Below are 144,179 nucleotides of genomic sequence, written 5' to 3'. Positions count from 1 at the left end.
ATTCCTCAAAGATTTGTGAACTTTACTGTAAACAATGCGTTGTTCCTATTTGTGCACTCTGTGTTTCCTCCAAGAAACATCACGCACATGATGTTGTTGACATTGCGAATGGTTTAGAAAGCCACAAACATGACTTTCAGAAAGATTTAAAAGAATTAGAAGATTTCCTTTATCCTAAATACCAGAAGATTGCATCCAACATTGCAGTTCAGAAATCAGAACTAAATAAAAACTCTAAGAAATTTACATCAGCAATAGACAAACAAGGAGAAGTCTGGCACAGAGAAATAGACACCATTATACAGAAACTGAAATCTGATCTTGATGAAATGGACGCCAAACACCTGGCTGTCTTAAACAAACAGGAAGATGAAATCACACGCACCATTTCTGAAATCACACAGAGCATTGCTGATCTGAAGAAGTTATTGGACTCCAATGATGTCAGCCGTGTCGCTGCCTACAAATCCAGGATTGCTGAATTCAGAAGATTGCCTCCTAAACTCACAGTTTCTCTACCAAACTTCACCCCTCAGAAAATTAACCCAGAACAACTTTACCAACAATTTGGTTCCCTGTCAGCATTCTCCATTACAACAGAGGAACATGGCTACACCATGGAAACCTCAGAAGCTGGATCCTCTCCTCTCACACCCCTGCTTGATGAGCCACGGATCATCTCCACCATACAGACACAATATAAACATTCACTAACCAGTGTTACTTGTCACAGTGATGAAGAAATCTGGACGTGTAGTTATATTAATGAGATGATGAGTCTCTACAACCTGCAGGGAAAACTAGTGAAGTCAGTCCAAACCAAGTCAGGGATCGGTTCATGGGACATAGCAGTGACAAGGAGTGGGGATCTAGTTTATACTGATAGAAGTGATAGAACTGTGAACATAGTGAAGAATACACAGATACAGACAGTGATCAGACTACAGGGGTGGGGACCTCGCGGTGTCTGTAGTACCTCCTCTGGTGACCTCCTGGTTGTCATGGACAGTGGTGATTATAAACAAACAAAAGTTGTGTGTTACTCTGGCTCCACAGAGAAACAAAGTATTCAGTACAACGACAAAGGACAACCTCTCTATTCATCTGGTGGATACATCAGTGAGAACAGGAACCTAGATATCTGTGTGTCAGACTATGACGCCCGTGCAGTAGTGGTGGTCAATCAGGCCGGGAAACTCCGGTTTACCTACACTGGTCCTCCCTCTACTACCAAGGGATCATTTGGTCCACGCGGCATCACAACAGACAGCCAGGGTCGGATCCTGACAACAGACTGGGACAACCACCGTATCCATATCCTGGATCAGGACGGACAGTTCCTCCGCTACATTGACAACTATCATTTACAGGATCCACAGGGTTTATGTGTGGACACCAGAGACAACCTCTTTGTGGCTGAGTACCGCACAGGTAAAGTGCAGAAAATACAATATAACATGTAAACAAACTGTGTGTGTGTATTATATGTAAACAAACTGTGTGTGTATTATATGTAAACAAACTGTGTGTGTGTATTATATGTAAACAAACTGTGTGTGTGTGTTATATGTAAACAAACTGTGTGTGTGTATTATATGAAAACAAACTGTGCGAGTGTGTATTATATGTAAACAAACTGTGTGTGTGTATTATATGTAAACAAACTGTGTGTGTGTATTATATGTAAACAAACTGTGTGTGTGTATTATATGTAAACAAACTGTGTGTGTGTATTATATGCAAGACAGTGTGTATATTACATGTACATATGTTATAATAAATATATCAAACAAACAGTGTCAGCTTTGTGTTCCGTCTTAAAAGAGTGTGGATGTTACTGTCATAGTTTTGTTCATCGAAACAAGCTGTCAGATGTCCACCTCTTTTCTCCTTACTTGCTAAGAGATGCTTATTAATATTAATAGATTGTCAGAATCAGAAATGTTGTACCTGCTCTGTTGTGTGACATGTACTCTAGCTGTTTCAACTGAAATACACAACCCAGGATGAAGTCGGACAAGTGTCATTGCGTTCATTGTATTCATATCTTTAACTGGTAGTTAATGACAGGAAAGTAAGTCATGAGTGAAGCCTCTGCATCTAACAAATTGAAGTTTGTCACATACTGCCCAAAGTCCAAGCTCTTGTTGAAACGGCTCTATTTGTAAAATATAATATATGTAACAATTCATTTTTAAAACTTTTATAATACTGCAAAATGATGAATTCTAATATAACTTACAGATATTTTCCGCTCATACACAGTAAAGCCTCACTCAAAAACCAAAATGCCCTAACCTATGGGTCGTGATTTTTACAACTTGGGGGACATCATTGCTCATTTTAAGCATGTATTTAATTTGCCTGCTAGATGACCAAAAGTAATTATTTTTTGAAAAAATTAGTGGATATTCACTATATGATATATATAGTTTCATGTTGAATCGGTTAATCGATCACTTTACAACATATATTCCCTTCTCCTATGGATCCTGCTCCAAAAAAATATTGGTCAAGATGACCCTTTATAGAGTAGTTTTCAAGAAGTCGAGCTGAAAATGTTTAAATGTTAACGCACAACACATAACTCAAAACGCCGACGACGTACAAAACCGATTGCAATGGGTCACTTGTGTGATTAAGGTGAACACGATATCTATATGTTTAAAAGTTCACCGGGATTTGAAGCTGTGATCTTGTGCATGATCAAATCCTCTGAAGGCAGAACACTTATCAGAAGATTTCATAATGTACCAACCAAGTTCATGTCCTGGTGAACTTTTAAAGTTGATTATATATATTTCTTGAATTTCAATATAAACAAGACGGATCATAACAATCATTTAGCAATTATTGTCTATCTATGTTCATAATATCAGTGCTTAGAACAAAGCATTGACTCTCAATGCAATATTATTTACGTTACAAAAGTTCATGCACACAGAGGTGACAATTTTTTCTTCCTCTTTCGTTTGTTCATAAAATGGAAGACTTTGCTAATGCAAATATTGTGGCTTGTAATAGATTGAGTTACCAAACACATACCTTCCCATGGAATCCATGGAAACTCCTTTCATACTTTGAGTGTCTGCATCGAATGTTTCTAGATGCCTGAAAATTCAACAGTACACAGATTTAAATCAACTAAGAAGATCAATAACAATATAAAATCAATTCAGGAAGGCTTTCAAAAATTTTACATGGAAGGAGAAAAATCAGAAAGAAGTTATACATGAAACATGATTTATGTAACAAGTCAAATAGTTTATAGTATACAAGTGTAACAGGGGCCCTTTGGTATAAATAATGGACACCTGCAGGCTCGCTGTTGTATATGATTTAAAAATAAATCACCCTGTAAATATACAACAAAAATTAATTCAATTTCATACGATCAATTCACATAATATTTTTTAATTAATTTCACAGGTTATAAAAAATACACACAATATTTAAATGTTATAAATGTGGAAGAGTTATTCCCCTTTTCACAGAATTTTACAATTTATGTATAAAACATTTAATCTTACATGATGACACAAATCTACACACATTCAGATTCATCATCATGGTCATATTTGAACATCTAAATATTCAATTATATATTATGTTGTAAAAAGTATAAAATTAATTATGCATCAATAAAGTATCAACCCAGTTATAAAAAATAATTGGGTGAGAACCTAGTAAGTTGCAAGAACTTGTGTTCAAACCCTTTGTATATTATATATACAATAAAATATGTTCAAACCAAAAATAGTATATAAAAATGTTTACAAACTTGCTGGTCCATATCTTGATGTCACTGTAAATCTCTTTCTGAAGTCTTTCGTCTGAATTAGAATCATACAACATTAAAACTCTACATATTTGTATATAGATATATTATTTTTATTTGTACTGCTATTATAGGGGTAATACCACAATATGTATTGAAACATAGGGGCCCTATTTGCTTGCATGTTTAACTGAATTTTCTTCAATAAAATCCGTTTGACCCCTACATTTTATGTTTATCACTGACATTATTTACAATGATCCATGATGTAAAACGTCTACATCCACTTCAGTTTCAACATATTGCAACTAGAACTCGACTTTAAACAAAAAAACAAACAAATTTCCTTCTTATTCGTAAATATAGGACGCGTAGTTACCATGTATTATATCTTTGAGTTTCAGAAAATACGAGTTTGGGTAGAGATCTTCGTCTGCTCATGTCTATGGTAAAGTTTCATAGGAACCCCGATCCCGATGCCTTTCTTAATAAAATTCTAACAAAAAGAATAAATACACGACGTCAGAAGTATCGAAAGAATTTATATAGCGTATTCTCATATTCAACAAGAATACTACCACTAAAATCTGTAAGATGGATCCAAGCTTACACCTTGGCATTTGTTGTAGAGTCATTCAAAAATGAGAGAGAATTCACGCACAATGTATCTCATGGACGTTGCATCGTATTTTGAAAGTGGATGGAGGGGGGGGGGGGGCTTCATCCATAAAAATATCTTGACAAGGAAAAAAAAAGGAACTTTCAAAAGTCATGAAAAAAGTCCGTGGGGAGGGGGGGGGGGGGGAGGAAGCGTAGTATTTACCGATAACTTAATTAAATTAAAATTTTCATTTCTTTATTTTCACTTTATTTTTTACATGGCCCCAAAATGAAGAAGGGATGGGGTGGGGCATAGTAATAAAATTACCTTTTTTATATGTAAATTGCTGCGACAAAAAGTCCCCCCCCCCCCCGCGATACTACCTGCCTGTACTTTCTGATTTTGTTTATAGCATTATAAACCATCACTTCACGTCTGTTAATTATAACTTTATATACCTGCTTATGAAGCAGGTCAATATGATACAGGTGTTTCACTTGATCGTGTCAATTCGCCACCTGTAGTCACGTGTACACGTGTCTTTTTTTTTTGGGGGGGGGGTTAAAACAAAAGCAACATTTGGCGAAATTTATTTTCTTTTTTAATTTCTACGTATTGTTCATAAATTTGCACTCAAATAACAATGAACATACTTTGTATTTATAATTCTATAAAAAGTAACAGTGCAAATACTCTTAAAGTAAGCCATAATTTATATTCTGGTGGCGGTTATATATTAACTTTCCAAGAAGTGCTGTAAATTCGCTATGTCCGTGTTTGTTATATTGAGTTTTATTATAGCTTGTATGTATGGCTATATATGACAATTGTTTTGCAATATGAAGTTGTGCATTGTAAATCATGGATGATGAGAGAGAGCGATAAAGAAAAAAAAAGAATCTTTAGACATTGGTTCGTGTGATTCGCTAATATAAAGGTTACAGATCCCTTTCCCACCCTCCACAGATGGTTGCATGGCAAAAAGAGTGGGTTTTTTAGCTTGCCCCCCCCCCCCCCCACTAACACACAATATTCACCCCCACATTCGTGAGTTATTTTTTCATCATTTATTTTCGTAATCTTATGTTGATGTATGCTGCACTAAAAAATTCACAATTTACGCGAAATAAGCTATACTAGTATCTAATATATATATATATATATATATATATATATATATATATATATATATATATATATATATATATATATATATATATATATATATACACACACCACTGGTATACCATTGATATGTATATATATTTATAATTATATATATTATACATGGGGGGGGGGGGCGTCCTGGAGGTAATTTACTGGGAAAAGCCCGGGATGTTCCAGATGACTGGTGGAGGTACAGTAAAACTCGTTTAGTACGAACACGGATATAGCGAATTCTCGGATATAGCGAAGTTTTTTTGAGTCCCCGATAAAATGCTTAACAAATCTTTGCAAAATTTTACGGTTATAACGAATTCGGATATAACGAATTTACGGATATAGCGAACTGATTTTGAGTCCCGTAGAGGTGAATAATAATGAAAATTAACACCTTTATAACGAATTTCTTACAGTTTATAAAAGTGTGCACTACCATTTAAAAAAATAGTTTGAAGGAACTTATTTTCATATATTTTTTTAATTCACAGTCCAATTATTCAAGGTATCTAAGTAATGTAGTTTTAATTTATGCATCAATTAGCAAAAGATACAGTCTGGTGAAAGAAAATATGTTTATAGTGAATTTGCTATACATATTATTACAAATTCGTTATACGGATATAACGAATTACGGATATAATGAAGTAATTCCATTGGCCCCTGGAACTTCGCTATAACCGAGTTTTACTGTATTTTACTGGGAAAAGCCCGGGATGTTTCAGATGACTGGTGGCGGTGTTCGGATAGATGTTCCTATTTATTCATTAATAAATGTACAAAAGAAAATAAGGCTGAAACTTATGATGCTGATGTACGTGTAGAAGCAAACTATACGTGTAGAATGTGAGTGTGTAAAACTGCATTATAAAAGCATATGCTGCATATGCTTGGGGGGGGGGGGTGTCACAGAGAGAGAAAAGGGGAAAAACATGTTACAAATCTGCTCAACCCACCTGTACCTTAAAGAAAAATTATACAATGTCATTTTAATGGTAATTTTTAATTTGACAGGGGTTAAGAGATTGGCAATTTGAAAAATCGCCATTCAGGGATATAGAGGAATAAAAATTATCCCTCACCCCCCCTCACTCCGGGAAATTAATTTATCCCTCGGACCCCCCCCCCCCCCACCGGCAAACAAATTTATCCCTCCCCTTTTGGGATTAGTGCATGGTGTATGGTGAATGTCAGCAGTAATTGTAGACTTTTTTGACGGTCTGATGAATTTAACATCAAACAATGATAAAATACATGCAATCATATTTTGATGTTTTACTGTAAATGTTTGTTTACACAAACAACAACATATTTGTACACTGTAATTTTGTAAATCTGCATTATTCTAGATACAATGCTTATTCTCAGACAAAATTAAAACAAGAAAAAACTTTTGATATATGATTTAATTTGATAATGAAGTAAAATGATACACTTTCTGTTTCTCAGTTTAAATCATTTTTAGACATAATGATCGATTTCGTAGACGGATGAAGAAAAATACATGTGCATTAGGAATCCATTGGTCTTGTAAATATATCGCTGCCTTTCGTGTTTAGTGTTTTTTGTTGGTGTAAATCCAATTAAAATTTATGTTTGTTCAACCTGAGAGAACCATACAAAATAACACAGAATATACAGTGCACGTGTATATACATCAGGTTTGTCTTATACCCAGACCATGGCAAAGTTCTCATTTGGAATAAATACTATTCCAAAATAAAATAAATAGATAAAAAATCGAAATAAATGTAGAAAACAGATTAAATAATTATATAGTATTCCATTGATCGCAAATTAATAGATTGTCACAATATAATTTTTGTGGGTAAAGCTAAATATTGATGTAAGACTGTTATATTCTGAACAAAAATGGTTCGAAGACAGCTTGAGGAAGTTTGCACCTTCAGTTATCCTTAAAAATAGATTAATTAAGGGTTGCTTAAAGATTGCTTTTTTTATGTGGCCTTTAAGGACCTATCAGCCATCTTTAATTCTTTAAGCCTCAATTAAGCCAGCTTTAAGCATCGTTGAGACTTAAAGGTGGCTTAAAGATCGTCTTTAGCCTACCTTTAAGCAGATGTAAACTATTTTTAAGGCAAACTTAAGGATGGTTATATTCATATGCATCTTATGACCGGTAGAGTGCTGGATTTGTAAGCAAGAGGACTCGGGTTCAAACCCCAGCAAAGGCTTGGATTTTAAAAAAACTAGCAGGTATGTATCATTCTTATACACACTGGGTCATTGCGGCATTGTAGCACAGGTGAATAGTTAATAATTCTGAGGTTAATTAAATTAATCAACAGCGGTTTAGACATCGGCAGAAACATGTCATGCGACAGCTGTTCGTTAATCTAACTTTATAAATGTACGATTACAAGTGATCATGGACCAGTATTCCATACAAACTGTGGGTATAGTTGTGTAAACATCTCTAAGTGTATCTCAATTTTAGAGACAGAAATCAGGTTTGTTTGTTTTTTGGAAAATATTTTAGACTTTTTAAAAAGGTTATTTGAAAACTCTTCTTTCAACCATCATCATCGCGTGTCTCTGATTTACAAACAGACAAATATTTCAAAAATTCCAATTTCGACATGATTTGATTGCATTCTACTGTTTTATTTCTTGGATTTGTTTGTTTAAAATTCGTTAGATTTTTAATGTAGGAATTATAACGGCGCGTTTTCATAAAATTAAAGTATTAACTAAAAGATTTTATAGATGAGATTGTAAGATTTAAACGTATTGATTTTACTTTTCCTGCATGTTATACTACTATTTATAATTACAGTATATTTTGCCTTTGTAGGTCACTTTCGTACTTTAGGGAGACTTTAGTACAACTTTAAATCCACCAATCATGTTGATCGTTTTACTCATGTTTCTGTCTGTCGCTCTCTGTAGGGAAGCCACAGCCTTAAAACCAGGTAAGAAATTTACTTATTTTATTAACATTTTTAAATTCCTCAAGATATGAAAAATTTACAAATTTTATTTCCAAAAGATATACGCTTTTATTTGCAAGAGTGTCTTCCTATCTGCGCTTGTAAAGCGTTACTAAGTAATTTTTTTTCTATTTCACTACAAAATTTGACCCAGTTGCATGGCTTAAGTAGTAAAGTATTTAAACCTGTATGCATGTATAAGTCATAGAAAAGTTTCATATTTGTCTCAAATCGTATCCAACTTTTAACGTCGCTACGTGAATAATCGAACTTAGACCAATTCATCTAAAGATATCACTAGTTTAATTTTAACTAAGCATGCGTGTATGATTCCACCGCCTGTATTTAGAAGCCATTCATACGTAATGTTCCTAAAACATCGTCTTTTCTGATACAATATATTTTACCGAATTAAATATACAACCTGACAATGTGGTAGTATTTGTAAACAAGAGGCCCAGGGGCCACATCGCTCACCTGAGCAACAATTGCCTTAATTCTGATCAAATTAGCATTACAGTATCAAAATATCTTGACAACTAAGTACAGTAGATCTTGCTAAAAAAAATAGAAAATCTGTCAATTTTTATCCACCTCTTTTTTTGGGTAAATACCAAGCCCCTTTTGTTGTTGTACCTGTAAGAAGATTTTTCTCTATTCCAATTTACCCCCCCCCCCCCTCCATTTCGTGGCCCCCCTTTTCTCTAGGGAATCATGGTTTCATCAAACTTAAATCTGCATAACCTGTGCTTTCACACTAAGTACTGAGTTTTGGACCGAAAACTTTCCCAGAATATTTTTAAAGATTTTTCTCTATATATTCCTATGTAAAAATTCAAACTGCCGTCACGGCCCAGCCCTATCACTAGGGACTGTGATTTTGCAAACTTGAATTTACACTATCCGAGGATGCCTCTACACAAGTTTAGGCTTTTCTGGCCAAATAGTCTTTAAAAAGAAGATATTAAAGATTTTCTCTATATATTCCTATGTAAAAATTCATCCCCCATTGTGGCCTCACCATACCCCATGACTATTATTTAAACAAACTTGAATCTTTACGATCTTGGGATGCTTCCACTTAAATTTGGGCTTTCCTGGCCTTATAGTTTTGAGAAGAAGATTTTTAAAGATTTTCTCTATATATAAAAATTTATCCCCCATTGTGGCCCCGCCCTACCCCCAGGGACCATGATTTGAACAAACTTGAATCTACATTATCTGAGGATGGTTACAATTTGAGCTTTCTTGGCCATAAAGTTTTGAAAAGAATTTTTTTTAAAGATTTTCTCTATATATTCCTATATAAAAATTTATCCCCTAGTTGTGGCCCCAACCTACCCCTGGGGACCATGATTTGAACAAACTTGAATCTACACTATCTGAGGATGCTTCCACTCAAATTTAAGCTTTTCTGGCCTTATAGTTTTTGAGAAGAAGATTTTTAAAAAAAAATTCGATATATTCCTATGTAAAACATGACCCCCCTCTTGTGGCCCCACCCTACCCCCGGGGACCATAATTTGAACAAACTTGAATCTACACTACCTGAGGATGCTTCCATTTTAATTTGAGCTTTTCTGGCCTGATAGTTTTTTAGAAGAAGATTTTTAAAGATTTTGTCTATATATTTCTATGTAAAACTTGATCCCCTAATTGTGGCCCCACCCTAGCCCCAGAGACCATGATTTGAACAAACTTGAATCTACACTACCTGAGGAAGCTTCCACTTTTATTTGAGCTTTTCTGGCCTAATAATTTTTTAGAAGAAGATTTTTAAAGATTTTCTCTATATATTCCTATGTAAAACTTGATCCCCCCATTGTGGCCCCACCCTACCCCTGGGGACCATGATTTGAACAAACTTGAATCTACACTACCTGAGGAAGCTTCCACTTTGATTTGAGCTTCTCTGGCCTAATAATGTTTTAGAAGAAGATTTTTAAAGATTTTCTCTATATATTCCTATGTAAAACTTGTTCCCCCATTGAGGCCCCACCCTACCCCCGGGGACCATGATTTGAACAAACTTGAATCTACACTATCTGAGGAGGCTCCCATTTTAATTTGAGCTTTTCTGGCCTGATAGTTTTTTAGAAGAAGATTTTTAAGGATTTTGTCTATATATTTCTATGTAAAACTTGATCCCCCCATTGTGGCCCCTCCCTACCCCTGGGGACCATAATTTGAACAAACTTGAATCTACACTACCTGAGGATGCCGCCACACAAGTTTGAGCTTTTCAGGCCGAATAGTTTTTGAGAAGAAGATTTTTGAAAAATACCAACAAATTTTCAATAATTCTCAATTATCTTCTCAAATATCTATTTAAAGAGGGCGTGGCCCTTCATTTGAACAAACTTGAATCCCCTTCACCTAGTGGTGCTTTGTGCCAAATTTGGTTGAAATCTGCCCAGTGGTTCTTGAGAAGAAGATGAAAATGTGAAAAGTTTACAACGCCAACGCCAACGCCGACAACGACAACGACAACGACGACAGACAACGGACAAATTGTGATCAGAAAAGCTCACTTGAGCCTTTGGCTCAGGTGAGCTAAAAATATATCATATCAGAAGGAGAGTATTTATTAGATTTGACCCACTTACAGAGTGCCTGGAGCCGTCCTATGAGGGACAGTACCTGAGTCTACACGTCTTCTGGTCCTACAGCCCCACCCTGGGGAGGTGCACCCAAAGGACTTTCGGCGGCCCCGCCCCTTCCGGACGGAACCATTTCGATTCCTTACTAGACTGCCAAGAAGCTTGTGAAGACTGATTCGGACCCGACATTACAAACATTACCCATAACAGAATAAAAAAATATCCTCAATAAAGCTCTTTGAATTTTTAAATCATCATCCATTTTGTATATGATAATATAAAGAGGTAATATGTTCTCTTTTTGTTTTTGTTGGGATGCTCAGATCTCGCGCGAAAAGACATGCGCGGATCTAAAAAAAAATATATATAGAGGGGTCCGAGTGATATCCATATTTGCAAGGGGGCCCAGTCCTATTTTTGGTTATTTCGCAACATGTGTTTAAATTTATAGGGAAAAAAACAATTGTTGGAGGAAAAGCGTTCCGATTATTTAAAAAAAATATTACTTTTTATTTCCACAGAGTGTGTCAAAACCATGTGGTTTAACTTAGTCTACTTTTTTAGTTCATATCTTAATTCTCTACATAAAGATCCACGACATAAAAAAATTACCTTCTTATGGCCTCTATACATGTATGTACAGAATCAATATTTTGAATAAAATGTGTGGAAACGATTCTTACAGTTCAATCTTCCCCATCTCCTTCCCTGGCAGTCCACATACATGTACGTCGAATCTGTGTCCCCACCACTGGTTCTATCTGCCCCCAATCCTCCACAAAAAAGTTAAACACCAAGGCAGCTCACAATTCATCAAAAAATGTAGTTTGTTTAAAAACAAAAGATGCCCAGAGGCCACATTTGCTCACCTGAGCAATATTAGCCAAAACTCTGTAATACAGTCAGGTAGCATCAAGGGGGAGGGAGGAGTTGGGGGGGGGAGGGCAAAAAGATAAAAGTTTGGAGGGCAAATAGCATTTTTATGATGAAAAAATACGGTGAGGCTGAGGGTTGAAAAACCTTAAAGTGGAATAACACACCTGGAAAAATTCACTCAAATAAACAATGTGCAGTTTGGGGAAAAAAAATTATATATCTAAAAATTTTAATTCAGTAAGTAACAAAAGACCCTGCGGGATTCGAACTCGGGATTTACAGATCACAAGCCCGACTCTTTATCCACTCGGCTATAGTGTAAGTTACACGTGGCTGTCGATAAAATCCTTTTAATAAAACGAAATTAAATGTCGTTTCAATCAGAGGTCAGCCATTTTGTGATGTGTTATTCAACTGTTAGAGGATTTGCAAAAAAAGGTTCCTCTTGAAAAGAAATACATTGTAGGCACCGTCTACAATATCAAAGATAGCAGATTGGTATCCATTATTCTGACTGCAGGTTTATAAAGTTGAACTAGTAATAACAATGGGGTGAAATACAACAGCTGATAACCCTGTATCATATAACTGCATTCGGAACACTCTCTGCCATTTCTCATAGTATTACTCAAAACTCTCTAGTCAGCAACAACAGTGGCGATCAAGATGATTCGAATGGCCGGAACTGGGAAATATAGACAGGAAATGAAACATAACAGCAGACCAATGATAAGCAGTCGTCAGGGACTGAAATATAACAGCAGACTAACGATTGAGTGTCGGCAGGGAGTGAAACATAACGGCACAGTCTGTAAGGGAAAGAAACATAACGGCAGCCTTATCATTAAAAGTCGTCAGGGAGTAAGACATAACAGCAGACTTAGCATTACATGTACCAGTCGTCAGAGAGTGAAACATAACATCATACTAACCATTTACAGCTGTCAGGGAGTGAAACATGACGGAAAGGAAACATAACGGCAGACTTACCATCAACAGTCGTCAGGGAGTGAAACATAACAGCATACTAACCATCAACAGTCGTCAGGGAGTGAAACATAACGGCAGAGTGAATTAACAGTCGTCAGGATGTGAAACAAAACGACAATAAGGGCATACTATTCATTTCCAGTCATCAGGGAGTGAAACATAACAGCACACTAACCATTAAAGTCATCAGGGAGTGAAACATAACGGCAGACTAACCATTAACAGTCGTGAGGGAATGAAACATAACGGCAGACAAACATTACCAGTCGTCAGGGAGTGAAATATAACGACAGACTAACCATAAACAGTCGTCAGGGAGTGAAACATAACTCACAAACATTAACAGTCATCGGGGAGTGAAACATAACAGCACACTAGCCATTAAAATTCGTCAGGGAATGAAACATAACGGCAGACTGACCATTAACAGTCATCAGGGAGTGAAACAAAAAGACAGACTAACCATTACCAGTCATCAGGGAGTGAAACATAATGGCACACTAACCATTGAAAGTCGTCAGGGAGTGAAACATAACAGCATACAAACCACCACCAGTCGTCAGGGAGTGAAACATAACAGCATAATTACCATAAACAGTCATCAGGGAGTGAAACATAACGGCAGACTAACCATTAACAGTTGTCAGGGAGTGAAACTTAACAGCACACTAACCATTACCAGTCGTCAGGGAGTGAAACATAACGGCAGACCTAAACATTAACAGTCATCAGGGAGTGAAACATAACGGCAGAATATTCATTAACAGTGGCCAGGGAATGAAACAACGGCACACTTACCATTAACAGTAGTCAGGGAGTGAAACATAACAGCATACAAACCACCACCAGTCGTCAGGGAGTGAAACATAACGGCAGACCTAAACATTAACAGTCATCAGGGAGTGAAACATAACAGCAGACCTCAACATTAACAGTGGTCAGGGAGTGAAACATAACAGCAGACCTAAACATTAACAGTCATCAGGGAGTGAAACATAACAGCAGACCTCAACATTAACAGTGGTCAGGGAGTGAAACATAACAGCAGACCTAAACATTAACAGTCATCAGGGAGTGAAACATAACAGCAGACCTCAACATTAACAGTGGTCAGGGAATGGAATTCGACTGCAGACTCACAGTATCACATTCCAGTCATGACTGGTCAATATAGCATAAGACAAGGAAATGCAATACAACATTTTTGATTTTTTATCCATTACTTCGGTAGAATGAAAATGTCCATAATCTTAACCAAATGAATAAAACAAGAAGAAATTAAATGTATTTATAACGAACTCTTTTAATGAGGTTAAGTGTACATTTATAAACATACAACGACAAATTTAGGCGCACATCAAACTAAACTCTGCACCCAATGATATCTGACATACACTGAAATTGAACAAAAAAACCCTCAAAACATAGAAAACTATGTGAATGCATGGTTTGCTTGGATCCCTATGAACCATGCTATACAATGGATCCACTTTCATAATTTCTCAAAGAAGATAATTCTTACAAAATATGAAATTTCTTTTACAAAGTTAACATGTCAATGAGGGTCTTAAAATAAAAAGATTTTTATGATAGAAGTAAGTTTTCATTTTTTTTTCAACTTGAAAAAAAAGTAAAGATATGGAAGGAAAATTTTGTTATTTTAACATACAAAGCAATTCTAATATACATATAGAGAACAATAAAGATAATAGTCTTCATAATTCTATTATTAAAACACATTAGTCAAGCAAAGAATATATTTCTAAAGAAAACCACAAAACATCTGTAACAAATTAAAGAAAACAGCAAATTCAACAGACGCTCATATCTAATTAAACTTAAACTGGAAAATTATTCTGAATGAAATATTTCTACTACCTTGGATGAAACAAAAGCTCACTCATAGATTTCTATGATGATTTCAACAAGGTTGGCTTGGTTACTTAATATGCTAATATTCTCCCCAAGGGCATATAATTTTAGATGTGATGGGTGGTACTCTTTGTAACTTATATACAGTAAAACTTGTTTATAGCAACGTCCTAGGGACCAATGGATTTACTTTGTTATATCCATAATTTGTTATATTCATATAACAAATTCGTAATAATAACTATAGCGAATTCACTATATACATATTTTCTTTCACTAGACTATAATATTTTCTAATTGAGACTTACAATAAAAATATATTATTTTGATACCTTTAATAATCAGATTGCGAGTCGAAAAATTTATATGAAAATAAATTCATTCAAACTATTATGTTAAATGGTAGTGCAAGCCGTTTTAAATTGTAATGAAAATCACTAAACATTATTAAATTTCACCTCCAGGGGACTCATAATCAGTTCACTATATCTGTAAATTTGTTATATCTGAATTCGCTATAACAGTAAAATTTTGCAAAAATTTAGTAAAAATTTTTTACTGGGGACTCAAAAAACTTCGCTATCTCTGTGATTTCGCTATATCGGTGTTCGTACTAAACGAGTTTTACGGTACATCTACATGTAAATATATATATCACCATGGATACATGAGATCAATGATTAAACCCTCTCCCCAGCTAACACTATATGAATCTTTTACTTCAGGTATAGCCCACCTACTGAATGCCATCAGTCTACACACCAACCCCTCGGCCTGTCAGCTTCAGACTACACACTAAACTCGCCATCCTCTCGGCCTTAAAAAGTATAAATGAATAAAACAAGCTAATGTAAATGTTAGATGATAATATCACATCATATTTTTATATTTATCTATGAGGCATTAATGAACCCTAAATGGAGTCAAAGCCTTCACTTTTTACTTTAATGTAATATACCATATATCCGTTAATTTTTGCCATGATCTAATTTTTCACTTTCTTCACTTTTAAATCACAAATTATTGAATACACAGAAATTTAATTCTGTATTAATTTCTTTAAGAATTATTTAAATTGCATAAAATTTCGCGACATTTTTGTGACACACGAAAAAAAACCGGATATACGATATAGGCTCTCTTGCTCTCGAGAGTCTATATCCCCCTTTATTATATACAATACTTCAATAAAATGAAACATCATCAAATTATTACTGTACACAACACAGCTCTTCAGACTACACACTACCACACAGGTACATGATGTAGCCTGAATATTAACCCTTTTGTACTAAGCCCACTGTTAGACAAGTTGTGATTGTTTTTTCTGAGTGATTGGCCTTCAGTAGTGTATCGAGTACAGTTTTTAGTACATAACAGTTACTATTCACAGAACAGAATTTGAAATTTTGAAATTTAGAGTTTAATAAAAAATGAACAGTTATATTTCACAAATGTTCCTACATGAACAAATCTGATTATGAATCCAAATATTTCTATATCCCAACAAATACAAAATGCAAATGAGCACTTCAACATGAGAGTAAATCAAAGAAAGATAAATAAAAACAAAAACATCATAGCACTTAATACAATTACATGTAAATGAATTACATTCTTCAAATTCTTTGAAATGAAGCACAAATGATTATACATGCATGTAGTGACAAAGCCACTTGTAAGCAAAAAACACAAAGAAAAGCATAGCTATGTAATGCATGTATGATAGCATACTACACCCAGTAGCATAGCTAGATAATACACAAAAAAGGCATATCTTTGTCATAAACACATAGAGTGGCAATGTTATCGAGTAATAAAGCAAACATGAATGTATTTAGCAACAATAATTTATATCATTTTCTCTTTGAGTTGTTTAAGCTCAATAACATTGTGTGGAGTAAACAAGAGCGTAGATTTCTTATGAAGGAAGTAAAATGGTACTCATTTCACACAGGGATTGAATGGAATGCTTGATTTATCACCAGCGGAAACCAACAAATAATCATGCAAAATCAAAACTAGGTTCTTTGCCCAGTTAACTATCCAGTTGTCTGTTGGATATTCCACACCATGTTTGTTAGATTTTTAACAATATTCTAATTACTAGTACAAAAATTTGTACATGTAATTAATTACAGGTAAAGAGTTACAGGTAATGAGTTACAGGTAATGAGTTACAGGCAAAAACTACAGGTATTGTACATTGTATCCCTCTTTCTATCATGAGCCAATAACCTTTCAATATTAGTCAGATCAACTTCTATGTACCATTAAGATCAACCTATCAGATAAGCTGTAAGTTTAACAAAAGTTAAGATCAATTAATAATATCAACTAATGCATTTATATAGGTTAAATGCAAGATCAAGCAATCTTTTTAGTTATTTAAGATCAGCTAATTTATCTTTTTATATACAAAGAATCCATCGAATATTGGTTTGTTGGTTTTTTTTTTGGTGTACATGTTTACATATCAGATCAACCAATGAAAAACCATGATACAAATTCAAATGTCAGATCAAACACCAATCGATCTTCTCTAAGTGGCCCTAGTTTTTGGCTAATGATTTGTTTATATGGAAAATGATAAAAAAGAGTAAACTAAGCCAATATAGTTGAATGCCGATACAATTACTTTCCAAGTAACACTTTCACCTCCTACTCCTAAAAAAGTTCATATCCTTTTAAAAAAAAAGCGCACACATAAAGATTATAGGCAAAAAAAAAGAAAACACTCGACGTTAATTGGTTCAACTTAACATATTCAAAACTCTTCCGATTACCAGCATCCTTTCTAGAAGATCAGACCATTATTGATCTACAAAAATAGACTTTCACAAACATTGAAACTGGCACTTGACGTGTAAAAACTTCAAAAAATGTTGGCTTCATTGTGATTATTTCAAACTTTATTTTAAAAAATGATTGGTGGAGCATCAGAGAAGGCGGTAGTTCCTGTCTCGTCAAGGACGGTAGAATTTGAGGCCAAAGTAGATAATCACTATGAGTCCGCCCATCAGGATCCTGCTACCATCATCGAATTTTAAGACCGGCTCATCTGCCACGATTTTCTTTCCGCGATTCATGTAAAATTGATAAGTTCAAAATTTCAGGATATTTAGGACTAATTTAATTAATCAAAATGCTAATAGAAAACAATTCTAATTCATTAGGTACAATGTTTATAATATCTTAAGGAATTGACAGTCCTCAACCGATTTACAGATATTATATAAAAATATAGAGTCAATATTTTTTAGTACCTTTACAGTCATGTACATGTATATATTCCAATATAAAGATGTCAATGGTTTCTGCATTTTACTTCATAAATACTTCGTAGGTTCACGAACCTTGATGAGGCTTGCAGAAGAAAGATGGGTGTATGAACTACTCTGCCTGCATTAAAAAAATGCCCCCCCCCCCCCCCGGGTTGGTTTTGCAGTTTAAAATTTGAACTGTCCTTGAACTGCATTTGTCCTGTGCAGTGCGAACGGGACAAGGGACTGCATGATGGCGAGGTAGGTACCAGTTATAGGGATTAGGCGCGCTGTGGGCCGTAAGGTGAAAACAAATGATAAGTGTGCCGTATTCCTGACTGGCCGCGGTGGCCGCCGTATTCCCGACTAAATATTGACAATGGAACGTGACTATATGTAAGAATCTAAACAATGAGTAAAAATTGACAGGTGGTGACATAAGGTTAGCTAAGTAAAAAGATTCACGCTGTTGAAAAAATAAACTCAACGAGTCTTTGATGACCTGGACAAGAAACCCTATCAATGTTGATTTAACAGCTTAGCAGTTCTTCAGACTATAACACTCTGTCTCATTGAAATCACACACACAGAGTCCGAAAAGTGACATTTTAATTGATAAAACAGTTTTTTTAAAGAATTAAACTGCGAGAAAATATTACAAAACAAATGTTGAATTTAGAAAGTAAAGTTATTAATGAACAGTGAATCTCGCACTGTAATAGATGCATTCAGATTCTCTTTGCTTGTTAGTACACCCCAACCCTCAACACACGCTCCCAAAACCATTTTGACGAAACAATAAGGGCATCGGATTTGAATATGATGTTTTAAAACTCAGTGCCTTACATTACAGGACGATAAACAGTTACTTGAGTCGCAAGGTTTTTGACGTTTTGTAGAATTCAGGATATTATCAATTTAAAAAATGATAGCATTTCGACGGAAAGAAGATCAAACGGTTTTTCGAAAATTCCTAATAACCTTATACTATAGAGACATTTATCAATTTATCCTTGACCATATTGATCTCTGTCATGGCAATTAAATTCTCTCTCTCTCTCTCTCTCTCTCTCTCTCTCTCTCTCTTACCCCCAACCAGTAAACTCCCAGATATCAACTTGTCCTTGTTTATTCTGTAAAACTTGCGCATTTTGCTCGTCTACTGCGGTATACTGACCAATACACAAACTAAGCAAAAAATCTATGGGATTTCTCTCTAATTTTATTTTTGTTTAGGATTATGGAATTAAAATTGATAGAACAAATTTAAGGGATTAATGAACTGTTTGTTGTGTTCTTCAATTTTCGCCCTAAAACTTCATTAAAAAAATAAATAAAAATTCGCACTTTCATTTTTAACTCCTGAGGTGATTTTTCCTATACACCTCACATTAAGTGGAAACAAATGAGAGGTGTATAAGTATACATCTACCACAAATAATGCCCAAATAACGTACACACCATAACATTTTAATGTCACAATAGGCAAATCAAAATTAGGGGGAAATAAATTGGTACCAACGCGAATACTTTTTATTAGAGTGTTTAAAAACAATGAAGAGTGTAGATGAAGTTTGGAAAAATACCGTCTGAAAATAAAAGAGTTGATTCACCATGAATAATTGTCTTTTTTTACTTACAAAACAATCAATAGGCCTATTGGTTTCGAAAAGAAAGACAGCTTATTCATTCTATGCAATCTCTTATGGCTAACATTTTTGTTGTTGACGTGAGCTTGGTAGTCTACAAATATCCCACCAATGTGTCTTAAACTTTTAAATTTAACATTTATGGACATAAACTGTTGTTTAGGAACGAAAAATCCGGCTCTACGATTAAAAATTAGAACATTTCCAAAATCATTATACAGAGCTCTTCGTCCAAGGGAGGTATATTTAGTCTTAAAATGGCCACCACCATCTAGCCGCCTTAAGATTATCCAACGAGTTGTGTGTTTTTTAATCTTAGACGTGTATAGATTGTATGTATACGTTATATATTGTGTAAAACTATTGTTTAAGCTATATTTGATATTGAATTGCTGTTGAAAATTGAAATAAATTATGAAAATTGAAAAAAAAAATCTTAGGCGTGTACTTATGTATGCTTGCCAAGAATTTATCAGGGTAAGGAGAGGACAAAAAACGAAAACTTACATAGATAACAAACTTATTTTGCTCGATTATAGGTAAACGTTCGCTCTTTGTTGTTCAATTGGGGTTTTTTTTTTGGGGGGGGGGGGGGGTTACGGGAGCTGGATGTAGGTATCAGCTACCTTTTTTCAATTATTGGCAATTTTCCTCGTTGAGTGAATGAATGAATGTTTATATCTCTCAAATACTCTCAAATCAAATCAATGGAACATGAGGTATAAAAAACAGAATATTTACAAATGTAAAACTGCTACAGAGTACTCCTTTAATTATTTCTCCTGCTCGGTGCTTCATGTCCTTCATCACGCAGACCCTAGATCCGCCCCCAAAACACGTCATTAATCACGTGATAAACCTTGATAACAGACCCGAAAGAACGAGCAAAGATACACCATGTTGGACTAGCCACTAGGTTGTGTATTTACCGACATAAACCATGTGAGACAACACTTATTCTGGACTAAAATGCTCCCAATATTCAATGTAAGGATTCTACGTCAAAGTTGATTTAAATGTAGGTAACTGGGTCATGCACATTATGTCATGCATCCACTGACAAACATGTAGCATCGATTCTGAAAGTTTGGGGAGGGGAACCGTTCTTGACAAGCTAGTTTTCAACAGTTGCTAATCTTTGCTGTTCTAATGGGGGGGGGACTGGTGACAAAAAAATAAATATTTCAAAATAAGCATCATTTCATATTTCTTTTTACATATTACCAACCAGTTTGGGGTGGGGCACTTATTTTCTATATGTAAATTTAATAAAAATGTCTTCTTAAAAGATTCATATACATAGGCCAATATATAACGCTTTTTAAAAACGTGTGCAAATCATGAACATCATACTTATTTCTTGATATTGTATTTTTCAGGATCTCTTGTAACAACTAGTAAATGAGTCTGACCATGGACCCTAGGTTTTCCCAAATCATGAAATACCTAAACAGTGGGGAGAGGGGGGAGGGATGGGGGCTAGTATACCTATGACTCCAACTTCTCAATATTTCAATCTTTTCAAGGTAAATTTAGGAACAATTATGTTTGCTGCGAGAAAAGTTGGGGGGGGGGGGGAGGGGGGTTGAACCCTCTATGATGCTATGTGCCCAATGGTTAGGTCTAACTTTGCAAAAAGTGTGTGGGGGGCTATGTTATATATCAAAAAATGTATAAAACCTATGCACACTTTTCAGTAAAACAATATACTTTTGGTTTTAGATCATTATCTCAGTTTAGTAAAATGTAGCTCTCAAAGAAAGGTTGGTCCCGTACCATTTTTCAACAACAAAACACGCTAATGGCAGAGTTGCCAATCTCTGTTACTTATGTCTCTGACTGTAGTAAAAAAAAATGGGTCACTGATTCCTACAATGAATCACGTGATCTTACAGGTAGCTATGCAGACCAGGAAGTGTAAACATGGCAAACATACGCGGAGTCGCCATGATAAAAGTTTAAGGTTTGTACAGTTTGAGATTGAAAATGTTGCTGTTATCTGTATTTCGCAACGTTATGAACATGATAAACAGCGATAAAAAGCACAAGTTTAAATCCTTTTATTAAAATTCATGCATGGTTATGTTTTGGTACATCTAACATTAAATGATTGAGTACTTGTAAATATCAATCGTGAGAATTTAAAGATACGTGTGATATAAAACGCTGATTATATGTAGAAATGATTTTAATGGTATACAAAAATAAACTGAATATCAACAGATGATTTAAAGAGTGAACACAAAATGTTCGTGTGTCGGTTGTTTGAAACCTGTACACCCAGTTACATACATGTAACTTGTGCTGTTGATCATAATATTATTTATATTAATATATTTCATTTTCAGAATCCACGCAAGTTCATTGCCTGAACATGTACCCTAGGACTTGGGCCCAGGATGTGTTACGGTGTCGTCTATGTGAGACCCCGGGCCCCCCTATGTACTGTGACATTTGTCACATACATCTGTGTAAAGCCTGTGTGGGGGAACATCTCTCTGATCAATCCAAAGAACACAAAGTGCTGCCATTTGAAAAGAGGGGATCTACCACTAAATGTCCGAAACATTCCTCAAAGATTTGTGAACTTTACTGTAAACAATGCATTGGTCCTATTTGTGCACTCTGTGTTTCCTCTAAGAAACATCACGCACATGATGTAGTTGACATTGCAAATGGTTTAGAGAGCCATAAACATGACTTTCAGAAAGATTTAAAAGAATTAGAAGATTTCCTTTATCCTAAATACCAGAAGATTGCATCCAACATTGCAGTTCAGAAATCTGAACTAAATAAAAACTCTAAGAAATTAACATCAGCAATAGATACACATGGAGAAGTCTGGCACAGAGAAATAGACATCATTATACAGAAACTGAAATCTGATCTTGATGAAATGGACGCCAAACACCTGGCTATCTTAAGCAAACAGGAAGATGAAATCACACACACCATTTCTGAAATCACACAGAGCATTGCTGATCTGAAGACGTTACTGGACTCCAATGATGTCAGCCATGTCTCTGCCTACAAATCCAGGAATGCTGAATTCAGAAGATTGCCTCCTAAACTCACAGTTTCCCTACCAAACTTCATCCCTCAGAAAATTAACCCAGAACAACTTTACCAACAGTTTGGTTCCATGTCAGCATTCTCCATTTCAACAGAGGAACATGGCTACACCACGGAAACCTCAGAAGCTGGATCCTCTCCTCTAAAACCACTGCTTGGTGAGCCTCGGATCATCTCCACCATACAGACACAGTATAAACATTATCTAACCAGTGTTACTTGTCACAGTGATGAAGAAATCTGGGCGTGTAGTGTTTTTAATAAGATGATGAGTCTCTACAACCTGCAGGGGGAACTAGTGAAGTCAGTCCAAACCAAGTCAGGGAACGCTCCACATGACATAGCAGTGACAAGGAGTGGGGATCTAGTTTATACTGATATCAATGATAGAACTGTGAACATAGTGAAGAATACACAGATACAGACAGTGATCAGACTACAGGGGTGGAGACCTCGCGGTGTCTGTAGTACCTCCTCTGGTGACCTCCTGGTTGTCATGTACAGTGATGATAAACAAACAAAAGTTGTGTGTTACTCTGGCTCCACAGAGAAACAAAATATTCAGTACGACGACAAAGGACAACCTCTCTATTCATCTGGTAACACTAAATGCATCAGTGAGAACAGGAACCTAGATATCTGTGTGTCAGACAATGGAGCCCATGCAGAGTGGTGGTCAATCAGGCCGGGAAACTCCGGTTTACCTACACTGGTCCTCCCTCTACTACCAAGGAATCATTTAGTCCACTCGGCATCACAACAGACAGCCAGGGTCGGATCCTGACAGCAGACGATAACAACCACTGTATCCACATTCTGGATCAGGACGGACAGTTCCTCCGCTACATTGACAACTGTCATTTACAGCGTCCATGGGGTTTATGTGTGGACACCAGAGACAACCTCTTTGTGGCTGAGTTACCAGGTAAAGTGAAGAAAATACAATATCTGATGTAAACATTGTATATTTATTATACATGTATGTAAACAAACTGTGTGTATGTATTATATGTAAATAAACTGTGTGTGTTTATTATATGTAAATAAACTGTGTGTATGTATTATATGTAAACAAACTGTGTGTTTGTATTATATGTAAACAAACTGTGTGTGTGTATTAAATGTAAACAAACTGTGTGTGTGTGTATTATATGTAAACAAACTGTGCGAGTGTGTATTATATGTAAACAAACTGTGTGTGTGTATTATATGTAAATAAACTGTGTGTATGTATTATATGTAAACAAACTGTGTGTATGTATTATATGTAAACAAACTGTGTGTGTGTATTATATGTAAATAAACTGTGTGTATGTATTATATGTAAACAAACTGTGTGTTTGTATTATATGTAAACAGTGCGAGTGTGTTTGATATGTAAACAAACTGTGCGAGTGTGTATTATATGTAAACAAACTGTGCGAGTGTGTATTATATGTAAAGATAGTGTGTATATTACATGTACATATGTTATAATAAATCTATCAAACAAACTGTGTAAGCTATTAGTTCCGTCTTAGAAAGAGTGTGGATGTTACTGTCTTAGTTTTCTTCATCGAAACAAGCTGTCAGATGTCCACCTCTTCTCTCCCTTTTTGGTAAGAGATGCCTATTAATATTAATAGATTGTCAGAATCAGAAATTTTGTACCTGCTCTGTTGTGTGACATGTGCTCTAGCTGTTTCAACTGAAATACACAACCCAGGATGAAGTCGGACAAGTGTCATTGCGTTCAATGTATTTATATCTTTAACTGGTAGTTAATGACAGGAAAGTAAGTCATGAGTGAAGCCTCTGCATCTAACAAATTGAAGTTTGTCACATACTGCCCAAAGTCCAAGCTCTTGTTGAAACGGCTCTATTTGTAAAATATAATATATGTAACAATTCATTCTTAAATTTTTTATAATACTGCAAAATGATGAATTCTAATATAACTTACAGATATTTTCCGCTCATACACAGTAAAGCCTCACTCAAAAACCAAAATGCCCTAACCTATGGGTCGTGATTTTTACAACTTGGGGGGACATCATTGCTCATTCTAAGCACGTATTTAATTTGCCTGCTAGATGACCAAAAGTAATTATTTTTGGAAAAAATTAGTGGATATTCACTATATGATATAAATAGTTTCATGTTGAATCGGTTAATCGATCACTTTACAACATATATTCCCTTCTCCTATGGATCCTGCTCCAAAAAAAATATTGGTCAAGATGACCCTTTATAGAGTAGTTTTCAAGAAGTCGAGCTGAAAATGTTTAAATGATAACGCACAACACATAACTCAACACGCCGACGACGTACAAAACCCGATTGCAATGGGTCACTTGTGTGACTAAGGTGACCACAATATATATATGTTTAAAAGTTCACCGGGATATGAAGCTGTGATCTTGTGCATGATCAAATCCTCTGAAGGCAGAACACTTACCAGAAGATTTTATAATGTACCAACCAAGTTCATGTCCTGGTGAACTTTAAAAGTTGATTATACATATTTCTTGAATTTAATATAAACAAGACGGATCATAAAAATCATTTAGCAATTATTGTCTATCTATGTTCATAATATCAGTGCAAAGGACAAATTAAGCTTTAACTCTCAATGCAATATTATTTACAATGTCACAAAAGTTCATACAGAGGTGACAATTTTTTTGCTCTTTGGTTTAATTGTTCATAAAATGGAAGAATTTGCTAATGCAAATATTGTGGTTTGTAAAAGATTGAGTTACGAAACACATACCTTCCAATGGAATCCATGGAAATTCCTTTCATACTTCGAGTTTCTGCATCACTTGTATATACTTGCTTTCAGTAAAGTCTGAATGTTTTTGGATGCTTTTGTATATGATTTAAAAATAAATAAACAAGAAAATTAATTCAATTTCATACGATCAATTCACATAATATTTTTTAATTAATTTCACAGGTTATAAAAAATACACAATATTTAAATGCTATAAATGTGGAAGAGTTATTCCCCTTGCCACAGCATTTTACAATGTAGGTATAAAACATTTAATCTTTACATGTTAGATATAAATCTGCACATATTCAGATTTATCATCATGATCATATTTGAACATTTTAATACTGTTGTTGTAAAAAGTATAAAATTAATTATGCATCAATAAAGTATCAACCTATAGTTATAAAAAATAGTAAATAAAAAATGTTCACAAACTTGCTGGTCCATATCTTGAAGTCACTGTAAATCTCTTTCTGAAGTCTTTCGTCTGAATTAGAATCATACAACATTAGGACTCTACATATTTTTTTTTTCATTTGCACTGCTATAATATAAAGATAATACCACAATATGTATTGAAACATACAGTCCCTATTTGCTTGCATGTTTAACTGAATTTTCTTCAATAAAACCCGTTTGACCCCTACATGTTTTGTTTATCACTGACAATATTTACATTGATCCATGATGTAAAAACGTCTATATCCTCCTCAGTTTCAACATATTGCCATTAGAACTCGACTGTTAACAAAAGAAAAAAAAAACAAATTTCCTTCTTATTCGTAAATGTAGGACGTGTAGTTACCATGCATTCCTACATCTTTGAGTTTCAGAAAATACCAATTCGGGTCTTGATCTTCGTCTGCTCATGTCTATGGTAAAGTTTCACAGGTACCCCGACCCCGACGCCGTTCTTAATAAAATTCTGACAAAAAGAATAAACACACTACGTAAGAGGTATCGAAAGAATTTATATAGCGTATTCTCATATTCAACAAGAATACTAGCGCTAAAATCTGGAAGATGGATCCAAGCTTACACCGTGGCATTTGTTGTAGAGTCATTCAAAAATGAGAGAGAATTATTGCACAATATTTACATTCTACTGTGTTTCCCCATTAAATTCTGTGATCTTTAAATGCCTCTAAATGCAACAAGTAGTCAAAGGTCAAATTGACGAGTTTTATTATGACATCACAAACGTTGAACGCTGTAAACTGCAACGTCACAAGCGAAAATCAAAGTTTACGCTTGTGGCTGTTACTGTGGCTCTTCCATTAATATTAACTTACCCTTAGGATAAGATCGGAATTTTAAGGTATAATTCACATTTGCATATAAGGCAAGAAGTTAAAAAATGTAAATATAAGCATTAAATCATGATTTGTTAAAGTATACACTCTCATAACTGCCGCGGTGTGTGCAAACAAATTTTCATAACGCGCTAACGCGCGTTACTCAATTTGTATGCACACACCGCGGCAGTTATGAGAGTGTATACTTCAACAAATCATGATTCCATGCTATAATGTATCTCATGGACGTTGCATCGTATTTTGAAAGTGGATGGAGGGGGGGGGGAGGGGGAGGGGGGTCATCCATAAAATCTTGACAAGGAAAAAAGATCATCAAAATCATGAAAATCGTAGTCCGTGGGGAAGGGGGGGGGGAGGAAGCGTAGTATACCGATAACTTAATTAAATTTTAATTTTCATTTCTTTATTTGCACTTTATTTTTTACATGGCCCAAAATGAAGAAGGGGTGGGGTGGGGCATAGAAATTACCTTTTTTATATGTAAATTTAAGAAAAATGTTTGCTGCGACAGAAAGTGCCTCCCCCCCCCCCCCCCCCCCCCCCCGCGATGCTACCTGCCTGTACTTTCTGAATTTGTTTATAACATTATAGACCATAACTTCACGTCTGTTAATTATAACTTTATTTACCTGCTTAATGAAGCAGGTCAATATGATACAGGTGTTTCACTTGATCGTTTCAATGTGTACACGTGTCTTGGGGGGGGGGGGGGGGGGGGGGTAACACAAAAGCAACATTTGCCGAAATTTTTTTTCTTTTTTAATTTCTACGTATTGTTTATAAATTTGCACTCAAATAACAACGAACATACTTTATATTTATAATGCTATAGAAAGTAACAATGCAATTACTCTCTAAGAAAGCCATAATTTATATTCTGGTGGCAGTCAAGGCATGCAAGTTGATACAATGTGTAGTTACAGGCACGTAGCGACTGTAAAGGGTTATATATTAACTTTCCAAACGTGTTGTAAATTCGCTATGTCCGTGTTCGTTATATTGTGTTTTGTTATAGTTTGTATGACAATTGTTTTGCAATATAAAGTTGTGCATTGTAAATCATGGATGATGAGAGAGAGCGATAAAGAAAAAAAGAATCTTTGGACATTGGTTCGTGTTATCCGCTAATATAAAGGTTACAGATCCTTTTCCCACCCTCCACAGATGGTTGCATGGCAAAAAGGGTGTGTTTTTTTTAGCTTGTCAAGATATTTCAGATATTTCAATTTCAATTTGTTTTTGACGCCGGAATATAACTCGGACCTGTCAAAGAAAATTACAAATGTATACCTCGGAAATGAAGAGTATTAATTATCTGGACACCTCGCATTTAACACAGGTGCTTGGGGACGAGACCCCCCCCCCCCCACCCCCCCCCCCCGACTAACACACAATATTCATCCCCACATTCCTGAGTTATTTTTTCATCATTTATTTTCTAAATCTTATGTTGATGTATGCTGCACTAAAAAATTCACAATTTACGCGAAATAAGCTTTACTAGTATATATATATATATATATATATATATATATATATATATATATATATATATATATATATATATATATATATATATATATTATACATGGGGGGGGGGGGTCCTGGAGGTATTTTACTGGGAAAAGCCCGGGATGTTCCAGATGACTAGTGGCGGTGTTCGGATAGATGTTCCTATTTATTCATTAATAAATGTACAAAAGAAAATAAGGCTGAAACTTATGATGCTGATGTACGTGTAGAAGGAAACTATACGTGTAGAATGTGAGTGTGTAAAACTGCATTATAAAAACATATGCTTGGGGGGGGGGGGGGGGTGTCACAGAGAGAGAAAAGGGGAAAAACATGTTACAAATCTGCTCAAACCACCTGTACCTTAAAGAAAAATTATACAATGTCATTTTAATGGTAATTTTTAATTTGACAGGGGTTAAGTGATTGGCAATTTGAAAAATTGCCATTCAGGGATATAGAGGAATAAAAATTATCCCTCAACCAACCCCCCCCCCCCCCTCACTCCGGGAAATTAATTTATCCCTCGGACCCCCCCCCCCCCACCGGCAAACAAATTTATCCCTCCCCTTTTGGGATTAGTGCATGGTGTATGGTGAATGTCAGCAGGTAATTGTAGACTTTTTTGACGGTCTGATGAATTTAACATCAAACAATGATAAAATACATGCAATCACATTTTGATGTTTTACTGTAAATGTTTGTTTACACAAACAACAACATATTTGTACACTGTAATTTTGTAAATCTGCATTATTCTAGATACAATGCTTATTCTCAGACAAAATTAAAGCAAAAAAAACTTTTGATATATGATTTAATTTGATAATGAAGTAAAATGATACACTTTCTGCTTCTCAGTTAAATCATTTTTAGACATAATGATCGATTTCGTAGACGGATGAAGAAAAATACATGTGCATTAAGAATCCATTGGTCTTGTAAATATATCGCTGCCTTATTTGGAATAAATACTATTCCAAAATAAAATAAATAGATAAAAAATCGAAATAAATGTAGAAAACAGATTAAATAATTATATAGTATTCCATTGATCGCAAATTAATAGATTGTCACAATATAATTTTTGTGGGTAAAGCTAAATATTGATGTACGACTGTTATATTCTGAACAAAAATGGCTCGAAGACAGCTTGAAGAAGTTTGTACCTTAAGTTATCCTTAAAAATAGATTAATTAAGGGTTGCAAACAGATTGTCTTTTATTATGTGGCCTTTAAGGACCTAGCAGCCATCTTTAATTCTTAAAGCCTCAATTAAGCCAGCTAAAAGCATCGTTGATACTTAAAGGTGGCTTAAAGATCGTCTTTAGCCTACTAAGCAGATGTAAACTATTTTTAAGGCAAACTTAAGGATGGTCATATTCATATGCATTTTATTATCGGTAGAGTGCTGGATTTGTAAGCACTCGGGTTCAAACCACAGCAAAGGCTTTGATTTAAAAAACTAGAAAATAACCAATAACACACTGTCCAGCTGATATAGCAGGTATGTATCATTCTTATAGACACTGGTTCATTGCGGCATTGTAGCACAGGTGAATAGTTAATAATTCTGAGGTTAATTAAATTAATCAACAGTGGTTTAGAAATCGGCAGAAACATGTCATGCGACAGCTGTTCGTTAATCTAACTTTATAAATGTACGATTATTACAAGTGCCCATGGACCAGTATTCCATACAAACTGTGGGTATAGTTGTGTAAACATCTCTAGGTGTATCTCAATTTTAGAGACAGAAATCAGGTTTGGTTTTTTTTTTTGAAAATATTTTAGACTTTTTAAAAAAGTTATTTGAAAACACTTCTTTCAACCATCATCATCGCGTGTCTCTGATTTACAAACAGACAAATATTTCAAAAATTCCAATTTCGACATGATTTGATTGCATTCTACTGTTTTATTTCTTGGATTTGTTTGTTTAAAATTCGTTAGATTTTTAATGTAGGAATTATAACGGCGCGTTTTCATAAAATTAAAGTATTAACTAAAAGATTTTATAGATGAGATTGTAAGATTTAAACGTATTGATTTTACTGTATTGTAGCGAGTTTAACATTCGTTTCCTGCTTGTTATACTACTATTTATAATTACAGTATATTTTGCCTTTGTAGGTCACTTTCGTACTTTAGGGAGACTTTAGTACAACTTTAGATCCACCAATCATGTTGATCGTTTTACTCATGCTTCTGTCTGTCGCTCTCTGTAGGGAAGCCACAGCCTTAAAACCAGGTAAGAAATTTACTTATTTTATTAACATTTTTAAATTCCTCAAGATATGAAAAATTTACAAATTTTATTTCCTAAAGATATACGCTTTTATTTGCAAGAGTTTCTTCCTATCTGCGCTTGTGAAGCGTTACTAAGTAATTTTTTTTCTATTTCACTACAAAATTTGACCCAGTTGCATGGCTTAAGTAGTAAAGTATTTAAACCTGTATGCATGTATAAGTCATAGAAAAGTTTCATATTTGTCTCAAATCGTATCCAACTTTTAACGTCGCTACGTGAATAATCGAACTTAGACCAATTCATCTAAAGATATCACTAGTTTAATTTTAACTAAGCATGCGTGTATGATTCCACCGCCTGTATTTAGAAGCCATTCATACGTAATGTTCCTAAAACATCGTCTTTTCTGATACAATATATTTTACCGAATTAAATATACAACCTGACAATGTGGTACTATTTGTAAAAAATATATCATATCAGAAGGAGAGTATTTATTAGATTTGACCCACTTACAGAGTGCCTGGAGCCGTCCTATGAGGGACAGTACCTGAGTCTACACGTCTTCTGGTCCTACAGCCCCGCCCTGGGGAGGTGCACCCAAAGGACTTTCGGCGGCCCCGCCCCTTCCGGACGGAACCATTTCGATTCCTTACTAGACTGCCAAGAAGCTTGTGAAGACTGATTCGTACCCGACATTACAAACATTACCCATAACAGAATAAAAAAATATCCTCAATAAAGCTCTTTGAAGTTTTAAATCATCATCCATTTTTTATATGATAATATAAAGAGGTAATATGTTATCTTTTTGTTTTTGTTGGGATGCTCAGATCTCGCGCGAAAAGACATGCGCGGATCTAAAAAAAAATATATATAGAGGGGTCCGAGTGATATCCATATTTGCAAGGGGGTCCAGTCCTATTTTTGGTTATTTCGCAACATGTGTTTAAATTTATAGGGAAAAAAACAATTGTTGGAGGAAAAGCGTTCCGATTATTTAAAAAAAATATTACTTTTTATTTCCACAGAGTGTGTCAAAACTATGTGGTTTAACTTAGTCTACTTTTTTAGTTCATATCTTAATTCTCTACATAAAGATCCACGACATAAAAAAATTACCTTCTTATGGCCTCTATACATGTATGTACAGAATCAATATTTTGAATAAAATGTGTGGAAACAATTCTTACAGTTCAATCCTCCCCATCTCCTTCCCTGGCAGTCCACATACATGTACGTCGAATCTGTGTCCCCACCACTGGTTCTATCTGCCCCCAATCCTCCACAAAAAAGTTAAACACCAAGGCAGCTCACAATTCATAAAAAAATGTAGTTTGTTTAAAAACAAAAGATGCCCAGAGGCCACATTTGCTCACCTGAGCAATATTAGCCACAACTCTGTAATACAGTCAGGTAGCATCAAGGGGGAGGGAGGAGTTGGGGGGAGGGGGAGGGCAAAAAGATAAAAGTTTATCGACATTTTCTCTGGAAGGCATTTCATCTTCAGAATCATCAGATTCATTGATGTCATCATCAGTGCTATCAACATCATGGATGATATTCTCATCATCATCATCATTGTTGACATCATCCTCTGGTTCATCATCATTGATGATCTCTTCAGGTTGATTCTCAGGCTCTCTATCCTGATGGGAAGCGTCCTCCCCTGAACCAGCTGCTGAAGCTTCCTCAGTTGTAGATTGATCGTCATCATCTAAACTGGGAGTAACTTGGGAATTTTCATTTCTAAATGCAGAGTTATCTACATAAGAAAATTCACTGTCACTATCTGAATCATTCTCAGTAATAATGCTTACTGGTTCTGCCTTCCTTCTCTTTCTAGGAGTAACTGGAGGAGGAGAAGTACTTCTTGGAAGCTTTGTTCCGATAGGTAGAAGCAAATTTCTATGAAGAACTCTAGTTCTTCCTTCTCCATCCTCACGTCTGACTTTATAAACAGGAATGTCATCATTTGCTTTCGCTAAAATGACATAAATATCATCTTCCCATTTATCAGCAATTTTATGTTTGCCGTCGTATGCCACTTTCTTGACGAGAACTCTGTCACCTTCCTCTAAAGTGATGGCTCTTGCTTTTATGTCATAACGGCATTTCTGCTTCTGCTGAGAAGATTTTATTGCTGTTTGTGCCTGTCTGTAAGCATCTTGTAGTCTTTGCTTCAGCTCGGATATGTACTTAGTTGTACACTTATCCTCAGAATGGCTGCTGGAAAATCCAAAGACCACATCTACTGGCAAAACTGGTTCTCTTCCAAACATTAGATAGAATGGTGTGAACCCAGTTGTATCATGTCTAGTAGAGTTATATGCGTGAACCAGTGTGTTTATATGCTTTTTCCAATTAGCTTTCTGAGCGTTATCTAATGTTCCTAGCATTGATAATAATGTCCTATTGAATCGCTCTGTAATACCATTACCCATAGGGTGATATGGCGTTGTCCTGGATTTAGAGATGCCAAATATGGAGCATAATTCCTTAATGATGTTGCTGCAGAAATTTGTCCCTTGGTCCGAATGAAGTTTAGCTGGAATCCCGTAATGAACAATAAAATGGTTATAAATAGCTTCTGCTGTTGTTTTGGCTGTTTGGTTCTTGGTTGGCACGGCAATTGAATATCGTGTGAAATGATCGGTTATGACTAAAATGTTTTGTATTCCTCCTTTCGATGGTTCAAGAGTGAGATAGTCCATGCATACAAGCTCTAGTGGCTCTGATGTTCTGATGTTGACCAATTCTGCTCTCTCATTGCTGGTCTTGCTCTTAATGCATCTTTCACAGGAGTTGATCCAATCAGAAACATCACGCTGCATCTTTGGCCAGTAAAATCTTTGCCTAATTAAGGAGAGAGTCTTATCTCGCCCTAAATGACCCATCTTGTTATGTAAGTATTCCAAAACAGTGGGATACACTGATGCAGGAATTACATATTGCTGATGAGTATTGTCATCTACTTTGACTTCTCTGAGTAAAATACCATCTCTTACTCTAAGTTTGGCAAAGTTCCTGTGGTAAACAAAATCATCTTCAGTAATGAGTGTCTCTCGTTTGGGTCTAATACATTCCTGTACCTTGTTTTTCCAAAAACTAACAGTAGGATCTGTGTTTTGGATTTCCATGATATCCAAATACTTTCCAATATCTGTACAAGGTTGTACTTGGTTGCAAATAGCATCATCTATAGCAAGAGATTCTGCATATGGCTGTCCAGTTGCAAGCTGGCAAATTGCCTTAATGGTGTCACTAGATACTGTTTCCACTTCCTTTAATCTGGATAGTCTATCTGCATCTATATTTGTTTTCCCTGGTTTGTAGATGATCTTGAAATTAAATGAAGCTAATGCTGAAATCCATCGATGTCCAGTTGCATCTAATTTTGCTGAAGTTAAAACATAGGTAAGGGGATTATTGTCGGTGTATACTACAAATTCTTTGCCTTGAAGGTAATCTGAAAATTTTTCTGTGACTGCCCATTTAAGTGCCAAAAATTCCAGTTTGTGAGTAGGATAATTCTTTTCAGATTTACTCAATCCTCGACTAGCATATGCTATAACTCTATCCATTCCATCCTGCTCTTGATATAGCACTGCGCCTAGTCCTGTCTGACATGCATCGGTATGGAGCTTAAAAGGTTTGTCGAAGTCTGGGTAACCTAGAACTGGCGGTGATGTAAGTTTCTGCTTAATGAGGTCAAATGATGTTTGCTGTTCCTTCTCCCACCTCCACTTTGGATCCACTTTCTTACTTCTTGATTTTTTTCCTGTGGCCATGATATCTAATAAAGGTCTAGCAATTTTAGAGAAATCATGAATAAATTTTCTATAGTATCCTGCAAACCCTAAAAATTGTCTTACCTCTTCAGGATTCTGTGGAATAGGCCAGTTTTTAACTTTAGCAAGTTTATCAGGGTCTGGCTCAACCCCATGCTCAGACACAATGTGTCCTACATATTTAACCTTCTTCATAAGTAAGGAACACTTTTTGGGAGAAAGTTTAAGCCCATAATCTCTAATTCTCTGGAAAACTTGCTGAAGGCGATTAAGATGTTCCCTGAAAGATTTAGAAAATATGATTAAATCATCTAAATATATAAAACAAATTTTTAGATGAAGGTCGCCTAAACATTGCTCTTGAAGACGCTGATAGGTTGCAGGGGCGTTTGCAAGGCCGAAACTCATGCGGTTAAATTCATAAAACCCAAGTGGACCAACAGTGAAGGCAGTTCTCTCCTTATGCTCCTCTGCAATTTCTATCTGATGATAGCCGGACTTCATGTCTAATACACTGAAGTAGGTGTTACCTGAAAGAGAATCTAAAATCTCTTCTATTCTAGGCAGAGCATAATTATCTTTGATAGTCCTAGAATTAAGATACCTATAGTCTATACATAGCCGCAAGGATCCATCATGCTTTCTAACTAAAACTACATTAGATGAAAACGGAGAATGAGATGGTCTGATAATGCCTGCAGCTAGTAAATCCTTGATGTGAGTACGGACTTCCTCAACCAATGCTGGTGGTACTCTCCTGTACTTCTGCTTAAAAGGTATCTCATCAAGGAGTTCAATTCTGTGCTTCACTTTGTCCGTTGTACCTATGTCTGTTGCTCCTGTTGAGAATATATCCCTGTAAGAATTCAACAAATTCAAACAGTCCTGTTTTTCATCTTCTCCAATATCATCTGGGAGTTGAATTTTGGATATAATATCCTCAATTTGCTCTGAGCTTGACAAAGAGGATTTCTCAACTGTTGTGTCCTCAATAGCAACAGGCTGTATTTCGCAAATCACTCCTTTTGGGGATATTGAAATAGTCCTGGTTGTTATGTTGTTGATGGTAACAGGCATTGTTTGACACTCTTCATACACATACTGATGCAGTGTAGCTTCTATGTCTACATCAGATGGAATGCAGGATTTTTCAGATTGCTGCATCATGACAGTTACTTGATGATAAGGAATCTTCTTATCCAAGTATCCAAGAATGGTCACATGACTGTTCGGAGGGATGATAACTCTATCTGTCTCAGCACTCTTTACTAATCCTAATACATAACCATGTCTGTGTAACTCCCTCTCTCTCAATGCTATGCATCTGAATGCTAAATACCATGGTGTGTAAATGGCTGCATCCTGCAGAAATCTTGAGCCAAACTCCTGTTTTGTCACATCCATCAGGTTCTGTAAGATGTTTGTTCCTATAAGCACTGGTACATGTGCATTATAATTGCTCTTGGGAACAACTAAAAACAGACAATCATTTAGTTTGTTCAAAGATGGAATACCAAATGGTGTTAAATCAACACATACATAGCCAAGATAGGGCATCAGTTGACCATCTGCACACTCTATATTGATAACGTCGTCCAGTGAATGAAGCTCTACGTCTGAAAGGTACTGATTATAAAATGCTTCGCTTAGAGTGGATACTGTTGCTCCTGTATCTAGAAGAGCTGTACATTGTACATCATTGATGGCCACTGATATTTCATTTGGTTTTCCAATTAGTTGTTTTTCTCTGGGACTCTTGATTCTCTCGCCAACCCCTTGTCCCCAGGTGCTGACGTGTTGTAGTTTAAAGCCTGGCGCCTGTGGTTGACTAAAACTCTGCATCCCACAGCGATATGGCCTACCTGTCCACATCTATAACAAGTAGGGGGTTCTCTTACCCTGGAACTCTGAGGTTCCTTAGCAACATCTGTACTTTGGGGCTGAGGAAATCTGGGATATTGCCTATATCCTCCTCTGTATCCTCTTTCCTGTCTGCCTCTCTGATATGGTTGTCTTGGTGCCCTATAAGGCTGGGGCATAGGAGTATAAGAATACTCTTTTTCCTTCATACTTCTGACCTCAGTGGTTAACTGATTAATCTTAGCTTCTATGCTATCGAATCTGTCAGCTGACTGATCTTTCACTATTGCAGCTTTTGCTGTAGCTGATTTCTTTTCTGTAGTTTGTGGATGATGTTCAATCTCCAATTTTCTCACAGATGTTCTCAATTCATCGAATGATTTGCATTTATCATATAGATGTCCACATATATCTTTAAGTGAAGGTCGCAGTCCCTTAAAGAACATGGTTCTTAGCATCTCCTCGAACTGACTACGGTCAATGAGGTTTTTCTGTATGGCCTTATTCAGAATATCCTCCAATCTACAACTCCATCTCGCACATTCCTCATCCTCTCTCTGTCTAGCACTGTAAAACTCTGACAGAATGTCCTCTTTTTCAGCCACTCCGGAGAAAAATGGAATTTTAGGGAACTGACTAGGAGGTAGAGATTTGGCAGGTTGTGAAGAAGCAGAGGCAGTATCAGTACTTACAACCTCTTCCTTGATCTTCTTCTCCTGAACAGCAGATGACATCCATGATAAGAAATCTTCAGCTGAATCAGCTTTTGGTTTCATCTTTAGCTGCTTGAGTGCAGATACCACTTTGGCTATCTCCTCTGTTGACATTGATTCCTCAGTGTCTGCCATGGTGTTAAATTATGTGATTGTAGCTAACACAAGTAATATTGAATGTATCAAAGAAAATTCACACAAATTCATGCAATAATACAATGCATGTATCCAAGTAGATGTTGGTATAAGCAAATGAGTAGCTAAATTTCACACAGAATAACTTTCTGCAAGAAATAGCAAATTCAGAAATGTGAATTGTTTTGAATCAGGAGGGTAGTTCAAAATGAACCATAAATAATTTGGACAGTATGCAAAAGGCACAATAAATTATTGCAAGCAACAGCTGATAATGTTTCTTTAAGTAAATGAATCAAAGAAATAAATAAGTTCTACCTGAAAGATAAGATTCAGTTCAAATATAAAGATGACAATAAACAAATGACGAAAGAATTCAATAAATCTTTTTCTATATTGAGATAAACTAGAAAAAATACCGAGATGAATGGAAACAGCGAATTTCCTCAATTACACTTTGTTTACTTCCGGTGAAACGCAATTATAACGGAAATCGAGCCCGATTAGATTTTTTTATAACGGCAAAAACCGAACCCGATGATTTTTGAACGGCGAAAACCGAACCCGATGATTTAGATACGAGTAGAAATAATATATAAACAATGGAGATAAAGCTTAAAACTAAATTAAAGGGGAAATTAATTAAATGTGTGTTTTAAATACTGTGTATAGCTATCAAACAACACAGAAACCACTGAGACTGATACTACTACAACTCTGCGACAGAAAACTTGTTCAACACTGAACTCGTCCTCAAAATAAACAATGATGCAAAACCAACTCAATCAACCGGCAAAGTAGTCCAAATCTCACGTCAGTCTTGTCAATAAACTGTCAAAAGTCTTGAGAGTATACAGCAAATATTTTTCTAATTAGCTTTTATAATTAGTATATTTGGAAATACGGGGAAAACAATATGGGTTGTGCGCAAATTGTTAATGTTTTCACTTACACTATACTGTACCCACACTTCCTTTCTTGCTATTGTTGTTCTTAATTTCAAATTCAAATGATCAATTCACAATAAAGGGCAAAAATATATCTCAACAAAAAAATGGTTTAAGGATTGTGGCCAAAAGCAACCCTGTCTCAATCAATATTACTCAGGTATTTAAATCTGGATAACTTATACTAAAGTGCACTGTCAAACTAAAGAAATCACAGATTTACATGCTTTGTGGTATACCAATTCTTTCAACAGTTTAATGAATTATGATAAATCAAGACTTGTCTACCTTGAGGTAAAGTGTGCATACATGCGCGCACACAAATTACTAATGTCAATATGGTGCACCAAAGTCTTATATCTATACGACTCACCAGGTGAGATACACAGTTTGTTTGCACGTGTTGTACTCTGTCAATGAGTTGAACAGCTGATCCTAGGAATAACAATAGATGCGCGGATCCCAGTCAATTTAGGAACACAGGCGCGGAACACTAGTCATGGTTCAATAGGAATACACTGGCAATGGTCGTCATGGTTCACAGTTCACTGGGTATAGGGTTGGTGAAGTCTTTCCAGCTCCAATTACATATAAAGTCACTGTGTCCCAACGTGGGCGCCAAAATGTTACAGTCTTTGTTTAAAATAACTGACAACAAAGATATCTGTATGGTTCGTTTATTCGTATCCGGACACAGTGACTTTAAAATTTGCAATGTATATTTAAGCCCTGAAATATCATAAAACAATAATATAATTTATATCAAAATATAACATTAGTACAATATATATGTATTTCCATCAAGATAATATTTTTACATTATCTTACTATAATTGTACTTTAAACATTTAGCGGGAGGTAACTCTTATAATGTACATGAATTACATTTCTCCAAAATAAGTCATAAAATATATTAATCAGATTAAAAAAATATTTAAAAACACTTTCTCACCATTCTATGGGAACAGGCTCATACACCGATTGCGTGGTGAGATTAAATTGACATTGACTGATTCTGTAATTCGAACAAAATAATTCTAAAAATACTTATTACTGAAATATAATCTAATTGATCTTATAAATGACCAATTTAATCAAATATCTGATCTTCATAAAATTCTTATATACAATTGATTTGAGAATCAATTAATACTATAATAAATAAACCAAATATTGATCTTTATAATCAACACTGTATTCCATATAAAAAAATATCTTTTCATTCTAATTCATTCATACTCATTAGTTTGTGATCATGGACTGAATTAATGTTTTCTGCAATTTATAGGATAATCAATTTATTAGTAGTAAGTGTTATAGGATATTAGTATACTTAATATAACTTACCAGAAAAAGAACAAGGTCTGGTCCAAAATTAAATTACTTCTCTATATAAATATATAGTCTGTTCTGGTCAATGTCCAGACAAAGATTGTCAAACTTGGCGGTAAAACACATAAAGCAAAATATACAAACCAACCAAATTCAACCTGACACAAACAACCAATAAAAACCAAGATCACAAATATCCACTGACCAACTCATGATCAAGTACTGCCCTAAGGGTATATGTACAATTCAATTCAATTCAATTCTTTATTCGCTCAAGACCAGTTCACTGGTATTTGAGGTTCAAAATCAGTATATACAAATGTACACGAATACAGTCAAGGATCACATGTACAGTAGAAGTAATAATGACAAAAAAAAAAAGAAGTTAAAATCACAATACAATAGGTTGTTAAAGTTGGTTTCTGGAAGAACAGACTTTGAAAATTTTCTTAATAAATATTGACAAGTTTTTTAGTTTTTCTACATTAAAAGTATTCATGAGCTCGTTAAATTTTATAATATTTGGGTGTTCATAATATCTCTTGGGTAAAAACATTTTTCTGTCGTTTACAAAATATGTACATTCTAAAATATAGTGAAATTCATCCCCAATACTATTAGAATCACACATTGTACATTTTCTTAAACGTTTTTCAATATTATGCCATCTACCTGTTTCAATGGGGAATCGATGATTACATGTTCGTAATTTTGTAAACGTGATCCGTAGATCTGTAGGTAAAATCAACAAGTACTTTTCTAAATTGAGATTTGTTTTAAAAATTCTATAATTAATACATTTTGGTGAGTTATCTACAATACTTCTCCAATCTTGTACAAATTGATTTTGTAATATTTCTTTAACTGTTGACTTAAGCCAGTTATAACTACATATTGTTTGATTTTCCCATATATATGACAACCCGCACGAGTTGAGTATATCATGTATACATTTTATCCATGGATGTATAAAAGATCCATTTTTGTAACATCTATAAAAATAACAATAGATTACATTAGTGAGTTTACAATCGTGGGCTGTCAAAACTTTTGCCCAGTACATTATCATTTTAATTTTAACAAAGAGTGACAATGGATACCTTCCAGTTTCTCCATACACCATACAATTTGGAGTACTAGATTTAAGATTAAGAATAAATTTCAAAAATTTTAAATGTACATGTGTATGAATTAAAAGAGAGGGTGGATCTTACTTTTTATACGTGTACTGTTTAGATGTATTAATTATAATGACTTTATTTATTTATATTACAATAACTTTATTTATTTATTCAAATCAACAATTTTCATACTCTTACATATACATACTGTATGTACATGTGTGTCTTAGCTCCAGTTTGTATTGAACTATTGTATATACACACCATAATACATGTAGGCTAGCATACACTGTATAAACATGTGGGGTCCCATGGTACACAAGTGTAGAATGATGTAATCATCAAGTGCATGTATGCATCATGATTTCTTTACTTTATTTTAATAAAACAATACTGTATCATATTGCCATCAGGGATGGGGTAATTGAAAAAAGTATTTGTAATTGAGTGTAATTAATTACATTTTTCAAAGTAATTGAAAGTAATTGGTAATTGAGTATGTCTTCAATTACAAGTAATTGAATGTATTTAAATACATTCCAAAAATATTGTGTATTTTCAATTACTTTTCAATTACATCTCAATTACTTTTCTCCAAGTTTAAGATATAATAAAGGTTTCTTATAATGATAAATAGATTTTATACATGTTTGGCATGGACTTTTGTTTATACAATAATTAAATGTCCTATAATGTTTCATATGTTTATACAGTATGACACACTGCCCAGAGCAATAGGTAAAGATCTAATTTTGTGGAGGTGTGAACTCCTCTGATACCCAAGAACCCCAATTGATTTTAGACTGAACTGAACGGATTTTAGACTCAAGGGAATCAAAATATCTCATTCTTGTGAATTATAGCAATTATTATTTATATAGGCTACTGATATGCTGTACTGCCAAAAGTTGTACTTTCTCAATAAACATAGGTTTAATATGTGAATAAAAATTAATTCACTATAGAGAAAATATTATTCAGAACCAAAAATGAACTCAATGGTACTTAATGAATTTAATGTTAATTAAAAGAAAATTTTCAAGAAATCTGATCTGAACTGAACTATACAACCTTTAAAAAAATAACCGTACATAGAGCCCTGTATATCTTATTGTCGTTAATATATGTATATGTTCTCAAGATTTAAAAAAATAAAACTAAAGTATTTGAAATGTAATTAATTACATTTATCAAAGTAATTGAGAGTAATTATTTACATTTTAAAAAATCAATGTAATTGTAATTGCAAGTAATTGATAAAATTGTCAATGTATTTGTAAGTAATTAATTACTTTTCAAAGTAATTGAACCCAACTCTGATTGCCATCCACAGCTTCATTTATGAATTCAAATGTTCAGAAAGATTTGTACTACATATTCAATTTGTATGTGCTGCATTAAAAATATATGATTAATATATTTGATGTGTTAAATATGTGCAGTTATGCTTCATAATAATCTGATAATAAACCCCAACCAGTAAAATCTAACATATGTGGTGGTCAGACTCAGCCGCTTGAGACCAGGTTGCATAGTGGCTAGATAATATTCGAGGGGCACAAGCTTTAAACTGACCTGGTTTGTTATTATTATTCACTACCTTATCCACATGTACATGCATACAATAACATATATACATTTCCTCAATAGCAGACTTTTTTTTAAAATTAACCAATGTAAATTAAACTTATATGCTATTCTAGAATTCATTTATGTATTTTCTTAAAAGAAGATTTTAAATTTTTAAATTGAAAAGAACTTAATATATATATTACCCTAAGGTCAGAATTTTTGGGTATTTATATTCCCTGATATTCATAATACAGTCTTTTCTGGATTTTTTTTTACAGAATCATTGTTATTTGTTTTGAGTTATGGTTTATCTTTATGTAAATACATATTGATTCACTTCTCGGTAAAGTGTTCATGCATAGCACATGTACATTGTGTACAAACAATTTTGAGATAACAAATACATGTGTATGTTGGATTAATTGTTACTGTGCTCAGATACATCAGCTTATGTGTGACATTATGGACAATTCATTGATAGAAAAAAAAATGAAACTAATGGAATTATAATGTCAAAGATTATTTCGAGAAGAGATATATAGTACTGTATATCAAAAGAAATTAAATATTTACTACATGTATCACGCTTTGAGTAAAGCAGATTCTCTCTCTCTCTCTCTCTCTCTCTCTCTCTCTCTCTCTCTCTCTCTCTCTCTCTCTCTCTCTCTCTCTCAATTTGATATGTGTTAATAGTTTAGACCTAAGCTATTTGGTTTGGTTTTTGTACTGCCATCTTGTCATATGCATAGATCCAGAAATTTTTTTCCAGGAAGGGGAGGGGGGGGGGAGGAGGTCCGAAGGGTAATTGTTTTTTTTCATGTGGTCTGAGGCATATTTGCAATAATTTTACAATGTAAAATCTTCCTCCCTTCTAGATCCACGCATGTTTTCATACATATGACACTGCATGTTCAGTGTATTTTTTTGGTAACAAATATTCATGTATTTGCTATGCATATGTTCCCCCAGCTAATTGATTTTTTAAAATTTTTATTTCAGCCCAAAATGGACTTCTGCTACCACCTGGCGACATGGGTTTTGCGGGTCGATTCTTGTGGTTTCAACTCTTGAGGTTACCCTGTCTTCCCTACCCACATATTCCCTGTGTTCTACAGACTATTTAATAAAAAAAATAACCTGATAATGCATAAACATGATGGATAAAAAGGTGCTCATCATCATGCTTTGGTGTATTTTGAATGTGTGAAGACTTTATTAAAAGCAAAATTTAAGCTGTTTAAAAAAATTACAATTGTGAGTTTTGAAATTTTGCTTTTCAATAAAAGTATAAATTGATGCCTTTATTTTGTATAATTCATTTGATATCATATGCACTATTTTTTATATACAATTATTTATGAAAATCTTGACAAATATGAGGTTCAGTGTGTCTTTTAAAGAATTCTGTATCTTAATATGATGAAAAAAATATTCTGATTTTATGGTAGAGATACTCTTATAGTTATAAGCAAGATTAACTTATATCGTGGCAGAGACACCATGCGCGGATCCAAAAAAAATTCCAGGGGGGGTGGGGGTGTCTGAAGGATGAGGGGGGGGGGGGGGGGGGGGGAGATGGTCGTGCCCGAGGCATATTTGCGATGATTTTACTAGACGTATGTAAATTTAATAAATTTTCATTTTCCAGGGGGGTTGGGACTCCTCTTACCCCTCCTCTAGATCCACGCATGGACACACTTGATAACAATATCAAATTACATAATTATTTAATAAACAGGGGTAGATTGAAGCAGGTACGTAGCATAAGATGGGGGGAGGGGGGGTTCCCCCCCCCCCCCCCCCCCCCGCTTTTTATTGCCGAATTATTTTTTTTTAAATTTACATATAAGAAATTAATATGCATGGAGTTGGCCCCCAACTGTTTTGAGAGGAGAGTATGTAAAGAAATATTGATTTTTTTTCTTTGCTTGTCAAGGTTTTTTGGATGAGTCTGGCTTCCCCTTTCAAAAACGATCCTACGTACGCGTGGATCTGGCTTCTTATTTTTTTTCTTTAGCCTGTTATATAAACACTTTAATTAGTCTAAAATTATAAGGAAGACATTTATAGAAAACCAGCACCCACCCAAGACCTTAGATCCGCGCATGGGGTTATCTGATTCTGTTCTGGTGCATAGAGGCCTTCACGGTAACTGCGGAGCTGTTCTCCGCGCATGCGTACAAACGCTTCCGCAGGGCAAGTTTCGTTTTAGTGAAAACGCCTCTTTCGGTTTAATCGACTGCAATTTGATTACGATGGTGCGAAGCTGTAGTGTGTACACATAGGCGTCGGAACCAGGGGGGCTAGGGGGGGCTTAGCCCCCCCCCACTTTTTTTTGCAAATTTATACCTTACCATTAGAAACATAGTATGATAGAGGGTTCAGCCCCCCCCCCACTTTTTCTCGCAGGAAAGATTATTGTATCTAAATTTACCTTGAAAGATTGCAAAGTTGGATTCAGAAGCATATTAGCCCCCCCCCCCCCCCCCCCCCACGGATTAGGAATTTCATGATTTTGGGTGGGTAAGTAATTTCTTTTTTATGTGAAGTATAGGTATCCCCCCCCCCCCCCCCCCCCCCACGGATTAGGATTTCCATGATTTTGGGAATTACTTTTTTCTCAATATTTCTGAGGATTAGTCTAGCCCCCCCACTTTCAATTTGCTTCCGACGCCAGTGGTACATGTGTACTAACAGGGACGATGCGAAGGGAAAAGAGAAGGGGATTAGTTTTTTCAGGTAATTGAATAGGTTTTCATTCATTTTTTTATTTAAAAACATATGGGAAGCGTACCCCTTTTAAGGGGGGTTGTGTGTGTTAATGATTGAGAAAGGCAATATCACTGGGTAAACAGAAGTCGTTTGACAACAAAATGTATTTGAAATACACTACATAAGCAGTTTTTTTTACAAACGGATTGCTGAATAAATTAAATTGTATTCTAACATGCATACAAACAAATAACATACATGAATATTTGACATTTTTGGTGATACATGTACACATATAGTTGCTTAAACAGTCTGTATATATAGTAGAAGTTTTATTGTGCATCTTTTGATTAATTCAAGATTCCCTAAAGATGCAAAGAAACGACGACTCTGGGTGAGAGCTCTGAATAGGGAAGATTTTGTTCCCACTGACCACTCTTGTGTGTGTTCAGAGCACTTTATTTTTGGTTGGCACAGTGATGATCCAGCGGATGAGAATTATGTTCCCACCATATTCTCATACAAGGAGAAACCAGTAAATGCTGAAAGGGAGAACAGAGCAGCCAGAAGAAATATTCAAAAGGTACATGAATTAGCTAGAATTCTACCAGTATCTAAATTAAGGTTAGGCAATAGACAAAACAAAACATCATAAAAATATAATAAAATATTATGATATCATACATAATAAAACATTCATAGCTGTTTTAAATGAAGTTGTAACATTGTTTTTTTATAAATTGTAGGACTTCAAGGAAGCAGAGTGTAAGCAGAAGGAGCAAGAGAAGAGACAGTTGAGTTTTTCTACCTTTATTCACTCATCCTACACCAAGAGCAGAGACGAGGAACCCAGCAGTGATACAGAGGGATTGGTGATTGAACCAGATGATGTTGACATTGGGGTCAGACATACAAGAGATGCAGGTATTTTTAAACTATAAGGCAAAATTTAATGGATTAATATAAACCTTAAGATTTGAATTTGCACGATATGCTTGTAAACATGATGCAATGCATTGTAGGTGTACAGTGTGATCCAGACCCACTCTTACTAGAAAACCTGGCTTTGAAATCCGAGATTAGAAGGTTGCAAGGTCTACAATGGTCTGTTGACAAGATAAAGGATGATGACACGAAGACAAAATTCTATACTGGACTGCCTAGCTTTGCAGTGTTTTTGTGGTTATTCAAGTAAGTGGTTATTTTAAAAAATTTTAAGTTATCTTAAACTCAACAGCCTTGTTTAACATGTGATTATTTTACTTGCATACCTCATGTATTAATCATTAACATTAATCACAATGTTTAAATTTCTCAAACAAAATGATTATGTACAACTTGTATAATTTCCAAGCAAAGAAATCAGTTGATGGAATTTGTATCTGCAGCTATCTAGTGCCTAAGTGTGAGAAGATGGTATATTGGAGAGGTACCTCTATGACCCCTTCGGAGAGGGCACGTCCAAGACGACTGATGTCATTGGAGCCCATAGACCAGTTTCTTGCAACACTGATGAGACTGAAAGTTGGATTGTTTGTCGAAGATATTGCTGAACGCTTTGGTATGTCTAATGTGAACCCTGTGCAAACTGTTTCACTAGAAATTCATTCCCTACATTGCCTTACAAATTGATTGTATATTCAAGATATGCTGGTATATTTCTCTATGGGCATGTTCGAATAGACAGATCTTTGTATAAATTTTCATGAATATTTTTGAAAAGATATTTGTAAACACTCACTTACACATGGAGAGTTGCTCAAGTATCAAATATGTCAGTCCTGACCATGTAAGCCCTAAAATTTTGTATGACATAAAATTTTACCATCTTATCTTTGTTCCAGGAGTTTCTGTTGGAACCTACTCACAGTATTTCACAACCTGGGTCTGCTTGCTTTACCAGGAGTTGAGGCCATTGAACCCCTTTCCTTCCAGGGATATCATTCAAAGGAATATGCCTTCTTGTTTTCATTCTTTCCCTAATTTAAGAGTTATTTTAGATTGTACAGAAATATTTGTTCAGAAATCTAGCAGTCTTGTTAACCAGAATCTCTCTTTTTCACATTATAAGCATCACACAACTATTAAATTTCTTATTGGAATCACTCCATCAGGTGTCATTTCTCTAATTTCAGAAGGATTTGGTGGACGAGTCTCTGATCGACAGATGATTGAAAAATCTCTACTTCTTGACATGCTTGAGGAAGGAGATGGAGTTATGGCAGATAAGGGTTTCACTATTGCAGATATGCTTGAGAAAAAGGGCTGTTCTTTAAATATTCCTCCTTTTCGTTCATCTACTTCACAGTTTTCCTCTCAGGATGTGTTAAAAACTCAAGAAATTGCTAAATTAAGGATTCACGTAGAAAGGGCTATAGGGCGTGTTAAGAATTTTCACATATTTGATGGAGTACTTTCTCTTTCCTTAGTGCCACTGGCGTCTCAGATGTTTGCTGTGTGCTGCTGGCTTACAAACCTTGATGTACCATTAGTTGAAAGCTAGAACATGTACATGTAAGTAATTTTGTATATCCTAACGTACTAAATGTGTGAAAGTTTGAGTTTATCCATATGAATAAATCTGTGACATTTATGTTCGATACTCACAAAAACAACATAATGAAAAAATAAGGGGCAATTATGATTTAATGTATGAGGGTGAAATATTTGAAATGAACCATTCAACAAGTTTTGGCAACATAAAAGAACAGAAATCAGGATCAAAATAAATTCGCTCCACAAAACAGTTGCTCTGCTCAGCTGCAGTCCACACTACAAAATCGCCCCATGCGCATCCCATGATGGCCATCTCCCCCTGAATCTGGGCATAGTAGCTGTGATCCCTCATAAGTCTTGGGCCATTCTCTGACTCCTCAAGACAAAAACCTTTCCTCCCTACCAACTCGTGAACCTATTGAAAAGCAAATAAATGTACTGTTCATAAATTGAGTTTATTGACTCATAAAAACAAAAAAAATAATTATTAACACATTTACATTTACTGTTATAAAAAAGTGTACCTCTCTGTGTGTAATGACATCATTAGAGATGGAGTACGGACACTTTATCTCCAGAACTCCCTTCTGGTTTCCCTCTGGCATGGACTCATCATACACCCATCCATCACTGGTAGCTCCTAGAAATGCATGGGATGGATATATGGTGAGTCCAGACTCCTCCACTCTCAAACTGGTAACGGCGTTCTGGAGGGCCAAGTAATCTACCTGGGCATTCTGCTCATGCTCAACTCCCCAGCTGACTGGCACAGGAATCTATCACTCTATTCAGTTTAAACTGAACAAAAAATAATAAATTGGTAATATGCCTGTGTATTTTACGAATTGAAAGGTTTAAAAGGTTAATGAAATGTGCAGGTAAGGAATAACCAACGATTAACAATGTAAATCTTTAAATTTTCCGCGCTTCACAACGCCAGATTATCTGCCCTTGATCCTGATCATCAGTGCGTTTGAAAATCGGCTAATTTGCATAAAATCATATACATCTGTCTAAAATTGCAAAAGTTCAACGATATTCCGTCAATTTTAAGGATTGTGTTTAACTTTTTTAATTTCATCAAATACCAGTGATTGTAAAAAGTGCTGGGAGCAAGTTGTTGCTTGAAAGGAAACATTTTTTTGACACATGAATTAACTCGGTTATCAATTTTTTTTTATTAAACTTGAACGATCAATGCTAAAGTTAAGCATGTTGCTGGTACTGCTATAGTTGCTCCCAGCACTTTTTAGATTAAGCAATTAATTTTCTTTTAAGTGATATAAACAACAATTTAATATTTTATTCGTATATCGTCGAACGAAGTCATATGTAGCTGCTCTATTTTTAGCGTATCACGTGATAAACAGCTGATGCGGTGGCTGTGTTCCGGTGAAAAATGTAGGGGAGATCGGTAGCAACATAATGATGTATAAACTTTATCATTGCCATATTTGGATGAGTTTGTATACTTTGTCTGGAATAAAGTCCGTTTTTTGTGTATTTATTTCATACGGTAATCCATGGGCGTCCTTAACCTAGCTGCGTGGAAAAATTCACTCAAATAAACAATGTGCAGTTTGGGGATAAAAAATTATATATCTAAAAATTTTAATTCAGTAAGTAACAAAAGACCCTGCGGGATTCGAACTCGGGATTTACAGATCACAAGCCCGACTCTTTATCCACTCGGCTATAGTGTAAGTTACACGTGGCTGTCAGGTTCCTCTTGAAAAGAAATACATTGTAGGTCTACAATATCAAAGATAGCAGATTGGTATCCATTATTCTGACTGCAGGTTTATAAAGTTGAACTAGTAATAACAATGGGGTGAAATACAACAGCTGATAACCCTGTATCATATAACTGCATTCGGAACACTCTCTGCCATTTCTCATAGTATAACTCAAAACTCTCTAGTCAGCAACAACAGTGGCGATCAAGATGATTTGAATGGCCGGAACTGGGAAATATAGACAGGAAATGAAACATAACAGCAGACCAATGATAAGCAGTCGTCAGGGACTGAATTATAACAGCAGACTAACGATTAAGTGTCGGCAGGGAGTGAAACATAACGGCACAGTCTGTAAGGGGGTGAAACATAACGACAGCCTAATCATTAAAAGTCGTCAGGGAGTAAGACATAACAGCAGACTTAGCATTACATGTACCAGTCGTCAGAGAGTGAAACATAACATCATACTAACCATTTACAGTTGTCAGGGAGTGAAACATAACGGAAAGGAAACATAACGGCAGACTAACCATCAACAGTCGTCAGGGAGTGAAACATTACAGCATACTAACCATCAACAGTCGTCAGAGAGTGAAACAAAACGACAGAGTGAATTAACAGTCGTCAGGATGTGAAACAAAACGACAATAAGGGCATACTATTCATTTCAAGTCATCAGGGAGTGAAACATAACAGCACACTAACCATTAAAGTCATCAGGGAGTGAAACATAACGGCAGACTAACCATTAACAGTCGTGAGGGAATGAAACATAACGGCAGACAAACATTACCAGTCGTCAGGGAGTGAAATATAACGACAGACTAACCATAAACAGTCGCCAGGGAGTGAAACATAACTCACAAACATTAACAGTCATCGGGGAGTGAAACATAACAGCACACTAGCCATTAAAATTCGTCAGGGAATGAAACATTACGGCAGACTGACCATTAACAGTCATCAGGGAGTGAAACAAAAAGACAGACTAACCATTACCAGTCATCAGGGAGTGAAACAAAAAGACAGACTAACCATTACCAGTCATCAGGGAGTGAAACATAATGGCACACTAACCATTAAAAGTCGTCAGGGAGTGAAACATAACAGCATACAAACCACCACCAGTCGTCAGGGAGTGAAACATAACAGCATACTAACCATAAACAGTCATCAGGGAGTGAAACATAACCGCAGACTAACCATTAACAGTTGTCAGGAAGTGAAACTTAACAGCACACTAACCATTACCAGTCATCAGGGAGTGAAACATAACGGCAGAATATTCATTAACAGTGGCCAGGGAATGAAACATAACGGCAGACCTAAACATTAACAGTCATCAGGGAGTGAAACATAACGGCAGAATATTCATTAACAGTGGCCAGGGAATGAAACATAATGGCACACTTACCATTACCAGTCATCAGGGAGTGAAACATAACGGCAGACCTAAACATTAACAGTCATCAGGGAGTGAAACATAACAGCAGACCTCAAAATTAACAGTGGTCAGGGAATGGAATTCGACTGCAGACTCACAGTAACACATACCAGTCATGACTGGTCAATATAGCATATGACAAGGAAATGCAATATAACATTTTTGATTTTTTATCCATTACTTCGGTAGAATGAAAATGTCCATAATCTTAACCAAATTAATAAAACAAGAAGAAATTAAATGTATTTATAACGAACTCTTTTAATGAGGTTAAGTGTACATTTATAAACATACAACGACAAATTCAGGCGCACATCAAACTAAACTCTGCACCCAATGATATCTGTCATACACTGAAAGTGAACAAAAAAACCCTCAAAACATAGAAAAATATATGAATGCATGGTTTGCCTGGATCCCTATGAACCATGCTATACAATGGATCCACTTTCATAATTCACAAAGAAGATAATTCTTACAAAATATGAAATTTCTTTTACAAAGTTAGCATGTCAATGAGGGTCTTAAAATAAAAAGATTTTTATGATAAAAGTAAGTTTTCAATTTTTTTCAACTTGAAAAGAAAAATAAACATATGGAAGGAAATTTTTGTTATTTTAACATACAAAGCAATTCTAATATACATACAGAGAACAATAAAAATAATAGTCTTCATAAATCTATTATTAAAACACATTTAGTCAAGCAAAGAATATATTTCTAAAGAAACCCACAAAACATTTGTAACAAATTAAAGAAAACAGCAAATTCAACAGACGCTCATATCTAATTAAACTTAAACTGGAAAATTATTCTGAATGAAATATTTCTACTACCTTGGATGAAACAAAAGCTCACTCATAGATTTCTATGATAATTTCAACAAGATTGGCTTGGTAACTTAATATGCTAATATTCTCCCCAAGGGCATATAATTTTAGATGTGATGGGTGGTACTCTTTGTAACTTATATACAGTAAAACTCGTTTATGGCAACGTCCTAGGGACCAATGGATTTACTTTGTTATATCCATAATTTGTTATATTCATATAACAAATTCGTAATAATAACTATACAAATTCACTATATACATATTTTCTTTCACTAGACTATAATATTTTCTAATTGAGACTTAGAATAAAAATATATTATTTTGATACCTTTAATAATCAGATTGCGAGTCGAAAAATTTATATGAAAATAAATTCATTCAAACTATTATGTTAAATGGTAGTGCAAGCCGTTTTAAATTGTAATGAAAATCACTAAACATTGTTAAATTTCACCTCCACGAGACTCATAATCAGTTCACTATATTTGTAAATTTGTTATATCTGAATTCGTTATAACAGTAAAATTTTGCAAAAATTTTGTAAAAATTTTTTACTGGGGACTCAAAAAACTTCGCTATCTCCGTGATTTCGCTATTATAATATCGGTGTTCGTACTAAACGAGTTTTACGGTACATCTACATGTAAATATATATATCACCATGGATACATGAGATCAGTGATTAAACCCTCTCCCCAGCTAACACTATATGAATCTTTTACTTCAGGTATAGCCCACCTACTGAATGCCATCAGTCTACACACCAACCCCTCGGCCTGTCAGCTTCAGACTACACACTAAACTCGCCATCCTCTCGGCCTTAAAAAGTATAAATGAATAAAACAAGCTAATGTAAATGTTAGATGATAATATCACATCATATTTTTATATTTATCTATGAGGCATTAATGAACCCTAAATGGAGTCAAAGCCTTCACTTTTTACTTTAATGTAATATACCATATATCCGTTAATTTTTGCCATGATCTAATTTTTCACTTTCTTCACTTTTAAATCACAAATTATTGAATACACAGAAATTATATTCTGTATTAATTTCTTTAAGAATTATTTAAATTGCATAAAATTTCGCGACATTTTTGTGACACACGAAAAAAAACCGGATATACGATATAGGCTCTCTTGCTCTCGAGAGTCTATATCCCCCTTTATTATATACAATACTTCAATAAAATGAAACATCATCAAATTATTACTGTACACAACACAGCTCTTCAGACAACACTACCACACATGTACATGGTGTAGCCTGGATATTGACCCTTTTGTACTAAGCCCACTGTTAGACAAGTTGTGACTGTTTTTTCTGAGTGATTGGCCTTCAGTAGTGTATCGAGTACAGTTTTTAGTACATAACAGTTACTATTCACAGAACAGAATTTGAAATTTTGAAATTTAGAGTTTAATAAAAAATGAACAGTTATATTTCACAAATGTTCCTACATGAACAAATCTGATTATGAATCCAAATATTTCTATATCCCAACAAATACAAAATGCAAATGAGCACTTCAACATGAGAGTAAATCAAAGAAAGATAGATAAATTATAACAAAAACATCATAGCACTTACTACAATTACATGTAAATGAATTCCATTCTTCAAATTCTTTGAAATGAAGCAAAAATGATTATACATGCATGTAGTGACAAAGCCACTTGTAAGCAATAAACACAAAGAAAAGCATGTAATGCATGTACGATAGCATACTACACCCAGTAGCATAGCTAGATAATACACAAAAAAGGCATATCTTTGTCATAAACACATAGAGTGGCATTGCTATCGAGTAATAAAGCAAACATGAATATATTTAGCAACAATAATTTATATCTTTTTCTCTTTGAGTTGTTTAAGCTCAATAACAGTGTGTGGAGTAAACAAGAGCATGTAGATTTCTTATGAAGGAAGTAAAATACTCATTTCACACAGGGATTGAATGGAATGCTTGATTTATCACCAGCAGAAACCAACAAATAATCATGCAAAATCAAAACTAGGTTCTTTGCCCAGTTAACTATCCAGTTGTCTGTTGGATATTCCACACCATGTTTGTTAGATTTTTAACAATATTCTAATTACTATTACAAAAATTTGTACATGTAATGAATTACAGGTAAAGAGTTACAGGTAATGAGTTACAGGCAAAAACTACAGGTATTGTACATTTTATCCCCCTATCTATCATGAGCCAGTAACCTTTCAATATTAGTCAGATCAACTTCTATGTACCATTCAGATCAACCAATCAGATAAGCTGTTGCTTCAACATATGTTAAGATCAACCAATCATATCAACTAATGCATTTATATAGGTTACATGCAAGATAAAGCAATCTTTTCAGTTATTTTAGATCAGCTAATTTATCTTTCTATATCAAAAGATTACATCAAATATTGCTTTTTTGTATATGTTTACATATCAGATCAACCAATGAAAAACCATGATACAAATTCAAATGTCAGATCAAACACCAATCAGATCTTCTCTAAGTAAACAATTACTTTCTTTGCCATTGTGTGGCCCTAATTTTGGCTAATGATTTGTTTTTGTAGGAAATGGTAAAAAAAAAAGAGTTAACTCTGCCAATTTAGTTAAATGCCGATATAATTACTTCTGAGTGACGCTTTCACCTCCTACTCCTAAAAAAGTTCATATCCTTAAAAAAAAAAGCGCACACATAAAAATTAGAGGCAAAAAAAAAAAAGAAAACACTCGATGTTAATTGGTTCAACTTAACACATTCAAAACTCTTCCAATTATAAGCGTCCTTTCTAGAAGATCAGACCATTATTTCTATTGAGCAAAATGATCTACAAAAATAGACTTTCAAAAACATTGAAACTGGCACTTGACGTGTAAAAACTTCAAACAATTTTGGCTTCATTGTGATTATTTCAAAATTTAGTTTAAAAAATATCCAAGCACCAAGTCTTTCTCTTTTTTTTAACAAAACTGTGAAAAATATACCAAACAACTTGAAATTTGACAAAAAACATTTTAAACACATGATGCTAATGTAATCACCCCTGGAGATTAAGGAGCGAAAATTCAAAAAAAAAGAAAAGAATTAATGAAATTTGATTGGTGGAGCATCAGAGAGTGCGGTAGTTCCTGTCTCGTCGAGCCCGGTAGAATTTGAGGCCAAAGTAGATAATCACTATGAGTCCGCCCATCAGGATCATGCCACCGATGAACGAGGCCGCGTCAAAATGCTGGCCGGTCTTACTGCTGGGGGCTGGTTTAGGAGTCACCTCTGTAACAGAAACCAAACGAACTGTCAGCTCATCTCCTCACCAAGTACCACTGGATTTCAAGATTGCACCAAGTTTTATGGTTTGAACAGAAAGCTTAGATGAGCGAGACTGGAGTAGAGTTTTAAATCTCTGTGTTTTGCATCCCCCTTCCCTTACAACCTTAGATGACCTTAATAGTTCATATAACATTTTGGAATAAGTTTTCCCCTTCTTGTCACAAATGAGATAATTTTATTTCTCTGCACTGAAAATTGCTGAATCATGCTGGAAACAGTTATATTGCCCTCCTTGAAACAGTCAATATTATATTTCACAGGAAATAGTAACATTGCCATCTTGAAACTGTTATGTCACCATCCCATGAAATTATTCTGCATATCAATTACATCAGATTCCAAATTTAGCTAAGCAAACGTAAACAGTTCCTCAAAAATCAAAATGTCAGGACAGGGTCTGCTATTCTGCTATTATTAATAAATTGTCTCATTTGAAAAATTTTCATTTTATTAAAAGCATCAATCTACATTTTACAAAGCATTTTACATTGATTTGAGTGTAAGATATGAAGTTGAGTTATTAAAATACACTTTTTATTTTACTTAATGAGGTAAATATGTTCGTAATTTGAATATATGACATATAAACAGTACATTACATGCCTTCTCAGACGACAATACCAGAGTATCTGTCCCTTGGTGACAGAAAAGCCCTGGAGATTTTGTTTGTTCGGTTTTTTAATTCGAATAAAAATAACACTCTCTTTATTTTTCACAAGTTATAACTTGATTACAAATGGTGATAATATTTAGAGCTGCATAAAAAGGACTCATGATGCCCGCGTACAATCTATAAATAAAACACTGGTGTACAAAACTAGTACAAATTGGTATATATATTTTTAAGTACATCTGTAAGCTCAAACAGAGTGGTATAAGAGCAGTAGAATGGTATTGGCAATAAATAAAGATATAATTACAGGTATATGTGATACCCTGGTTATCCAGTGGACAATACATACAGTCCATCACATGGTCCCGGGTGCAGCACATATACACATGGATAGACATTAAGTGTCTAGGGTATACTGCACTCAGGGTCTGTCTGCCTATGTGTGTAACAGTTATCAGAGTGACAACAACATATTTACTGAAGTGTTAGGTTGCCCTCTGCCTTTGGCATCAGGCGATAGACACTCCAGGGCTTTCCTGTCACTTCCGGGCAAATATTCTGGTATGTCACCTTCAAAGCCATGTAAAATTATGTATAATATCTAAGATTTTAAAGCTGTTCCCTCATCAGAACACAAAAAAACTAAATTCTTCTTCACACATTGTCAAACTCTTTGATATCATGATATTTGTAATTCCATAGTTTTCGTCACTGAAAATCCAAGGAGAGCTCAAATTAAACTTTCAACTCAGGTAAGCTCATTGGAGCCATCAACTCATGTAGGCTAACTACACTACAGCCTTCAACTCAAGTAGACTCACAACAGCCTTCAACTCAAGAAGACTCACTACAGCCTTCAACTCATTGACTCAATACAGCTTTTAACTCAAGAAAACTCACTACAGCCTTTAACTCAGTTAAACTCACCACAGCCTTCAACTCAATTAGACTCACAACAGCCTTCAACTCAGGAAGACTCACTTCAGCCTTCATTTCCCTATGATCCTGATGGATTAAATTTGTTTAACCTACTTGTAGTTGTGGCTGGAGCAATAGTGGTAGTGACTGGTACAGCGGTTGTGTTTGTTGCTGCAGGTGTCGTGGGAGCTGGAGTTGTCGTTTTTATGGGTACAGCTGTCGTGTTTATGGCTGCAGGTGTTGTCTTTGCGGCTGTAGTCGTCGTTGGGGCAGCAGTTGTAGTTGTGTCTACAATGTTATTTGCATAAAATAAATACTTGGAATTAAGGTAGCTCACTACATCGAGACTTAACCTTAACTTTCTGGACAAATAATTCATTATTACACCAAGCAGAAATAGATTTCTGTCTAGTTTGTACCTCAAACAAAAGGAATCATATTTATTAGTTCATCTTACAAAAAATCTACTGACAACTGAAGGATAAGTGTAGGTAGAATCCTATGCTGAATAGAAGATTTTGTTAAAGCTGCTGTCCAATTTTTTAGCTATAAGTATAGTTATCCATACAAACCATTTTTTTTTAAAGTTATATGCTTTCACTTTTTTCACAACAGCAGAATTGGCCTCTTTTCAAAAATGGAAATATTCAAAATATATAAAAGTAAATTCTGTATGGTAATACAAAATAAATTGTAAGGAAAAAACAAACCTCAGAGGGATTTGTGAAAAATTTACACATTTTTGATTTGCAAAAACATTTTTAAAAGCCAATTTTATCACTTTTAATTATATTTCGCAAATGCTAAAGTCATAATGCAATCAAATCCGCCTTCACGAACTTCATTCATAATTTTTTTATTACAGAAATATTGCTTAAATGATTGAGAAAATTACTGCACTGCCTATTACAGCATCTGTATTCTACCTACCGGTATAAATAACAAATCACTGTTTTACGATGTACATTAAATTAGACATATAAGCAGGCCAATCAGCTTTACTTATTGAATGACTTCACAATAACACCAAACCCTGGGTGATAAATGTCAATAATCAGAAAATGATCAAACTTTTAAGGTTTACCACCAATGGAACAGGCATGCATGTTATGCTCTTCAGTCACTTTGATTTTATCTATCTATATCTATAATAATACTTAAAAGTAGTAATACTTGCCATTATTAGGAATGCCTAAAAAACAAGTAAATAAAAACATTTAATATCCTTGTTTCATAAGTCATTGAACATGTGTAAACTTTTAAGGTGATGTGAAGAAAGAAATAGTTCAACATTAAATTGTCAGGGCCACTGTTAACCAACTTTTATTTGTGCGTGAGAAATTTTTGCTATATTTCTTGCCAAGGACCAGTATTTGCTATATAGTTGTAATATAAAAACAAGTGTGCATCAGGCTTGGTCGCAAAAATTAGTCACCGGGAACCAGTTCATCTCTGGTAAAACGCGAAATAAAGTCTTCGCGAATGATAGATGGTTTTCAGTATATAGTTGAATTTTGTAACATAATAGTTAAATGATGTGAAGAAAAATTTAAATGGTGTTATGTAATTGTTGGAAGTATATTGTATTGGTCATACAGTTAATTGTTAAAAAGTACAGTGTTGGATTGAAAGTGTAAAAAATGTAATTGTCTGTTAATGTAAATAAAAATTGGATGTTGTAATGTGAAGGTTGGATTGTTTAGTATAACGTATGGGGTTGAGATGCGTAATGTAATAGTTGAATAGTGTAACATAATGGTTGGATAGTGTATTGTGTAATGTAATTGTTTAATAGTGTTATAAAATAGTTGAATGGTGAAATGTACAGACCCTGAAAAGTGCTACTACACCAGTTGCACGGTTCGGTTCGTTACGCTTTTTGAACGGTACGGTTCGCTTTGTGAACGGTACGGTTCGTTTTGTGAACGGTACGGTTCGCTTTGTGAACGGTACGGTACGCTTTGTGAACGGAACGGTTCGCTTCTTGCACGGTACGCTTTGCTAAAAATAGCTGCACGCTTTGTGAACGGTTTGCGCGCTTTATTAATGAGGTAGGCGTGGCCTGCACGCTTTGATTTTTCTCGATATAATTTTGTTTAGTTTTTGCCCGATCTACTTCAGCATGGTGGTAATTATGACAAGAATTTTTCTTTATTTATATGATATATTACAAAAGTATTTCAATCGATCTATTTAAAATCAGGACTTCCATCCGTTCCCCCGTTTTTGATACGTTGCGCGAAACGTGTACTCAGTGACAACCGGGAAGCGGGGGTAATTTTAATTTTGATCAATCTGTTATCATAAGTATCTAGTTTAGATAAACGTAATCATTAAGATAGATGAAAAGAACTGTTTGACTTTAATCCGATATATTTTTGTTAATTCAGCGAGCTGTCGATATTTTTACAAATCGTCTTAAGTTTTTATTTCTATACATGTACTTGAGTTGAAGTCATTAAATATTTCTAATCTATTAAAAATTTCTACAAAAAATTGCCCCGACTTTATTCCGATATTTCTTTAGTTTCCTTTATCGTTGTCTTGATTCTCGGCTAGTTGTTATTATTCATAATTCGTATGATCATTCTTTATTGCGTACTACTATAGTACTACTGCCGATCGCCGATTGCCTTAGTGAATAGACGATGTAAAATTAATGATAAGATAAACAATGAATTTCAGATAAGAAATCTTGTATTAAACTGTTACATGTATATAGTTTTTTGACACGAATTTTATTCACTTAAATATTGATTCTATGATTTTCTGCAATTGTTCGTATACACAGATGATACCTACATGTAACCCGTCATCGCTTCTCTTATCTGAACTAAGATCGCGTGTATAGTCAAAATATGACAATTAGTTTTTGTTTTTCCGTTAAACTATACATGTACATGTTACATATTCTTACGATATGTACACAACTGGATATACACAACAAGTCAATAACTTTTATATATGTAATGGCGATATTTATCATTCTGTTGAACAAGTGTCCGCTCTTCACTGTATGCATGCGATTTAGCTGACGTTTTACAAATGCTGACTAACCTGTTTATATTTAATTTGCCTTTTTACACACAAACTTGTTGTAAATAGGACACGAAAAATACCCAGTAATCAACAAATGAATGTTAAAAGTGATAAATATATAAGAATTTATCAAGTAACAAAATAATACGACAGCGAGGGAAAACGCCAGTACCTGAATTATAATCATGAAATCGGAAAGAAATTATTGTTGAATAATTTAAAATAGGAACACTCTTTTTAATAGGGATTTAAGAAAACATAAAACAAAAATGTTTCATTCGATAATTTTCTTCTAGCCCTATGGGAGGAGCCAAGTAGCACGCGGCGCATGGCGTGATCTGTACTGTTATACTTAAACTGATTGACAGGCGAAGCACGTGGAGTCCTGAGATAAAATCCCGCTCAAATGACCAACTATAGAAACTTAAAGCGAAATAATAAAGTTCAGTAATAAAACTTAAATTAAGTATTATAATCAACACACAAGTTCTCTCTCTCTCTCTCTCTCTCTCTCTCTCTCTCTCTCTTTGAGGGTGTATGTGCTTGTGTGCAAACAATTTTGAATTATTAGATTTTTATTTGTATGAATTTAATTCATTTATTTTAGACTCATGGTTTTCACAACGATTTCAACACAATGCCTAAAAGTTTGTACAGTGGACGATGTACATATAGATTGATCTCGACGGTTAAAATTTCGACGCTATTTCACATCACAGATATTAGATTGAAAATAAATTTAAAAAGAGCTGTGTTTGTGCTTACATGTACTTATTATCTCATTCAACTATTTATGATGTAATTAACCATTTTTTGATACATTAATGTACCCGGTAAATGATATTTTATCGCAAGTTAATATGTGAAAATCCCGCATATACAGAGTCGCTGAATTGTTCTACGGATCCACGCGCCGATAGTCTTACGTGTAGTTGTTTGTGTTCATTTTTACAGACAGTTCTTTTGTTTTCTAGAGATTAAGAAAAGCCATGAAACTAACAAATTATAAGTAAGTTATATTTAGACTATACACACGACAGATTGTGATGAGTTACCTAACAGGTGTCCGTGGAATGGTGTGAATACCGGTGTAATGAAGAATAATGACCCCCGTAGAATAATGACCGGGGGTCATTTTTCGACGTAGAATAATGACCCCCCGGTCATTATTCTACGCAGAAAAATGACCCCCCGGTCATTATTCTACGTAGAAAAATGACCCCTTTGCCTGAAGAATAAGTGTCATTTTCATAAAAATGAGCACACTCCACATGAAGAAAAGTGACCCCTGTAGAATAATGACCCCCTTGTAGATTAAAGTTTTTCAGTATATTTTTTTATTATTTGTGAAATAGTCTTTACACTATTGTAATTTTTACTGCTGCAGTTTACAGAAAGTAACAGAAATTTTAATTCATATTCAAATAAACTTAAAGTGAAAGAAGGGGTATATGTTAGAAAATAAAAAATCCTTCCGTTATAACAAGATATTAACGTATTGCATCGGGGTATGGTTGTCATCTTAAAGGAGCATGGTCACGATTTTAATCAAAAATTATTTTTCCGATTTTAATGTTCACAATGTTTTTCAATTGACAACCAAAATTTGAGTGTCATTCGTTGAGTTATAAGCAAGTTACAGAGCTTGCAATTCTTTGCTATGTAAACGAAGCTTTTGTTTACATTTTAAATGTTGAAGTGAAAATTCCAATTTTAGACCTAATGAATGTGTTAAACGTAAGGAACTGTTTAATTATGCTTACATTGAATAAGACGATAGACAAATCAGCTTGAAAAGATTTTTTACTGGTATATTGAACCTATGTAAACAACAACAGGGCACGAGCCTTGTTTACATGACAGTATTGTGAGCCCTGTATCTTGCTTATAACTTTACAACTGACCCTCAAATTCCATTTGATCAGCAGAAATGCTTTCCTTAAGCATTGTAAATAATGAAAACAGAAAAATAGAATTTGACCAAAATCGTGACCATGCCCCTCTAACAATTACAGTTACATATATCTATAGTGTTCCGATAGGGCCACTTCGACCTTAGGGCGATAGTGCGAAGGCGAAGGAGCAAAAGTGCGAAGATGCGACGACGAAGCGCGAAGATGTGATGGCTAAAGTGCGAAGGCGAAGGAGCAATACTACTATCGCTCCTTCCTAACTTCGCACTCTGGCCTTCGCATCTTCGCACTTCCGCCGTCGCCTTCTTTGATTGCATTCAGCAAGTCTCGGTCGATTAAATAGAATTTTATGCAGGCACCGTACTTGCAAAGATTTTCCGATTAATCCACGCTATTTTTGGTACGCATGGACCAAACACAGTAACATTCTAATTTCATTATGCGACACTCCTTGCTCATGCATGGATCTAGAGGGGGAGAGGGGGTCCGTCCCCCCGGAATATTTAATATTAATAATTTCACGCAGTTAAAGGGGAGAGGGGGTCCGGACCCTATCCCCCTGGATAATTTAATTTTATTATTTTTATGAAAATAAAATTTCCAAAATATGCCTCAGAACCCTTAAACGATAGAGAGCTCCGCAAGTATAAAACATAGGTAATCACAGATTACAAAGCTCACCGAGACAAGGCATCACCTTCATGAGGCATCACCTTTATGAGACCACCTTTATCATATTATATGAAAACAATCCTTTATGATCTTGGATATTCATGGATTCTGTTTTGACACAATATCGTATATCATCTGTTAAAAAGTTGTATGAAATTTATATGATCATATGTTAATCAATACAATAATATAAAATTAAAAATTGCATCCTATCATACTTACAATATATATCATATAATACCATAAAATACCGTAAAAAATTCTGAGATATGATATTGTAACGTATGATATGACATTGTATTGTGTTATACATTATTGTATTTGATCAATAATACATCATAACATTAAAACATTTGTTATTATATTGAATAATATAGTATGATATTGTATTGTATGATAATGTATCATATTTGATAAATAATATGATATTGTATTATATGATACAATATAATTTGTTACAACATTGTATGATATCAAATGATAAAATATCATTGGATAAAATAAAATATTATATGATACAATTATATTAAACATATTGTATCATATGATACAATAATACATATTACAACATCATAAAATACAATTTCATGTTATATGATGATATATCAAATAAACCAATATCATATATTATACAATATCGTATGATACGATATTTTATAATATTATTATATCATATATACAATTTCATTTGATATTATTCTATATTACAGAAACCAACATCATATTATACAATACTGTATGATACAATATCATAGAATATACAATATTATATCATAGGATGCAATATTATATATTGCAATATGATATGTAATAGTATCATGTGATTAAATGATTAATTAATAATACAATATAATATTATACAATATTGTGTCATAATATACAACCCTATACATAACAATATCATGATACAATAGCATGATACAATATCATATCATTAAATATTTAAAAAATGATACAATATTATATCGTATCATATAACGTTTTACAATATAACATATGGTATTATGTTGTCTCCTATTAAACAATAGTGTTTCATATCATACAATACTATATCAAAGGAATCATGTTATATCATTTAACAACAACCACATCTATCTATCAAGCAGATTTGAATGAGGTAGGGGATTTCTTTAGCATCCTTGATCATGGAGATCAGGCTCTGCATCTGAAGCAACCTCTGCGTTTCATTTATGATATAGTTAAATCATAGTAGTATCACTTCTTCGCCTTCGCATCTTCGCGTTTCGCCGTCGCATCTTCTATATTCTTCATATTGTTCATGAATTATACTTGCATTGAGGATTTCCACTATTACTTTGGATACAATAAAGATCGTGTGATCAAAATCAAGGGGGATATAAACCCCTAACATAGGCCCTAACCTTTTATCAACGCTTTTAGAAACAATGTTTTCTTACTATAATCGATCAGTGTTTATTATCTATTAAGATTTACTATAGTCAGGTACTCTTCACACATTTATTTTAAAAAAATAAAGTCTATTCATGATCACAAATACAACATTACAACACATGTTTAGAATATGATGTTCATGTATTACGTTGAAGAAAACAAAACAAACGCAAAATGATTTTTTAAAAATCACTTTCCTCATGAAACGTAAATAAGAAGTATTCATATACCTGCCCCCTTAGTCTTTTTCCATAAAGATATATACATGTATCATTCTAAGATTGACAATTCATTCACCAATGAATATTGCTTATATTTTTACAACAATTATTCTTTCATGATTATTGTTCGTTAATTATCAAATAATATCCTCATTGTGTATGAATCTTTCTTTATTTGCGTCATTTCCCGCCGTATGTCGACGAAAGAAGTGACGTAACTGTTAACAATCAATTTGTGGCAATGTAAGAGTGTTTTGTGTGTGCTTGCTACGGATATGAAAAACTATATACAGCGATTTATTTACGGGGTAACCAATGGGGGGGGGGGAGGTCATTTTTCTATGGGGGTCATTTTTCTTCATGTTTAACATGAAGAAAAATAACCCCTGGGTCTTTTTTCTTCAGAAAAATCCAATTATTCTTCAGCTAGGGGGGTCATTATTCTACGTCGAAAAATGACCCCCGGTCATTATTCTACGGGGGTCATTATTCTTCATTACACCGGCATCTCGTGTACACCTGTTTAAGCGTCCAAATATACAGTTAGTTGTAAAGTACAATAACTGCTAAAAAACAAAGACAATAACACCTGTTGTGTATAGAACCAAAGATCAGCTTCTGTACTCGTGTTTCGCGCGAGTGATTTTTGTTCATGTGAAATCACGACGCCATTACCAGCTATGCGGGAAATAAAGTTGAAAGTTATTTTATGGAATGCGTGTACTTTTTCCCGTTCAATGCTTGCATTTAATAAAATTATTTAATAAATATAATTGTGTGAACGTTAATAGTTCACAATGTATAAGAAATCGGCGATGCAAGTTTTGTCGATAAACAAAGAAATGATTACGGTCTAAAGAAAGGAAATATTTTTGTAACTGTTTTAATAAGAATAACAGTTTTAAATCTTAGTATGTGTTATCTTATCCCGTATAAAAAAATCTTGCTAAATATTGAACTTATCTGGTCAGCGATAATCTCCGTCCGTACTCATCTTAAGACATTAGGTCAATAAGCCGTATATGGAAGTTGCACGCTTATTGCACGGTACGGTACGCTTTTTTGTCCGTCTAGAGGCGGGTCTTGCATAAATTATCTTGCACGCTTTTTGCACGGTACGGTTCGCTTTGTTAACGGTACGGTTCGCTTTGTGAACGGTACGGTTCGTTTTGTGAACGGTACGGTACGCTTTGTGAACGGTACGTTTCGTTTTGTGAACGGTACGGTTCGTTTCTTGCACGGAACGGTACGGTTCGTTTTAGAGGTGTAGTAGCACGTTTCAGGGTCTGTAATGATTGTGTAATGTTATGGTTTGAAATGTATTCTAATGGTTAGACCATGTAATATAATGATTTGAAAGTCTATTGCAATGATTGAGTAGTGTACTGTCATAGTGGGATATTGTAATGTAATGGATAGATGGTGTAATATGACAGTAGATAGTTTAATGTAAAGATAAGATGGTGTAATGGTTTGGTTAAATGCAATGTGGTTGGACCGTGTAATGGAATTGTTGGACAATGTAATGTAAGGCCTGGATGATGTAATGTAATGGTTTGGTGGTGTAGTGTAAATAGCTGATGTAATGTAGAGAAGGTGTAATGTTGTTGAATGGTGTAATATGTAATGGTTGAATGTTGTAACTTAATAAATAGATGGTGTTTAACATTTGATGTATTGATGTTATCATAGAATGGTTACTTTTATTGTCTTCAGACCACTAGGAAACTGAAGACTTGATGTTAGTGGTAAAGTATAAGGAGTTGTGAAATGTCTATGTAGTTGATGGAGTTAGATATTTCTTGCCTTAATATAAACCTACAGAATAGCAATAAAGTTCAAATCTGTGCTAACACGTTTATGTAAATAATTCTGAATCATTTGCCTTTTACAAATGTACCGGTAAATATAAGTAATTAACAGCAATGTTAAAAAGTTCGCCAGAATATGAACTTGGGTGGTACATGATCACAGGATTTGATCAAATTACCAAGTGAACAAAGTTCATATCCTAGTAAACTTTTTTATTTCTTAATAGACTTACAAACAGTGTGGTTTGTATCTTTTTCGCACTTGGTTGAAATCTCTTTGTCAGCCATACACACTGAAAACAAAAGTATTAAATGTACAGGACTTTTTTAGCTTTTAAAGTAAAATCCAGAAAAAAATAACAACATAAATATTTTGGATCAAAAAAATTTGAATACTTTTCTTGTATCTTTCTACAGAGTTCTTCTTTTAAAAAAGATTGATAAAGTCTACAAATGGCCATGACCACCCAGCCCCCTTAGGGTGGTAGGGGACATCTGTTGATATTAATGTGGAATAAAGTACATTATAATTAGAAAACTTTCATGAGTTTTGAATTTTCAAATTTTACAATATTTAACCAAAAAAATAGCTTTTGAAAAAAATTTAGAGACGTAAAATTGAAAAACCCCAGCAGTGGAATTCAAACTCATGACTTACAGATTCATAGTAAACCCCTTGACCCATGGTGCTACACTGTTATGCGACAATATCGGGAAAATAACTAATTATATAACCATACTCAGGGTTCGACACTAACCTTAGTCCGTTAGTCACAGACTAATAGATTTTCATACGGACTAACAAAATTTCTGTCGAGTCAGTCCGGTTGGACTAATAAAAAGTTTTGCTAAAAAAATGTGTAAATTAAAGATGTGTGATTGTCGACATTTTAATGGAAAACCCTGACTATATTTTTATTATCTAGCATATGATACATTGCAGTGATTATAGAGTTACCGAGCGAAAACAACAGAGGTATGCAGGATATTATGGGTGACTTGATTATTTCTTTGCCGTAATGGGATGTCCGAGAAAATAGGTGACAAGCACACGTGTTCACAACAACAGCTTCGATAGGGACGCTTATGTGTTTTAAAAATATATAAAGGTCTCAAAACGAATCTCCTGCGAGTTGTTTAATTTAAATGAATTGTTTTACTTTAAATAATTTATGATAAATTGCTTATTTTTAAAGAACTTAGATAATGAAAAGAACAAGGTAGCTCATAGCCTGGATCTAATTTGCATAGATCTATTTATAACATCTGTAATGGCAGCATACACCAAGGAATACTCATTGCTATGTACTGCAGTGCATAGCACAATACAACTAAACAAGTGCAACACCTGTAATAAAAACATTATAGTGTATATTATGCACCCCTTTCTTACAAATTCTATTTAAAAACTCCGTACCATATATAAGGCAAATACCGTAATGCATTTTAATTTATTTTTGACGGGCACATAAAATTGCCTACGGACTAGTTAAAATAAACAGGCACTAGTCCGGCTGGACTAATGCATAAAAAAGTTAGTGTCGAACCCTGATACTTCATTTTATTGTTTATTTCGATAAACAATTTGTCACAACATGGAGGTGTCCCATACCACCTTAACATATTCAGACCAATAGACTCACTGGCTGAGGAATTAGTTTGTGCTTTCATGGTACAGTTGACAAAGACACAGGATAACCCGAACCCCTGGATGCCACAGCACTCTGTCTGGTTCAAGTCCTCACATTTTGCATCTGAAAACCAAACAGCATTTCAAATTATATATATAATATATACACTTATCCAATGGCTGGAAGTGGAATAGCCCTTTTATCAAACGCAAGACAGGGACTATTCTACAAGCAATAACTCATTTCATAGAACTTGTACCTACAGCTCTCAATCGCTGATGTCATCATTGTGGAACTCTTGGTATCAGAGTCAACCAATCAAATTACAAGAAAGAAAAATTGGCATCAAAACTTTAGAGATAATTTTTAAAATAATTCATTGTTACTGCTGGGTCTTCAAACATGTTACCCATAGCTAGGGGAATGTGCAATGGACAAGTATTCTATGATGAGCTTGTTTTTTTACCCTCACCCTTGGTTTCAGCTCACTGTACACCACAGGCAGTCAATGGGTAAACCGGTTATAGAAAATGTAATACTCAGGACAAAAGATTTCAAAGTACGGACCAGTGTAATGCTCTGCAGAGCCCTTAAACATCTGTTTACCTGGTACTGTCCATCAAACTGACTGAAAACTAAAAATTATATGTATTATTTCTCAGGCACCACATTATTGGGTCAAATGATTAATAAATGTTACTGCCATGCTGAAAAGGGGAATAACTCAACTTTTAGTAAGAAATAAAAATTGAATTATTTCCCTATGCAAATAATGCAATTGAGATAAAAAACCCGCCTGTCTAATAATACTGTAAACGTACTTCATTTGGCTGTGTATTCTTTTTGTAGTGAATATTACCATCGGGTTTGGAATTCCATGAATAGCAACATAAATATATATCCATTGTAAACAAAGTTCAGTTGTTACCTGTACCTTACCCGAGTTGGACGTAGATTTTATCCATCAGACTTTAGAGGTTTTTAAAGACTCATAACTCATATTTGTGAGTAGCATTGGTAAAGATATACCGTCACAACATATTTAGCGTTTTGGGGGAATGCGGCTTCCGCTAAATTAAGTACATTGTTAAATGCCATGCATATATGTATAAGAATAGTCACTTTCAGGAATACACTAATTCAAATCCATGCCAACTTATTCAAAACTAATTTCCGCCAAATATAGTATGTTTACAGCATATTTTGAATTTTGTGGCCTGAGAACCAATACATTCCAATACATTCATTTTTTGGCCTTACCTTCAGCTAGGGTTATAAATTAGGTCAAGGTATTGCGTGAATCACTTACCTGGAGCTTGACCTACAATAGAAAAAGGATCATTATTAAATCAGGTAAACAAGATGCATGATTGTATACAACAGGTAATGCCCGATCCAAGAACTTTCATCTCTCATAATCAATTTGGTTTCTCAAACTTCCACGGTGGTCTATTATTTTACCTTCAGATCTGTATTTACTGAAAAAGTTGGAATTTTCCTTACGTAATTTCTTTACAAAATATATATTGCATGGTTTTTTTTCATAATATGATTACTTTTTGTTAGATGATCAATGCAAGTATAAATATTAGTACATAACACAGCGGATTCAGAGCAATTATCTATAATAACTGTATATCACAATGGTGGAACACAAGACAGGAATTGAACATCAACCAAACCACGGGCTGAGGGCCAAACAACTCTTGTTCTGATTGTGTGCAATAATACAGTCTCAGGGCCAAACAACTCTTGTTCTGATTGTGTGCAATAATACGGGCTGAGGGCCAAACAACTCTTGTTCTGATTGTGTGCAATAATACAGTCTCAGGGCCAAACAACTCTTGTTCTGATTGTGTGCAATAATACAGGCTGAGGGCCAAACAACTCTTGTTCTGATTGTGTGCAATAATACAGTCTCAGGGCCAAACAACTCTTGTTCTGATTGTGTGCAATAATACAGGCTGAGGGCCAAACAACTCTTGTTCTGATTGTGTGCAATAATACAGGCTGAGGGCCAAACAACTCTTGTTCTGATTGTATGCAACAATACGGGCTGAGGGCCAAACAATACAGGCTGAGGGCCAAACAACTCTTGTTCTGATTGTGTGCAATAATACGGGCTGAGGGCCAAACAACTCTTGTTCTGATTGTGTGCAATAATACAGGCTGAGGGCCAAACAACTCTTGCTCTGATTGTGTGCAATAATACAGGCTCAGGGCCAAACAACTCTTGTTTTGATTGTGTGCAATAATACAGGCTGAGGGCCAAACAACTCTTGTTCTGATTGTGTGCAATAATTCCCATCTGAATATTACTACAATTTTAAAACAAGACTATTAATGATATTTGTACAAATTAGAATTTAGAAGGGGGTACGAGAGATATATTCTGGTATCTTATCTTTGAAAATGCATTCTAACAGACTATTAATTGTACTGTTTATATTACCTCAAACACAGATGTGCAAGAATCGTGTGTTATTTAAGATTGACTGCCAAATTTTAAATACCATTATCACCTAACATAAAGTTCTAGTACATATCATGGCAGCAATGGGCCTGGAATGATTCATCAACGACTGTGTGCTGACACATTTCATAGCAGCACTGACCCTGGAATGATTCATCAACACACACAGTCTGAACTACTCCCACACACAAACCTTCCTTGGATCAGAATAGACTTATAAAACTATATATACTTACACATGTTCCTTGGATCATAGGTTAGACTATACTTACACACTTTCTTCTGACCACAGATTACACTTAACTATACTTACACACATTCGTTTTGTTGATAGCCGTAACGTTTACTCCGCAGATTTTTGCAGCATCCTTTGTATCAGTATCATTGTTCAGATTGTGGCAACCTACAGGTTAAAAAAAATGGATGCCTTCCTAACTTTGTATTTTACTATATCTTCTTTGTTATAATTCAATATTTCTTTATAATACAACAATATTAACATATTCCAGTGTCTTTGTCTGTGATAACACTTTGTCTTTATTTTTTAACATATAGCCAATACATTTCATAAATGACTATTTCAACATTTAATTGTACAATTGAAAATTATCTAAATATTTGTAATGAGGATCATTCTTTGAATATTACAAGGTGATAGAAATATAGTTGGGCAAGATCAAATCTGTCATATAACCCTTCAGGCTTTATTGGATTTGATCACGCCTGACCATATACGATCAACTCAATTAACATAATACTCAAAGAACGATATCTTATTCCTCAATGAACTGCATCAAGAACATACAAATACTGTATACAGGGTAATATTCACTGTTTTATTTCGCCTCTTTCACCCTAGCTGTCTTGGGCAAATTTAAGATTGGCAGAATTCCTATGTATCAAATTATCTCTTTATATTAAACACAAATGTGTCTGGGCATACATTTCAGTATGTATCAAATTATCTCTTTATATTAAACACAAATGTGTCTGGGCATACATTTCAGTATGTATCAAATTATCTCTTTATAAACACAACTGTATCTGGGCGAATTCAAGACAGGGTGAAACTGTGTTCAGGTGTAGAAGGGCAAAATTACACAGGGCGAAAATTACACAGGGCGAAAATAACCCTGTATACGGTATATCATTTGTACAGGATAAAACAAAACCTTACAGTGAAAGAGGGCAAAGTTAAAAACCGATTATGGTGAAATGTTACTACGCCATCAAAACTAGTTGGAAAGCACAAATTATTCTTTTTACACTGATAAAATCTACGATGATGAGGAAAACTTGTATAGATCATTAATATGTATTTATCATTAATCTATACATGCCAGGTTTCCTGAGCTGTACCATTATATACAGAAACAAGAAGACTTTACTGGATGACACAAAACAATGATGTATTACACAGCTTTACCAATGAACATCAATTTTTTGTGTTGTTGCTGTGGATATTGATTTAAGCATTGAATCATTATTTCTTAAAAGACATACTGTATATCCGTTGTTTTTTTCGCGTGTCACAAAATTTGCCAAAATGGGAATTTTGTGTAGCATTTTCAATCTACACTTGTCATTTTTTGCGATTTAAAAAGTTTCTTAAATAATACAGAATATAATTTCTGCATATTCAATAATTCGCAATTTAAAAGACATTGCAAAAAAAGTGATGAAAATTAGATCAGCGCGAAAATTATTGAATATACGAAAGTCTCATATTTGCAATGGTGTGTGCACAAAAATTAAGTAACATTAAAAAATTTCTTTGTACGCACCGCTGCAGTTATGAGACAATGTTTTCAAAAATTTATGATTTAAGGCTTATATTTACATTTTTTCATCTTCCTGCATTGTCTGCAAATTAAAGTGCTTAATATCTCAAATCCCTGTTTTATTCTATGGGGAAGTTTAAATCTGTAACAGCCACATTGATTCAAAAGTGTGAAATATGAATTCTTCTTGCGACTTTTCTCTTTAACAGCGTTCCACATTTGGGACGTCAAGTTCAACTTTAATAGTTATAATTTAAACTTTGAGCACCTTGTCTGTGTAATGGTGTTATAAATGCTGAACATAGCTTTCCAGAAACTTCACATGCCAAGAATATGTGGAATGTAGATATAATTGAAATAATATTTCATTCGAGTCTTTGCTGAATGTCCTATTAAATAACATAAAATTCATGTGAGGCAAACATTGGCTGTCCAAAATTTACACAATTTTTGTAGGTCATCTTGTGACCTTGAACCCTTCCCTGACCTATATGGGTCTCTCCGGTCGTCTTGTTGACAGTACAGTTCACGAAGGCACAGCTTGGTCGTTCACAGCACGCTGTTTGGTTTTCTCCATACTGAGTACAGTTCAATTTAGGATCTGGAACAGAAAGGGACACCTGTCAGCAACATCTCTACATTTTATGAAATAACGTTAAAATCTTATTAATAAATAACCTGCACCTTTTTACCAGAGTGAGCGATAAAAGAAACTTCACATCCTAAATTATGGAAGATTTTTATTTGCATTAATTTAAAAGGATTGAGCTATCACTTCTTTTTTTTTAATTGTGTTCATCGTGTTCATGCATTATGCCTGGTACAGTGATCTGGGAGGGAGGGGGGTATTGATAGTGATGGTCGGAGGGGGCATCTGAGGGAGTCATCGAAGGAACGACCAGTCTCACTAATGCTTACTGGCCGTGGGTCAATGCATTGAACTTTTCTTGCTCTTGTGAACATACTCTTTAATTGCAAGGAGAATATGAAACTCTTAGTTTTTGGACATATGAAAACAATCATGATGTCGTTGTTGATAAATGCATACGTACATATTAAGCATATTGAGTGGGAATGGTTCCTCCACGAACGTGTGAAGGGGCCAAACAGCATTAATTATTCATAAGAATGAGAAAAGTTCAGTGAGTGGTGAGTCATTTAGAATGATGGGACCAATGGTACTGGATATCAAAGAATGGTAAATAAAGGTGGCATGAGGGAGTGGGGCTAAAGTGATATCTATGCAGAGTTCTAGAGTTTTTTTTCGCTGTCAGTAATTGGGACTTGATCTTGGTTGGAAAATGATTGAAAGACTTGCTGCTATTGTCTGAATACATCTGTTAGCAGCAACATAAACGCACCGCGTCATAATGTACAAAATACTCGCCAAACTTATGTTAATTCTCCATATAATTACTGAGGTGTTTTGAAAATGGATAATAAGTCTTGAGAGCGCAAAAAGTCCGAGAAAAAACTCTTATTTTTATCGGTCTTGCTGACATGACAGAAAGATTTGGAGAACTCTGCTAAGTATGTGGCATGGGTGAGTGGGGCTGAAGTGATAATTATATTATGTGGTGTGAGGAAGTGGGGCTAAAGTGATATCTATAAATGTGGTTTCAATGATTTGGGATGAAGTGATATCTATATATATTGTATACTTATAGAAAATATACCCTTTTCCGCCCTGTGTGATATAAATCGAAAATTCGCCTTGGGGTGTGATATAAACCCTATGGGTGTGATATAAGATTTTTCTCGCATCATCACCGGTGTGAGATTGGTTTGTCCGGTGTGAGACAGCAGTGTGAGATTTTTCTGTCTTACACTGTGTATTACTACGCCGCTTTAATCTGTAAACAAACGTTGTCTGCTGTACGGAAATGCAAAATGGTGGATTGAGATTATTCATTAAATTATTGTTTTACTTAATTAATTACAATTTATCATATCTTTAATTTAAAAAACTGTTGTATGCTGTTATTTTGACTTGCACTATTTGAAGCACGCGGAGGGATAAACCGAAAGTAATCTTTTGAACGTCATAACAGAAAGTTGTCAAACATCATTTTTTAAGGTAATATAATGCGAGAAAAATAATCATTCATTATATACTCGTGTGGGATAGTGAAATTGCACCTCGGGGCCAAGATTCATGGTCTAGGACTCGGCAAAGCCTCGTCCTAGACCGTGAATCTTGTCCCCTCTGTGGAATTTCACTATCCCACACTCGTAATAATGAATGATTCTATTAATATCACACCCCTCTCCGGCAATCTTCAGATGTTACATCACACCTCTTTCCGTTAATCATCGGCTATTATGACGTAGAGTTCGGTATGTGTCGTACAACTCTGATCTCCGAGTATGACGTCAAATAGTTACGTTGGCGTCAACCTAGTATATAAACAGCTGGCACAAAAATTTCATGGAAGTTTATCAGAGATGGAATATATAGACACGGAGCGATTTGTTAACAATAATCATTCATCACATGATGTTTTTATCGTTTCTTTAATATTTTCTGTAAGTATATAATATAATCTTAAAATGGCAATTTTTATATTGCATCCTATATTAGCCCTGATATACTGCGACCTCAGGCTAATATAGGATGCGATTATAAAAATTGCCATGTAATAATCTATATCCATAGCGTGAGTATTAGGCAGAACTGATATATATGAGGCATGAGTGAGTCGGGCTAAAGTAATGTATGCATGGAGTGAGTGAGTGGCGCTAAAGTGTGGTCTATATATGTGGCATGAGTGAGTGGGGCTGAAGTGATTATCTACATATGTGGCATGAGTGAGTGGGGCTGAAGTAATATCTATATATGTGGCATGAGGGAATGGGACTGAAGTGATATCTATATATGTGGCATGAGTGAGTGGGGCTGAAGTGATATCTATATATGTGGCATGAGTGAGTGGGGCTGAAGTGATATCAGTCTATATATGTGGCATGAGTGAGTGGGGCTGAAGTGATATCAGTCTCTATATGTGGCATGAGTGAGTGGGGCTTAAGTGATATCCATATATGTGGCATGAGTGAGTGGGGCTGAAAATGATATCTATATGTGGCATGAGGGAATGGGACAGAAGTGATATCTATATATGTGGCATGAGTGAGTGGGGCTAAAGTGATATCTATATATGTGGCATTAAAGAATAGGGATGAAGTGATATCTATAAATGTGGCAAGTGGGGTCAAAGTGAAATCTATATATGTGGCATGAGGGATTGGGGCTGAAGTGATATCTATATGTGACATAAAGGAGTGGGGCTGAAGTGATATCTAGATATGTGGCGTGAGTGAGTGGGGCTGAAGTAATATCTATATATGTGGCATGAGTGAGTGGGGCTGAAGTGATATCTTTATATGTGGCGTGAGTGAATAGGGCTGAAGTGATATCTATAAATGTGGCGTTTGTGAGCGGGGTTGAAGTGATATCCATATATGTGGCATGAAAGAATGGGGCTGAAGTGATATCTACGCGGGCATATTAAGGCTTCCCGATGGATTTTACAGCGATGTGTAGAAAGTCACTTGTCTGTACTTCATACGATATGACGTCATAATTAACTTTGACGTCACGATCTGCATTCCTGTCGATAGTTCTCAGGGAATGTATCTCAACGTTAAAAGTGAATTACATCAAACCACTATAAAACCGCATGTTTCCTTTACATAGATGCTGCCGCTAATGCTGGACGTACAAAATTCATTCATATTAAAATCCAGTATCAAATAATCGGCAGTTGTAAAGCTTCATGTTAAGTAAAAGACTATTTATAAACTGGTGGTTTGGAAACTCTCCCTGCTACGTGTAAACAACTGAATGAAGAAATTTTAATGCATGTAAAACCAGCTTGGCGCAGGTGAAAGATCAACACAATTTTAGAATATTTTACGTAAAATTGGTAGAGAATATAAGTACCAATGTGAATCGTGCTACGGAAACCTACGGATTAACCCCAATTTTTTGTAAATCGCTTTTGATTAGTAAAAATGTGCATTATTTTGATGATTTTCTGGAATGTTTCAACAATATCTTCCATAAATGAAATATCTATTTCTTTCCCGAGCAAGAACTTCAAAGTAAATGACTTAACAAAGAATTTTTCTTAAAAATATGTATGATTTAATGTCATTAATCACCTGCGCCGATGCGATTTAAAAAGATCATTTGCAATATTAGGATTCGCCCGTCACGTGATTACAAAGAACATATGACGTCACAAAATTCATCAAATATAATGTTTAACATCGGTGTCAATAAATGTAACAGAGATTTTAAGAAATACTCCCGGTCAAAGTATTTTTGCGATGATTCAAATAATATCGTTTTCCAGCTGTATTTTAGCATTTTATCGGGACGCCTTAACATTGCTGCGTATATGAGGCATGAGGGAGTGGGGCTGAAGTGATATCTATATATGTGGCATGAGTGGGTGGAGCTAAAGTGATATCTATATATGTGGCATGTGGGGTTGAAGTGATATCTATATATGCAGTGTGAGTGAGTGGGGCTTAAGTGATATTTATATGAGGCATGAGGAAATGGGGCTGAAGTGATATCTATATGTGGCGTGAGGAAGTGGGACTGAAGTGATATTTAAATGTGGTGTGAGGGAGTGGGGCTGAAGTGATATCTAGGCTGTATTAATGGTATTAAAAATGGCATGCTTTCTACTGGTAGTGATGGGTTGATAGATAGAAGAGTTATATTTCTATTGTGGGGAAACCTTACCAATAATATTGACTGGAGCCACAGTGGTAACAGGATCCTCCGCTAAAATATACAAAACAGAAATATCTGTTGACTTAAAATATTGACAAGCATTTAACTACAGCAACTATGATCATAAATATACAATTCTATCTTTTTTACATATATAATAACCATGATATCTGTGCCAATCACACATTTTTCACTTTACACTCTGCTCACTAACATCATAATTTAAGTTCATATAGCTTTACACTGTATTATGAGATTTAATGGTTGGTGAAAAGATAAAGATGATAATTTTTGTTTCTAAGGGTTTGAAAAACGTCTTTCCTCTTGTTTTCATCACCAAGGCCCTGGCAGTTTACACTGTATTATGAGATTAAATGGTTGGTGAAAAGATGAAGGAAGAAGGAAGTAGACAATATTGAAGTTATTTCCCCTCTCACATGAGATCGGTAGAATTAAGTTCCATTTCCCCTCACACGCGACCAGAATTATAATTTTACACAAGGGTGAACTAGTTCTTGGTAATTCAATTTACTAATGGTTGAATGAAACAGCAACTTCAATCTTCTGTTGCCCAATAAGCTATAGTATAGTGATTTTGCACTAATTGTATTTCAAGTACACTCTATAAATACACCTAATTCGTTTGACCAAATCATATATATACACCTATTAGATCATCCCTCTCTCCTCAGCAACACAGGCTTAATGTAACTGTATACAAGTTTATTTACATATTAAGTGTGTAATAGTAGAACTCTAAGCTGTCAATTCAAGAAAATTGGCCAAGGTAAGTAAAATGCATCCCTGACTCATCTAACAGCTGTTGCAGGTTCACAATTGACTGTTTTAACACTGCTAATGATCCTGCATTTGTGCACTAAGAACTCCAGTACTTCTTCCTATCGTGATTTCAAGTGGTAGTCTAGCTGCGTCCTGGTGATAATTGGCATACTCTAAAACCTGGCCTGGCCTGGCTTGGCCCCATTGGCCTGGCCTGGCCTCAAAGTTGGCCTGGCCTCATTTTTGGCCTCAAAATTGGCCTGGCCCCAAATTTTGGCCTGGCCTCAAAAATTGGCCTGGCCTCTAAATTGGCCTCTTCAAAAATTTTTGGCCTCAAATTTTAAAATTTCTTTTTTTCTCATTTTCTTAGATTCAAATTGAATTTTTATTGATTTCTTTCAGAATTGAATATTCTTAAGGAATAATCATATGAAAAAATATATATGACAAGATGACCGATTTTTCAAGTTGAATTACTTTAATCCATGTCTAATCACACAAAAAATACCTATGACATGCATGCACAGCACTGCTCCTACTATAAGAAATAGATTTTCCCAATACTAAAGCGATTAAGTTGTCACTCCCATCTCCCATTTAAAATTTAAACATCATTTTAAGAGACTGACCTGATTGATATCCAAAACATTTGTAAACTGGTACATAGCATTAAATTGTTATCACTGTGTAATGCACTTTAAAATCTGCTGTTTGTTTATATTACCTGTCAACACCAATCAAGCCCAAATTTCCCTCCCCAGCAGAAATTTAATATCAACCTTTTCTGTCCTTAATCTATTACATTTGGGTCAGATTCATTGCCTATCCTGCCGTTTAACATTTCACATGTCTAATTTAATTAATGGCATTTGTGAACGACTGCAACATTGCATCCCTCGATAGCTTGACCCGGTGTTCATTAATTCATCACCTCCTGATTATAGAGTAGAGTTTCCTGTATGTGTTGCTTGTATACTTAGGAAATAATTGTTCTCCTATGGAGAATTGTCATCATCGGAATTTGAACAAAGCAGAACATTTTGTGATTTTTGATAGAATAAACAAATATTGGCCTCTTCCATTACTTTTTTCTCAAACAAGTCGTTGGTAAAAGAAGAGTTGCATAGATAGTGTCTAATCCTGAGAGCAGTTTGATCTAAATACATTGCAAAAACATGCCATCGTTATACAATTGCAGGGCAAAATCACATTCTTAAGTTCTTAAGAATTTAAATCATACTGAATAAAAATCTGTTAGAATTGATTACTCAACATACTTTTAGTCATAGATATACATTGTTAGTACTATATTTTCAATTGTAACTATTATTTTTGATACATTATCACTTTAAGACACTATAGGCACCAAAAGTGATGTTTAATGTGCATTGAAAATAAATCAATAAAACATCAATAAAAACGTCAAATATGTAAAGAAAATATAAAAATAAATTTGAGGCCAAAAATTTTTGTAGAGGCCAAATTTGAGGCCAGGCCAATTTTTGAGGCCAGGCCAAAATTTGGGGCCAGGCCAATTTTGAGGCCAAAAGTGAGGCCAGGCCAACTTTGAGGCCAGGCCAGGCCAATGGGGCCAAGCCAGGCCAGGCCAGGTTTTAGAGTATGCCGTGATAATTCAAGTTTTGTCATAGCCCTCACAGGAAGAGCACACATAAATGTCATATGACAAGATATTGACAATTCTTTACATACTATTGAGCTTTTCCAAGTGCTGTTGCATTGCATCAACAATTTGTTTAATATCTGATTCATTGAATTTTGTCATGTGCTGCTATAAATTAACGGAGCCAATACATTGACCCATGTGACATTTGGGAATTACCAGTACCAGTAGTCTCCATGTCAAATATTGCCATCTGCGAGAGAGTGAAAATATCAAATTTATGAATTTTTAACACAAAAATGTGTACAATAATTCAATAGCTCTTTCAAGATGAAGCAGGCCTAAATGCCATGTCCAAAAAAGTAAAGTTCATTGAAAGATCCTCCCCATTTTTGGAAAAAGTTTTGCATACATTTTGTGAAGCCCAAACATGAAACTCCTATATTCTTGAAGGTATGGCAGTTTGGCATGCATTTGATGTAAAAATGACAGGAAAAAAAGTTAATTGATTATTTTTCATAAAAACACAAGTCCTTGCTGTATTCAAACTCAGAATCTGCTTGTTAGTAGAAACTATACTGCATGTACCACAGAAATTGACATCCAAATCTGGCAATCGATATAAGCTGTTTTAGAATGATTTAGATTCACCATTTTGTGACACACAGTTAACTGTCATATAAAGTAAAAGTCACGGGGGCAAGCTGTTGTCAAAACTGACTAAATGATCATGTGACGGTTTTACTATTTATAGACATCAATGACAAGGAGGGAATAAGATTTAGGATAGCCATGTACAAATTATCAAATTACAGGAAATATCAGGATTAATCCTGTGCATGTTAATACAATGTAATAATTTAATGGATGAATAAATATTACCAGTAATCAGTCAGGGGTGTGACTGAAATCCATCATATTGAAAAATCACCAATTATTGTCATTTCTACTAACTATATATTGTACACATCTATTTATTTTTGTAGATATGACTTGTTTTCATCATATTTCCCATTCCCAAGTTAAGTCTTCCAACCCATTTTTTCGTAGTACACTATCCAGCCATGGTCCCATGTGGAGAGAACCATCTTAACCCTCAGTTGAAACCAAAATTAATAAGAGCACCCCCGAAAAACAAATGAGATAATTAAGTGTGCCCAGACTTACCGATTTATCTAAAAATGATGATTTCTAGTCATAAAACTGAATTTTTGTAATAACTGAAATCCATCATTTTTAGAATAATGATGAACAAGTGAAAAGCTGTCAATGTGACAGCAAACCAGGTTTTTTAAATTTTATGTGAAGTGAATCCATAGTCCATGTCAACCCTGAATTGATAAACACTACCTACCATATCCAGTGAAATGGAGTACCCTATATGCAATATTTTGCCAAAATATGATCAAGTTCAAAAGCGGTATTTTTTTTCATAAATTATCTGAAATCAAAATCCTAGCAATATGCACACCTCTGATATATGTACAATTAATCTGCAAAAGAACAACTTCCTATCTTGAAAACTGTAGGAGTTATCCATACAATGAGGGTACCCTTTTGGCAGCCGCCTGCTCGTCATTTTCACAATTTCTTTAACCAGATTTTCCTTTGGAAAACATGGTTAAAAACAGTCATAACTATTTGGAGTTTGTTTTAAGATATAAAGTGATCTCTGAAAAATGAATATGACTGCATTTCATTATTTTTTATCAAATTAGTAAGTCTGTAAGTTAGACAATACACGTAATCAGTTATTTTTCAAATATGATGGATTTCAGTCGCACCCCTGACTGGTAATCAGAAAATTAAGTTGGATATGAAACAAGAATTCAAACAGTCTTTACATGTATCAGAGTTCGATTTTAACTTCTTCTTTTTTTTTTTATTAAACTCTTTCACTCAAAAAGAAACAAAATCGGACCCAATTCAAGACTGTCATCTATCCACATGGACTAATGTCCTACAAAGTCAGTGGCGTAGCTACCTTTCAATTTACTGTATTCAAAAAAAGGTAGGGGGTCTGGGGGTAAGGGGCCAGCGGGTCCAGGGCAGAGCCCTGGTGGGGGCCCAGGGGGCGAAGCCCCCGGAAGCTCCTGGATTTTATGTTATTTGAATGACAAAACAGCCTAATAAATATGACATTTTTTAAGTATTATGATTCCAATAAATATGAACAAAAGTTGCTGAATTCCGAGACAAACATTATTTACCTGGTACTCTTCGAATATTTTCTTTAAAATTTCAAGACCACCGATGCTCTTTGATTTTAGGTTTTAGCTTTTAAATTTACAGGCTTTTGAGGATGAGATATTGTCTCAAAATGGTACAATTTTACATACTGTTTGTGTAAGGGAAATATTGAATTTTAAAAGAATGTGTAATTATATTTGAAACACTGATACCCCAGCGGAAACCAACTGCATATGACTAAAGATAATAGGCGTTTTGAAACATGTCTATTATTCAAACCGTAACATATTAACCTAAATGACAAATTTTTGATCAAGTTTACCACAATGTATTGTGACTTTGTCAAAATTTAACCCGACCGCCGACTTTAAATTACATGTAAGTATAGACTGACAGAATACAATTACGGACAAACACTCAAAACTTCATGTGTTTTCAGATTTTAGTATGAATATTTAAACTTGAAAGTATGGAATGACGGTATGTTCCGGAATCGTAGTAATTGTATGGTTTACGATGAGAACTGAATACTTAATATGCAGATTATAATTCAGTGGAGTCTCAATACGATTTGTTTACGTGCAAACAATAGGAAACTCAAATCAGAAGACCTATGCTTTGCAAAATTTTGTGTATTCATTTGCGTTTTTGCGTAAAGGACGCTACGCCACTGAAAGTCTTCTAGTCCAACTCAATTTCTACTGCTGTCTAATGCAATTTCTACTGCGGTCTGATACTATTTTTACTACTCTCTCAGACTTATGGACATGAACTAATTTTGAACCCTAAGTATGTGACCAAGTTTTGTTTAAGATTTACTTAAGATCACAGAATTCAATGACAAGTGGTAAAACCAGCAGCACTGATTGACCCTCACCGACTGGTTGTCGGCCAAAGATAGGAAATGAACTGTAAACCATGTAAGCTTCCATTTCCCGCGGGTGTTACCATGGTTACTTTTTGCTGTATCATGTACAAAAGATTTGCAAAACGTGCATGAATTTGGTTTGTATGTACACCCATTATGTATTTTCTCTCTATTTCTTAAGAAAATTGAATGTGATTCATAGCTCTGTCGAAACCACATAGCTGAAATCTACACGATCCAGTTCTAACCAGTTTGTTGATTGATTGAAATTTTTAGTGACGTCTGAAAGTCAGGCTCAAATTCCCACAGAAACAGAATTGGCTACATCTTCTTTCCAACATGCTGATGTACATTTAATTTATCAACACTTTAGTTTTCTTTTACATGTAACATGTTTACTTACTCTTTATGATCAATTCAAGAATTTGTTTAAAAAAAACATGTAAATATAAACATTAAAATGCTTCTTTTATGGTTCATGCGGGTTACGAAGGTATAGCAATCATTGAAGAAAAAATTACATAACTCGCGAACGTAGGTTAATGTATTTCTTCTACAATACTTGCTACCTTCATGAATCACCAAATAAAGAATTATATTAAAATTTAAATATACAGTTATCTTTCATGAAATCACACACACATAATAAAAATTCCTATTAAAAATACATGGAATCAATACATGGAAACACTGGCACGTGCCACTAAAAACACATTTATATGGCAAGTAAATGTGAAACTTAGCTTCAAAATTTCATAGCAATTAACAATTTCAACAGGTAGGGTTAGTTAGAACTGTTTATATAAACAAGCCTAAAGGTGTAATTTCAATGCAAGTCAAAATGCACGCTTCCTCATAATATTGCCAGTTTTTCCCGCATATTAATGGAAAATTCCAAGACAACATATTACCTTAAAACCAGGAAGTCAGGAGGTGTTAACTACATGTTTCACTATCTAGTTTCATCAAGTCTAGATGGTAAGTACCGTTATCAATAAAATTAGCTATTTAAAAACAACCACCATTGATAATGTTTTCCCACTCAACCATGCATTAAAAGCAACAGAAAATGCAGAATATTTCATTATCCTGGTTCAGCATGTTAACTAAATGCTACACTGGAATTGGGAGTGGTTAGGAGTACACAAAGCTGTTTACAAGATTGTGAAATAGATCAGAATTTTAAACAGTCTCCCTTGCATACATTTTGTTGTTCAAACTCTACACAGATAACAGTTATCAGATAATCAAAATTCACTCTATATATAGATGCTCCCACTATATGCCTGTACATTGATCATTTAATACATGTAATATATAAAATATACTATCTATACAGTTGTTATTCCAACACATGGGTGACTTAATTGGCAATAGAAAAAAATTTTGGGAGGGGGGGGGTGGGGTGGTGGGGGGGGGGGTCGAAGGGTTGAGGTGGGTGGGGGGTGGGAAGGGTTGTTGATTTTATTCCCTCTCCCCATCTGTACATTGTTAATTCAAAATATAAACTTTATGTTATAAACAGTTATTATTCCACCACTTGGGTGACTTGGCATAATTTTTTTTTTGGGGGGGGGGGGGGGGAGGGTTGTTCCCAAAAAAATAAAAAATAAAAAAGGTACAAGGTAATAAGTGATTTTGTTGACACTCTCTTTTCTATCTTAACACTATCAATGACAGGAGTGTACACATCTAAAAATAGAAATGTTGACAATTTTATTGCATGCATTCAACACATGTACATGTATCAAATTGTTAGTGCATTATCCCTGTTTTGGAGTGTTTCTATTATGTTTATTATTATTTTTGTGTCCAGACCACTGGGACATTCTTATGTCCAACAATTCTGTTTCAAAACGCCACAGGTACCCCCCCCCCCCCCCCCCCCCCCCAATCTATTGAAGAATTAAAATGGGACTTTCCAATTATAGTAGATTGCATTGCAAGAGAAATGAATTTATCGGAAAATTAGTATTGAACTATAGAGCGGGGTGGCCTGAGATTTTCTGATTTGATGAAAGATGTCAAAATTTTCACATCACAAACTCTATTAAAAATTTGTCTGACTCAGTTTTTCAGATTCAGAAATGGATATGACTTCATGTATGTTAAAATTAAACCCAAACTTTTGAACTTTTCCTCAATGGGTCTTTAATTGATGTTATTCATTTACAAAATCCCCAACAAGAGACAGGAAACCCAGAGCTGACCATACCTCAACACACAAATAAAGACATGAAATAGACTGAGTACTAATAAATCACCCAGAGCTGACCTCAACACACAAATAAAGACATGAAATAGATTGAGTACCAATAAATCAAACAACACTTAGTGCATCAGTAACATTGCATCACAAAGGTTGTTTAGTTTTGATTCCACTCAAGATCTTTTTTTCAAATGGCCTCAGCGAAGCAAACTTTAAACTTATTCATCACGTAAAAGTCAGTGGTTCTATCAGGAAGTGTCCAAGTGCCAAGATCCATGAATTACCAACTATACTCTGTCCCAAGTTTTTGCTTCCACCTCTTTTCACTTGATATTTTGATAACAATAAATACCTTTGTGCTCAAACTATGTTCATCCACTAATATGAAAAATGTACAGATTATCGGTTTTGAAACGTCCCCTCTACCCCTTCAGGTTTCAATACACATCACAAAAAAAAAAGTCTACAGCGATTTTGCATTGCCTCAGCCATAATTAAGCCCAGATGATAACATTGAAAAATAGTGCGAGGTATTCCGAGTGAGTTCCGGAGTTCAGATCATGGAGAAAAGATGTATTTCGAGTCAGTTTAAAATGTTAAAAAGATGTAAACATTTCCCATTATTAATCTCTGTAAGAAATTTGTTTTCATTCCATTGAACTTTTATGACTGAAAAATGATAATTTGTCAATAAAGATATATTGGATAGCTACCCTTCCATCAATTTCAACTGCATTTCTTTCACAGGTATGTGTATTTTTATTAAAAAGTCATCAAAAAGAGATGGAAGCAATAATTTGGGACATACTTTAGTTTGTTTGGTTTGTTGTTTTTTTTCGTTTTTTTTTTTTTTGCAGTGAATTGATATATTGATCTTAAAAAAGTTAAACTTTTATACAATTTCATGCGTAATCATAGACAGAGGTTGTTAATATCCTTCCTTGTTGCCTATTTTGTGTAATTTGAATATAAATAGGAAAATCTTACGATTACTGTATCTCATTAACTTACAGCTAAGTCAAAAAAAAAGAAAGAATCCTTCCAATAACGAAAGATTTAGAAGTATTTACTGCTTAACCATTAGTATTAAAGTAAGGAGGGTGATTTTCCAATAAATTTCGGGACATGGGGTGAAATGGGGATAGGTACAAGACATTTCACACGTGTCATTTCACCTGTCATAGCATCACATGACCAACACATACCTCTACACTGCGTAAAAGACAACACAGCCAAAACCACTGCAACTATTCCAAAATGGAGTCTGGACATCTTGAATCCTACCAAATGTTCCCGCGCGTGTTCTGATTTTCTAAAACTCGGTTGCTTTCGTTTTCCAATTCTCAGATATTTTCACAACCGGATGTATCCAGAAAAAATATGTTGAAATAGAAATGTCGAACCCGATTCTTATTCATTCTAGGCACAGAGCGGTTTCATCCACAGGGGCTAATTTAAGCCGGTTTTAACATTGATTTCAATGTAACCTTTATTCATGGTTAATTGAGATTAAAGTTAAAACGGGCTTGGCCTCTGTGGTTTTATCTAGATTTATTTATTTAATTATCTATTGGGTCTATTCAATTTTAAATTATCATATTCAATTATTTATTTCTTCATTATCTATTTATCTACATGTATGTATTTATTTAACATTTGAATAAATAAATGAATTTACCTATTCAATCATTTATTTATTTGGTTTATTGATCAATACGGTATCTTTTCATTTATGAATCTTTCATATACATTTAATAATTGAAGTTCTATTTCAACCAGATATAATTGTACATATATATAAGAGATGACGGAACTAACTTGTTTTGTGCATACAATGTATATAATTGCACATCTCAGATAGCAATGACCAAATGAATTAATGTGACGCCATAATTTCTCTTTCTTTCTTTTTTTTTTTGGGGGGGGGGGCGAGAAATAATATTTGTTTGCAGGAGATGGGGAGTGGGCAAGACATATTTTAGATGATTGACATAAATTGAACAAGTTTGAGTTCCCCAGGGCGATACAGCTCTCTCTCGCTCTCTCTCTCTCTCTCTCTCTCTCTCTCTCTCTCTCTCTCTCTCTCTCTCTCTCTCTCTCTCTGAGATATAACCACCCTGACTGGAGATAATTCAATGAGTAAGTAAACAAATAAATGTATATCTATATAATCTATATAGCATGCTTAAGCTACCTGAGGACACACCGTTATAATACAAAACAGTCACCAGGGGACATAACTCTACAAATTACTGCAACCTGTCTCCCTGGTCTTGAGATGGGCTCCCTACATACATTAGTCAGCCTTGGACTCGTCGTTCTGTCCACAACTTTCGGTGCCTGTCGTAAGTTTATTTTCGTTCTTTACTGTTCAGCTGTATCGGTGTCAAATATGAATTTATTTACTTAGAACTATGGGTATCAACCAACCATGTACATGTAGGTCAATGCGTTGTATAGTGGTACGTGAGTGATACACATTACTGCATATTCATATATAAATCAAACACAGGCGCCCGTAAGTTTAAACTAGATGTTGGATGATTTCAAATACAGGCGCCCGTGAGTTCAAATAATAGATGTTTAATTATTTCAAAAATAGGCTTATATCAAAAATAGGCGCCTTACGTTAGAATCCTTTCTTTTTTCCCTGCACTATATAATTATATATAGTAACTGATATAATAACCTTATTATAATACAGGGAATAATCTTATTGTAACTGAAAATATGTTCAACGCCAGGTACCTGTGAGTTTAATGTTTTCGATTAAGTTATACTCTCGATAATTCTTTAATTGTCATTCTGTTTTTTTAATAGTAATAGGTAAAATAACTTGTGTGTGTGTAGCATAATAAAATCAAATTGAGGATCAGTTTCACTGCTTGTAAGAATATTTTGTACTATCATCATAAATGTTTTGTTCAATCAAATGCTTATAATTTCTATAATATTTGGTTTCATTAAATTCGCGAGCATCAATTTTCGCGAATTTAGAAAAGTCACAGGTTCGATGATACGTTCACGCATACAAACAGTTAATTGAATTCAACTTCGATGAACATTTGATTTTTCTGGAAGAACTCAACAACTTAATTCAAGAAAATTGTGCTTAACAAATAAAGAATGCCTACAGTCTCTCCAAAAACGGCATTAAACAAGCCCTTGACATCTTCTTTAAAATGATGTCAAATTTAATATAGGTACCGGGATTACTTTTCCCGTGATTAAATATGGAAGGTTAAAATATTGTTTTATTTTCGACATAATTCCTTTAAAGCCGTAAAATACAGGAAAAGATTCATCAATTCAATTATGACGTCATAATGGTTCTAGCACCAAAAAGACAGTCTTGAACCATTTACTAGATCTTGACAATAGTATATATATGGATTATAAATCTTAAGTACATTGATATTCAAGCATCGTATTGTTTGTGTTTTGGGGTAGAGGGGGTAGACTTACTTCAAAACTTACTCAAAAAATATTGACATGAGGATTAAAAAAACCCATAACTTTGCCAAAGCTCAAAATCATAATCTGTTGAAGGGGGTGGATCGAGTGCACAATCTAGAGATTTTCAATTGTGATTTTATGATTATAATTAATTTTCATGCATCAATTATCTATTATAATATCTATTTAGTATTAATTGTATAATTCCTTCATTAACATCCGCATCCGGATAAATAAAAATCGTGGAGGGTCAGATTCGCTTGAAAATTGAGTTTTATACATGTACATATGATATGAGAAAAGCAATTCAACGCAAACAAAAATATCAGCGCAATGAATGCATGCATTGTGAACATAATAACAGCGGAACATTTACTTAACAGAAAACACTACATCATCCGCCACCACAGATAACATCACAACTCTTGGATCCACCATAACTACCGGAAACAGCACTGGATCCGCCCCTTCGATCACTTCCGGTGCCGTGTCAACAGCTTCAGTCATAACACAGAACATCAGTACATCTGTACCCATCACTACCGTCACCACTGCGCATGTCACAACGGAAGACTTTACGCCCCACTTTTCAATTCTTCCCGCCAACAAGACTTCCACCATTAGATCCACCCATGGACCACCCAGCTCTACCACAAAGCCCGGATTTGACGGTGCTTCGTTCGGCGGGGGGATCGGCGCGGGGATGGGGATTTTTCTGCTGTTATTGTTCTTTGGAATACTTATCGTGACCATGAGGAGAAAGATGCAAGGTCCTAACTATGAAGTGTTGTAAAAAACAGTCCAGCCTTTAATAGAGATACTGTTTCTGATTCATTCCATTTCACTGTAATTTTTTAAAAGTTCATATAGAGATATATTTCTTTATGCACGCAATAATTTTACACGGATCTAGACAAAATGGTTTCACTTGGAGATTTTCCGCCGTATTCATAGAACATCCGCTAAGGAACTTTTTTAAGGAAGCAATTTTTCATATTTACAAATCAAACCCTATCAGAGCGGAGCCTTAGTGAATACTTCAATATGGTGCTTTGATCTTCTGGATGACTCATAGACAATAAACATTATGCCATTTATTTTCAAACGAGGATCCAAAAGGGGGGGGGGGTGTGCACGAGCTACACCTGTAACCGAATAATAAGACACGGATAGAATAACTATACAGTATATAGATACATGTACATAATAACACTACAATGAAGAGAGAACCAGCTGCCACTGTGATTCAATGAACTTAACTATGCCTTTTTTGCTTCATTAGAAGTTGTGATATGATGTCTACGGGGATTTTGTATTACAGTTAGCCCGGATGATAACGTTGAAAATATGCGCGTGGTATTCCGAGTGACTTCTGAATGGACAAAAGATGTAAACATTCCCCATTATAAATCTGTTTTCGTTTTTGTGAATTTTTTTCGAATAAAAAATGAAACTGTGTCAATGAAGATATCTGGGAAATTTCCCCTTTTATCGATTTCAATTATTTTTCTTTCACAGGTATTTGTATATTTATTAAAAATCGGCCAAATGTGCTGCTTAATATATTGGGACAGGCTATAGAAATTGATCTTCCGCTTGGGTTCCACAGAAGTCGTCGTTGTCTCCTCCCCTATTTCTAATCAGAGCTTTTATCTTACTATGACACATGTATTCACCCAACAGTGTTTTTGGTGTCATACAGGATTGAAAAGGTTTCCTAAATATTCAGTATTTGTTATTGTCGAATGGTTATTTGGCAATGAAAATGTACATGCATGATGAAAATAGCATCCATAAAAAATTATAAGAGAAGCCCTGCTATTTCAGATTTTAATATGGATTATAAAACTTAGTTATACATATATATGATTTAATATCTGCATACTGATTTTTTTGCAACATTTTGTTACTGTAATTAAAAAAAAACTGCAGACAATTTCTATCATATATTTACATCTACCAAGTATTATTTTCTTATAGTTAATTCATAGCTGTATAGAAACAGCCAGACTGAAATCTACACGCCCCGTTTATCGATTGGTCGAAATCTACAGCGGCTGAGACTGACAAGAAACTGACAGGACTGAAATCTATACGCCCTGTTGAAACCCTCAGCGGCCTTATAAAAATCACGGATTGCACGAAATAATCATGATGATGTCAGAATGAATGTCTCACAGGTGACGATTTGGCTGTTTCTTTTATAATCTGTCCCAAGTTATTGCTTCCATCACTTTTTGATGATTTTTAATGAAAATACACATACCTGTAAAGAAATACAGTTGAAATCGATAACATGGAATATATCCAAGATATATTTATTGAACAATTAACATTTTTCACTCATAAAAGTGCACAGGAACGAAAACAAATTTCTTACGGAGATTTATAATAGGAAATGTTTACATCTTTTGTTCATTCGGAAGTATTCGGGATACCTCGCGCAATTTTTCAATGTTATCACCCGGGCTTATTAATGGCTGATGCAATGCAAAAACCCCGTAAAATGTATATTTTTGGATGTGTATTGAAACCTGAAGCGGTAGAGGGGGCATTTCAAAACCGATAATCTGGTCATTTTTCATATTAGTGGATGAACTAAGTTTGAGCACAAAATATCAAGCAAAAAGAGGTGGAAGCAAAAACTCGATACAGAGTATAGCTGACGTACTAAATGTACATTAACAGTAATTAAGGGAATTCGTTTACTTTTTACAATCAATTTAATAATTAGTTAAAAGGAAGATCTTAATATTGGTTTAAACAATAAAATGCTTTCTTTGATGATTCATGCGGGTTATGAAGGTAGCGATCGTTGCAGAAAAAAATTACATAACACGCTTACGCTATCCGTGTCTTCATATATATTTTTTACCGTCTTGCAGTTCAAATTAACTGAAATCATCAAATTATAGATAACACGTGCAATTTCACAGGTTTATCTAATTGATAATGGATAAATGACCCACTTAAGAACATACCAGCCTGATTCATTGCCCAATGCATGCATCACGTGCTGGCCGTGTTATCTTATCACGTCATCGACACACCTCCACAACGGAGTCAAGCCTCCCTCGGTCCAAAGAGGACCGCGATTGACCTTTGAACCCACACCTATCCATATCACAACGGACTGTCTCGTGAATATTCCTGAGTCATTTACAATCGTAACCTCTCGGGTAATTCTAACAGGCGAAAAGCAGCCCCGAACGTTTTTTGTATGCATCTACGACAAACTTTTTATAGAATACAGGATATTGTAAAATCTACCTGTTGATATTTGAGCTAAACTTCAATATTATCGATGCATGATTTTTCCTCAGATAATGCACAAAGAAATTTAAAATGTCTACTCATAGTTTGAATTGATTTCTATCTATAGTTTTCATATTCATTTCATTTTGATGTTTTCCTGTCATTTTTTACGTTTCATATTATAATTGATATCATTTAATGCGATCTATGTTCTTAAACGTTAGATTGACGGATTCTTTTTAAACAAAAACAAAACGTGCATTAATTCCTTACCTTTTAATAAATTTCCTGATTGTATTTTGTTGTATTCTTCAAATTTTTATTATTTATTCTATTTTTCAAGCTTTTCTGAAACCTGCTCAAAAATGGAAGAGTAAAAAAGTGTCGCTAGTGTTTTTAAGGGAAAATACAGGGTTTGTGATGATTCCCCGCCACTCTAAAGCCGTTCAGCAAAGAAACCGATAGAAAAGAAATTTAAATTTCATAGTATATTCATAGATATGAACTATTTATTGACTGTTGCTTGTGTACAGTAACTTCTTTGGAATTTGTTCTTCTAAAGCTATAGTGTCGTCACATTGTATATTGTACTTAAAGTCAAAAGACTTTGCCACGAGCCGGGATGCAACAATTCCGCGCGTGTATGACCTATCTCAAAATAAAACTTAAAAAAAACCCCTAAAAACCTGAAGGTATTTTTCTTTAATAAAAAAATGTCTCATGATATGGTAAACAGAATAACAGAATGGTTCTAACAGCCATTTCTTACAAAACACAATCTAGCACGCTCTAACACGCTCGTTTGATCATTTGCTCGCTCACACATAGAACTCTCTACTATAAATACAAAAGATGATCTATGATTATAACATGCATTCATGGTCATATAAACACATAGCACTTGTCACAACAACACGCCACAGCAATACACTGTTCAGCAACCCTAATACAGTGATATACCGGTACAAACTGGAGTATCAAAAGGTATAAAAGTATTCATAGCATGTATTTTGACATGTCTCCTTCCGTAATAAATCACAGAAAACTAATAAAAACCCACCAGCACCTAAACGTTGGTGTTGGAATTGAGATTTTGAGACGGTCTAGTACTGGGCATACCCGGAATTTCGGCCTTTGTACTTATAGATACCGAAGCAAAGGATAGCCGCAATTACCACCCCGAGGGCGATACCCCCGCCGAAAGAGGCGCCACTGAATCCAGACGACTCGGGGGCGGCGGTCGTAGTGGTAGATTTAGTTGGTTGAGTTGGTTTATATGACGTCACTGGTACGCTAGAGTTTCCAGAGGCGGTTGTCATGGACGAAGTTGTCATATTGTTGGTAACGTTGCTAGTTGTCATGGATGCAGTTGTCATATTGCTGGTGACGTTGCTAGTTGTCATGGATGCAGTTGTCACATTTGACTGGCTGGTGGTGGTCATATTTGATTGGCTGCTTGTAGTCATATTTGATTGGCTGCTGGTTGTCATGGACGCTGTAGTCATGTTAGCAGCGTTATTAGTTGTGACGGCATTTGTTGTCATGGTTATTTTCGAGCTTGTTGCTGTACTGATATCAACTGTTGTGCCATTATTAGCATCTGCATTTACAAGAGGACCTGAAATCACAATGTTGTCAAATAAAAACAGTAGAATAGTACTCTCGTGTTGTAAGAGGATGAAAAAAAGTCCACATATGCAGACATTATAGCATTGAATCATGATTTTTTGAAGTATACACTCTCATAACTGCAGCGGTGTGTGCATACAAATTGAGTAACGCGCGTTATGATTTAATGCTTATATTTACATTTTTTTTAACTTCTTGCCTTGTCTTCAAATGTGATTCATACCTTAAAATTCCTATCTTATCCTAAGGGTAAGTTAATATTAATGGAAGAGCCTCAGTAACAGCCACAAGCGTGAACTTTGATTTTCGCTTGTGACGTTGCAGTTTACAGCGTTCAACGTTTGTGACGTCATAATAAAACTCGTCAATTTGACCTTTGACTACTTGTTGCATTTAGAGGCATTTAAACATCACGGAATTTAATGGAAAAACACAGTAGAATGTAAATATTATAAAATACAGCCGCGAAATTTCTTGATTTTAGCACTATTAAAAATTACGTCTTAAAATCATTAATCCACAGTAGGTATTTGTGCAAAGGCCACACAGTTTGTTCGAGCATTTACTGTTCACAGTTCACGTTTTATAAACCGTTTCTTTTAAAAGCGCATTGAAGCCGAAAAAATGGCTACCCAAACTTTATCATGAAATTATGCTATTAGGTGTAGAAAATAAGGCAATTTGACCTTTGAAATTACATTACATATTGTGGCGTAAACAACTTTAACATTAAAATATAAAAATAAATTTTTTTAGGCAACTAAATAGCGTGTTACAACCAAAATTTAATTATATCAAAATATTCTGGTTAACTAAAACCAAAATTCTATAACAGAGTTATCTCATGGCACTGTGAGAAATCATTAAAAAAAATTTCAGCACTTACCAGCGAAAACAACGCCCCCTCGAAAACTGGCGAGGCAGAGAACAAAAATACTGAGGCAAGGTAGAACTGAGAAAGACATGGCGTCCGGAGGTAAAACGGAACAGAGAGAACGGAACAAAAAGAATGGAGAAGTCAGATCGTCTGTCGGAATCCGAGGAACGATCGAGGATTTATAGCTGGGACCAATGGAGGTGCGTCACGGTTCAATGGCTGATCAGACTGTGAGCAGGTGACCGACCAGGTGTACAGGTGTATACAGGTGTATACAGGTAGGTCAATCAGATCACCTCAGATAACGGGGGATAAGTAGGATAAAGAGACAGTGATGAGTCGGAGAGACTAACTATAGACAAGGTCACGTGCCAAAGGCTGAACTGTTGGGTGGGGGGGGGGGGGTACAAGGACGTCTGGGTAAAAAAGTACAGAGTATGCCACGTGGGGTCTTACAACTGCTACCACAGAGTGGACCATCACTACTATAACAGTACTATTACCGCTCCAGCTATGTACCTCTTCTTCTACTACAATGTACCATAAAATATAGTTCTATAATTTGTGAAAAGAGGATCTGTATGTCTGTGTGAACTGTATATAATGCGGATTTTATTATCTCTTGAACGTGTATGAAGATTTTAATTACGAAATAGTTGGTACAAGTTTCTGTGTAAAATGTCTAGCGTAAGAAAAAAAAAAGATAAAAAGTCGTTCATTTTGTTGATCGTTGGGAAACTACTTTATCATTAAAGGGCATCTTGTGAGTTTGATAGTCGAGAGTCATATTCTAAGTCCCCTAATGAAGAGTCATATTGAAAGGCCTATAATCCACGACAGGTCAAAGACTTCATTAGGTTAATACAATGAATCACACATCGAAGTTCTTACTGTGTGATATGATATTTCAAAACCAATGACCGCTCGTATATTTATTCTATAAGCACACCACCGGTTTAAGTCTAAAGAGTGGAGGCAATGACACTTTTCTTATAAGTATCGACCATCGCTACTCTCAGTTCTTTGATTTTTTCCAATAGTGTACTCAACCAACACAAGAGGATGACGGCGTAAAAGAAGCAGTACTTACATGTACGCTTGGCACGCTCCCTGTGAGATTAGGGGACACAGATGAAAGATCAAATACCGGCCAGATATCTGAACCTAAATTTGAACGAGAGTTAACTCCTTTCTGGATTAAATTTGCGTGGATTTCTTCAGTTTTCTTTTCAACATGAAACATTTTGATAATTAAAAACATGAATTAAAACGATATGCACATGTAGTTATTTTACAAAAAGAAGTCTGCTCTTTTCTCTAAGAACCACATTTTATTAGGTAGTATTCCGAACAGAATATGTCGATGACTCCAAGTGATAAAAAATACTTTAATACTTCTTAAACTATTCCAGAATGAAATATACAGGTATGTTCATTAAATGTTCCATAGTTAATATTAGATTCTCCTCATTATTATACATTTTACATCTTTAATTTTGGTGTTGTGATAAATCTAGATCATTGCAAACTGACTTCTGCAGTTTCTCCTTTAACAACCGTTCACTCGTTGATTTGTACAATTCAGAACCACATACATGCGTACTATGAAATAGGGGATTACGCCATTTCATTCACGACAATTTCCCAATGTCGCGGCTCACACAGACGAGGTATGTAACTGATATCAACTCTGTCCCCATTATCGATAAAATCCGGGTATCTCTCCAGCGAGGTGATAACATGTCTACGCCGTGCCAGGCACAACACTCTAATGTAACCTTTGCCTCAGATTTGTTGTATAGTTATTGCTAATACGTACAGAGTATGTGAATGACTGCTTCTCGTTAGTCTTTAACTTTATTATAATTATGGAGAAAATATCACTATTAGTTGGATTTATTCTTATTTTTTATGATGTATACGGATCACCAAATAGAGGTATGTTACATGTAAAAATACGTAAACTCTATGCCAAAAACACACACATGTACGTGACTACGAATAACTCTTTTTAATGTTTATATCCACCAAATTCTATCCGTTTTTGCAGTGTGTTTATTTATTTATTCATTTATTTATTTATTTCTCACAGAAAATAGAATAAGTAGATTTAGATTGAGTGCAGCACCAGTGTCCCCCGCTCAAAGTTCTGCTGATTCTACCGTGTCAGGGAGTGTTACCATGACAACACCGGGACTCACAACTGTATCTGCTAACACGAGCATGTCAAACCCCGTAACCATGACAACATCGGGGCATCACAACAGTACAACAGAACCAATCACTTCGAATGTGACATCCGTTTTTCCCAACATGACAACGCAACAAACCAATTCATCTAGCGAATCTCCATCACCAGCTACTACTTCATCGTCACACAATATGTCAGAATCAACAAAGACGTCATCAATACCTCACACAATTCCCCACACGACATCACGTGTTCCCAAGCCCGCGAAGAAGAGCAAATTTGAGGCGTGGAGTTTTTTGGGGGGAGCGGCTGTTGGACTTTGTGTGACGCTGGCGTGTGTAGGACTCGTGTACTGTATCATCGACAGAAAAAAATACCCACATGACAGCGTGCAGTATAGGGCCATGTAGTTATTTCGGTTACGTCATAAATATACGCGTCATCAAAGTATGTAAAATGTAATTATTTTGTTTTACTTATTTATGACTATTTTTTAAAATGTTTTCTGATGAATTTACTAGTACTCTATGTAGTATGTCTCCGTGCAATATCTCATGTCAAACACATAGAAAATACTGTATTTCTCATTTTTGCATAATTTATAAGTTAGAACTCAACATTATGCTGAAGACTTGTCCATTGTGTATATGTCAATGTTGTCATTACTTGCAAGAATTCTTTTAAAAACAGTTTGTTCAAAGTTCTCTGGGATTTGAACTTGTTTAATTACGTGATCAAATCATGTGAAGCCATAGGGCTTCTAGGAAGAATAAATCATGTACCAAAAAGATCATATCTCAGTGAACTTTATTTCATTGTTGTTTACTACTTATATTTGCGTTTGAGCAAAACAAACCTTTTTACAATACTAGTATTTACCGGCATTCAATATATTTTTTGCATGTAAAGTGTGAGGACATCAATGAATAAATATACAGCAATTTAAAAAGTTCACTGGGATATGAACTTGGTTGGTCACGTGATCAAATCACGTGAAGCCCGAAGAGCTTCTCAGAAGTTTTGATCACGTTCCAACCAAGTTCATATTGTAACATTGCTGTTTATTACTTAAATTCACGTTTGAGAAGGCAAACCGTTCAGAATCATTAAGACAGCGGTGTTTTCACGTTTACAATATTGCAACCGTAAAGCGATAAGTGCGTGCTCTTATCATTGTGACGTCACAAAAACGTTCATACAGAATTGAACGTTTTCGCTATTCTATAGGTCATATATTAGGAAGCATATTTGCAAATGTAACGTTATATATCTGCAGTAATAACACCGTAACACACAAAGGGTACTGAAAGGATACTATAGCATTGAATGATTTATTTTTGACGTCGTCGTGTCAATAACTGCCGTCATGTGAGCAGACAAATTGAATAACGCGTTAGCGCGTTATGATAATTTGTATGCTCACCTGACGGCAGTTATTGACACGGCGACGTTAAAAATAAATCATTTAATGCTTATATTTACATTTCCTTACTGAAGAAATCAATCGGTTTTTTTTAAATCAATCGATATAATGTGCAGATCACGGAGGGAGTGAATAAGTAACAGCAAGAACAGCTGTTTTGTGAGATGAGATCGACGAGCATAAAAATATAACCCATGATAAATAACTTTTGAAATGTTGCTTTTAACAATAGAGTCAACTTTTTTGTTGAATAATTATAAAACATGGTGTTTTGCCAATATTCGTGAAATGCCATTTAACCGATAATATAGAAATCACTGTTTGAGAACTACTTATGTAAATTACTCGTTAATTCATACGCAGTGAATAGGTGTTGCATTTAGAGGCATTTAAACATCACGGAATTTAATGGAAAAACACAGTAGAATGTAAATATATGTAAATGATAAATTTAATTATAATGTCACAAAAGTTAAACACGGCATGTTAAACTGCAACGTCACAAGCGAAAATCAAAGTTCACGCTAGTGGCTGTTACAGTGGCTCTTCCATTCATTTCATCTTAGGAAAATACAGTAATTTTGAGGTATGGGTCACATTTGCAGACAGGCAAACAGTTTTTAACAAATATAAATATAAGCATTGAATGCTAATGCTGTATTTAATTCGTCTGCAATGCCTTGTGTGTTATAGCACCGATGATATTCAAAAATAAGCATCCAATGCTTAATTACTGCAGTAGCTGTCCACATATTTTACATGCAACAATATAAGGAATTTAAATAATTATACAGAATTAAACGTTTTTGCTATTCAGTAGGTTCACATGTAGAAACATATTTGCAAATGTAGATCATCGATTTATTGTTTCAATGATTTATTGATTAATTGATGGAATGTTGAATCTTACAAAGTATTTAATTGCTATAATACATTGTAATTACGTTTGTATTTATTTACTGCATGATCAAAAGTTATGGCTCAATGTGAGGTGCTTGGAAGTGGAAAAATAAATTATAAGTAACACTTTAATGAATCAATGTAATATTATATTCCTATATATGTAATAGTGTATTCCTATGTTTTACTATATCATGTTATGCTCAATCTGTGGGTGTATACTTTTTATCCAACGTACTGTTTGCTTTCGACATGTATATGAGAGTAAGTTAAGTCATTTAAAATCATATTTCCCCAGAGTTCCCGTGATGGGAACGGTAAAGCTTGTTTTATAGCTACACGTGAAACAATCTTTTCATATGCAATTATTTTCGGTACTTAGGAAAATTATATTAAAAAGAAAAAAAACATTATCTCGGGCTCTAGGATATATCTCAGTGTTAACCAATTCGAGCACCAGAATATATTTTAATGTCATTAATTTTTATTAAAAGTATCTAATCATATTATGTTTAATCATATTCTAATGCCATCATTTGAAAACTTTTTGGGAAAATTCAACAGTATAAAATCCAACATGACAACCGTGCCTTAAAAAATGAGAACTGTTCCATCCATCACGACAACCGTTCCTTCGAACATGACAACCAATCCATCCAACATGACAACCATTCCGTCCAACATGACAACCTTTCCATCGACTATGACAACTGTTCCATCCAACATGAAAACTGTTCCATCCAACAAGACAACCGTTCCTTCACACATGAGAATCGTAACATCCAACATAACAACCTTTCCTTCAAACATGACAACTGTTCCGTCCAACATGATAACCGTGCCTTCCAACATGATAACCGTTCTTTCGACCATGACAACTGTTCTGTCGAACATGACAACCGTGCCTTCCAACATGATAACCGTTCCATCGAACATGACAACTGTTTCGTGGAACATGACAACCGTACCATCGAACATGACAACTGTTCCATCGAATATGACAACTGTTCTGTAGACCATGACAACTGTTCCATCGAACATGAAAACCATGCTTTCAAACATGACAACCGTTCCATCCAACATGACAACCGTTCCTTCCAACATAACAACTGTTCCATCGAACATGACAACTGTTCCATCCAAAATGACAACCGTTCCATCGAATATGACAACCGTTCCATCGGATATGACCACACGAATTAACCCCACAGTTACTCCCTCGCCGTCGAAATCAAAGTTCAGCACCGGCACATTCTTCGGAGGCATAGGCGTGGGGATTGTAATTGTTTTCATTGTAATGGCGGGAATCTACGGTGTAATAAAAGGGAGGCGGGCGCTTGAAGAAAAAGTGCAAAGTGAAACTATAGAATGAGAAATATGAGAGAGAGAGAGAGAGAGAGAGAGAGAGAGAGAGAGAGAGAGAGAGAGAGAGAGAGAGAGAGAGAGAGATGAAATTTTGTTTTATCTTTCTCTGGGTGGGGATGGCGTTTGTTGGTTATTTTTTTTTTTTAGAGTTAGTGTGTTTGCTTGTTATGTACATATATAGGTAAATTCTATTTTGAAACCGATGTGTGTTCCTTGACTGGAAATGCCCTGCATTATATTGTTTACAGTAGTGCTTCACATAAATGACAATCTGTCTGCAATGTCTCCTTTTCTATATCTTCTGAACATCATGCAATTTTTTAAACAAAGTAAATTTTATATTTATTTACTTTTTTTGAAAATAGTTTACTTCTTTCAAACTGCAGTTTCCAGTCTGTTGTGACTCATACTCCGCAAACACATAAAAACATTATGTATAAAAGGAATATAAGTCATATAAATTGTATCTATGGAGTATAGACAGACTAGAATACGCGAGCGATGATTGATGAAATAGACTGACTAATCACATGATGAGAGTGTCTACAGTGTTATTATACTAGTCATGTGAGAATGGGATAGACAATTTGATTACATTACAATATAAAGCCCATAAGGGATACTATACAGGACAACATTTGGAGCTATTCTGACTTGTCGTAATATTCTGGTTGGGACGTTAAACAGTCAACAAATCAGGCTGGTTCAAACGTTTTATATTAGTCAACCTGGACTGCAGGGAAACAGCAAATGCATACAGCTTTATAGAGAATGTAAAAAAGTTGAAAACAGTTTGGTTTCCCTTAAAAATGAAGAACAAATTTATTTTGTTAAGGTTCAGAAATTGTTCCATGTCACATTCATTTATTGCTAATTGCAAAAAATCAAACCCAGTCAATATTGAGATTGAATTGATGAATATAATCGTCAAAATACAAAACTGAATGATATAAAGATTCTATACATGTACAGTATTACATCGTACGGAATCTTTCGTTTGATGTTCTGTAATATAAAATCTTGATCACATTAACTTATATTCCATGTCTGCATATCCAGCTCTAAAATCCAAGTTCAGATTAGCCCTTCCCTCCCCTATTAACAATAACCTGTTAACCAATTAACTGTAGCACCCCAGAGTCTGTGACCTTGATGTCGGTGACCTTGATGACATTGGTTTGCCGCTCGTTCCTCCATCTTCTTCACTGTTTATTTCCAAAATGCTTCGTTTGATTTGTTCAACGTTATCATTCGCCTTAATTGTAATCCAAAATACCCGCAGACATCACAAATTTAGCCGTGTATTGAAACTGACCTGATAAGCAAGAGAGGGTTTTGCAAGGTAGAATTCTTGGAAATTTTTTATACTTTTGTATGAACGTCGTTTGAAACATGAGGTATTTATAAATATTGAGTAATTAAGCAAACTGTGAATCGAGGATATCTTGCAACAGAGTACTGTAAACGTACTACATTTGGCTGTGTATTCTATTTAGTGCTTTTGGCGGAAAGCGGCTTCCGCTTAATTAGGAACATCGCTAAATGCCATGCATATATGTTTAGAATAGTAATATACAGGAATAAGCTTATTCAAATCCGCGCCAAATTTTTCAAAAACTAACTTCCGCCAAATATCCTACACGCCAAACATAAAACGTTTACAGTTTATCACATTATTATCATACAAACTTCTTGATTTCATACGTCGTGCATTTCTTAGAGACTCCATTTGTGTTACTTTATTCTGGGCTATGTCCACTGGCGGATTTAAGGGGGGGGGGGCGTGGAGGGCGCACGCCCCCCCCCCCCTAAAATTTTCAAAGTATGCATTACTGTAGATGATTTGATAAATTTTACATAGAAAAGTTAGCATTTTGTGTTTCACTTTATTTATAATTATGCCTGACTTAATGTTAACCTCATTGATACACCAGCTGTGCTATGCTGAATGTAATTCTGCTGCTCTATAAACATCTATAAACATCTGATCCTAATGCATGTTGACAGCCAATTAAACTGTGTTTAAAACAAGCAGTGTTGGTCATTTCATTATGGTGGCTGCATCAAATTCCCCAGGGCCCTGAACTTGGGGCTTCGACCAAGAATCGACTGGAAATCCCAGCAGTTTTGTTTCAAGTGTAGACTGCGCTGTCATTTCCCCATTCCGATGCACGCAAAAATTTCTGAATATATAATTGCATTTAAAACCAGATGGTCTATGTGCACTCATTAATTAATTACTGTATATTTTTTGATTTTTTTTCTAGGTAAATAGACTATTTTAATATAAGAATACTGAAGATTTGATGCAATTCAGATATTTCTAACAGCTAATAGGGGGTCGGATACCGTAACGTCATAAGAATGTTGTAACTTTGATAACCTGGTTAATTTTGGGAGTTCATAAATTTCTAAAATATTTTGTTTTTAATTCAATACATGTATTAGGTATAAGTAACAATATGTTATATATATATGTTATAGGCTTTTGTGTAAAGGAAGTAAGCACCAAGGTGAAATAGTAGATGGCAGAAGTCTGGTGATTAAAAGAAATGAAAACTTTATCTATGTTTATTTTTATTGCTTATTTCATCTTTTAAAAGTGTACATAACTAAAAAAAATACCACTATTTTGAGCCTGGTTTTACCTTAAAAATACACGAAAACCCAGGAGCTTCGCCCCCCCCCCCCCCGGCCCCCACCAGGGCTTTGCCCTGGACCCACGGGGGGCCTCAAGGCGGCCCCCAGACCCCTCTGCCTCAATAATTTTATCCACGCCCCCCCTAACTACAAATCCTGTATCCGCCCCTGATGTCAATAGTTGAATGATAAAAATTACGACAACGTTAGATATCTAATTGCACTCTACAAGCTATATATGTGATTTTGCATGGCAAACTTGAGGTAGACCTATGATATTATATTTGTAAGGCGTCTATTGAATGGTTCCAAATCAGTGTGTCCAGGCCATAGAAAAATACTTAAAGCTTTTGAAATATGTCAAGCAACATAATTATATGCTTGACATATCATAAAATCGATGAAAAAAAACAAAAACTGATTTTCTATGGTTCTACTCATTCCCACAAACGATCACAAAATCTGCCAGTGTGAACGCTAGTTTACCTTAATTGAGGAAGTGTTTTTATTGTGGTCGCCCCCTCCCTCTCCTAAATAGGTATGGTAAAGCAGGAAGTGAATTTTGTACTTTCTGTACTTTACAAAGTCTAAAAACTGATTTTGGATCATGTGATCTTTCGTCATATTGGCATAATCAGTTAATTGATATCAAAGCCGTTATACATCTCTATACCCCGGGTCCCGCCAAACTGATCGTCAGTATAGGCCTGCCTCATTCTTGATCTACCCGCCTCTACCTATCGCTCGATCGACCTTGACCCCGAGACACGGAAATCAAAGGAGACGGTGTGAAGAAGGTATTCGTGAAGTGAGACGGACAGACACAAACACTAACAGCCTACAGTCATTGGGAACGCTACCTATAATATCTACGGTACTATAGGATACTCTAGGATACGCTAGCTATACACGATCCTGATAGGATACAATACAATACTGTAGGATAACAAGCGACACCATCAATAATGGCGACACGCCTGGTTCTGTCTCTTTTCTTCATCTATGGAGTTATGGTTCTCCAAACAAAAGGTAACTTTTTAACTGTATTTTACATTCTTATACTATTTTTATCAATATACTAGTAAATTGATAATATTTAGGTATTCATGGATAGTAAGTCACATGTTTTTTTTTTTAATTAAAGGAAGTAGTAGGCATGCTAAGCATTTGTAGTAATTGACATGTTACATCCATTTAGTGACGATTTCTAACAAAAGAAACAAATCTTCCTTCAAAATTTAATTAATATTATATTTTGCCTATTACTCTCAACTTCTATCCGGCGGTATATAACTGTTAGACCCTTTACCGGTATGCATGTACTCAAGGACAAGCAAGATTATGCCGCATACTTCTGTACTGACAGATACACTGATAATCTGCTGGATAATCTTCTCCTAACCACGGGTAACGGTCATCGTCAGTGATAACAGAATCGTCAGTCTACACGGCTCCTCGGTCTATGTATTAGCCATCAGGAATTGGTGGCTTTCAATTTAGGGGTCTTATACCTGCAGGTCTGTAGCTCCCGGTCTGAAAAAATTCGGATGGAGGTCGTCCATCCGAATTTTTTCAGACCGGGAGCTACAGACTTGCAGCTAGGGGTCTGGAATCTGCACTTTAATGATATGTTAATTAATTCAGATCTGCCATGGTTAATGATAATCAATTTTTCTTCTTGTGTTTTTTATGCTTATACACATACCGGTAAACAAAAAGTAAAAGTTCATTCATGCATTGAAGTGTACTTAGTCTTCCATCCTTCTGTACTAAGTCTAGTACCATCCTTCTGTACTTAGTCTTCCATCCTTCTGTACTAAGTCTACCATCCTTCTGTACTTAGTCTTCCATCCTTCTGTACTTAGTCTACCATCCTTCTGTACTAAGTCTACCATCCTTCTGTACTTAGTCTACCATCCTTCTGTACTTAGTCTACCATCCTTCTGTACTTAGTCTACCATCCTTCTGTACTAAGTCTACCATCCTTCTGTACTAAGTCTACCATCCTTCTGTACTTAGTCTACCATCCTTCTGTACTTAGTCTACCATCCTTCTGTACTTAGTCTACCATCCTTCTGTACTTAGTCTACCATCCTTCTGTACTTAGTCTACCATCCTTCTGTACTAAGTCTACCATCCTTCTGTACTTAGTCTACCATCCTTCTGTACTTAGTCTACCATCCTTCTGTACTTAGTCTACCATCCTTCTGTACTTAGTCTACCATCCTTCTGTACTTAGTCTACCATCCTTCTGTACTTAGTCTACCATCCTTCTGTACTTAGTCTACCATCCTTCTGTACTTAGTCTACCATCCTTCTGTACTTAGTCTACCATCCTTCTGTACTTAGTCTACCATCCTTCTGTACTAAGTCTACCATCCTTCTGTACTTAGTCTACCATCCTTCTGTACTTAGTCTACCATCCTTCTGTACTTAGTCTACCATCCTTCTGTACTAAGTCTACCATCCTTCTGTACTAAGTCTACCATCCTTCTGTACTTAGTCTACCATCCTTCTGTACTTAGTCTACCATCCTTCTGTACTTAGTCTACCATCCTTCTGTACTTAGTCTACCATCCTTCTGTACTTAGTCTACCATCCTTCTGTACTTAGTCTACCATCCTTCTGTACTTAGTCTACCATCCTTCTGTACTTAGTCTACCATCCTTCTGTACTTAGTCTACCATCCTTCTGTACTAAGTCTACCATCCTTCTGTACTTAGTCTACCATCCTTCTGTACTTAGTCTACCATCCTTCTGTACTTAGTCTACCATCCTTCTGTACTTAGTCTGCCATCCTTCTGTACTTAGTCTACCATCCTTCTGTACTTAGTCTACCATCCTTCTGTACTAAGTCTACCATCCTTCTGTACTTAGTCTACCATCCTTCTGTACTTAGTCTACCATCCTTCTGTACTTAGTCTACCATCCTTCTGTACTTAGTCTACCATCCTTCTGTACTAAGTCTACCATCCTTCTGTACTTAGTCTACCATCCTTCTGTACTTAGTCTACCATCCTTCTGTACTAAGTCTACCATCCTTCTGTACTAAGTCTACCATCCTTCTGTACTTAGTCTACCATCCTTCTGTACTTAGTCTACCATCCTTCTGTACTAAGTCTACCATCCTTCTGTACTTAGTCTACCATCCTTCTGTACTTAGTCTACCATCCTTCTGTACTTAGTCTACCATCCTTCTGTACTAAGTCTACCATCCTTCTGTACTTAGTCTACCATCCTTCTGTACTTAGTCTACCATCCTTCTGTACTAAGTCTACCATCCTTCTGTACTTAGTCTACCATCCTTCTGTACTTAGTCTACCATCCTTCTGTACTTAGTCTACCATCCTTCTGTACTTAGTCTACCATCCTTCTGTCTCTATAAGTTGTCCAAAGAAAATTCTCTGACATCTTGATAAAAGAGTATATTCTAAATAAAATAAAGCAACAATCCAACTAAAATCGCAGAAGTGTAGATTTACAACTCTAGTTTTAATCGTATTGAATAAAGCAAGTATTTAGTGAGGGTAAATTGACTTAGAAAGAAAATTATTCGGCATGACTCATTATCATTTAAACGAGGAAATTTCCTCATATAAAGACTCAGACCTTACTGTCAGCTGTAAGATCGCATTCATTTTCAGAAATAAGATGATAAACGTACGTGTGAAAATCAAACCTCGAACAAAAAAAATGTTTCGCTCAAAATTGAGAGAGAAAGAAAGAGAAAGACGGAGATGTGTTTAGAATAAAACGTTTTTAAACATATAGTATATTTCAGGGAATAATGAATTGATGGGATCTTCTAGTCATAATGAAGAATTGGTCTCTGTTGACAATGCAACAACCGTTCAAATGACCATGACAACCGTACCATCGAACATGACAACCGTGCCATCGAACATGACAACCGTTCCTTCGACCATGACAACCGTGCCTTCCAACATGACAACCGTTCCTTCGACCATGACAACCATGCCTTCCAACATGACAACCGTTCCTTCCAACATGACAACCGTTCCTTCCAACATGACAACCCTTCCTTCGAACATGACAACCGTTCCATCGAACATGACAACCGTGCCTTCCAACATGACAACTGTTCCTTCCAACATGACAACCATGCCTTCCAACATGACAACCGTTCCTTCCAACATGACAACCATGCCTTCCAACATGACAACCGTTCCTTCGACCATGACAACCATGCCTTCCAACATGACAACCGTTCCTTCCAACATGACAACTGTTCCGTCGAACATGACAACCATACCATCGAACATGACAACCGTACCATCGAACATGACAACCGTTCCTACCAACATGACAACTGTTCCATCCAACATGACAACCGTGCCTTCCAACATGACAACCGTACCATCCAACATGACAACCGTTCCATCGAATATGACAACCGGTCATTCAACCATGACCACACGAATTAACCCCACAGTTACTCCCTCGCCGTCGAAATCAAAGTTCAGCACCGGCACATTCTTCGGAGGCATAGGTGTGGGGATTGTCTTTGTTTTCATTGTAATGGCGGGAATCTATGGTGTTAGAAAAAGAAGGCGGGTGCTTGAAGAAAAAGTGCAATATAAAACTATAGAATGAGAAATATGAGAGAGAGAGAGAGAGAGAGAGAGAGAGAGAGAGAGAGAGAGAGAGAGAGAGAGAGAGATGTGAATGTGTGTGTATTTATATAGTTACACAAGTGTACAAGAAAAATTTCCAGATTTTTAAATTCACTGTAAATGTTATTTTGACAGTTACTTAAGAAAAGGGAGCCGGGGATCGAGAAAGATGGTAGTCCAGACATTCCATTGTATCTCCTTACTTCAAAATATCAAACATTTTCATGGGTTTTTTGTTAGCTGTATGTAAAGCATTGTTCATTTATTACATTTTGTTTCAATCTAGCTGTGTTAACGTTAAAAATAAATGTCAAATATTTTTTCTTCCTAATTTCGATTCTACAGATTTCTAATATGCTTGGTTTACTATAAGTGCATCATATCCAACCCCAATAAACAACTACGTTAGATAATTTACACTTGTGTTAATTTATACTAAATACATATTGTATATTTTATTGTAATTGTATTGTTTGAACATTCTTAACTAGAAAGCAAAATAGTGCCTTGAATCTCAAATTTGATTTGACGCATCATTAAAGCGCATATAAATGAAATTTAATGAAATGATGTGCATCCAATTCAGAGTTTCTCTATCTCTCTCCGAAGTAAAGCCAAGAGATTTTTAATCAGAGCATAGTTTAGATAAAACATTCATAGTTCTGTTGGTTTGTGGAATTAATGCTTTATCAGTCATGTATAGACAAAATAATCGTCATACAGTTTGACCCCAGTATATGAAAATTTAATTTTCTAGAAAGAAAAAGAAACTTGGAATAGATTTACTACAACCCTCTGCTTGACATTGTTATTGATAAATTACGATTGTAAAATGACGTCAGCGTATTCAATGTTTGATGGAATCAGATTAGCCTTACTTATTCTGTTACTGTGACAGTGATTTTCTGCATAATCAAAGAACTAAAACAACAGACAGCCCCAACATAGCATATAGGTGTTTCGTTCTTCTCTGAGGGATTCGTTGATTCATTCATTCGTTAGAATGACTCAACTGAAATACCAGAAATAATTTGACAAGATAATTCACTATGTTTTCGTTAAAAAAAATATATAAAATTTTGCTTTAAATGTTTAAATGAACTTTGTATAAGGAAATATTTTTAAAAATTCACAGTAAAACCCATAATATGCATGTACTTATCATGAAATTTAAGTCCTCTTCAGGAAAAAAAAAATGATCAAACGAAGCATGCAATAAACAGTTTGATGCATTTCTTCCTACACCGACCGAATGCCGGTTTATCATTCTGATTAAGTATGCTTGTTTTATTTAAGCGTTTTATTAATAAGAATTTCCTTAAAATTCTTGACGAGGCAATCACGTGACGCGATTCTCTTTGACGTTTTGAATGAATTGGACTGACTGCAGGGTTCTACTAGGGAGGCTCAGACATGTCCAAACAAATTATGCTGGTCATATCCATCCTCTGTGGTGCTCTGTTTCTTCAGACAAAAGGTAAATATCCATTTCTACTTGATATAAGGAAAATGAAATTTGAATAAATACACATAATCAATAGTAATGTGAAGTGAGAACTAAACCCTAAAAGTGTAGATGTCAATTTTAATTACTGATCACACATGAAAATGACCCTGTGCCTTTCAGTCGGCTAGATTATAACTGAGATGACTGGGACGATGACAGTACACGTAGGGGGTCGAAATTGATTTGGCAGCAAGACTTACATCGGCTTAAGAAGCTAATTCAAGTTGAGGGGGTGGGGGTGGGGGGCAAGCCTATATAATGTCTGACAAGGCTAAACAAGAAATGGGGGAGAGGTCTCAGTTCGGAGGAATGTGGGAATGAATACAGGCAGGGGGCAGGAAGCTGGTCCTATTGGCAGTGAATTAGGTGGTTCAATACTCTTTGTAGTATATAATCGGGTCACGTTGATATAAACCGCATGCTCAGAATCTATATTAAAAGTATACTCGTATGAATATTACAATAGCAATGCAATGTCTAATAGTGTATATAAAAGCGAAAGTCGATTTTACATATTTAAAAAAAAATTAAAAAGGGGAGGTTATTACAAGGAAAATGGTCTGAAATTAAAGACTTCCGTCTAATCAATTCAGTCCCAATACCGTAATTCTGTATACACTGTCTAGTGTCTAGTCTTTAAATCAATTGGCAATGGCAAATATGAGTCTTGTTTGGGATTTTTTCCTCGTCATTTTGTAAATCAAAATCATTTCCTGAGCGCAAGTAGATACTGCACTTCCGGATTTTAAACATGTGTTACATTTTATGTGAAGCTGAAGGGAAATGCTGTATTATTTCCATTGCCATTTTAATGACTTTTTGCAAGTTCAAATGGTACACAATATTACGCAGGACAGTTAAGGCAACATTTTGCTTTTAAACAGCAGTAAAAGGAGGTCGTTTTGCTTTTGTTTATTCATTTCTGCATAATGAATAGTTCTTAACAATTTTGGATGTTTTTGTAAAGATATGGGTCACCTTAACTTGACCATGTCTAAATTTGACGGTCACGTGACTTTTTAGAGTCACGTGGGCTTCTTTTAGACAAAAAACGTCAATGCTAAATTGAAACAAAAAGTTCAAGTGCAAGGCAAAGAATGTTTAGAGTAAGTAATATGGCAACATATTCAAAATTATCCATACATCACAGAAATCAATGCTCATTCAGTTGTAAAGTTTACTTGTTATGTAAATATCTTAAAAAACTGGCTACTTGTTCCTAAAATAGTGCATTTTGGTATATTTGGATTGAAAAAACAAAGTAAACATTCATCTCTCAACAAATGTGCATCAGTTTTCATAAAGAACTCGTAAAGGGGAAGAAAATCATATGAAGTTTAAAAATATCCATTGCCGTCTTGCACTTGGACTTTTGCATTTAATTTCTCAATCTGGAAGGTCTCTCAAATCAATACACATTTCAAACGCACAAGTGATCCCAAAAGGGGAGGTAACTCTTTGAGCGATAACTCTTCTGATATTGGCGCGATGTCATTTTATCACCTAATTCGAATTAATTTTAAGATATGTTTCAACATTACATTATGTAAATGGTTATTTAAACACGGTGTTTATGTTTTATTTATTCTAAAAGAAACAAGAAGGTTACGACGAATCACCCGCATTTCCTCTGTCGCATCATGGATGTAAACAAAAAACCGCTGTGTATCAGTTTTCTTGGTTAACTGCATTTGCGGAGTTAATGAGTTCTTAATATTTTTTAGGAATTTGAGAAAAATATATAAGAGCTAACTGTACACAATTATTATCTAAATTGGCCTCATGATATCAGAGTATATATACGTCCCGGATAATATATATTAAAAAATAAGATATGTTTTTTTTTTCACAATGATTCAATGCCAGATGAATGCATATGCTGCCTTTGCCCAATGACTGCATATTCTATAGCACTGCTTGGGTCTGTAAACATTATTTTGGGGATGGGGGGGTTCAAAGGTTTAACTTTATTCAGTTTGCCAGGGGCCAGGTACCATGGTGTTTTACTATATAAATTGTGAATTAAATTAAAATTTTCCACAGGGACTAAAAATGTAGATCTGCCCATGTACATGTATGTAGCCTTTTCTCATCCCCCATACTATAAAGCAAATCAACAGTATTCACCTTTGTGTTACACATGTTACACTTTTAATTTTAACAACAATTAAAATTTACTTTTATTATTATTCAAGATATGCAGAATGATTAAGGGGGGGGGGGGGTAGCATATCTATTCATTTACAAAATAAATTTTAATTGCTCATTACTGAGAAAGAAAAGAGGTTGTGTAAATCCTGCGACAAGGGCGATCAAATACATTTTGGTAGGTATATCAATATATAGAGTTTAAATAAGTCTGAATTCTCCTATATCAGAGACTCTCTCTCTCTCCCACCCATTTACACCCTAAATACATGCAGCATATAGCAATTTAATATATTAACTTAAGTAAATGTCTCCTTTCACTTCTCAAACAAAATTATGAAATCAATATAAAAATAATTATATTTGGTTCATTAGTTTTATTGATTCAAGAAGATAATATAAATTTCTTAAAAAAAAATTCTGTGACATCATTTAAACCTGACATATGCATGCAAACTCAAAATTGCAATTTATTTATATGATGTCAATGTGTTTATTGTATGACTTCTTAGTTCTGCTCCTCTCCCCTCTTCAAAAACACAGTCTTCCTGTTCTTAAAGTTCAGGTTTTTCTTTTCATCATTTCATCTTTTATATGACCCCAGTATAAGTGTGCAGGTAAATTGTCACCAATAAGAACATCATTTATGTACCGGTAAATCCCAGAACAAAGCAGGTAACAGCTAAAATGAAAATTATACATATTTCAGTAAGTTTAACTTGTAATCAAAATGGCTGAAAGACTGAAATGGAGTATTTTCTACAATTTGATAGACAATAAATGGAATTGTTTATCTTAATAAACATTTCATTATGTTTTGATGTACATTTAAATTTTGCACAAATTCAAATACATCTTTGAACTATCTTTTCAGTTTGATCGATTTGAAATTATTAGCATCCTATTGCACCTCTTTATTTTACCCAGCATGACCTTAAAAGTGCTCTCTCTCTCTCTCGCACTTAACTGATTTTATACAAGATTGATATTATAATGCTGGTGCGGTCAATGTGAAAACGTTCCAATGTATTGTTAATATGTTGATGAGCAATTTGTAAACATGAACTATTCAAAATTGTAAATTTATAAATAAAATAAGTTTCTATCAGTCATACCAAAACATGAAACCATTCAAACATGGAAATGCTTTTTCTAATTGAATTGTCTCATAAAATTATCAGATTTTTCATTATTTCAATGATAAATCATTGTGCATGTATACATGTATGTTATTTTAATACTTACATTTTCTTCAAGCCTTTTTTTTTCTCAAATAAGTGTGACACTTTTCAAATTACTCTGCAAAAATCAAAAACATTATTATGGGAATTAAGTCCTACAATTTAATTTACATGCACATAAGAACATGTCAACAATAATTTGAACATTTTTGTGAAAGGTCTACATATATTTTGCATGAATGGGTAAAATGACCTACACTTCAAATATTATTTTAAAGTTACACATACACATTCTACACAAACAATACCATATATAGTATCATATGACCATGAATGTAGATTCCTCATTTTGAGATAATCAGATGGAGCCATGCAGTCATTTGTTTATTATTATTTGGGTTTTTTTTATTACCAATAATACAGCATCATAAGTATGAACCCAGGTGACAATATTTCAAACAGTGTTATGATACATAGTAATATACCGAGTTCTAAATACTAACTAGTAATAATTAAGAATTAATGTGCATAAACATCTTATATCAACTGGATGAATGTGCAAAAAATATAAATGAACTGTCTTGGAAGAATATTGAACACAGTAGAAAGGTGTTATTGATCAGCTGTTCATCAATTTCCAGAAAATGAAATCGGCATCTTTTAGCCTGTACTGTACCGATTTTCAAAAAATCAAATCAGCTGTTTTCACACAGTCTTTGTGCTGTATTGTTTACTTTCAAATTGAAAAAAAAAACTAACAGTTGTGTAAAGCTAAATATTGTCAGTACAAGTACTATGAACTGATTCGTGTCGATTGGTGAAAATGATCAACAATTTAACGGACTGGCAATAAATTTAAAGCTACATGTAGCCTACTTTGTATAGGCCTAAATGTAAACAATGCAGTCTCTCCTCATGTTTTTTACGAAACAACACATTAAGTCGATCAGAAATGCATCAACAGTATAGAATCACAATAAAATAGTTATTAGGCTATCTGGTACATTACAAATACACTGTATATCTATTCTACATACCTGATAAATCATCAAAAAATCGCCATCATCGGCAATACCAGCTACACGTGTTTACATCGTCTGACGAGCGCTTTTGGGACGCAGATTCACACCCATACGACAGATGCGTTATGGAAATTCTTCGTATATTCTGATTGTTGTAAACTTATCAAAACACACATGAATGATTCGTAGTTATATATTTCTAATGCAGTATTAAATCAGCCGTATTTTTTGCTTAAACTGCTGTTTTCGGTATATTTTCTATATATGGAAATACAGAGGCGGGGCTTATATTATGACGTCATAACTCATTATCCCTTCATTAGCATATCAAAAGGATGTGTAGCCTTATCTATCCTGCGTATGCTTGGTTTTTTTTTCTCGGTATAAAAACGATCCTGAAAGTAGAGAAATTTAAATTATTGCAAAATCAACCATGCAGATTTTTATGGTTACTTATGATGTAAAAACGTTTGACTTAGAGAAGAAATCTACTTTAATCTCGTTGGGTATTGGGATACTACGTCCAAAGTCGGGGGGGGGGGGGGGGGTTCGCGTCATTTATAAAGATATTCCAGTCGCAGTAAATCCTGATCTGACGATATTTTCCTTCTAAGTGTTATTAACTTCCTCAATTTTAATCCCTTTTTTCAAGAAGAGACGACAGCATTACATTTGCGGAAGGGAAATCACTTTACTAATGTAACAAAATGAACATTTTTTTTGTCAATAAAACAAATTCTAAATGAGATTGTGTGACATATGAAAGCCTTTAAAATTGAACTTTCATCTCTTAGCATTTGAGGTATTTCTTCCCTTCAAATCAGTTTGACTTACTCAGCTAAAACGGAAGAAAGATATTTATCGACAGTCTCTATTTATAATTACAATTACGTGTTTATATATTAATAGTCTTTTCGATGGAGAGGCTGTATACGAGAAATCTGTTTATTATAGCTTTAAATCATGATTTTTTTAAAAGTATATCGTCTCATATCTGCAGCGGTGTGTGCATACAAATTGAGTAACGCGCGTTAGCGCGGTATGAAAATTTGTATGCAAACATCGCTGTTAATGCTTATATTTACATTATTTTAACTTCATGCCTTGTCTACAAATGTGATTTATACCTTAAAATTCCTATCTTATCCTAATGGTAAGTAATGGAAGAGCCACAGTAACAGCCGCAAGCATGAACTTTAAGGTATCCCACTCCTCAATGTTGTTGTATCAAGATTTTCCGGAGAAGTATATCATTGAAATCTGTAGACAAAACAAACTTAAAAAATACAAAGATAATGGGGGACCAGAATCCATCCCTCTGAGTTATGGCCCATTTAATTTGACCTTTTTGCACCTAAAATGCAATTTCATCCTGATTAGGATTTTTTGTCAGTATTTTTGATTAAGCAAACTTATTTCTTCAAATATTGTTTTTAATTATGCACAATGGTCACACTGAATAGAGGGATTACGGAAAAAAATTGTACAAAGCTGCATAAATTTTTGTGTGACCTTTTTGCACTTAAAAAAAACAATTTCTTTAATAGTTACAATTTGATTTGAAATAAAAACTTTCTGAATATCAAGAATTTTATAAGATTACTCCAGTTTGCCTAAATATGTATTCAGTATCATTTTGACATAATATAACATGGGGGTCAGTGATATCAAATTTTAGATATAGGGCTTCAAAGGTAAAATTCTCGCAAAATTTGGCTTAAAAAAATTCAGACATGTTCTATATATATGCATGATTTTATGCTAAACGGCTATCACATTCTCAAGATTTGATTTTGTACATGTCACACAGAACCTATAAAATATGTTACAAACCTATCAAATGTTAAAAATGTGAATAATGAATAAAGTATAATAAAAAGAAAAGTATATTGAAAATTCATAAAATTGCTTGTTTCTGTCATTTTCGTCTAAAAAACCTTCCGCACGAAAAAATAGTTCCCCAAAAAACTTGTTTGTTTCTTGAATTCAAATGGATTTTCTTTATGAATGTTGTGTAATTATGAAATAATAATCTATCTGTGATGATTAGATAAATAAAATCATATTCATTTGAAATATAATGATCATCTGCGCAATGAAATCAAAACATGAGGAGTGAGATACCTTAATTTTCGCTTGTGACGTTGCAGTTAACAGAATTAACGTTTGTGGCGTCATAATAAAACTCGTCATTTTAACCTTTGAGTACCCTGTGTGCATTACAGTGTTATATTTACATTCCACATATTTTTTGCTTGTAAAGTGTGTTGAAAGCTACGGCAGTTATAACACTGTAATGCACACAGGGTACTCAAAGGTTAAAATGACTAGTTTTATTAACTTTCATTTTTCACTGATTCTCTTATATATACATGTTACCTGTTACCATTAATCCTCGCTTCGCTTGGCATGAAGTTAAAATAATGTAAATATAAGCATTAAATCATGATTTTTTTAAGTATACGCGCGTTACTCAATTTGTATGCACACACCACTGCAGTTATGAGATCGAGTGTATACTTCAAAAAATCATGATTCAATGCTATAATAACTGCCGTAGCTTTCAACACACTTTACAAGCAAAAAAAATAAGGAATGTAAATATGTGTACATATATGAAGTAGTCATCGATCGCGTTAATCACGAGAGAGAGAGAGAGAGAGAGAGAGAGAGAGAGAGAGAGAGAGAGAGAGAGAGAGAGAGAGAGAAAGAGAGAGAGAGAGAGAGAGAGAGAATGTTACATAAAGAAATACGATTTGCTTCAACAATTCTCAAAATGTTTGAATTTTTCTTGTTTTCTAACTTGGAACCATAGCAACGATTTATAATTTTTAAACACATTTCCTTTGTAGCGTAACCAATCGAACTTTTATGACGAAGCAGAATATACCATTTATTTATTTTTATAAGTTATCAATTCTGTGTCGCTTCAATGCACACGTTCTTGAGATATTCCTTTATGCACAATTTACTCTTTATTGGCATTGCTCTTCCATTATGGATAGCTTAAACTGGTGCAATCGATTAAGAGTTGTTTTCAGATTACCTTAGAATATCGTAATTTTTCCATCTTTTACCTCCCCAGTTACCTTGGCAACGGGGCAGCATGGCAACAATAAAAGGCTGTCTTTCTGAATGTTTGTTACAATGCACAAAATGAATATATAGGAAATGTTTATAAAATTTGAAGATGACTATGTTTGGGAACAGATATCATATTTTTATAGGGGATTTATTTCAAATATCAAGGTTCCAAACAACGTAAATCAGACGCTTAAACTCACACATGCACTAATCATATTCACACAAACTAACCTTCTTGACCAGTTGACTTCTTTCAATTGTAGAAAAAAATCACTTTTGAATTGTCACCCATGTGATAGAACTCAAACGCAATCAAATGCGAGTAACGAGTTACAAACAATAAATGGGTGAATAATGGAATAAGTAAGGGAATAAAATTAAACTATTGAAGTATGAAAATTGTTCATTTTCTTCTTGAAAACCTTCCGCCACAAAAATATAATCCCTTACTCTGTAATAATATAATTTTCTTTTAACAAATTTATTCAATATGGTTTATTTGGCATAATGAGTGTAAAATATAAATTTACAAATATAATCAATTTTTTTAGAGAAGAGTTGACATGAAATAGTTACCCCAAAAGAGAGGAGCGAACCTCTTTAATGTCTATAAATAAATTGTGAGTTAAGTTTAGCTTAATTGTTTCAGCATGTGAAAACATGACAACTGTATCTTACAACATGACAACGGAATCCTACAACATGACAACAGAATCCGACAACATGACAACGGAATCCTTCAATATGACAACAGTGCCATACAACATGACGTCGATAAAACCGACCAATGAGCCTCATCCTATCACTCCCTCCCCGTCAGGGTCAAAATTCAGCGTCGGTACGTTCGTTGGGGGTATAGCCGTGGGGGTCGTTCTGGTCCTCGTCATTTTGGCGGGAATTTACTACGTCAGGAAAAGAAACCAGCGACAGAAGTATCAGATTCTACCAGAGTAAAGAGAGAGAGAGAGAGAGAGAGAGAGAGAGAGAGAGAGAGAGAGAGATTTGCTTCATTTTTGTCTTTTGTCTGGTTGATACGGATTGCGTTTAGTCATTTTATTTTAGAGCAAGTGCGTATGCCTCTGATGTACAATGTAGGTAAACAGTTAACTGATGTGTGTTCTTTGACTAGAAATGCCCTGCGTTTTCTTTATCTTCTGAACATTATGTAACGGCCTTTTCTAAAGTAAAATTTTATATTCATTTACTTCTTTTGAAAAGTAGTTTACTTCTCTCAAACTGCAGTTTACAGGCTATTGTGTCACTTACACCAAAAACATATTAACACATTTTTTATATCATGTATAAAAGGAATATTAGTCATGTGAAGATGCAATCTATGGAAAAAATGACAGACTAATATATGCGATCGATGGAATAGACAGACTAATCACGTGAAGAGAGTGTCTATGTGATGACTATACTAGTCACATGTGTGTGGATAGACAAATTGCATGGTCACATTGGAATATAACGTTCATATGGGATAGTATACAGAACCACATTTGGAGCTATTCTGACAGATCATAATGTGCTGGATGTGACGTTAAACAGTCAACACATCACGCTGATACAAACGTTATATAATAGTCAACCTTGACTGCAGGGAAACAGCAAGTGTGACCTTCAGTGCGTGTATGTACGTGTATGTAGAGTACCATTCCATATTTGTATAGAAGTCTGAGTCTGATGCATGGCATTCAGGTAACACTCAGATCTTATCACTAAATAAAAATAAAAAAAATTTTCCATGTGATCTTTATCATACACTTTATGAAGAATGCATGTCCAAAATTGCAAACACAGTTTGGTTTCTCTTAAAAATGAAGAACAAATATTGCTGTTGTTATATTTTATAATTTGTTCAATTTCACAAAAATCCTCTTGCAAAAAAAAATACCTAAGTCAGTTATTTCATCAATTCTGAGATTTAATGAATATAATCTTCAAAATACAAAACTTAATGATATAAATACAAGTACACTATAACATCGTAAAGAATCTTGAGTTTGATGTAATGTTTTATGAAATTTTGATCACAGTAGCGTATTGTTCCAGATCTGTATAAACAGCGCTGTAATCCAAATTCATATTAACAGTAACCCTCCCCCCACCCCACCCCCTTCTCTCCCAACCCCCGTATCTGGAGGATTCATTTGTATACACAGTGAGCCTCGCTCTCAGAACTGGAACTGTAGCACCCCACAGTCGGTGATCTTGATGTCCTTGGTCGGCCGCTCGTTCATCGTGTCCTGTTCCTCCATCTTTTTCAGAGTCTGTGTTCCCTCAATCACTTGTCTACAGAAACAACAATATAAAATAAAACCAACAACAAAGTGGGTAAATTGTAAACATTTATGGCCTTATGCATCAAGTAAAAGTCAATCACAATTAAACATTGGTATACAGTAAAAACTCTTGCAATATGTTTACAACATTAAGTCATGCAAGATGCAGGGTTCAAACATTTCCGATAAATATCAAACTTTCTTGTTTGCATGCAAATGTAAGCCTGATTTCTGATTTGTATTCTTCTGGGTCATTCAAACCAGAAACACTATGCCACAATAGATTTAGTCTAGAGAATGATCATTGAAATGTATGAAACATTCTCTAAAGGACATCAAACAACGAATGATGAATCAGAAATGAGAGTTACTCTGGAATGCCATGTATTTTGTGTTCATACACTTGGGGGTAATTGTTATGTGTGAAATATTCTCTACAGGACTGAAAACAACAAATATCAATAAATCAAGAGACAGGAATTACCCGAACGCCACATATTTGGTGTCCATCCACTTGGTGGGTTGTAGTGTGATGTAGAATTGGGAGCCGTTCGTGTGGCGTCCTTTGTTAGCAAATCCCACCATTCCCCGCCGCAAATGAGGCACCGCAAAGTTCTCATCTGGGAAAATAAAAAAAAACCACAATATTAATAATTTGGCAACATTTGAACATTTTATGTACAGTATACTGTAAAAGTTTACATTTATGCATGGAGAAAATTTACAGTACCGGGTACCTAGATACATCGAAAGCTTAAAACCAATTAAATTTTATTTAATCCAAATCAAATCAATTAAACCATGTATCTACTTGACCATCAACAGGAACATGCAAAAAAAACTTTAAACTGAACAATTTTGTTAAAATATTTATAGGAAAATACTTCAAAAAACAACAAACAACATACTTTGATGTAAAATATATCAAGTTAAGTATCACAAAGTGTTTACATATAAAATGAAATAGTTTTCCAATATAACAATGATCATTCAATATTCAACAAGTTTGATAATTATTGAGCTGAATATCACAATTGACCGACTCAAAAAATTGTGCTACAGCTAATATGAAATGAGGATGTTTTTTGATAAACCACTTTATTATATACCCATCAATTTTCCCTTCTTGATTGATACTGTCAATTTTACAGAGAGTGATCTGATTTTCCAGATCACCACACCACTCCCTGAAACTCATGATGTACTAGTACGCAATAAATAACGTCTGTATTTAAGCAGGTTTAAAAAGAATTTTAAAAAAACCATCATACAGTTGATTTTAAAAAGATGGTTTTGTTATCAAAACTTTTAAATACACAAGGGCCAGCCAGTATATAATAAAATTATAACAGTAACTTGATCCAAAGAGCTGGATCACGTCTCGTTGCCGGGCGGGGATCATCAGAATATCAAACTTGGCGCTTCGTGTTTGATCTGATAATCCACACCTGGCAACTCAACTTGATCGGACCCTTTGAATGAAGTTACTGTTATAATAATATACGTATATGGATTAAATTTCATTTCTAAAATTTGTTGAACATTAATTTCTAAACGATACCTTCTTGAATTGCATATTGAAAATCTATAGTAGGGATAGCTATACACACAGCTTTATAGCTATTGTTGATATCCTGAATTCGTTTGATTAGCGTATAGATTCTGTTCAAGTTAATGTTTGCTTTAGCTCACACTGTGACACAGGGACACAGAATTTTTTTCCAGGAGTGAAGGTGGTCCGAGGGATAATTTTTAGCCCAGAAGGATGTGGGGGTGGGTTCTAAGACCAAGACCAAGCTTTGGCTATATGTGAATTTAATACGGTGCTTCATTAATATTTGTGGGCATCAAATTTCTTATATTTAGAAGCAGTAAATTCACATGGGATGATGTCAGAGATACATGTCAGATGTTTATTGTATATATAGCTGTCACCCAATGTCAGAAGCTGGTATGATTCTTTGATTAGCAAGGGCATTAATTAGAAGTAAAAGGTCATATTATGATACATGTATCTGTAGTATTACCAGGCCAGGGTATAACTCTATTTCAGTGACCCATAACACACCACTTCCTGTCCTCTCTCTCTCTCTCTCTCTCTCTCTCTCTCTCTCTCTCTCTCAAAAACGTAAACTACAATTTTTTTAACTCATGAATATATCACAAGGAAGTTACTTTTAAAGTTCTATAATTAATGTTCATCAAGGACCCACTTAGAGAAAATAATTGGGTTTTTCCATTGATTGAAACTGCACTTAAGATTCATTGATTTTCCAGTTTTCACTGAAATACCATTGATTGCATTTTTTATACCTATCAGTTAAATATGGCATTGTTTCCTGTAAGGGGTACATACAACAGGAAGTGAGTCTTACCTTCAAACACATAGCCATAAATATAAGGGGTACATACAACAGGAAGTGATCGAGTCTTACCTTCAAACACATAGCCATAAATAGACTCCCCTCCATTTCCTCTTCCATGATAAATGTCTACAATGGAGAATCAAACAGATATCACTAACTCAGTAATGATAAACTTACCACCCCACTAAATCCAGCCCTCATCAGTAACTCAGTAATGATAGACTTACAACCCCACTAAATCCAGCCCTCATCACTAACTCAGTAGTGATAAAATTACAACCCCACTAAATCCAGTCCTCATCACTAACTCAGTAATGATAAACTTACAACCCCACTAAATCCAGTCCTCATCACTAACTCAGTAATGATAAACTTACAACCCCACTAAATCCAGCCCTCACCAGTAACTCAGTAATGATAAACTTACCACCCCACTAAATCCAGCCCTCATCACTAACTCAGTAATGATAAAATTACAACCCCACTAAATCCAGCCCTCACCAGTAACTCAGTAATGATAAACTTACCACCCCACTAAATCCAGCCCTCATCAGTAACTCAGTAATGATAAACTTACCACCCCACTAAATCCAGCCCTCATCACTAACTCAGTAATGATAAACTTACAACCCCACTAAATCCAGCCCTCATCACTAACTCAGTATTGATAAACTTACAACCCCACTAAATCCAGCCCTGATCATCAGTAACTCAGTAATGATAAACTTACAACCCCACTAAATCCAGCCCTCATCACTAACTCAGTAATGATAAACTTACAACCCCACTAAATCCAGCCCTCATCACTAACTCAGTAATGATAAAATTACAACCCCACTAAATCCAGCCCTCATCACTAACTCAGTAATGATAAACTTACAACCCCACTAAATCCAGCCCTCACCAGTAACTCAGTAATGATAAACTTACCACCCCACTAAATCCAGCCCTCATCACTAACTCAGTAATGATAAACTTACAACCCCACTAAATCCAGCCCTCATCACTAACTCAGTAATGATAAAATTACAACCCCACTAAATCCAGCCCTCATCAGTAACTCAGTATTGATAAACTTACCACCCCACTAAATCCAGCCCTCATCACTAACTCAGTAATGATAAACTTACAACCCCACTAAATCCAGCCCTCATCACTAACTCAGTAATGATAAACTTACAACCCCACTAAATCCAGCCCTCACCAGTAACTCAGTAATGATAAACTTACCACCCCACTAAATCCAGCCCTCATCAGTAACTCAGTATTGATAAACTTACCACCCCACTAAATCCAGCCCTCATCACTAACTCAGTAATGATAAACTTACAACCCCACTAAATCCAGCCCTCATCACTAACTCAGTAATGATAAACTTACAACTCCACTAAATCCAGCCCTCATCAGTAACTCAGTAATGATAAACTTACAACCCCACTAAATCCAGTCCTCATCACTAACTCAGTAATGATAAACTTACAACCCCACTAAATCCAGCCCTCATCACTAACTCAGTAATGATAAACTTACCACCCCACTAAATCCAGCCCTCATCACTAACTCAGTAATAATAAACTTACAACTCCACTAAATCCAGCCCTCATCACTAACTCAGTAATGATAAACTTACAACCCCACTAAATCCAGCCCTCATCACTAACTCAGTAATGATAAACTTACCACCCCACTAAATCCAGCCCTCATCAGTAACTCAGTATTGATAAACTTACCACCCCACTAAATCCAGCCCTCATCACTAACTCAGTAATGATAAACTTACAACCCCACTAAATCCAGCCCTCATCACTAACTCAGTATTGATAAACTTACAACCCCACTAAATCCAGCCCTGATCATCAGTAACTCAGTAATGATAAACTTACAACCCCACTAAATCCAGCCCTCATCACTAACTCAGTAATGATAAAATTACAACCCCACTAAATCCAGCCCTCATCACTAACTCAGTAATGATAAAATTACAACCCCACTAAATCCAGCCCTCATCACTAACTCAGTAATGATAAACTTACAACCCCACTAAATCCACCCCTCATCACTAACTCAGTAATGATAAACTTACAACCCCACTAAATCCAGCCCTCATCACTAACTCAGTAATGATAAACTTACAACCCCACTAAATCCAGCCCTCATCACTAACTCAGTAATGATAAACTTACCATCCCACTAAATCCACCCCTCATCACTAACTCAGTAATGATAAACTTACAACCCCACTAAATCCAGCCCTCACCAGTAACTCAGTAATGATAAACTTACAACCCCACTAAATCCAGCCCTCATCACTAACTCAGTAATGATAAACTTACCACCCCACTAAATCCAGCCCTCATCACTAACTCAGTAATGATAAACTTACCACCCCACTAAATCCAGCCCTCATCAGTTACTCAGTAATGATTAACTTACAACCCCACTAAATCCACACCTCACCAGTAACTCAGTAATGATAAACTTACCACCCCACTAAATCCAGCCCTCATCACTAACTCAGTAATGATAAACTTACCACCCCACTAAATCCACCCCTCATCACTAACTCAGTAATGATAAAATTACAACCCCACTAAATCCAGTCCTCATCACTAACTCAGTAATGATAAACTTACAACCCCACTAAATCCAGCCCTCATCACTAACTCAGTAATGATAAACTTACCACCCCACTAAATCCAGCCCTCATCACTAACTCAGTAATGATAAACTTACAACCCCACTAAATCCAGTCCTCATCACTAACTCAGTAATGATAAACTTACCACCCCACTAAATCCAGCCCTCATCACTAACTCAGTAATGATAAACTTACCACCCCACTAAATCCACCCCTCATCACTAACTCAGTAATGATAAACTTACAACCCCACTAAATCCAGTCCTCATCACTAACTCAGTAATGATAAACTTACAACCCCACTAAATCCAGCCCTCATCAGTAACTCAGTAATGATAGACTTACCACCCCACTAAATCCAGCCCTCATCAGTAACTCAGTAATGATAAACTTACCACCCCACTAAATCCAGCCCTCATCACTAACTCAGTAATGATAAACTTACCACCCCACTAAATCCACCCCTCATCACTAACTCAGTAATGATAAACTTACAACCCCACTAAATCCAGCCCTCATCACTAACTCAGTAATGATAAACTTACCACCCCACTAAATCCAGCCCTCATCACTAACTCAGTAATGATAAACTTACCACCCCACTAAATCCAGCCCTCATCAGTAACTCAGTAATGATAAACTTACCACCCCACTAAATCCACTCCTCATCACTAACTCAGTAATGATAAACTTACCACCCCACTAAATCCAGTCCTCATCACTAACTCAGTAATGATAAACTTACCACCCCACTAAATCCAGCCCTCATCACTAACTCAGTAATGATAAACTTACCACCCCACTAAATCCAGCCCTCATCACTAACTCAGTAATGATAAACTTACAACCCCACTAAATCCAGCCCTCATCACTAACTCAGTAATGATAAACTTACAACCCCACTAAATCCAGTCCTCATCACTAACTCAGTAATGATAAACTTACAACCCCACTAAATCCAGCCCTCATCAGTAACTCAGTAATGATAAACTTACAACCCCACTAAATCCAGCCCTCATCACTAACTCAGTAATGATAAACTTACAACCCCACTAAATCCACCCCTCATCACTAACTCAGTAGTGATAAAATTACAACCCCACTAAATCCAGTCCTCATCACTAACTCAGTAATGATAAACTTACAACCCCACTAAATCCACCCCTCATCACTAACTCAGTAGTGATAAAATTACAACCCCACTAAATCCAGTCCTCATCACTAACTCAGTAATGATAAACTTACAACCCCACTAAATCCAGCCCTCATCAGTAACTCAGTAATGATAAACTTACAACCCCACTAAATCCAGCCCTCATCACTAACTCAGTAATGATAAACTTACCACCCCACTAAATCCAGCCCTCATCACTAACTCAGTAATGATAAACTTACCACTCCACTAAATCCAGCCCTCATCACTAACTCAGTAATGATAAACTTACCACCCCACTAAATCCACCCCTCATCAGTAACTCAGTAATAATAAACTTACAACTCCACTAAATCCAGCCCTCATCAGTAACTCAGTAATGATAAACTTACCACTCCACTAAATCCAGCCCTCATCACTAACTCAGTAATGATAAACTTACCACTCCACTAAATCCAGCCCTCATCACTAACTCAGTAATGATCATAAACTTACCACCCCACTAAATCCAGCCCTCATCACTAACTCAGTAATGATCATAAACTTACAACCCCACTAAATCCAGCCCTCATCACTAACTCAGTAATGATAAACTTACAACCCCACTAAATCCACCCCTCACCAGTAACTCAGTAATGATAAACTTACCACCCCACTAAATCCAGCCCTCATCAGTAACTCAGTAGTGATAAACTTACAACCCCACTAAATCCAGCCCTCATCAGTAACTCAGTAATGATAAACTTACCACCCCACTAAATCCAGCCCTCATCAGTAACTCAGTAATGATAAACTTACAACTCCACTAAATCCAGCCCTCACCAGTAACTCAGTAATGATAAACTTACAACCCCACTAAATCCAGCCCTCATCACTAACTCAGTAATGATAAACTTACCACCCCACTAAATCCAGCCCTCATCACTAACTCAGTAATGATAAACTTACCACCCCACTAAATCCAGCCCTCATCACTAACTCAGTAATGATAAACTTACAACTCCACTAAATCCAGCCCTCATCACTAACTCAGTAATGATAAACTTACCACCCCACTAAATCCAGCCCTCAACAGTAACTCAGTAATGATAAACTTACAACCCCACTAAATCCAGCCCTCATCACTAACTCAGTAATGATAAACTTACCACCCCACTAAATCCAGCCCTCATCAGTAACTCAGTAATGATAAAATTACAACCCCACTAAATCCAGCCCTCATCACTAACTCAGTAATGATAAACTTACCACCCCACTAAATCCAGTCCTCATCACTAACTCAGTAATGATAAACTTACCACCCCACTAAATCCAGCCCTCATCACTAACTCAGTAATGATCATAAACTTACCACCCCACTAAATCCAGTCCTCATCACTAACTCAGTAATGATAAACTTACCACCCCACTAAATCCAGCCCTCATCACTAACTCAGTAATGATAAACTTACAACCCCACTAAATCCAGCCCTCATCAGTAACTCAGTATTGATAAACTTACCACCCCACTAAATCCAGCCCTCATCACTAACTCAGTAATGATAAACTTACAACCCCACTAAATCCAGCCCTCATCAGTAACTCAGTATTGATAAACTTACCACCCCACTAAATCCAGCCCTCATCACTAACTCAGTAATGATAAACTTACCACCCCACTAAATCCAGCCCTCATCACTAACTCAGTAATGATAAACTTACAACTCCACTAAATCCAGCCCTCACCAGTAACTCAATAAGTAATGATACACATCCCTTATATATACACCCTTCATCGTTTAATTCAGTAAGTTTCATAGTCATGTAGTGATGCAGGTACGGGATGATACCTGGCTAGTAAATTTCATACCTGGCGAGGCAAAGCTGAGTCAGGTATGGAATTTACTAACCAGGTATCATCCCATACCCGGTCACTACATGACTATGTAATGATTATATCTTACTGACTGCCTTTGTGTTAATGACATAAAGATAAGTTAATACTGTAGATTCCTTATTTTAAGCGAGTACTTAATTAATTCCGCAATTCAATGGTTTTCCATCAAATGGCAAGAACATAAAATTGCAAATGCCAAAATTTTATCATAGTTTCATGTAGTTTACAGATGTCCGAAAATTATTCGCAAACGGACTTTACAATTTTACGTGGATATTAATTCCTTGCGTAGAATTAGGAATTTACAGTAAACATTAAAATCAAGCATTTTGAAACAAAGTTACAAGTTTCAATTAATTTGGATACAAACCTGACGTCATAATACTCTTTAGAATTACGTCATAATGCTCAAAGGGAGTTATTTTTCATACTGAATGTGTAATGGAATATACATGGTCTCCACGTATCTGCTGTTAACCAATGATTTCCTTACAAATTATCAGAAGGTACGATAAAGTCAGATACACATTCCCTATGTACACCCTTCATCGGTTAACTCAATAAGTAATATATTTACATTCAGTGTATATATATTTCTCCTTATCTTTGCATTGGAAATCTGCGACGTTCAATTTTCCATGAGTACACTTTGATAATTCATGCGCCATGTGCAAAAATATAAACGTCTTCATGTGTTTTGAGTATATTAAATTTTGTAAGATTAAATGAAACTTTCAATCTTACATAACCAATTTGATATGTACTTTTGAAAAACAATCATTAATATATATCTAATCCTTAATAAAAAAGATTTTTATCCACAAAGTTTCTGGCACTATATTTTTGGTCGTGTAAGCTAACTAAATAACATGTTAATATGGCTGTTCCATGTATGTTTCATTTCTATGACTAAGAGCGCAAATAATAGCTTTATAGCGGCGATACACAATATTTCATACAAATAGATATCAGTATGAAAATATAAATATAAGCATTGAATGCTTATTTTTGGATGTCGTCAGTCCTATGACGCACCAATACGGCGCAGACAAATTATCACACTGCGCTAACGCGCGGGTATTCAATTTGTCTGCACCGCTTGGTGTGTCATAGGACCGACGACATCCAAAAATAAGCATTAAATGCTTAAATGATAAACTTACCACACGCTGTATCTACATTTCATTGGTAACTGACAATATTAAATATGTAATGATTAACCTACCACCCCCTTGGATCCACCCGTTTCGGACCACCCTGTGAAACAGTGTGTTTAGGTAATGTAGTGTGTAGTCCGACTCCGACTTTCCTTTCTCTCCGGTACACAGGGCCTTGAAGTTCTCACAGGACCGTGGGACGATGTCAGAGAATAACTACAACACAAAGAAAGATCCAACTAATAGCATAGAAACCCCAGGGAGACAAGGCTTAAGACATCTCCATGTAAACATAGCAGAGTTATCTCCTCTTGAACTGAAAACAATTTATCCATTATGAGATTTGTACATGTAGCAGCAAAGAAAAGAAAAATGCTGCCTGTGGCTCGCATAAATGTGTATGAGCTGCATGTCAGAAGCTCCTGGTGTAAAAAAAAAAATGGATGGGGGACCTGGTTGCATGTCCATCCAAATTTTTTCCGACCAGCAGCTAGAATATCTTGTAAATTCCTTATTTTACATTTATTTAGTACATATTTTTTGCGATTAGACTGTTTTGTATCAACTTGGGAGAATATAAAATTGGCAGCACCAATTTTTTGTTGTAATTTCATATAGCTCAAAACTGTCTAAAAAATAAAAGCAAGAATTTAAAATCTGTGATGGTTTATATATAATTGCGTCTTGCAATTTTACGCAGATATTAATTCCTCACGTTTAATATGGAATCTACAGAATATGGATTAGGTATGAGCTAGTATAGTCATTTGTTTGACATGTTATAGGAAATTAACAATAATGCTGACTGGGTTTACCTCAATAACAAGCCTCCCTGCCGCCTCCCCTCCTATAGACACATCTAGGTAAACATAATCATGCTGAAAATGCAATCAACAATAATCTGATTAAAATGGTGACTGCATGAAGAATGAAAATTGATAAATTATCATGATATTCAAGAACTAGTAGCTGTTCAAACTCTCGATCAATAAAATTTCTTGACCCCTGTTTTGATATACACATGTATTTGTATATACTTGTTATATTGTTAATACATTAACAAGTTGAGGTTAATTATTAGGATTGAATATTTTATCATTTGATATTCAGCTATGGACACATCATATAAAATTAAAATCCAGTTGTGAGATGGCTCACGTTTTTGGAGCTGAGATGTGAGATATAAGCTTCCTCCCTTAGCGTCTCGTAGAGAGGTAGGGGACGGAACTCCTCAAAGTTAAAGTTGTCCTCGGCCCAGATCACGAAATCATCGGGTCCCCCAATGAGCTGACCATTACTGAAGCAGATAGCCTTCTCCTCAAAGGTCCACGTCTCTCCCCTCAACTCCTGAAAATCAATTGGTGATTGAAGCTTAAGAGAGCTTGATTTGCAGTGGTAATTTTTAGTCTGTATTGATTTCCTTAAGAAGAGCTGTCAGTATAAAGATATAGGAAACTCTTCAAATATTACAGCTGAATTATACTGTAGATTCCTTATTTTACATGAGGATGTAAATTTTGCAATTCAACTGTTTTGAATCAAATTGCAAGAATTTTTATCACAGTTTCAGTAAGTTTGCAAAGATCTATCCGAAAAATAAACAGGATAAAAGCTAGAATTTAAAATCTTGGAGATGTGCTTTTAATTTTGTGATTTTATGTGGATATTAATTCCTTGTTTTTAATTTGGAATCTACAGTATGAAATTCACATAATTCATAGCTAATTGAAAAACCCTATCCAAAAATTTACGGTAAATCTGATGGCTGGTTTGTTGACCACCTAGCCTATATCTATTGTTATATTATGCTATTTTATGTTCTGTATGTTAAGCATGAAGTCATCATTATAGGAGAAACCTCAAACCATGCGGTTATTGAAAAGGTTTGAATTTAATTGAGAAATCACTTTGACATTATTAAGACACTGAGTGAGCAAAGCTAATACAATGCATATGTACTGTATACTTACTTTGCGTTTGGCTTCAATAAAAAGATCCCATTCAAATTCTAACATTCCCTGTATAACTGCATCTTTGAATACGTCTGGAATCTTTTTTGTAAGATCCTGAAAGGAAAATAACACGGGTAAAATCACTATACATGTACATGTAACTTGGAAAAAGATAATCAACAGCATCTGAGAAAATTCGAAACACAAACAGGACATGAAACCAAAGACCCAGTGTCGTTTCTCTGAATACAGCATACAAAAAGATTACTTAAATGATAAAAGTATTACCTCTGCACAAAACCTAGCTCTTTGGAAGTTGACATCATTTAGCAATCCATAAATCTCCAGCTTTTGCACCTCTTTTCCCGACATGATGGTTTGTGTTTGCCTTGGAAACCTTGTTTACATCCGGTTGTTAAAAACTCACAACATCGAACCCGATGTTATTAACACCACCTATTAGTGTACATTGGTAAACTTTTTATTGAAAATTAAACGTATAAGCAAATATTTCCCCAGTTCTACAAGAAAACTTCGAAAAATTGCAACTGCAGTTTTGTTTATAATTTTTTTTTATCTCTGAACAATCATTTATTTCATATTTGACAACCGTGTCCTCGGATTTTTCTACATAAAATAGCCTATATGGCGTATCTGTGAAAAAACAATAATTTTGATTGTACATAAATGTTATGTGCATATCAAACCTTTTTGTTTACTCAGTGTAGACTCCGATGTACACAATCACCCCCCCCCCCCCCCCCCCCCCCCCCCCACGAAAAATCTCTGCACAAGCAAGGTAAGACCACCAAAATACACACGCGCGCGCATTTATTTCAAAGTCATGTATTTGACTTGCATGCAATGTGTATTTCTTACCCTAACAATATTTTTGATTCATAGTAATCTACTTGTATCATGTCGCCCCAAAGTCATTAGTGAGAAAAAAATAGAACCATGTAACATTTAACGGGAAGCTGTAAAAAGGATTTGTATTTTTTTCATAAATTTGATTTACACGATACCGTTGTGGTGCGATAAAATTCAAAAATGACAAAACATGGAATTTGCAGGAAAATCATGAATATTTACAAAAGTAATGAAAATAAATGAGATATTTCTATAGTAATCTTAATAATGATCGGGGGGGGGGGGGGGTGGTCTGAGGGATAATTGTGTTTGCCCGGGATGGGGGTCCGAGACTTATTTGTGAATTTACTAGTTTTTAGTTTCCAGGGAGGGATCGAGGAAGGGGGGTCCGAACCCACCCCTTCTCCAGATCCGCACATGTCTGAGACATTTTTTGCATGCACATACCGTTATCAGTCAATGTTTTATCTGCAATGTTAACCTGCACAATCCGTACGTAATTTAATAATATCGGTACACCTATTAATTTTAACCAATTCATTACACATTTAATTTAGAGATTTAAATCTGATAATATCGAAATCATCTCGAGAAGCATTGTCTTAATATTGATTCTTCTTCATAAAACATGACAGGTTGCCTGAGTATAAGATGCATGAGTATATATTTACCCACCTTTGGTCCTATATTCATGAATGAAAATGCAGGTGAGATCGACAGGTGTGAATTTAATTTATTACTGATAATAGCCCTCTTAAATTTTTATCAAGGAGACGGAAACTAAAAATAGTTAGCAATTTATCAAAACCTGAAAACGACAAAGATCAAAGCGAAAGGGGGACAGCAATTTAAGTGGGTGACATCTAAATGTGCAAAATAGCGTCACTATGATGAAAGGGTTTACAACTTTTAATGGAGGAGATTCTGTTTGTGTTTCATGTTGAACTCGGCGCAACGTGTTGACTACTGCTATAGATTCTAGATTTATAATTCTTAGATTTTTATACACTCTTAAATTTCAAAAAAACCCTCCTTCATTTCCTCAATAAGCGAGTGAAAACATAGGCAATGGGTGACGCGGGCTTGACGATTGGGTGAAATGTTGTAAAGTTTGATCTCAGACACCTGTTTTAAGGTTATCTGTGCAGAATTCTGTGCCCATCACAAAGAAATTTTTACAGTTTTACGGATATTTATAACAGAAAACTTCAATCCCTCCAGGCTGATAACAAGAAGACAAAAAATACCTTATTTAAGTTTTTGCAATTTACAAATCAATCGAATACGATATTCAATATGGAAATAATAATTTCCACAAGATTGTTACAACAATTCCATTTTTATGTTTATTAATATATACCAGATTCTTTACATGAATCGATGTATATACATGTATATAACCAATACAATATATACTTTAATCTAAATGTTTCCTCAGAGACGCGCGCGAAATAAAACATTGAATTAATTGATGAATAAAAGAATGTCAACAAATCAAAGTACTATAACTCCATGTATATATACATGCCATAAATGTCGGCGTGCACTTTCTACATGTATCATAATCCATACGTTGAACCGGTCCCTCAGATTGTTCCCAATACTTGATTAGTTTCTCAAAGTGGCCCACCCAAAGTTACACAAGTTTCTCTGATAAGTAGTTGGAAGCAAGTCAAAACTGGCAAACTAGTTTGGGGGGGGGGGGGGGGTGGGGTGCAAGACAAGGTCGGTTCACGGTGGCCCGTTCTATGTCTTGTAGATAGAACACTATTTATCTAGCTCTGTCAACTTTTACTACAAAAGATCCAGTTAAAGGTTAATATAACCGACTAATATCCGAGTCGCTGAAAGTGATATATGTTTGTCTAAGGGCAGACTTAGGATTAATAGGAACCAGTTCTAGGCCAGAGAGAGAGAGAGAGAGAGAGAGAGAGAGAGAGAGAGAGAGAGAGAGAGAGAGAGAGAGAGAGAGAGAGAGAGAGTTGAAATACTGCTGTGGTGTTCCTCGGTGAAGAGTTTATGTTTGGTGGTCAAATATATGAGACCTCTGCATAAATATACACTGTAGGTATTGTGTATATGATTTACATGTATGTAGAATACCGTTCGAGTTGTATTACAAACGAGACCAGTTAGAATTAAGTGTAGGAATTAAAAAAAGCATACATCGTACAAGTTTGATACACTAGCTGCCTTTGAATGTCATTAGTTTCGTTATTGCATGGTTTGTCTGAGAGAGTCCGATTTTGATGGATATCAGTGCTGCCCAGAACCTGATATACAGTGTATATAATAGAAGCTAGATTAATTCTCAAACTATATCTGATTTTTCTTTTCTCTCAAACAGGATTGAATTAACTGTATTTGGCATATATATATATATATATATATATATATATATATATATATATATATATATATATATATATATGTAGATAAATAAAGCCTTGGTACAGCAAAAAATACTTAAATAGTTATAACTGTCTGAAGAGCCGACATGGCTGAAAGCGCTAACAGTAAACAATTTATTTAATTTGGACTGTCGCATTCTGTTTTATTTATTTAAGTATATATATATATATATATATATATATATATATATATATATATATATATATATATATATATATATATATATATATATATATATATATATATATATATATATATCTCTCTTACACAGAGAAAGAGATATGCGAGTACCGGTAGATTGTGTAGTGTTAATCATTTCATTCAGTATGATGTTTGTATATATATGAAATACCATTACACCTGTAAATCTTACATTGAAGCCCACTCTATACCACTACACTTGTAAATCTTACATTGAAGCACACTCTATACCACTACACTTGTAAATCTTACATTGAAGCCCACTCTATACCACTACACTTGTAAATCTTACATTGAAGCCCACTCTATACCACTACACTTGTAAATCTTACATTGAAGCCCACTCTATACCACTACACCTGTAAATCTTACATTAAAGCCCACTCTATACCACTACACCTGTAAATCTTACATTGAAGCCCACTCTATACCACTACACTTGTAAATCTTATATTGAAGCCCACTCTATACCACTACTCTTGTAAATCTTATATTGAAGCCCACTCTATACCACTACACTTGTAAATCTTACATTGAAGCCCACTCTATACCACTACACCTGTAAATCTTACATTGAAGCCCACTCTATACCACTACACCTGTAAATCTTACATTGAAGCCCACTCTATACCACTACACTTGTAAATCTTACATTGAAGCCCACTCTATACCACTACACTTGTAAATCTTACATTGAAGCCCACTCTATACCACTACACCTGTAAATCTTACATTGAAGCCCACTCTATACCACTACACCTGTAAATCTTACATTGAAGCCCACTCTATACCACTACACTTGTAAATCTTACATTGAAGCCCACTCTATACCACTACACTTGTAAATCTTATATTGAAGCCCACTCTATACCACTACACTTGTAAATCTTAGATTGAAGCCCACTCTATACCACTACACCTGTAAATCTTACATTGAAGCCCACTCTATACCACTACACCTGTAAATCTTACATTGAAGCCCACTCTATACCACTACACCTGTAAATCTTACATTGAAGCCCACTCTATACCTGTGAGACCTGATACAACCTGTATACTTCATTGGTTCTTAATAAACATGCACTTTTAAGCAAGAATTTCAACAGCTCAAAATTAAATTGATAACATTTTAATGCCAACAAATCTTTGTGCCCTGAAAACAATATAAACATTCATTCACAAACATCTGTCATCTGATTACGGATCCGGGTTTTTTATACATCAAAAGATAGCTGTTGTATATATACAGAAATAATGATTCAGCGAAATTCATGGTGAGTCAGCAACGATAACTCATAAAACACACGAAATTGATGAAATAAGACAACAGAAACAACTCACTTACTTACACCGTCACTGAATAAATAAACACTCCCTTTGTCTAAAGAATAAAAAGATAAATGATGGTACACGTAAAACAGTACAGTAAAGTTTGTTCGTTGGTATATGACAAGTTTATCAATCAATTAAAAGTCAGAATATAAATACATGAGACAAATGAAAAAAAAAATTGTTTTAAAAAACGTTAACAATAGTTTTGTTTATAGACAACAACCTTATCACTGTATTGACATGCTAGTATAAGTAATTTTGTAAAAAAAAAAAAATAAAGTGAAAACACGATTACTATAGTATTATCATAATACATGTACAGAACAATACAAACTATTAATTCAGCTCAAATCCAAAGGATGACATCTCGCAATGATGTAGAGCTGCAATCTAATGAACAACTCAATAGGCAAGTGCGCCTAATAACTCCCATATATATACGAGCATCCCCCGTATGATGATAAGTGCAGCCTTAATTCTTTTAATTAAATAATAAACATAAATTTAAAAAAAAACCAGTTAAACAAATTGTTATATAAAAAGAATGCATAAATATTGATATTATAATTATTATCTTGAGATTTTGAGATCTGGCCGAGACAATAAATATATACCGATTCTGATTATATTTTGAGACATTTTAAAAAAAAAGTTCTGATTTTCTTCAAATCAGTACGTATTATATAAACAAAACAACGTAAACAGAGAATTGCAATAGTATAACTGAACAATATAAAAACTAAAAGCGGTAAGGATCGAGACATTCTGCTAAACGTTCAGTGTAAATATTCTGAACTCTAACGACTTTATTTGTACACAAGAAAATAAATACATGCATAAATTTGCATTAATTCATAATTTGTGTTGACATCCTATTTATACTAAAGAGATATGTGTATATGTAAACAAGCACCATAGGTATTAAAGAAGATCAGCAATAATTATAAACATGTACAAACTTTACAGAATGCATATGTATTTTAGTTGCAGTATTTGTTCACGTATCTGAGTTGAATACAATAATTTTAGTTTATAGTTTGTCAGTTTCGTCCAATTTTAAATTATTTGATTGGCTGAATCAAACAAAGTAGACAACACGTAATTCAAACACTAACATTTTCCACAATGTTTGAATGCAAATTTCACTGTAGGTCTGTAGGATGGCTAAATTCAAAACATATCGTATCAAGGTTTCTTTTAAATAATGTACATGTATGATGCATGGGACCTCTTTGTACAAAAAGCGTACCGAACCGAACCGTGCAACTGGTGTAGTAGCACGTTTCAGGGTCTGTAGCTTGAAAACGTAAATTTCTGCTTATCATGCCCAAAAAAAAACAACCCAAAAACAAATAAAATGTCCTAAAAAAGCTACAAGAGGAGAGAATAATTATTTGCAGTTTGTATGTTAATGTGTTTTTTTTTGTCAATGCGTTTGTTTGTCTGTTAGTGTGTTTTTGCTTTTTAGCGTCTTAGTTGGTGTATATGATTGTTTTTATTGTTTTGTAGCACACGCTTTTATCTCATGACACCCCTTGCACGCTGCAAGTGCACGCAGCCCCTTGCTTTCAAGGGTCACCCAAGGTGGCGAGTATCTTCACAACCATCAAGACATTATATTGAAGTAATATCACAGACGTTTACTGTTCCAAGCCATTGCTCTTACCAAGCGGCGCAGATAAACTGTTTTTCTTTAATGTTTTTTTTCTTGTCATAAACGACCTCAAAGAAGAAGAAAAACAAGTTCTGCTTTAAATATGATCATTCTGAAGCTCTCTGGTGACAGTCTCGGCATTCTAAATTGTACAGTGTTTCGGTGTTCATTTCAATATGAACCACATGCCGCAGGACGACAATAACATTATCACAAAATGGACACGATACCAGAAATAGGGATCCATTCTTATTACGTCATTAATAAATCCAAAGAATGCTTAACCCCACCAGGACAGCAGCATAGGAGTCCCTTCTTATCATATCACAATTATATAAACCTAAAGAAGAATTCAAGCCACGCGATAATTCTTTTTGTTTTCTAAATCCTGTTTAAGAATTGATTTAATATCACACGGTATTAGATAAATTCCACGCAATCATGAACAACCTACATTGTAAGTTACACTACCCACGCCTCACTCACACGACCGTCTCACCCATATTGTACTCCACGCTATTACTCTCCTTGATGTGGTACAGTCGGCCCGTGTCCCTCGCCTGTTTCTGTGCGATCCTCACCAAATTCTCCTCCTCCCTCCGAACCAGTCTCTTTATCATGTCCGCCGTGGTATTAAACGTAAACATATCGGCGCGCTCTTTGATGCTTATGTTGTGGTCAATTTCTATCACACTTTTGCCCTGCAGGGCCTCTATGGGGGCGTTACTACTCGTGACCACTTTTCCTACTTCCGCCAAGGCGTTTTCCGGAGAGCCCTTAAGATTGTTGTTGGTTATGGCAGGGAATTTGTGAGGGTGTTCATGGATTTCTCTGTATGTACAGGGAACACATACGCAGGCAGAACTCACCACGCTGTAAAATGACGTCACGACGCGTCCCGTACACAGTCGGTAAAAGAAATGGTCGATGTAGCTGGGACGCAAATGTTGGACGCGCAGCTGGTTGTACTCCTGCGTCACAGAAAGCGTTCCGTGATTTTCCCCGCACAGACTGCAGGGACACGTTGTATAGGACAGGCCCACAGACTTGGCCTCTACCTTTTCGTCCTTTAGCCTCCTCAAGGAGTAGTCCACACTGCCCAGCTTCTGCACCATCTGATCGTAATTAGACATCAGTTTGATGTGCTGAGTCTCATCCTCCGCTTCCCATGCATGCCCGCCGGTCACTTCCGGTAGACTGACGGAGTCGGACTCCTTGGAACACACCGGACACTCCCAGACGGACCGACGGTTCGGAATCACGTGACTCCTTATACACTTATGACAGAGAATATGTCCGCAAGGGAAGGTATCGGGGGCATTGGTGACCTCCACCGTCCTCTCGTACTCCGCCCGCGACTCCTGGCCCCCCAGCCGCTGCCCCCCGACATTGACGTCATAAAGTCTGACAGGAGGCATGACTCCCCACCCCCGAAAATCCGCCACTCACCGCGGTAATCAGCAAAACAACCTTGTTGTCCCTATGTCATGATTTCACTTCCTTTTTAGTTTAAGTCTCAGACCAAGAACCACACACATCCTCACCCTCAGACACATCACGGAGAGTCGGCTGTAGTGAATACCCACGACACAGAACGTTACAGTGTAGAGAACACAGACTATTGATCTACAGAGGAACAGACACAGTATACAGTACAGGGACCTATCCAATCGTACAGAACTTACGTAATGCTGAATTTTAATTCCGTAACACCGCATAAACAGCCGTCATATTCATAAGCTCCTACCCCTGTCCGGCTCGGGTCTTAGAGAACGGGGTCTCGGGGTTAAATCACGGGTTTATATAAACGCTGTCAACCCACGACTCCACACAACACGCTGTCACACACCGATTGCTGAATGTTTAATTTCCAGGTCTTAAACTCCGCCGAATTTCTTTTCACACAGGTAAAGTCCACGATACATGTGTCAACAATCGGGAAATGAAAACTATATACAGTATATTCACCATTGACACTTTTCGGTTCACCTGAGAGTCGATGCATTGACGGCCGAAAAATGCTGTATGAACGATAAAAAAAATCGCAACGATCCGAGCACATTGGTGGGAAAATGCATCGACATTAACGTAGGCCCGGGGCCAAAGGTCGCGTTAAGCAAAGGATACGCATCTAATTTACAATGAACCTTTAAATTACCAGTTGATATAAATATAAAGGGGCGAGGATTACATCCAATCTCTAGAACTTCACGAACTAGTCTGGCGGGTTTATTAAATTTATCGGTGAATTATCTCGGTGTGTCAAACGACGAAAAAATTAATTTAACAATTCAAGTAAAATGTATGTTCGTTTGACTGTATATAAAAAAACACTTCTTAATAAGTAGACCTCTTCATTTACTTTTAATAGACTTTCAGGTAACAGACTATAATAATATATGTCCAGACCGCGGTAATTGATATTTTTTTTAGGGAAAGAATAATGCTATATCCTAAGTATAAACAACTTGACCTTGTTGAACAAACATTCTCTATTCAATTCTTTATTTCTTTAAGCTTTACAGCTTATCAGTATGACATATGTATAACATGAGGTGGTAGTGTATTTACACGTACAGATAATAACATTTACTGTTACATATACAGGTTGAGAAAACAAAAGACTACAATTATGTAATACAGTTGTCCCTTAATAACATACTTTTTGAGATGAATTTGCCAAGATTACAGAGATCTTTGACATTGTCAGTATTAAAAAGTTGAGTTAATTTAAACATACAAGGTTTTTTATAATAATATTCTTTCATGTATAATCTGCGCAATGTTCTGTATAGAGGACAAACAAATAAAAAATGGAATTCATCTTCAACACTAGATTTGCAATGTGGACAAAATCTATTTTCTCTATTTGTGTTATTATATCTACCAGTTTCAATAGCCAGGCGATGTGACGATAGTCGTAATTTAGTTATATATTTCTGTAATTTAATGGGAATAGATTTTCTTAAATAGTATTGAAGATGTATACCATCGATAAGATATTTGTAAAAAGAACATTTCTTTGAATTCAACTTAGTATAATTCTAAATTATTTAAGAAAACACAATTGCGAGTGACCTGAATTTGTCCGTACAATAACGGTATGACAAATGTATCGATTTCTGGGATTATCAAAAAAATCAAACCGTCAATAGATCAGCGTCAGATTCAATAAAAGTACATTTTTGTATTTTCATCCACAAAAAAATCTATTCTCTTCTGTAGCCTGTACATGTGCAACTATCATGTTGTGAATTTTTTTTTCTCCATAAAATATAATTAAATACATGTAGACTCTACCCACGGGTATATAGTTTTGGACGAATACACTGTATGTTCATTGTTTTACCAAAAAAATATTTTTCTAAAATAATCAGGGCTGCATTTTACAAAAGAACTTACGACAAAGTCGTAAATATTTACAGTCTCGTAAAATGATCTTTAGAGAACAAAATTGACATAAAACCGTTTGTTTACAAATATTTCAATTCCAATAGTTATATTTTCCAGCCATAAGAATAATTTTTTGATTAGCTGGTGATTAATTGGCATTCATTAATTTGATCGTAAGTCGTAAGTTCTTTTGTAAAACGCAGCCCAGAAAAGCTCAAATTCCCCTCTCCCGCCCCAAGCATCATCATGGTATTACACGTAAGTCATACGTTATAACATGAACTACATGTAGAAAGAAAGCAACATGCTGACTTTTTGTAGGAGTGGGGGTGGGTGGGTAGGGAGGGAGGGATAGAGGGCCAGTGCCCTATATGAGTTCATGCACCTATGATGACAATTTCTTCAAAAGGTAATTTTCACAGTTTGTATATGAATCGATCACACCGGGGTATCATTACCCTGGCAGTGGTGTCTTTCGGAGGTCGTATCAACTAGCTTTATTCGCAATTCTTAACAACCCAAATGTTTACAGAACTGCTTGCATGAAGTCACCAAGAAAGATATTCAGTTTACACGTACACAAAATACCTTAGAGGGATTGACAAACACCGCTAAACACCTGGGATTAAAATGGAAATTGTTCAATAAAGGAGCTTTAAATGTTGAAACATTTATATCACGTTCATTTTCATGCATTGTTACATGTAATACTGTGTGGACCACTCTCAGAACAGATTTATCTATCCTCATTTACATAATACCTATATTCAGTACAAGTCATTCAACGCAATATCTTTAGTATTTGCCAATCTCATTAATACATTTTGTAATAAAAACCCGTGCAACTTGAACCCTTTAATGAACTATTGACAGGAGCACATCATATACCTGCTATGCCGAAACCTGTCTAATCCGAAACAGTTTTCAAACCTTCTACGCTGATAAGTCAAATTTTTCATACTTTGAGAAAAAAAAATATGTTGTTTAAAGAAACATATTAGGTTAACTTGGTTTTATTTAGTTTACAGAAAAGGAAATTGTACTTGCCATTTTAAGATAAGAAAATAATTCATATAAATATAAATCAAGCGAAATTAGGAGGTTGTGTGGATGTATGATGTGCATGTATAAGTATGTATATTCAGTTATACTTCCTTGGTCTCAAGGATTACATCATATTGTATCTTAATGTCAAAGCTAATTGTTAATGAGGCACTGTGTAAGAAAGTACGCGTAATAATAAGTCTTGACAGTATATGTGTGAATAGTGAACTTCAGACAGAAATTAATGTCGTCCTCGACCGCGGGCAACATTTCTGTCTGAAGGACGATGACATTTTTTTTTTGCCTGAATCCCAGTCAACAGCTGTATTGTATTACCCCTCACTACACGTAAAAGTATAATTTCAAGTAGAAACCAGCCATTTGTGTAGCACAGCTCTTCGGCTATTTCCGTTCCAAGGAGTTTGAACGAACATTAATAATTAGCTATGTGACAATCACTGGCAGACAGGTCAACATCGACATTGTTAGGTTGACTGAATTAACATTCGTTATGTTGAAGTTAGAAATATATATAGAAGAATATTTATAAGTGTAAACAATGCACTATGTCAACATCAAAATTCTTCATACACATCAAGATCACTTTACGGACATATCATGTGGTGTCAAAATAGGGCAAAATATAGCGCATTTTGAATGAGTTCAGTCACAAAAATCGCCTTCGAGCTTACGCAATGTTACACAACACGCAAACACGATAACACGTCAAAATCGTGACTGCGCGCCGGCGTGCTGTGTGACGGCGTGGTATCTCTTCAAAGCGCGCGCGCGGTCGAGCTTTTGCAAATGACCGTATCCGGACACCATAATGAAACCCTTCTGTGTGTATTCTGAAGAGAGTCCTTTGACATCTTTTCTTACCGGTATCAGTTTATTACAAACTGTCTACACTGTAGACATTTTCCCCTGGAACTTTGGAGTGATACAGGTGCGTGGATTCTTGACAAACTACTTGGATTATCAAGGCATGCAATGGTTGACGAGTTACAAACACGCATACATGTATATAATTAATACAATACAGCCGACAGACTGTCGTGAAAGGAAAGTTATCAAAGAACCATTACGGGAGTTTAAAATATTCAACAGTGGGTAGTATGTCCTTCTGATGTGCAACATCCACTATAGGTACATTATATACATGTAGCTGATACATTTTGACTTATTAGTAACTCTTTTTAAAATATTGTAAGAAGGTACAAAATATAGATCTAACATATGGTGTCCAAGAACTGGCTGTGTAACAATAAAATAAAGATATATAGATCAAAGACAATCAATTCATTGTGTTAACTTTTATCATAAATCATAAAAGATTTTACACATGACAATGAAATACATGCACCCTTCATATAATGTAAACTTAACAAACAGCAATGAATATTACAAAGAACAAATCGGGGCAGTGTTTCGCGTGCGCAGTCCTTTTCTCCCTGATGAGTCAGGGTTAACAAATGGTCAGCGCAATCAACAGACGATAAACGGGTAAAAGTAAATCACCCTCCTCCACTGTAATCAGCCGGGAATTGGTCAGTAAAGTCTCCGCCATCAGTCTGGTCGGGTACAGGTCACGTGATACACGTCCCGATCAATTCCATGTTACACGTTCTTGTCCCAACATTGCACTATTGTGGTCCATCAGACAATCAAATCGTAGACAATCTTAAAAACACATTCAAATGTACACTGCTAAGTGTACCGACTTAACATAGAGCGGCTAATTGACAGAATTCACCCATTCGGCCCTCGAGGATACGGGTACGGTTCAGCAAAGAGATTAACGGCTGGGATCTCTGTCTGTTAAAAGTTCGACCATAGGGGTGACCCCAAACCCCTTTGGATTTCCTCCTATGATGGTGTATGCGCGCGCATCTATACAAGTGAATCCCCGCACACGGCGAGACTGTATTTGCGGATGTGACTGTCTCTACACGCCGTGTACACATCACTTCCGTCACACTTCACTGCGTACACAGGGTCACAGTCTGACCCTGTTAGCTCCACTCGAGCGTGAAACTGAGAATCCACATAGAAGCACGATCCATCACCTACAAAAAATCAAGTACATCAACAATCAGTCTTGGAATTTATCAACTTATCAAGTACATCAACAATCAGGCTAGGAATTTATCAACTAATCAAATGCATCAACAATCAGTCTAGGAATTTATCAATTTATCAAGTACATCAACAATCAGGCTAGGAATTTATCAACTAATCAAGTACATCAACAATCAGTCTAGGAATTTATCAACTAATCAAGTACATCAACAACCAGTCTACATTGTAGGAATTTATCAACTTATCAAGTACATCAACAATCAGTCTAGGAATTTATCAACTAATCAAGTACATCAACAACCAGTCTAGGTATTTATCAACTAATCAAGTACATCAACAATCAGTCTAGGAATTTATCAACTAATCAAGTACATCAACAACCAGTCTACATTGTAGGTATTTATCAACTAATCAAGTACATCAACAATCAGTCTAGGAATTTATCAACTATTCAAGTACATCAACAACCAGTCTAGGTATTTATCAACTAATCAAGTACATCAACAATCAGTCTAGGTATTTATCAACTAATCAAGTACATCAACAATCAGTCTAGGTATTTATCAACTAATCAAGTACATCAACAATCAGTCTAGGAATTTATCAACTAATGAATCTAAAAGTATATAGCAGTTATATTGCGATTCTCTTCAACCTTATTGCTAGAATTACGCAAAAAAGCGAATCATGAGGATCAAAATAATTTAAAACTTAGTGATCTCCCATGTATGCTGTATCTGAACTACATTGTTTTAGGAATAAGGAATCATTCTTTGAGTATCATGAGGTGATAATTTTGGTCAGAGCATGAAGCCTGAAGGGCTTTATGATAGATTTGACCACGCCCCAACCTAATTATAACCTCATAATAATCAAAGAATGATTCTTTATTACTTATTTTTATATAATTTTTAGCAGTTGTACGATTAAATATTTGACTATAAATAGGTAAACCCCACTTGCACCCAAATTATATGTCATTTGAATTTATTGAACTGTAAGGTACAAAATCGATACGTAGTGTTATCACAGGTAAAGCTACTGAAAAATGTAAATACATGTATTTGTAAATAAACAGGCGTTTGGTGTCATTCCGCGTTGTGTAGTAGAATGTTAGCTGGTGATCTGTCATCAATTAAGAGCATGACATTAGAACATAAATCTAATTTATGATGCTCAATTGTCTGAGATAAATTATTTTTAACAGAAAAAGTTAATAACAAAAAAATTGAGATTTATAATAGTAATCGAGCAAAATGTACATGTATATACAATAAAAAATCAATGCAAATTGTTAGTATTGATTTATCAAACAGCTGCATGAATAAAAAGCTGTCAAAGATATCCCAAATTTAGACTTTACGTATGTGCCTCACATGTCTGTATGATAAAACATGTGGTCCTATTCTGTCTGTCAGGGTAAGTGTACACAATATTATTACAGCTATAGTCTGTCCCAAGATATTTTTGCCGCATATTTTCTTAAATTATTCAATATTTATAAATACCTCTTGGTTCAGACGATGTTCATTCAATAGTATGAAAAAATCCCAAGATTTCCCCTTTGAAACGCCCCCTCTAGCTTGTCGGGTATCAGTACACGGCTAAAAATAAAAAGTCTACGAGGTTTTTCCATTGCCAAGGAGATGAAGACGCCCGGATGATAACGTTGAAAAATTGCGCGAGGGGTCCCGAGTATTTCCGAATGGAGAAAAGATGTCAACATTCCCCATTATAAATCTCCGTAGGAAATCTGTTTTCGTTCCTGTGAATTTTTACGAGGGAAAAATGATAATGTGTGAATGAAGTTATCTTGGGAATTTTCCCTTCCATCGATTTTAATTGCACTTCAGTCACAGGTATGTGTATTTTTATTAAAAATCGTTCAAATATGCAGCAAAAATATCTTGGGACAGACTATACATCTAACTGTATGATAAAACATGTGGTCCTATTCATGTCTGTCAGGGTTACAGTACACAATCTTATTACAGCTACATCTAACTGTATGATAAAACATGTGGTCCTATTCTGTCTGTAACTGTACACAATCTTATTACAGCTACATCTAACTGTATGATAAAACATGTGGTCCTATTCTGTCAGGGTAATTTACATCTAAATTATGTACTAGTTTTAGCTCCACAAATGGATTAAAAAAGCTAGCTGAAGTAATACAGCGAAGCAAAACTAATTAAGGCTGGCTACTTTACAGACCAACCAATTGTTTAATTTACTCCTGAGGTTGAGTACCGGTAGAAGTAAAATGGTGAAAATTCATCACATTAGCTAATACAACTGATGAACATGAAAAAATAAGGTTAACAGCTGGAACAGCTCCTTTTGTTCCAAGTAAAACGAAAATAATTTTTCTATCAAGAGAAAAGCTGTCAATGTGACAGCAAACTGTATTTCCTTTTGTGTGGTCATTATCCATAATCCATTTGTCAACCCTGAATTGATAAACACTATCTATCCAGAGAAATGTGTTACTCTATATGCAACATATTGCAAAATTAGTCCAACAGCTGGTATTTTTGTTATTATCAAAAATCAACATCCAAGTAATATATCTCTGATCTGCAAAACAACAACTTCCTATCTTGAAAATAGTACCCTTTTGGCAGCCAATCAGATATCTCGAAGTTTTTAAACAGTCCCATCTAAATCGTGATAATGAAGTTTGACTGTATATATCACAAAAAATCTATGCATTTTTACTGAGTATTCAGGCAAAAGAAATGTTTTCATTGCCCCCCTCCACAATCACCACTTCTCTCAACAGTGCCTCAGGATAAATCAGATGTCTTGGCAGAAAATAAAATTTGCTATTGTAAGATTTACCATGCAGCCTAATACTCAGTAATAGGTAAG

At 35.1% G+C, this 144,179-nt stretch overlaps 14 protein-coding genes, 3 long non-coding RNA genes and 1 pseudogene across 20 annotated transcripts in view; 10 read left to right on the top strand and 8 right to left on the bottom strand.

Annotated features, from left to right (window-relative positions):
• LOC128182913 (tripartite motif-containing protein 3-like) overlaps positions 1-2,000 on the top strand; it is a 2,354-nt gene extending 354 nt beyond the window's left edge. Inside the window, exons 1-2 of the mRNA XM_052851692.1 lie at positions 1-1,431; positions 1,825-2,000. The exon at positions 1-1,431 is cut by the window's left edge and continues 354 nt beyond it. Coding sequence (XP_052707652.1) covers positions 1-1,431; positions 1,825-1,916 — 1,523 coding nt within the window. The 3' untranslated portion in view covers positions 1,917-2,000. The remainder of the gene's footprint in view (positions 1,432-1,824) is intronic.
• Positions 2,001-2,048: 48 nt separating this feature from the next.
• On the bottom strand, positions 2,049-4,300 carry LOC128182915 (uncharacterized). The gene is made up of 3 exons (XR_008243484.1): positions 4,158-4,300; positions 3,046-3,833; positions 2,049-2,158 (listed from the first exon to the last, which is right to left on the bottom strand). It is a non-coding gene; the product is annotated as an uncharacterized LOC128182915 (long non-coding RNA).
• Positions 4,301-7,896: 3,596 nt separating this feature from the next.
• LOC128182911 (uncharacterized) lies at positions 7,897-11,456 on the top strand. Its single transcript, XM_052851689.1, has 3 exons — positions 7,897-8,011; positions 8,356-8,473; positions 11,100-11,456. Exons 2-3 carry the CDS (start codon positions 8,407-8,409, stop codon positions 11,264-11,266), a joined length of 234 nt encoding a protein of 77 aa, XP_052707649.1. The 5' UTR covers positions 7,897-8,011; positions 8,356-8,406; the 3' UTR covers positions 11,267-11,456.
• A 9,144-nt stretch (positions 11,457-20,600) lies between these two features.
• On the top strand, positions 20,601-24,279 carry LOC128182894 (E3 ubiquitin-protein ligase TRIM71-like; annotated as a pseudogene).
• Positions 24,280-30,059: 5,780 nt separating this feature from the next.
• LOC128182910 (uncharacterized) lies at positions 30,060-31,719 on the top strand. Its single transcript, XM_052851688.1, has 3 exons — positions 30,060-30,163; positions 30,533-30,650; positions 31,169-31,719. The coding sequence occupies exons 2-3, from the start codon at positions 30,584-30,586 to the stop codon at positions 31,333-31,335; spliced, it is 234 nt and encodes a 77-aa protein (XP_052707648.1). The 5' UTR covers positions 30,060-30,163; positions 30,533-30,583; the 3' UTR covers positions 31,336-31,719.
• A 7,038-nt stretch (positions 31,720-38,757) lies between these two features.
• LOC128182914 (uncharacterized) lies at positions 38,758-39,666 on the bottom strand. The gene is made up of 3 exons (XR_008243483.1): positions 39,444-39,666; positions 39,049-39,111; positions 38,758-38,825 (listed from the first exon to the last, which is right to left on the bottom strand). It is a non-coding gene; the product is annotated as an uncharacterized LOC128182914 (long non-coding RNA).
• Positions 39,667-44,246: 4,580 nt separating this feature from the next.
• Positions 44,247-47,338, top strand: LOC128182895 (uncharacterized). Its single transcript, XM_052851665.1, has 7 exons — positions 44,247-44,394; positions 44,799-44,860; positions 45,194-45,416; positions 45,580-45,757; positions 45,856-46,024; positions 46,222-46,394; positions 46,678-47,338. The coding sequence occupies exons 1-7, from the start codon at positions 44,377-44,379 to the stop codon at positions 47,334-47,336; spliced, it is 1,482 nt and encodes a 493-aa protein (XP_052707625.1). The 5' UTR covers positions 44,247-44,376; the 3' UTR covers positions 47,337-47,338.
• A 101-nt stretch (positions 47,339-47,439) lies between these two features.
• LOC128183618 (uncharacterized) lies at positions 47,440-49,948 on the bottom strand. Its single transcript, XM_052852717.1, has 3 exons — positions 49,898-49,948; positions 47,854-48,105; positions 47,440-47,744 (listed from the first exon to the last, which is right to left on the bottom strand). Exons 1-3 carry the CDS (start codon positions 49,946-49,948, stop codon positions 47,472-47,474), a joined length of 576 nt encoding a protein of 191 aa, XP_052708677.1. The 3' UTR covers positions 47,440-47,471.
• A 2,804-nt stretch (positions 49,949-52,752) lies between these two features.
• On the bottom strand, positions 52,753-84,976 carry LOC128182898 (sialomucin core protein 24-like). 3 transcript variants are annotated; one of them, XM_052851670.1, is made up of 10 exons: positions 84,784-84,976; positions 75,920-75,961; positions 71,654-71,767; positions 69,699-69,788; positions 68,222-68,233; positions 66,925-67,035; positions 65,515-65,574; positions 57,390-57,404; positions 56,327-56,500; positions 52,753-54,624 (listed from the first exon to the last, which is right to left on the bottom strand). In XM_052851670.1, the coding sequence occupies exons 1-10, from the start codon at positions 84,848-84,850 to the stop codon at positions 54,464-54,466; spliced, it is 846 nt and encodes a 281-aa protein (XP_052707630.1). In that variant the 5' UTR covers positions 84,851-84,976; the 3' UTR covers positions 52,753-54,463. The 3 variants fall into 3 exon arrangements, with proteins under 3 accessions (XP_052707630.1, XP_052707632.1, XP_052707631.1); XM_052851672.1 differs by lacking the exon at positions 75,920-75,961; XM_052851671.1 differs by lacking the exon at positions 57,390-57,404 and having other exon boundaries at positions 84,784-84,975.
• Positions 84,977-85,769: 793 nt separating this feature from the next.
• Positions 85,770-88,126, top strand: LOC128182908 (uncharacterized). Its single transcript, XM_052851686.1, has 2 exons — positions 85,770-85,923; positions 87,418-88,126. Exons 1-2 carry the CDS (start codon positions 85,857-85,859, stop codon positions 87,825-87,827), a joined length of 477 nt encoding a protein of 158 aa, XP_052707646.1. The 5' UTR covers positions 85,770-85,856; the 3' UTR covers positions 87,828-88,126.
• A 2,849-nt stretch (positions 88,127-90,975) lies between these two features.
• On the bottom strand, positions 90,976-93,036 carry LOC128182902 (probable serine/threonine-protein kinase mkcB). Its single transcript, XM_052851678.1, has 2 exons — positions 92,805-93,036; positions 90,976-91,907 (listed from the first exon to the last, which is right to left on the bottom strand). The coding sequence occupies exons 1-2, from the start codon at positions 92,881-92,883 to the stop codon at positions 91,393-91,395; spliced, it is 594 nt and encodes a 197-aa protein (XP_052707638.1). The 5' UTR covers positions 92,884-93,036; the 3' UTR covers positions 90,976-91,392.
• Positions 93,037-94,548: 1,512 nt separating this feature from the next.
• On the top strand, positions 94,549-95,774 carry LOC128182903 (uncharacterized). The gene is made up of 2 exons (XM_052851679.1): positions 94,549-94,733; positions 94,888-95,774. The coding sequence occupies exons 1-2, from the start codon at positions 94,664-94,666 to the stop codon at positions 95,394-95,396; spliced, it is 579 nt and encodes a 192-aa protein (XP_052707639.1). The 5' UTR covers positions 94,549-94,663; the 3' UTR covers positions 95,397-95,774.
• Positions 95,775-96,264: 490 nt separating this feature from the next.
• Positions 96,265-98,904, top strand: LOC128182899 (zonadhesin-like). Its single transcript, XM_052851673.1, is given in 1 exon segment — positions 96,265-98,904. A coding segment is annotated over 1 exon segment (774 nt). The 5' UTR covers positions 96,265-97,907; the 3' UTR covers positions 98,682-98,904.
• Positions 98,905-101,942: 3,038 nt separating this feature from the next.
• On the top strand, positions 101,943-106,369 carry LOC128182897 (zonadhesin-like). 2 transcript variants are annotated; one of them, XM_052851669.1, is made up of 2 exons: positions 101,943-102,343; positions 105,086-106,369. In XM_052851669.1, the coding sequence occupies exons 1-2, from the start codon at positions 102,317-102,319 to the stop codon at positions 105,926-105,928; spliced, it is 870 nt and encodes a 289-aa protein (XP_052707629.1). In that variant the 5' UTR covers positions 101,943-102,316; the 3' UTR covers positions 105,929-106,369. The 2 variants fall into 2 exon arrangements, with proteins under 2 accessions (XP_052707629.1, XP_052707628.1); XM_052851668.1 differs by having other exon boundaries at positions 101,951-102,343; positions 105,096-106,369.
• Positions 106,370-107,175: 806 nt separating this feature from the next.
• Positions 107,176-116,611, top strand: LOC128182909 (uncharacterized). The gene is made up of 2 exons (XM_052851687.1): positions 107,176-107,425; positions 115,540-116,611. Exons 1-2 carry the CDS (start codon positions 107,362-107,364, stop codon positions 115,842-115,844), a joined length of 369 nt encoding a protein of 122 aa, XP_052707647.1. The 5' UTR covers positions 107,176-107,361; the 3' UTR covers positions 115,845-116,611.
• On the bottom strand, positions 109,973-112,048 carry LOC128182916 (uncharacterized). Its single transcript, XR_008243485.1, has 3 exons — positions 111,822-112,048; positions 110,849-110,902; positions 109,973-110,285 (listed from the first exon to the last, which is right to left on the bottom strand). It is a non-coding gene; the product is annotated as an uncharacterized LOC128182916 (long non-coding RNA).
• A 100-nt stretch (positions 116,612-116,711) lies between the features above and the next one.
• On the bottom strand, positions 116,712-136,219 carry LOC128182912 (uncharacterized). Its single transcript, XM_052851690.1, has 8 exons — positions 135,368-136,219; positions 128,336-128,431; positions 127,524-127,712; positions 127,181-127,243; positions 126,434-126,581; positions 119,611-119,667; positions 117,660-117,795; positions 116,712-117,185 (listed from the first exon to the last, which is right to left on the bottom strand). The coding sequence occupies exons 1-8, from the start codon at positions 136,202-136,204 to the stop codon at positions 117,068-117,070; spliced, it is 1,644 nt and encodes a 547-aa protein (XP_052707650.1). The 5' UTR covers positions 136,205-136,219; the 3' UTR covers positions 116,712-117,067.
• Positions 136,220-140,524: 4,305 nt separating this feature from the next.
• The window catches only part of LOC128182896 (proteasomal ATPase-associated factor 1-like), a 10,507-nt gene continuing 6,852 nt past the window's right edge, over positions 140,525-144,179 (bottom strand). The window contains exon 11 of the mRNA XM_052851667.1: positions 140,525-141,292. Coding sequence (XP_052707627.1) covers positions 141,117-141,292 — 176 coding nt within the window. The 3' untranslated portion in view covers positions 140,525-141,116. The remainder of the gene's footprint in view (positions 141,293-144,179) is intronic.

This window comes from Crassostrea angulata, chromosome 5 (assembly GCF_025612915.1).
Source record: "Crassostrea angulata isolate pt1a10 chromosome 5, ASM2561291v2, whole genome shotgun sequence".
Taxonomy (NCBI): Eukaryota; Metazoa; Mollusca; class Bivalvia; order Ostreida; family Ostreidae; genus Magallana; species Magallana angulata.
Note: the sequence above shows the minus strand (reverse complement) of the source record. Positions and strands in the feature narration are given on the sequence as shown.

Excerpts from the sequence above, each read along its gene's own strand:
- LOC128182911 (XM_052851689.1), top strand. The coding sequence starts at position 8,407 with ATGTTGATCGTTTTACTCATGTTTCTGTCTGTCGCTCTCTGTAGGGAA. Across the intron at positions 8,474-11,099 it reads AGCCACAGCCTTAAAACCAG|AGTGCCTGGAGCCGTCCTAT; the intron begins GTAAGAAATTTA and ends ACCCACTTACAG.
- LOC128182910 (XM_052851688.1), top strand. The coding sequence starts at position 30,584 with ATGTTGATCGTTTTACTCATGCTTCTGTCTGTCGCTCTCTGTAGGGAA. Across the intron at positions 30,651-31,168 it reads AGCCACAGCCTTAAAACCAG|AGTGCCTGGAGCCGTCCTAT; the intron begins GTAAGAAATTTA and ends ACCCACTTACAG.
- LOC128182895 (XM_052851665.1), top strand. Across the intron at positions 44,861-45,193 it reads AAGGGGATTAGTTTTTTCAG|ATTCCCTAAAGATGCAAAGA; the intron begins GTAATTGAATAG and ends GATTAATTCAAG. Across the intron at positions 46,395-46,677 it reads AGATATTGCTGAACGCTTTG|GAGTTTCTGTTGGAACCTAC; the intron begins GTATGTCTAATG and ends TCTTTGTTCCAG.
- LOC128183618 (XM_052852717.1), bottom strand. The coding sequence starts at position 49,948 with ATGACTGTTAATGTTTGTGAGTTATGTTTCACTCCCTGGCGACTGTTT. Across the intron at positions 48,106-49,897 it reads CTCCCTGGCGACTGTTTATG|ATTCCTGTGCCAGTCAGCTG; the intron begins GTTAGTCTGTCG and ends ATAGAGTGATAG. Across the intron at positions 47,745-47,853 it reads ATGTCATTACACACAGAGAG|GTTCACGAGTTGGTAGGGAG; the intron begins GTACACTTTTTT and ends GCTTTTCAATAG.
- LOC128182898 (XM_052851670.1), bottom strand. The coding sequence starts at position 84,850 with ATGTCCAGACTCCATTTTGGAATAGTTGCAGTGGTTTTGGCTGTGTTG. Across the intron at positions 75,962-84,783 it reads GTCTTTTACGCAGTGTAGAG|CGGAGGATCCTGTTACCACT; the intron begins GTATGTGTTGGT and ends TGTATATTTTAG. Across the intron at positions 71,768-75,919 it reads GGCTCCAGTCAATATTATTG|ATCCTAAATTGAACTGTACT; the intron begins GTAAGGTTTCCC and ends TTTCTGTTCCAG.
- LOC128182908 (XM_052851686.1), top strand. The coding sequence starts at position 85,857 with ATGGGCTCCCTACATACATTAGTCAGCCTTGGACTCGTCGTTCTGTCC. Across the intron at positions 85,924-87,417 it reads CACAACTTTCGGTGCCTGTC|AAAACACTACATCATCCGCC; the intron begins GTAAGTTTATTT and ends TTTACTTAACAG.
- LOC128182902 (XM_052851678.1), bottom strand. The coding sequence starts at position 92,883 with ATGTCTTTCTCAGTTCTACCTTGCCTCAGTATTTTTGTTCTCTGCCTC. Across the intron at positions 91,908-92,804 it reads AGGGGGCGTTGTTTTCGCTG|GTCCTCTTGTAAATGCAGAT; the intron begins GTAAGTGCTGAA and ends TTGTGATTTCAG.
- LOC128182903 (XM_052851679.1), top strand. The coding sequence starts at position 94,664 with ATGGAGAAAATATCACTATTAGTTGGATTTATTCTTATTTTTTATGAT. Across the intron at positions 94,734-94,887 it reads ATACGGATCACCAAATAGAG|AAAATAGAATAAGTAGATTT; the intron begins GTATGTTACATG and ends TATTTCTCACAG.
- LOC128182897 (XM_052851668.1), top strand. The coding sequence starts at position 102,280 with ATGGCGACACGCCTGGTTCTGTCTCTTTTCTTCATCTATGGAGTTATG. Across the intron at positions 102,344-105,095 it reads TATGGTTCTCCAAACAAAAG|GGAATAATGAATTGATGGGA; the intron begins GTAACTTTTTAA and ends AGTATATTTCAG.
- LOC128182909 (XM_052851687.1), top strand. The coding sequence starts at position 107,362 with ATGTCCAAACAAATTATGCTGGTCATATCCATCCTCTGTGGTGCTCTG. Across the intron at positions 107,426-115,539 it reads TCTGTTTCTTCAGACAAAAG|CATGTGAAAACATGACAACT; the intron begins GTAAATATCCAT and ends TAATTGTTTCAG.
- LOC128182912 (XM_052851690.1), bottom strand. The coding sequence starts at position 136,204 with ATGCCTCCTGTCAGACTTTATGACGTCAATGTCGGGGGGCAGCGGCTG. Across the intron at positions 127,713-128,335 it reads TTATTGAAGCCAAACGCAAA|GAGTTGAGGGGAGAGACGTG; the intron begins GTAAGTATACAG and ends ATTGATTTTCAG. Across the intron at positions 127,244-127,523 it reads CACATCTCAGCTCCAAAAAC|CATGATTATGTTTACCTAGA; the intron begins GTGAGCCATCTC and ends TTGCATTTTCAG.